Raw genomic sequence first — 144,179 nt, 5'->3', positions numbered from 1 at the left:
CTATCCAGATGCCCCTAGCTTTCATCTGATTGTTTGGGCTGTTCATAATCAAGATAAATTTCTCTCCTTTTTTTTCCATGTCCTTTGTTTTTGATAGATTTTGAAAAGTTAATCAAATGATATTTTTTTCTTGTTGGAGATCTAGCTGATGTTACCTTGAGACAACATTAGTAGAAACTAAAGAGTTTCATGCTCAATTTTAGTGACACTGACATTTCAAAAGAACTCCTGATGTAGACAAGTGGCAACATATGGGCCTTTCAGAAGGTCATATGAAGCAATTCATTCACAAATGGAGAAAAACTAGTGCAACACTTCCTTGGTTTACATATGATGTGATCAGGTGGGCCTCAGAGGGGAAAAAATAGATTGTGTTCCCAGCAGTGTGTGCAAATTGAGTTTTTTTCTCAAAAGGTATCCACATGTAAAAATGTCAACACTCCTAAGAGACATATTTCTTCTGAACCTGAAATATCAACCTCTTATATTTAGGACTGTGACATCTAAAAAATAGTGATGAAAGTAGAAATTTTTTCTTGCTCTAGATTACATGCATTGTACATTTTTGCATGTGTGTGTGTGGCAATATGTGTACTTACTTAGTACCATCTTGCTGGTTCTACCCCTTGGAAATATAATACGGCTTCTAGGAAATAGGGTAACTTTAGTTGCTTTTAAATTTTGATAACTGGATTTTTGGCATTGAATTTTTTCATTTGGGTTAGAGGTGGGATGCTTCCTTTAAATGTCTGTATTCAGGGGCGCCTGGGTGGCTTGGTCGGTTAAGCGTCCGACTTCGCTCAGGTCATGATCTCAAGATCCGTGAGTTCAAGCCCCGCGTCGGGCTCTGTGCTGACAGCTCAGAGCCTGGAGCCTGCTTCAGATTCTGTGTCTCTCTCTCTCTCTGCTCCTCCCTGTTCATGTTCTGTCTTTCTCTGTCTCAAAAATAAATAAACGTCAAAAAAAAATAAAAATAAAAAAGATAAATGTCTGTATTCAGATTCTCTTAACACGCTGCAATCACTGGTAATAAGTAAAGGAAATGGGGAATATTCTTGAGACTTCTATTTATGTATTTGTGGTAAAGCAGTTCTGTCTCTAAGTGAAGGAGAGCACATATCTATTCACTGTAAATCTTGAAAATTAACGTATCCCTGAGTGCTCGATCAAATCACTCAGTAGTTATCAATGATCAATCTAATAAATATGATTCAAATTTTGAAGTGACCCTATTCTTTCTAGGAGGTTTAAGAGTATATGTTAAAAAGGTAACTCAAGGGGCGCCTGGGTGGCTCAGTCGGTTAAGCGTCCGACTTCAGCTCAGGTCACGATCTCGCGGTCCGTGAGTTCGAGTCCCGTGTTGGGCTTTGGGTTGATGGCTCAGAGCCTGGAGCCTGCTTCGGATTCTGTGTCTCCCTCTGTCTCTGCCCCTACCCCGTTCATGCTCTGTCTCTCTCTGTCTCAAAAATAAATAAAAAACGTTAAAAAAAAAAGGTAACTCAATATAACTATGGATTTTATTACACAGATTCCTGTACGAAAGTGAAAGCCAAGTTTCTTTCTCTATCATTTTTTATTAATAATATGGTTATTAGTTTTTAAAATTTCATTCCTGTGGTCAGAACATAGTTTTGCAAAGGTCTAAATACAATGTAATATTTTAGATTATGGTTGGTACCACCTTAGCTTATGAAATAAGCATCTAAACCTGGTTATGCCCTTTATGTAAGTCAGCAGGTAACTTCATGTGAACTGCTATCAACATGTCTTCCTGCTTTGTAGAGTCTATTTTATTTAAAAAAATTTTTTTTAATGTTTAATTTTGAGAGAGAGATTGACAGAACATAAGTGGGGGAGGTGCAGAGAGCAAGGGAGACACAGAATCCAAATCAGGCTCCAGGCTCTGAGCTGTCAGCACAGAGCCTGACACAGGGCTCAAACTCACAAAATGGGAGATCATGACCTGAGCTGAAGTCAGACTCTCAACCAGCTGAGCCACCCAGGCACCCATGTTGAGTTTAAACCAGTTCCCTTCTACTCTGCTCTGTCTCCTGAGTGATCACTGATAGTGACAAATTACTTATGAATGGATCTTCTCTGTATTTTGGCATTGGTTAAAAGAACTTTTTTTTTTTTTTTTTTTTTTGCTTGGTTGGTTTTGTTTTGTTTTGTTTTGTTTTGTTTTGTTTTGTTTTGTTTCTAGCTGACAGTATTCTAAATGAAAACCAAGATTTTCAGTCAAGGCTAGTCATAGTTCTAAAAATGTAAGCTCTTTGATAGTTAAAAATTTTTTTTTTTTGGTCAAATATAGATTCTGATTAATGTGAGTCTATAATCATAATTGTATAAACTTTCAATTATTTAACATTGTTTCTCTTTTGAAAAGAATGACGTTTCTATAATCATTCTACATACACTTAGTATAAAAGGAGTTCCGTGTGGGTGGGAAGTGGGTAGGGGATGGGTAAAATAAGTAAAAGGGATTAAGAGTATAATGGTAATGAGCACTGAGTAATGTATAGAATTGTTGAGTCACTCTATTATACAGTTGTTAATATAACACTGTGTGTTAATTATACTTAACAACTAAAAAATAATAACATAAAATAAAAACAAAAGTAATTGATAAGTTAACTCACTGATACAGCAGCTTCTGTTCCCATTATATTATGAGCATTTACCTTTTTGCAGAATAGTTTTTCAAAACATAATCTCCAATAGGTAAATAAAATTTCATAGTACAGTCATACAATAATTATTCTTAATTTATTAGATATTTGTATTATTCCCAATTTTTGGTTATGTAAGTAATATTAAATAGAATATTTTTGCATGCAAGTGTTTGATTTTATTTCTGATTACCTCTTTGGATTGGGATATAGAAGTGTATCAAAGTTTGTGACTATTTCTACGTTCATGATCTACATTGTTTTCAGAGAAACTGTACCAGTTTATATCCCATCAGGAGGATATGATTGTTTCTGTTTACTGTACATCTATCAGCATTTTGTGGTTTTTCTAAAGATGGTTTCTAAGTTGATAGTGAAATGACTTTTAATTTTTATTTTCATTTTTAGTGTAAGTGTGGTTGAATTTTCTTAGATATATGTGTTACACACTTAACTGTTCTCTTCTGTGACTCATTTTATATCCATTGCCTGTTCATGTTTTTATTTTAATTGAAGGATACGGGAACTTCCTTTCATCTTTATGCTTTAAACAGTTTCTTAATTAGAAAGTCAAACTTAATTCTATACATGTAGCTATAAGTCATTACATATTTATTTGACAGAAGATGAACGTGTTGCATTATTTGTAAAAGCAATTCTAACAAGAACTTTTTAATTTACCTATTAAGCTTTGCTTTTTAATCTTTTACGATACCTTTAAAAACACCACTAAAGATAGAGCTCAGAGTACATTGGAAATCTGGTGAGTATGAAAGAGACCCTTGAGACTGATAAGCTTTTTAAAAGCTGCAATTTTTTATCTCAAATTAATTCAGAAAATGAGTGACTGATGAATGAAACCATCTAAGGATACTATTACTAGCACGGAAGAACCTGGTATACCCAATAGATTATTCTCTTGTTCGTAAACAAAAAGACTGTGTGTACTTTGTTCAAATTCTGGCTACTCTAATTTAAATTTTTAACGGAAATATGAATAAAATACATATTTTTACTTTCTTCAGAGAAAAACATATATAAAAATTTATTTAAAATATTTATATATATTAATCATATAAAAATAAGTTATATGTATAAATATTTATACTCACGTAAATATATATCACAAATATATAATATATTATACCTATATTACAACTCTCTCGTATGCATTATATATGTTGCAACTTCTATACAAAGCTGCTTAGAAGGCAAATATGGCCCTAAGGGGAAAAAAGGACAAAGGTGTTTTACACATTTAGGAGTAGCAAATAAAGCAAAACAAACCAAAAAAGCAAAATAATAATTAATGGGAGTACCCTCTTCAATTAGGGAAATTAACATGCAACACAGAAAGTTTTTGTTTCTAAAATAAATTTCTAAAAATAATATCTTAAAATATGAAATCTTGCCTCTATATATCAGTAGGTTTTCAATTGCCCATTTTAACAACTTAAATACCAATGGACACCAGCAATTAATGTGCTTGAAATAGGATAAAAAGCAATTTATAATGGCTTTTTAGTAACTGTGTAACAGAGTGATGGAACATTAAGTTGAAAGAACAAAGGCGGACTATGTATTTATGTAGGCTCTTGATTTTGCTTTATTTTACTTTAATTATTTTATTTTATTTTATTTTATTTTATTTTATTTTATTCTTTTATTTTTCAAAAAAAAGGGAAAGCTTGCACACACAAGGGGCCCAGGGAGAGGGAGAAAGAGAATCTTAAGCAGGCTCCACACCCAGTGCGGAGCCCAACGTTGAGTGCACTGGTGGGCCCGACACAGGCCTGATCTCTCTCAAGATTATGAGATCATGACCTGAGCCAAAATCAAGAGTCAGAGCTTAACTGAGTGAGTCACCCAGGTGCCCCAGGCTCTTTAGCAAATGACACAAACACAACACAGAAAGAAAAAGTAATGTTTATTTCCCATTTTTTAAGTAGCCAATTATACTAAGTATGACAAAATGAGTGAACCTCTTTGGGACCCCTTTTTCTTTACTTTTAACATAAATTACAGTTCTTGTTACACAATTATTTGGAACTGAAAAATAATATATAGCCTTAGATTTTAGTAATTTTCAAAAATACCAAGTGAGTGATTCTGTATACTTCATTTAAGATACATGCTTGGTTTGCTGGGAAGGAAGAGGGGGATCTATCTTGAATGAAATAAACAATAGCTATACATAAAATTAACTTATAAATATGAAAACCCAGTTGGATACAGACACTCAAAACACTCCAGTGACTTTCTTAGATTCTAGTTTTTCACTTTCTTATATTCCAGCTGACAGTGATATCACCTAAGTATTGAAACTTTGTGGGTCACAGACCATTTTAAGAGTCTGATGAACTCTATGAACTACCTTCCTTTAAAAATATCACTGCTCCCCCCAAAAATTATGGATATAATTTCAGAGGTTTCACAGAAGTTCAGCATGATTCACTAATTATAGACACAGATTAAGATCCTTATCTCAAGGAAAACCCAAAGAAATATTAGGAGGTCATAATAGTTAACTTTTAAAATAACTGGATTTTAACATGTTGGGCATAGTGATAAAGAGATCTTTGGTCACTTATTTGTGGGATTTATCTTTACAAAAATTTCAATAAATAAAGTTCAATGAAAATGTGAGCCAAAATCAGTGGTAGGTCAGTGAAAAATTCCTTGGGTCAGAAGTGTATTTGCTTATATTCAAGTTTAATTTTAATTTTAAATAAACTGATAAGACCCTGGTTAATTTAGTGTTAGTTGAATGACATGTTATACTCTTTTCTTTGGTGTATTAAAAAGAAAGTCTTTAAAAAGCATCAGTTGTGAATACTAAGACTGGTTTTTATGGCACACTTTCTTAAATCAATTTTTCTGCACGAAATCATCCAGACACAATCATATTCACTTTTTGATTACAAAAAACAGGATTTTGGTGTCATATAAGGTCGGTTCAGAACATTTACCATATTCAACAAGCAGTATAGCACAGCTGATTTATTGCTCCCCCAGTTCAAGTGATATTCTGGGTTTCTTTCCTGGTTAACTGACACACTATTGATTATTGATATGAATTATCACTTAAGCAAGTTATAATACTATCATTAATAGTAACTGGGTTATAAGATCACTAAATATACAATGTAATAAAAGAGATGGCTAATTTTTAAGTCTCCAAATAATACTTGAAATGCTTAACTGACATATTTTATACATAAAATCATGAACTACGGTTTTTAATCCCACTTATCTAATCTTCATTTTGTTGTAGAGGTGGTTTGTATATACAGAACGGCACATATTTACATGGGGAGGGATTGTAGTTCCTGTTGTGTCTGCTTACACATTAAATTATTGTACTGTAGGTAAATACAGGTTTTGTTCTATGTAAATAAGTGAGACGACAGATCTTTTTACTAATCCCTATTTACATGTATTATCTAGATTTTTACCGGTGACAGTGAATCTAGTTAATAGCCATAGTACTTTATGGAAATGTACATTGAAAAGTTTAAAATATCATATAAATATAAGGAAACATTATTATAGGTGAATTAACTATTATTATTGTTGTTTGCCACCATACTATAAACACATAACCATAATTTAAATTCAGTATTAAACGTATTAGTCCAATACTCTGAAATACTGATGTAACTTTTGGTATGAAAAGAGACCTACTTAGCTGAACGAATGTTTATGAAACTTTGTGAATGCCTTATGCGACACAGTTTTATGTCTATGAGGAGTTCTCCACTTTGGGTAAGAAAGAAATTTTAGGAAACTAGCTTTTGGTAAAACAAAACACAACTCTCCAGGCAGAGGTGGATCTACCACGAAGCCACTGAAGCAGAAGCTTCTGGGCTTCTTAATATATGACTGGTCATCTACTTCCAGGGCCTTACATGGGATCTGTAGCATTGGGAACGATTATATGCTTTTATAACTTTTGAAAAAGTAACGTATTTTATCTGAAAGCAGTTAAGACTGTTCTCTATTCACTTTGCCTTTTTTATGCGTTCCTCAGGGTAAATGGGGTTGGAACAATTGAAGAAAGTTTTGAGATCTGTCTGAAAGGAAGCTGAGTTGGGGATACATTGCAATTGAGTTAAATAGCACGTAGCTAATGAGATTCACAGTCTCTAGCATGAATAGTTATGCCATTGCTAGTTGTCTCTGTGTAGGAATGGCTTTCTGTCATCCATCATGCCAATTAGGCTGGTGTCATACCACAAGGATGTAAACACCTAAGACAGAGGCATCTTACTCCATAAACATGTCCAACAGCATCTGACCCTAGAAGAGAAATGGAGAAAAAAATTGGTCTTGAAATATACATACTCAAGTGCTAGTCTGTGGAAATTTGTTCAAACCTTACAGCTTACAAACGAAGGAAACAACAACTCTAAAACTTTACATGAAAGCACTAATGATGAGCTGTGAATCTAAAAGAAAATTTTCTAAATTATTAGCATTAATAAAAGGTTTTTTCAACTATGCTAGATGATTGAATTAACTTCCTGTTCTCTTTACAGAAAATATTATAACATTGTTTCATGTGAGGAAGCAGTTAAAGAGTATGCAGCTAAAAAATGTAGAAAGTAGAATTATAGAGATGTGTGAGGCCGTTATTACTAAAAATATGCATTTTATTTGCATTTTGTGATGTTTATAGTATTTGCCAGCTTTTTAAAATATGTAATGTATTCTGATTTTTCTTTTCTAAAAAATATTCACTTGTGTCTGATTTTGTATGCATAAATTTGTATTATTTTTTAAAGAGGGCCCAGATTATATAAACTTTAGGTCTCATTAAACCTAGTTCCACCCTTACCTGAGAAAGTTATAAAGAACTCTGGGCCAGAGAATCTTCAAGAAGGAAGAAGCAGTCCAGTGACCTTTATCTTTTTCTTTTTTTCTCAGTGACCTTTTTCTTATGGCTTTCTTTTTTTTCCTCAAGGTTTATTTATTTTTGAGAGAGAGTGAGGGAGTAAGCGGGGCAGGGGCAGAGAGACAGGGGGACAGAGGATCTGAAGTGGGCTCTGTGCTGGCAGCAGAGATCCCAATGCGGGGCTCAAACTCATGAACCGTGAGATTACGACCTGAGCCGATGTTGGATGCTCAACAAAATGAGCCATCCAGCCACCCCTTTCTTATGGCTTTCTAACTTGTTTCCTGATGCTGGCACTACAATTAGCCTTCAGGAAAATAGATTTCTTTTTTGTTTTGAAATTCTGTGCCTTGTCACCATTCCTTCCAAAGAAGAAAGTTTGTGTCAACATTGTTATGGTGAGTCATCTTTGTATGGTAGTATGATGGGTGGTTTTAAAAATACATATTTTTTTTTCCTCTTAGGTTTTTAATTCCAGTAGAGTTAACACACAGTCTTATATTAGGTTCAGGTGTGCAATTGATTCGGCAATTCGAATTCAGCAATTCGAATCAGTTCAGTGATTCGGCAATTACTCAGTTCTTATAATGATAAGCGTACTCTTAATCTTAATCACCTATTTCACCATCTCACCAGCCACTTCCTCTCTGGTAACCATCAATATGTTCTCTATAGCTAAGAGTCTGTTTCTTGGTTTCTCTCTCTCTTTAATGTTTATTTATTTATTTTGAGAGAGAGAGAGAGAGAGAGAGAGAAGAGAGAGAGAGAGGGAGCGAGTGCGGGAGGGGCAGAGAGAGAGAGAGGGAGAGAGAGAATACCAAGCAGTCTCTAAACTGTCAGCCCAGAGTCTGACGCAGGGCTCAATCTCACAAACTGCGAGATCATGACTTGGGCTGAAATCAAGAGTCGGATTCTTAACCGACTGAGCAATCCAGGCGGCCCTCTCCTTTTTATTTTTAAAATACATATTCTTTTGACATTGCTTATGTTTATTTTATACATTGTAAGTGTGGTTTTATTTTTTTTAATTAAGGTTTTATTTTAAAGGACTTGGCTTAAGCACAAAGTGAAAATTATCTTTGTTGCCATAAATTCAGTTCAAATTGATCTTAAATTTAGATTATGGAATATTACATGCCAGGCCCTAGAATTATCCAAATAATTCATTCATATTACAGTGTTAATTTTTAAAATGTATGAAAAAAAGCCCTGAAAAAAATCATACAATGTGAGCTAAATATTCAGTGTTACAAAGCATGGTTTTCTGAAGGAAACACAGCTTATTTCTCGTAAATTATCTTCAGTCTCTTACCCTATCTGAGCAGTCAGTGGAGAAACACTGGACTGACTACCTGAGGAATCTTCCTCTCCCCATGTCCTTCTTTGGCCCTTCCTCATCCACAGGGACTTTCTGTGGAGGACAGTGAGGGATGATTGAGGTTAAAAGTTGTTATGGACTAAATGTGTTCCTAAATATGTTGAAATCCTAGGCCCCAATGTGGTGGTTTTCAGAGGTGCAGCCTTTGGAGGTAATTAGGTCTAGATGAGATCATGAAGCAGGGCCCTTATGATGAGATTAACGCACTTAACAAGCAGACACAGAGAATTTGTTCTCTCTTTGCCACGTGAGGGTACAGCAAAAAGAAGGCAACTGTCTGCAAACCAGGAAGAGGGCCTTCACCAGACACAGGATCTGTCGGAAACTTGATCTTGGACTTTTCAGCTTCCAGAATTGTTAGAAACAAATGTTTATTGTTTAAACCACCCAGCATATGGTATTTTGTTATAGCAGCTTGAGCAGACTGAGACAAAGGCCCATCTCTGGGGAGGTGCTGCTAAACTCACATTCCTCCACATCTCCACAAAAGACAGACCACCTTCCAGATACAATAGAACTATCTCTTCACGTCTCTTCTTTCCCTTGTTTTCTGCCTTCATCAAACATTATGGTTATTTTCACAGAGGGGTTTAAATCCTACTCACATATCGGGAGAACATTCTTAACTGTTGGTGGCAAGATCCCTTGAAGGGACAGCTTCTCTTTGTTCTTGGTGGAGGAAATGATTTAGTAAGCCTGCTTTGGGATTCAAATTGAGCCTTCAGAAGCCTGCTCCTCCTGGATTTCAAGCATTTAGCAGGAAGGATTTTATTATAGGTTCAGGAACTTACTTTCTCAAGGAAAACTCTAGAAGGGGTTACAGGGTGGTTGGAGGACCCAGAAGGACAAATAAAATCTCAGTTATTTTATTATAAAATGCCCATGATAACCTCCTTCTTTTTGCTCCAGTGTGAGAATGTTAAGAAAAGTCTCTGGCTTGATGTACAGGCTTGATGGCTCTGCATTCCTCTGGGGAGGTATTGAACAGAAGCTAAGATTTGGATTCCAGGGAGTGCACGGATGCAGGAGCCAGAGGACGGCAGGACAGCTGGCATCCAGGCCATGTGCAGTTAATTCTGGCGAATGAATGAATGAATGACAAAATCTAAGAAATGCATAGCCTATTTTAGTAAAACTTCAAAGAAGTCTACAGAGACCTGGGTAGAATGTGAAGATAAAATGTAACATTAATGCAGTACAGTCTCGTCCCCATGGTATGATGCTCCATTCCAAATTCAATCCTATTCCTCCAAGAGCACTCTTCGTTCCAGTCTGGACTGAAGATGATCCCTGATACACTGTGGGAAAATACACGGCTAAGGTTCTCTCCCAGAAGAAAAATGATCATTTCAGGATATGAGCTGTCCTTGCACTGATTTAATACTTGGTACCACACTATGACTCCCCCAGAACAATGAGGAAGTAATAGCAGCTACTAAAAGGCCCTAACAAAGGGATCCTTCTTAGAATAAAGTACTTATGTAAAAGACAAAACACTGCCTCTATCCCAAGTGACAGGATCTGTTTGTAATTTCCCCAAAACACAGTTTTCAAGCTACCAAAAAAAAAAAAAAAAAAAAAAAAAGTTTAGGTGCCATTGTCTCTGCTCACCTTTATATTTCATATAACCATTAGCTGTTAAAATTTGAAAAGAAAAAGAGTTGAAATGACATAAAATGCATTTAATGCATATAACAGATATATGATTGAACTTAACATGTATCTTAGAATTTGAATAATTGTGTCTGTTTATAACCTCTAGAATTAAATGAACTGTTACATTCTCAACAAACAGTAAAAAAGTCAAATCTGTTGACAGTTTGTAACTATGCAGTAAGCAATGTATACTAAAATTTGTTTTTATTAGTTTAGTGTACATTAAAAAAATTTAATGTTTATTTTTGAGAGAGAGAGAGAGAGAGAGAGAGAGAGAGCATGAGTGGGGGAAGAGCAGAGAGAGAGGAAGACTGAATCCCAAGCAGGCTCCAGGCTCTGAGCTGTCAACACAGAGCCCGATGTGGGGCTCAAACTCACAAACCACAAGATCACAACCTGAGCCAAAGCCGGACGAGTCAAACATTTTCAGCTCCCCAAAATTCTAATGCTTAATTTCCTTCTTTAAAAGTAGAAATTTTATTTCCAAATATCCTGGCCATTGACTTAGTAGGGTTTCTGCTTGTAACAATCTTTTATGTCATTTCAAACACAATACAACCAGGTTCTAAAATTCTTCATGCTAAATGCTAAAGTACAGCTATTAAATGACAAAAAATTTGAAATAGCTCTTATCCTAAAAGATGATTAAAAAAAAATCAACGAATACATCCATACAATCCACACAATGATACAGGAGTATGCAATCAAATAAGGGCATGATACATAGTTCTATTAAAATAAAAATAAATCAGAAAATAAAAAAGTGGCCTACAAAGCATATGAATAGTAACCTAGTGGTGTTAAAGGCATGTAGTCACACACACACAAAAACTGAAAAGATGTACATTAAACTTTTTTACATTAAATATTTTTATTGGTAATTACTTGGTAATTTTTTCCTCATACTTTCAGTTTTCTAGTTTAAACAGGTATACTTAGATCTTAATAAAAATATAGCTCTTTTGAGTTAAAGTTAAATGTAAAAGTTAATAAGTATATAAAATCAAAGTGGAGAATCATAATCACTTGCAGGTTCATTGTAAATGTGTATGTCTAAAATACTGTTTTAAGTTACAGATTGCTCAATGCTTAATTGAGTCTTTCATTTCCAGAAGAGTATTAGTTTGTTTAAAGGATATTCAACCACCTTATCCTCCCCATATTTTATATTTTATTCTTGAATCTGACAAATTGTGCCTCCTGCCACCTCAACCTAAAACTAGCACCAGTTTCATTACCTTTGTTGTTAAATAAAATGGAATGACTTTGTTTCTGCTCATAGAACCTAAGTTTCATGAGGTCTAGAACTTGGCTTTTTTCACCTTGGTGACATGCATGGTTTAAAGCACGCGTCCAGCAAAAATTTGATAAAATCTAACTGTCAAACTTTTTCACTTCCATTAGCTTACTTCAGTCCCCCACGTGTTTCCTGTTGATGTCCTGCACTGAGCTATTGCTTTCTTATCTTACCCATACTATGAATCCTGTTGCTGATTTTGACACCAAAACGTGTTCATGATTTAGATGCAAGAACCACACAGAACTGTGTGTTATTCACTTGTGTGTTGACTTGTTTCTTGGCTTCATTGTACTTCATATCTTCGGGTGTTCACACTCAACATATTCACCTTTTTATATTATTGTATCTTTATTAACAAAGATGCTTCAAACGCTTTTGAAAATGACAAAATTGGAGAAGGAAGAGTGGCAGCACACAAAGTAGAGAGTGGCTTTGACATGTGTTGGTTATAATTAGAGTGACTGTATAAGTTATTGCTCAAACCATGGCATTTTTGAGAATGAAATGGAGAGTGCATATTAATTACATGAGAACAAGACTGCCGCTTCAGGCAAAAGAAGATGTCATTCTAATTGTAATAACTTTGTGATTTGACAAGATAAAAGAAATGTTAATATAAAAATAATAATCAGTCATAAGGTATTTGCTTCTCTAGTCCTGCTTCACCATTGGAATGATGACAGAGAACATGACCAGCTCTCTAACCCACGTTCTCTGTGCATGTGTCATTACCCACCTTTTTTTCCTCTCCGGCCACATGGAAAATTTTTTGCATGAAGTACATAGGTACAAGGGTATCATTCTATCCATGAAGTACAGATTTTTCATTCTGAATTGTAATTTGCTAAATTCTCCTATGAATTTGTAAAATTAAAGCAAAAGCTGAGATTCTCAGTATATTCTAGCTTTGTGTCTCAGAATTCTCCTTAAAGCAATGAACATAGAGAAAACTATGTACTTAAAGTCTAAAGAGATAAAAGGCAAAAATATCGGAGGGAGGAGAGAGAAGTTAGCATAATATTTCAAAAAAATTATTCTGCCCAAATGCAAAGCCTTCACAACTGGGTTCATTCCAGCTTATCCAGTGTCTTTACTTGCCATTCTCTTGCTCAGTGACATTTTGCCTCTACAAAACTGAACCTGGCCAGCTTTCTTAGTTCTCAGGGTTTTTTCTCCATGTCTTTGCGCAAGTGGGCTCCTTCACCATGCTTTTGTCCAGAACTTCTTCTTAAGAACACAGCAGAATCAGAGTGCCTGGGTGGCTCAGTCGGTTAAGTGTCTGACTTCGGCTCAGGTCATGATCTCACGGTTTGTGGGTTCGACTCCTGCGTCAGGCTCTGTGAGACTGGAACCTGCTTCAGATTGTCTCCATCTCTCTGCCCCTCCCCTGTTCGTGCTCTATCTCTCTGTCTCTCTCAAATATAAAATAAAACATTTAGAAAGAAAGAAAGAAAGAAAGAAAGAAAGAAAGAAAGAAAGAAAGAAAGAAAAAGAACGAACACAAAAGGATCTAACATTCCTTCCGTCAGGTTCTTTTTTTTTTTTTTTTTAATTTTTTTTTTCAACGTTTTTATTTATTTTTGGGACAGAGAGAGACAGAGCATGAATGGGGGAGGGGCAGAGAGAGAGGGAGACACAGAATCGGAAACAGGCTCCAGGCTCTGAGCCATCAGCCCAGAGCCTGACGCGGGGCTCGAACTCACGGACCGCGAGATCGTGACCTGGCTGAAGTCGGACGCTTAACCGATTGCGCCACCCAGGCGCCCCCTTCCGTCAGGTTCTTAAAGCACCTTGTCCTCTGGCTTGAAAGTCTTGCATGTCTTCCTGGTTAGACTCCTGGCTTCCTTTTACATTTCTTACTTTCAATTTTCCTTTGTCTCAATTCTTTCCCTCAAAAAAAAAAAAAAAAAATACATTAATTTATTATTACAGAAGCAATGTATGTGTGTTCTAACAATTTTATCTAACAATTCTATAAAAAAATTAAGTGCTTTTCTTTACTCCAATCTCAACTCCTTAAGATACCAAGTATAACAATTTGATAAGTATCCTTAGACGTGTTTCTATTATATATATTATATACACATACACATAGTGTATATATAACTGTCGAGTTTCCTTTTTCTCTTGATATATAATGGACATCTCTAGAAAATAAACGTGTCAGATCCAATTCATTCTATTACGGAATATTCCACAGTCTCACAATGTTTTCAAGCATCTTAGGAAAGCTATATGAGGTAACACATATCATTATATTTGAAATTACCTGGCGCAAAGCAAATTCTCAGTAATTTTAGCTGTCATTCAGAACAATATAAGGAGCAACATTTCAAATTTTTACCCTTAAAGTATCTCTAAAATCTGTTCCCTTTTCAGCATTGCTACCATGACCTCCAATTTTATTAGGAAAGTTTATAAAAATCCTCACATACTAAATATATGAGCTCTTAGTGAAATGAGCTCTTAGTGAAATGAGATGACAAACAGCTTAGGCTTTTCCATTGTAGAAGTGTTTATATTTTCTTGTATTAAAATAAAGCCAGTTATGGTTTTGCTTTACAGTTGTGTCTTATTGTATTGTAGTAGTTTTAAATCAAACCAAATTTTTTTTTATTCTCTTACAACTGATAGGTGGGGGTCTCGGCTCTTGCCTTGAATGTACAGAAGTTTATGGTGGCTTCTATCGTTAACAGTAAAAATAACACTATGTGACTTCTGAGCTAGGTCAGAAAAAGCCATTCAGCTTTCACCTGCTTCTCTTGGGATACTTGCTCTGAGATAATCCAGCCACCACATGAGAAGGCTGCCTACTCCGACTCTACCAATTTGGAACAAAAGAACATTACAGACAATTGTTATATGCTGAGGGACAAAGCATGATGTAAAAAGGGGGATATAAAAAAGGAAGTGAATAAAGACAATATGGCAACAGTGGTTGCCTCTGGCTGTCGACATTATAAATCATATTTTCTAGCCCTTAAAATTATATGGGACTTTCCAAAATATTTATTTAAAATTTGTATTTCTATTATTGTTAAAAGCAAAGTAAGCCAATAAGAAAAGGGAAAATAAATTATGTTATTCTACATAAGTGTAAACCTTAATATAATGTTGTTACTTATGGTCGGGCAGAGCACCTGGGTAACTCAATTGGTTAAACATCCAACTCTTGATTTAGGCTCAGGTCATAATCTCATGGTTCATAAGTTCAAGCCCCCAGTAGAGCTCTGTGCTGACCGTGAGCAGCCTGCTTGGGATTCTCTCTCTCTCCTTCCCTCTCTGCCCCTCCTCTGCTCTCTCTCTCTCCCTCTGTCTCTCTCTCTCCCTCAAAATAAATTAAAAAATACATACATACATACATGCATACATACGCAAGCTTCCCTTTACTGTTCTCAAAATATATAGGTATTAACTAAAAATAAAGCAAAGTTTAAAAAACTGAGGATAGGTTAACTAATTACATTTATTATTTCTATCTAAAGAATAGACAGATTAAACTTACTCATTGAAACCTCTTTGTGGAAACTATTGACTGAATGAAATGTTTTTAAATGAATGAGTGATTGGGGCACCTGGGTGGCTCAGTCGGTTAAGCGGCCGACTTTGGCTCAGGTCATGATCTTGCGGTCCGTGAGTTCAAGCCCCGCGTAGGGCTCTGTGCTGACAGCTCAGAGCCTGGAGCCTGTTTCCGATTCTATGTCTCCCTCTCTCTCTCTGACCCTCCCCCGTTCATGCTCTGTCTCTCTCTGTCTCAAAAATAAATAAACGTTAAAAAAAATTAATAAAAAAAAGTAATAAAAAAAATGACTGAGTGATTGCTGATCCACAAGTAATGTCACTGATCCACAAGTAATATAATAACCAGAGGATTATATGCTGGATTTTAACGAATGATAAAATAAGCTGTATGGTATAAAATAAATTAGAGTATGTCATACAAAAGTCAGATACCAGGTCTATAAGTTAACATGCTGCATTTAAAACCAAAAGTACTTACAGGAGTCAGTTGACACCACACACACAAATGCACACAAAGATGCGAAGCTGTTTTCTTCTTACCCTGTTCCATTTGAAACATTCTCAGACTTCACTTCATTTTTTTCTTCAGAAAAACTTCATTTTTATTTTATGATTTAAGCAATATGAATACAATCATGTTATTAAATAATGACCATAAACATATAACTATTCAAATTGTATATACAAACCAGTGAGAGGTGATATCACTGCATTAGGTATTTCTTAGTAAAATGATTGGCAATGTTAACTCATATGTCAGAAGGAAAAGTTTAATGCTGATTTATTCAAATAAATAATGTTAATAGGTTGTTCTTTCAAACGGTGTTAAGAAAGGAAAAAGACAGTGCTGAGTGAGAATTATGTTGTTGTTATTGCTACAGCGCTGCTGTTGTTTACAATGTTGGTTATTACAGAGCCTCACTACCTCGTCAAGTATCAAAGGAGGCAGAAGAAATTTATCAATTTTGTGGATATAAAATTTCCCAATTCATACACTATGCTGATATTGGAGAAAGAGTAGAATCCTAGGATTCCATAATCTCAGTAAATGTTTATTGACTAAATAAAAGATGAAAATTGAGGGGCGCCTGGGTGGCGCAGTCGGTTGAGCGTCCGACTTCAGCCAGGTCACGATCTCGCGGTCCGGAGTTCAAGCCCCGCGTCAGGCTCTGGGCTGATGGCTTAGAGCCTGGAGCCTGTTTCCGATTCTGTGTCTCCCTCTCTCTCTGCCCCTCCCCCGTTCATGCTCTGTCTCTCTCTGTCCCAGAGGTGAATGAACGTTGAAAAAAAAAAAATTAAAAAAAAAAAAAGATGAAAATTGATTATTTGACAAGTATGATTACCCAGTATGTACTCACTATTAGCAAAGACACTATCACAAATATGAAGTTTCTATTGGAATCAAACAAATACTATCTATGGAACTTTAACAGCATAAAATATTCTGTGCCACTCTCCTCTTTTAGAAGAGAAGGCTCATCACCATCAGATTGCTGTTGTTCCCAAGCTGCTTCATCATCCTTGATCTTCATCTTTAGTAAGCTATCTGTTTTTCTTGGTGGTATCTTCACTTTCTAGCCAGTGTAGATTATTTATTACGGGAAAGTTTTTTTTGTTTGTGATTTCTTTGGAGACTTATAAAAAAGGGTAAAAACATCAAGTTTCTTTATAGATGGCATCTATAATGGAAACAAATCAAAAGTAACCATCAGGTTACTTATGACCTGACTTGTTATACAAAAATTTAATTCTACAAATTACTAACAAGTACCTTTGCCAACAACAATACTATTCAATTAGTTAGAAACAGTACCTAGATTTTGGTACAAAAATTCTGTAGAATAGCCTTCCATGAAGAGGAGCTTCCTGCTTTGGGTGGTGGGAACAGATTTTGGGAGCAGAGGGAAAAGACTGATCCTCAGGGACTGACTGAGACACTTGCATTGAACATGACAATTCTTGTAGTTCCACATAAGGACCGAAAATTTTGGCTCTCCATTTGAACTATAAACGAAAGCAGGGTGCCCTGAAGTACTAGAAGACGTGGCCACGGAGAGATAAATTATGCCGTTTTTGTAATCAGTCAAATCCAAAAGACAGCCTTCAACGACTTCCATGAAAAGAGTGTAAGATTAGGGAAATAGGCTGCTGACACCATGCTCCTTTCTTCATTGCACCCAAAATATATCTTTTTCTATACCTATACCCATACCCATACCTATACCTACATATACCTGTACCTATACTTATATATATGTAAACTATACCTATATACTCTATCTATCTATCATCTATCTAATGTTATCTTTTTGGGAAACTAGTATTAAGAACGCTCTCAACTTCTATCCATAGCTATATGGAGTATGTTCATCGACTTTTAAAGGTTTGTGTTTCAAAGGAAAAATAAACGAAGAGAAAACAATATTGTGATACATAGGGGAGATTATCTTGACACTCATAATATTACAAGAGTTCTTACAAACTGATAAGAAAACATATATAAAAAGAGGGCAAAACAGGGACACCTAGGTGGCTCAGTCAGTTGAGCATCCGACCCTTGATTTCTTGATTTTGGCTCATGATTTCACAGTCCGTGGTTTTGAGCCCCATGTTGGGCTCTGCTATGATAGGGCAAAGCCAGGGGATTCTCCGACTCTTCCTCTCTCTCTCTGTCCTTCCCCCACAAAAATAAATAAATAAATAAGATGGGCAAAAAATATAAAGAAAACATATGAAGGAAAAATCATAGATGAGGAAACACATGTGGTCAGTAAATATGAAAAAATATTTTCTCTCACCACTGGTTGGAGAAGTGTAAATTGAAGCAATATCATTATTCACCCATCAGATTGTTGATAGTTAATAAGTTTTTCTATTCAGTGTTGTCATTAATGTGAAGAAAGGGAAAGGCTCATGCATTTTTTTTTTGCCATTTTTAAGTGTACAATTCATGACATTAATTACATTCATAGTGTTGTGCAACCATCACCACTCTTGATTTCTAAAACTTTTATCACCCTAAACAGACACTCTACAATCATTAAGCACTAACTGTTATAACTCCTTTCATCTAGCCCCTACTTTCTAAATCTATGAACATGCCTATATTAGATATTACATATAAGTGGAATTATGTAATTGTTTTTTGGGGTCTGGCTTATTACACTTAACATAACGCCGTCAAAGTTCATTCATGTTGTAGCGTTGATCAAAACTTCATTTTTTATGACTGAAAAACATTCCATTTTATGCACATACCACATTCATTTGTCAATGGACACTTGGATCATTTCCACCTTTTCGCTCTTGTAAATATGCTGCAACGAACATTGACATACACGTATGTGCTCAGTCCCTGTTTTCAATTCTTTGGAGTGTATGCTTAGGAGGAGAATTGCTAGGTCATGTGGCAATTCTCTTTTTAGCTTTTTGATGAATCACCAAACTGCTTTTCACAATGGCTCCACCATTTACACACCCATCAGAAATGAACAAGGATTTCAAATTTCTCCATGTTCTCAGAAACAGTTGTTCTCTGTTGCTTTTCAGGTTTTTACAAATGATTACTATAGGTATCTTAGTACGTATGAAGTGATATCTCATTGTGCTCTTTATTGTATTTTCCTCACAACTGATATTGTTGAACATCTTTTCGATTATTGACTTACTGCATATTTGCATATCTTCTTTGGAGCAATGTTTATTCAAATTCTTTGCCTTTTAACTGGGCCATCTTTTTGTTGTTAAGTTGTAAGCATCATTTTTATAATTTGAATATCAAACCTTTATCAGATATATGATATCCAAATATTTCCTCCCATTCTGTAGGTTGTATTTTCACTTCCTTGATAATGTTTTTTGAGACATGAAGGTTTTTAATTTTCGCGAAGTCCAATTAATCTCTTCTTCACTTTTGTTGCTCATGCTTTTGGTGTCGTACCTAAGAATTTATTGCTCAATTCAAGATCTTGAAGATCTACCTCTCTGTGTTCCTCTAAGAGTTTTATAGTTTAGCTCTTATAGTTAGGTTGTTGATCCACTTTGAATTAATTTTGGTAGACGGTGTGAAGTAGAGGCCCAATCTAATTCCTTTGCATGTCCAGTTGTCTCAGCATCATTGGTTGACAAGACTGTTCTTTCCCTATTGAATGGACTTTGCAACTTTGTCAAAAATTAATTGACTGTAAGTGTGTCGGTATATTGCTGAACTCTCAATTCAATTCTATTGTTCTCTGTCTATCCTCATGCCACTACATACTATTTTGATTACTGTAGCTTTGCAGTAAGTTTTGAAATTGAGTTGTGAGTCCTCCAAGTTTGCTCTTTATTTTAAAATATTTTGAGGGGCGCCTGGGTGGCGCAGTCGGTTAAGCGTCCGACTTCAGCCAGGTCACGATCTCGCGGTCCGCGAGTTCGAGCCCCGCGTCAGGCTCTGGGCTGATGGCTCAGAGCCTGGAGCCTGCTTCCGATTCTGTGTCTCCCTCTCTCTCTGCCCCTCCCCCGTTCATGCTCTGTCTCTCTCTGTCCCAAAAATAAATAAACGTTGAAAAAAAAAATAAAAAAAAAATAAAATATTTTGAATACTCATTTCAATCTAAGAATCAACTTCTCCATTTATGCAAAAAGCTTGCTGAAATTTTGATAGGGATTGCATTGAATCTATAGATTACTTTGGCTAATACTGACATCTTAATGATAATAAGTCTTCCTATTCATGAGATGTATTCCATTTATTTAAAGTCTTTTTAATTTCTGTCAGTAATATTTTTTAGTTCTCAGTGTACTAGTCTTACACTCTCTTGATAAATTTATTCCTAGGTATTTAATTCTTTTAGATGCTGTTGTACATAGATTCGCTTCATTAGTTTCCTTTTTGGATTGTTCACTACAAGTATTTAGAAACAATTGTTGTTTGTGTGTGTGTGTGTGTGTACACGCACGCACGTGTGTGTGTGTGTGTGTGTGTTAGTCTTGCACCCTGCAATGTTGCTGAATTCATTTATTAGCTTTAGTAGCTTTCTCGTGAATTCTTTGAGAATTTTTTTAAATTTTTTTTAATGCTTTTTGAGAGAGAGAGACAGACAGACAGAGCATGAGCAGAGAAGGGGCAGAGAGAGAGGGAGACAGAATCCAAAGCAGGCTCCAGGCTCTGAGCTGTCAGCACAGAGCCCGACGCAGGGCTCCAACTCATAAACTGTGAGATCATGACCTAAGCCAAAGCCGGACGCTTAACGACTGAGCCACCCAGGTGCCCCTTTGAGAATTTCTATATACAGGATCATATCACCTGCAAATTGAGATAGTTTTACTTTTTCCTTTCCAATTTGGATGTCTTTTATTTCCTTTCGTTGTCTGATTGCTCCTGATAAAGCTACCAGTACATCACAGCAGTGAAAGCAGGCGTCTTGTCTTGCTCCTGCTCTTAGGGAGAAACCTTTCAGTCTTTCACCAATGAGTATGATATTAGCTATGAGTTTTTCATAAATGGCTTTTATAATGCTATTGGGAATATTAATTACTTTTGCTTTTCAGGCATTTTTTGGTAATATCAATAACATTAAATATATGAGTACTTTTGCGTTCCTGTTCATGTATGGTGTTCACAGAGACAAAAGGACCATTTCTAAGAGTAAATTATAAAATATCTATAGAGGAGTATTTTGAGGGGAGGCATTATTAAAAGCTGGTGTCAACTTAGTTATCCATAAATATTTTCTATATTTTGATATGTATGCATTATGGAATACTTTGAATTTATTAAAAATAATTCAATATATACATATGGACCTGATCAAATGTACATGATCTGTTTCCAGGTAAAAAAAAATATTATATATATATATATATACATATATTAACAACATAAGCTCACTTTTATAAAAACAAAGCCAGAACTACCCTAAATATTATGTGCGCACGCATGTATGTGTATGTGTATTTCTGTAAGTATTAAGTATGGAGAAGGATACATACCATGTAGTTATAATTGGTTACCTAGAAAATAGAAGGATGGAAAAACTTTGCTAATTTTTGTTATTAATCTTTTAAAGATTGTCTTGTACAATGGTATAAATTTTTCAGAATATGTAAGTAATATTTAATTACAAATTAATTGATGAGTACTTCAGGAAGATTCATTAGGGAATGAATAATAAATACTTGAGGAATAGTCAGAAAAAGAGGTTCTTAAGTCAAGGGAAAATATTGTTACAAAAAGAAATTAATCCACTTCATAGTTTTGCTCAGTGCCTAACGAACAAAAATGTAGAGGCATGCATGACAGACTCTACATAGAATAAGCTGGAAGGAGTGAGACAATGAGGTTTTGTAAATGACTCTGGAGATAATGAGTAATTAAGACAGGAAAACATTCACTTCAAGGAGCTTAATAGATTGTGTTCTCTTCTTAGTGTTTCTGTAAAATTAAAGTTTACATAGTTGTTTTTCATGTAAAGGCCAAAATATAGAGTATGCCATTTTATCTTGTGATCAACTGAATCTATGCACAGACCATTTCCTCCTAATTTTAGAGGATTGCTGCCACCTATGGGTAAGAGTAGAGTATGACAGTCTGCATGAAGACTTCCCACTGTCCAATAGTGAATATCAAATGCACATTTGAGTTTCGTACATTTTAGTTAAGTTCAATTCAGTTCAAATAATATTTAATATCAATATTAAACATCAGATTATGCACTGGACATTCATATATAAATAAGGCTTTGATTGTCAAAGCTTATAGTCAGAGCTTATAGTAGCTACTTGACAGATAAACCTAGAAAAAGACATAATTTCAATACCATGAGATAGAAGAAAATGTACTATGGGAAAATAGCAGAGTTCAATTTTGATAATGTGTAAGATGAAGCAGAAATTGTGAGGAGTAAAGGGTGAGACTTACGTCTTTGCCTAATGACAAAGTCTAGATCATGGAAAACTGTGTTTTAAGGTAAAAAAATATTTCATGTAAATTAATACAACGTGTGTGTGTGTGTGTGTGTGTGTGTGTGTGTGTGTGTGTTCTCAGTGATATAAAATAGTTACATCCTAGAGATGTTGGATGGAGATGCTGATCATATGAATCTGAAGCTCGGACAAAAGTTCAGGAGTGGATATTCACATTTATGAGCCAGTGGACATGAATAATAGATAAACCATGACAGAGAATGAATCATGAAATAATACTATGGACAAAGTGAGACAAACAATGAGGCAAAGAGAAGAGTCAGGAGCACATTTATTAAGAGTCAGAATAGTTGGGCGCCTGGGTGGCTCAGCCAGTTGAGTGTCCAATTCTTGATTTCGGCTCAGGTCATGATCCTGGAGTCGTGGCATCAAACCCTACATCCAAATCCTTGCTGAGCAGGGAGCCTGCCTAAGATTCTCTTTCTCTGTCTCTCCACCCCTCTCTCTCTCCCTCTGCCTTTCTCCCCTACACATGAGTGCGCTCACTCTCTTTAAAATAATAAATAAATAAATAATAAATTAATGTTAAAAAAAAAAGAGAGAGAAGGGCAAAAAAAACCTACCAGGAGATAATTTATAAGGGTATAACCAGAAGACTCCTAGGGCACTGAAAAGGGATTTTTTTTTTCTGTGTCACAGGATTCTTTAAAAATGTTTGATAAAAATGTATGGATGCTTTCCCAGAAGAATACAAAAAACTTGCACAAAGAATAAAGAATAAAATAGGTATTGTGCTTATTTTACTTCTTTTAAATAAATTTAAAATGTAAAATCAACATAAAATAATTTTAAATAGGATATATAATGTTAACAAATAGTACAGTATAACTAATATAATCGCTATCAACTTGTGGAATTTAATATCATTCATACAATCAGTTATGGAACATAAAGCAATATCAACAAATAGTTCCATCCTTGTTACTGTAGTTTTATATTTTCAAGTACAGAAATGAAACTTGGAAACAAAGAAAAAGCATAGTTTAGTAAAGGATGTTATATTTTGAGTCTCAGTTTGCAAAGTAGACTTCTGTGTGCAAAATAAATATTATATTTTATATTAAATTAATATTTTACATTAATATTTACTTTTAAGAACTAACAATGCTGTCTCATAAAACGACATAGCCACATATAGGCAACAGACTGTGTAGCCTAATTTGCCAGAAAAGTGTAAACAAGTGTAATATGACACCAGATTTTTCTAAGACCTGACGGAGGATTCATTTCAAAGTCTACTCTACTAAGGACATGTCCTTGCCAGTTGGCAGCTGTCCCAGAACTAGGGAAGGTAACTCAGGACTCCCACTTCATCTTCAACAAAAGCTATAGACACACACTGACCTAGATGATTTCTCCAATAGATTTGATATGAATTTCAATATAATAAAAAATAGGACCATATAGGTAAAATTAAGGAGACAGCCAGGCAGTCTACAGAAGACATATGGACAATTATCAGAGTAATCTGCAAGGAATGTGTTAGCAAACTGTGGCTAGTATGCCCAATAAAGCTGTGTTCTGTACTTGTAAGTAAAATTTTACTGTAACACAGCTATACCCATTTGTTTACAGATTGTGTATGACTGCTTTTGTCTCACAACAGCAGAGATAAGTAGTTTCTGCAAAAGACTGGTAAGGAAAACCAAAAATGTTTACTACCTTATCCTTTACACAAAAAGTTTGCCAAACCTAGAGCAAAAGCTGGACATTACCTATCAAGTGGAAAGATTCTATCTCAGTTAGGGAGTACTTAGAAATCCTAGGCTAAGTGTTGACTAACACAGATTCTGCATCCTCTTAGATGTTACATTCTAATTAATGTTTACTCTGTCACCAACAATAGAAAAAGATATTCATTCACCATGTATGTAATAATGACCCAACAACAACAGTATGGTAGGAATCACGGTTAATTAGTATTAACTAGGTATTATGCTCAACATTGTATATGCATCTTTTTATTTAAATTTTATACTAACTTAATGATAAGTGATTATATATTATTTCCATTTTTAAGAGGATAAAATGAGGCTTAGATTTTTTTTTTTGTAACATACTTAAGATCACATTTAAACAAACGCAATCAATGTCAAGAACCTCAGCTCTTAATAATATGATTAGGTGGGGGCACCTGGGTGACTCAGTTGGTCCAGCTCTTTTTTTTTTTTAAGTTTATTTTTGAGAGAGACACAGAGACACAGTACGAGTAGGGAATAGGCAGAGAGAGAGGGAGACACAGAATCTGAAGCAGGCCCCGGGCTCTGAGCTGTTAGCACAGAGTCTGATGCAGGGCTTGAACTCACGAACTCTGAGATTATGATCTGAGTTGAAGTCGGATGCTTAACCGGTTAAGCCATCCAGGGGCCCCAGGGTTGAGTTCCTTTGAGTGTAGCTGATGATGCATGTTATCTTTCAAAATTTTACATAATTCTTAAGACAGTGATTTCCAAATATAAATGGTTGAAATATAATTCTTTTTTTTCAACGTTTATTTATTTTTGGGACAGAGAGAGACACAGCATGAATGGGGGAAGGGCAGAGAGAGAGGGAGACACAGAATTGGAAACAGGCTCCAGGCTCTGAGCCATCAGCCCAGAGCCCGACGCGGGGCTCGAACTCACGGACCGCGAGATCGTGACCTGGCTGAAGTCGGACGCTTAACCGACTGCGCCACCCAGGCGCCCCTAATTCTTATTAATATATTATTTGCATTCCATTGGACCTTCTAGAATTCTATTGTATAAGTACTGTATTTTTAAAGGAATAAATTGGTCGACAATTACTTTAACGATAATTGAGGTTTGACATGACCAGCTGGAGATACTTGAAACATTAAAGTCTGTTTCTATATAAGATCAAGATCTGTAAAAGTTACTTAATATTTACTTTAATGATTGGTTTAAAGGTAACAGAACCTCCTCTCCCTTCCCCCTCAAAAAAAAAAAACACCCACAAAACAACAACAACAAAATCCTAGAAAAACTTGTTAGGGTTTTGTTTTTTCATTCTCTTTAAGAATTTTCTTCATTTTTAAGATATGCTTATGTTTTGCAGATGCATCCATTGTCATTTGATTGAGTTTTCCCCCCTGAGTCCCAGCAAAATATATTGTTTATTGGTTTAGTAATAATTTTATAGACCAGTTTAGAGAAGTTGGCTCACATCCACAGGAGAACATGCATATATATTAAAGTAAGACCTCCCTTACAGGGGCACCTAGGTGGCTCAGTAGGTTAAGCATCCAACCTTGGCTCAGGTCTTGACCTCCCAGTCTGTGAGTTCGAGCCCCGCATCAGGCTCTGTGCTGATAGCTCAGAGCCTAGAGCCTGCTTCAGATTCTCTGCCTCCCTCCTTCTCTGCCCCTCCCCCATTCACACCCTGTCTCTCTCTCTCTCCCTCAAAGATAAATAAACATTAAAAGAAAAAAGACTCCTTTTATATATTCTTTAGAATTTTTTTATCCATGTGCTGCCTGCTTATTTTTAGACTTGTTTTTAAATATTTTAACTTGCCAATAATTATGAAAATATAATATTTTAAGATGTTAATCTTTGTTTCCTTCATTTGGGGGAAATTTTCTTTCCTTGAACTAGGCTCTTTGTATAATCTCTGAGCGACTAGGTACAACAGGAAGATAACAGAAATTTGTCCAGTATGTTGTAGCTTTTTATTTTGAAAAGCTTAAATCTTGGAGGAGGGAATTTGGAGAGTGCATAAAGTTTCTTGGGGAAAAAGAAGGTGAGAACAGTATATTCTCCTTCAGTTATCACTCTGTACAAACACAAAGACGTGTGCATACCCTAACCAGGCTCCTCTTGATTTAGAAAAGGGAGAAGAAAGATAGGTAAGGGCAGAGACTTTTAGGGAACGATTTTAGGGCAGTTCTAGGCATAAAGACTAAGATCACCTTGAAGAAAGTTTCCAGTGCCCCCAAAATGGCTGTGAAGCAGTAGCAAGCTGGGAGGACCTAAGTATCCATCATGGCTAAGCCAATGTCTGTTGCAGGATTTGCGCAGCAGAGCTGAAAATCCCTCCCTGGTGAAACTTTCCAACACTGTAGGGCTCTCTGATGACACCATGGCATTGTACCCACAAAAACAAACAAACAAACAAACAAACAAACAAACAAGACCTCCCCTGTTTTCCAAAAAACTCCTATGTCACACACACACACACACAAATGACTTTGTTGTATTGATGGTACGTTTTCTTATTTAGCCCTCCCACACCAGCCTCCCATCATTTTCTGGACTTGTTAGGAATTAGGGCATGCTATCCCATCTCTCACTTAGCCATTTCAGGTGAGAAACAATACATTGATACATCAGTTGCTGCTATGTTTACTGAATTCTGTGAGCTACTCAAAATTTACAGTTACGCATGTTATCTCAGAATTTGCTCTTGATTTGTTCCACATTACACTGAACTTGGGGTGTAGTTTTTCATGGGTTGATATTTAAGAAAGAAATTATTCGGGGCTTAGATTTTTAAAATTGTATGAAGTTTGTAAATGCCACATACGACACACATAATTGTAAGTAAATCCAAAGTACACAGTGACTGTGTGAGCACAAAGTCCTCTCCCTGTTACAGCACCTTAACCAAGAGAAAGCCAATTGGGATCAAATCTTCCTTAACCTCCTCACCCCTTGCAGTGCTGGGAAGCTGGACTACAAATAAGATTTTGGTTTATGGGCATGAATCACCAATGTGACTGCTGCCCAACGCTTTTATATTTTTCCTTCTAAAATAACAACCTCCATATACTTAATGTACCCTCTTTGTGTAGAGCTCTGAGTATTTTCATAACATGTTCTGTGTGTACCTACCTCTCTCACAAGATATAAAGCAGGTATCTCACCCCAAAATGTACCTCTTGTTCATTGAAATTCAACAGATCTCCCCGCTCCTGCCCCTGGCAACTGCTAATCTGCTCTCTGACCAGATAGTACTGTCATTGCAGTACTGACACGTAAATGAAATCTAACAGTGTGTAGCCATTTGAATCTGTCTACTTTCACACAGCACAGTGGAACTGAGATTAATCCTTAAAAAAATGCCATATTTGCTTTATGGCTCTAGTGCTACCTGTTCGGCAACATTCTTTCCAAACACAGCCTGCCAGTGTCGCTTATTTGCAAGAAATAAATCATTTTTAATGTTGGAGAGAGACATATAAAGTTTATTAAAATACAGCCTGACAATTACTATGCAAGTATGGATGAAGATTAATGGGTGCAACAATGAAGGGGCATAGAGAGCAATGAATGTGACACTCTGGAGATGACTTACTTTTCCTGGCATGGAATTTACAATGCCTTTATCACTGGATTTATTTCAGCTGAATCATGAAGAGGATCTTGTCAGTAATAAATAGTGGGCAAGTCAGTTTAGGCAAAGAAAACAGTGTGAACAAGGGTATGGCCGTGTGAGGACATGTAGCACATTTTGGTGTCACAATCTAATACAGTGTAATTATAGAAAATGGTGTACATCAATCTCAGTTTCCTAATCCAAACACAAGACTTCGCCATCGTCTGATATTCTGTAGTCTAAATATAATACCACTGAGTTATATCATGCTAAGCAAGTATATAACTGGAATTATACAGTGACTTGAAAACCCATGGTGGATTTTGTATATGATTAATTACTGAGCGTTGGATCATAAATTGGCCCTTGTGCAATGAGGGCAAAGAGGGAATAAAGACAGAGGCAGACCACTCCAGATTGGGAGGTTTAATAAGCAAGGGAACAAGACTTGTCTTGGGTGGCTGCAAGACAAGTAGATCTCTGCATGTACCTGCTAGAATCTTAAAAGTTTATGCAGAGGCCTTCATTGGATTGAGTCACATATAACATCCATATAGTATCAATAACACACTACGCTCTCCAGGTTGTGTCCTTGAAACAGCCCCAGCTATGGGAATGGTGGGTAGATCATACGTTCCACGGACAGAGGAAGAGATGAGGAGACAGGTGCAGCTCTCAAGTCAATCAGAGGTCCGGTCCTCTTGATGCTCTCCTCCAACAACTTGGTAGGGCAGGTAGAGCCAATTGGCAGTGATTATGTATCAGCTTGGGTTTTAAATATATGTAGGTGAAAAAAGTGAGAGGACAAAGCAGCTGAGTTTTTAAACAGGTTATTTAACAACTTCATATATCAAAGCTGAGTCTCGCAGCTGATGTTGAGAAGAAACCATCTTCTGACACTAACAATGGACCTATTCCTAACTCTCCCATGAACCTACTTAATACTGTGTTCTCTCAGACCCTTGACCTACCTTCCCTCATCAGCGCAATTCACAGTGTTACCAGGTTCAATTTAATCAGGCAAGTACTTTTTGAGTGTCATCAATGTCTCATTTACTCAGCAATCCTCTGGAGATAACATGTTGACCCAGACAATCCTTAACTTCAAGGATCTTCCAATTTGGTAGGATAGGCAGATGAGGAAATGGGAATTTTCAAGCAGAGGAGAACATAGAATATTTAGTACATGGAACTGTGGGAGTCTTTCTTGGTGGTTTAAGGAAACACTGGAAAAAGTGATGCCTCAGGTGAAAGTTAAGGCTGAGTAGGTGATAGCCAGGTAAAAAAAAAAAAAAAAAAAAAGAAGAAGAAGAAGGAATAGAAAAACCTTCAGGTCAGGGACCTATTATATGAAAGAAATGAGGCTGGTCGTTATCAGGAAATTGTAAGCTGTTGAATGAGGTGTGTGTGTCGGGGGTGGGTACATGCTGATAAGAGAAAAAGAACAAATGAGGATGGAGAGGAGTCCGTCGTGAAGACTCTTGCAGCTTATCTTTTGAACAACGGGAACTTATGCAAAGGACATTGGGTTAATTGACAGACTTAAGTAGAAATACAGGCAAACAAGAAAGCAAGAAGACATATTGCCCATAACACAAGAGAGAGGTGATGGCTGTCTGCACAAGAAGTGTCAGGAATAAAGGAAGAAGATGGATGGAACTGAGTTTTGTTAAAGGAGCAGATAGATAGGTTTCGGGGATTGCTGGCTGTAGAACAAAATGAATAGGACCAGGCTTCCAGTTGAGAGGAAGCGAGGGAATCATTCCTAAGACAGGAAATCATGGAAAAGCGAATTTTGAAGCAGGTCTGTGAATCAAGGGAGGGATGGGCCTACTGGATCTGGGGACCATGGGGCAGCTGTTCAGTCGGCATTTGGTTTTCCTGGTACGGAGCCAGCAGAGAGGTTATGCTGAAAGAACTCTGGACTCAGCGTCATACAGTGGTCACTAGTGCCGCGTGTTTGAAGCATGAGTTAGGCTGTTCCTTTCATTAATCCTGTGAAAGCTGCAGGGAAAGGAGGGAATGCTGCTGTTGCAACCTGAGCCTTCACTGCCTCACTGAGAAGGAAGGTGGCAGAAGCTTCTTCTGAGAAGCTTGGTTTTCGTAAGCAATCCGGCACAGAGGATTGATTGGAGGATCTGTCTGCTGGGACAGTCAGGGGCACTGCCCCTTCCAACGGAACCATCCGGGGCCACATCAATTGGAAGTTCCTCTCTGCAGTTTCTAGAACTACTACGCCCTCCTCAAACAACTGCGCTTGGCGAGATGCGCGTGCCAAGCCCCACGGGCGAGCCTTCCCTCGGGTTGCGCGCGCCCAGGGGGATGCGAGGGCGGGAAACAGCAGGAGGGATTGGCGCGCGCGCTGCGGGCTGCGCCGCTCCCCCACCTGCGTGACCTCCTGGGCAGGAACCACGCAGGACCCCGCGCAGGTGGACGTAGCTCTCCGCGCCAAAGGGTGGCAGAGGCGCGAGCCGGGACCCGCGTCCCACCCAAAACGTAGCAGGAACAGCTGGGAAGTCCGCCCACCGCCGCAGCAGTGAGTGGCTGAACCTGGGCCAGGTCATGAGCAAGGTCGGAGAGGTAGGGGGCTGAGTGGGGCGCACGCCTTCGGGTGGTGTGGACGTGGGGGCCTGTCAGGTGACAGGACGAGTGTCACGGGGCATCTTAATGTACGGCGGGGTGTTGTGGTTGGTCGTGACCCGCCTTCACCCGGCCCCTCCCCTGCCTTTGCCGTGGTCACTTTGCTCCCGGTGGTTTTAGTTTCCCTGTGCGTACTGGCCGCAGTTGTGTCCTGCTCGCGGGCCTGCATTCTACCCGCTGATATCCTCGCTCCTTAAAATCTCTTTAAGCATCTTTGAGAAACTTCAACTCGGTTCTGAAGGCATCCTAGCGGCAGGAAATTGTGCTTAGCAAACAGGAGAATCAGACGCTGAGTCTGTTAGGATCCCTTTTGCTACTGCTGTAAATTAGATCTCCGTTGAGGGAAGACTCTAGGCCCCCAACTGCTTTAATTTAGGCAAAGAAAGCGTAGCTTAATACACAGTGCTGTTAAAACAGGAACAGTATTCATTAGCCATCCCGGGTACTGTTCAATACTTACACAGACAGGAATATTAAAGGAAACGTACTTTTTTTCTTATCTTCCAAATACCCTTATGTTTCACAAAAACTACATCTGTCATATATGGGACGTACAACTCTCTACAACTTTAAAAAGGTCACGTGGAAGACTTAATAGCCGTTTAGGATTTTGTCTTTTTATGTCGTACTGAATTTCGTCCGTTTTATTTTGGCTGGTTGGATTTGTAAAAATGGGGAGCTATTATCTCACCCACCACACGATTTAAACATGAGCATTAGACTCAATTTATTAGGTATGTCCAAAAATAACACACCTGAGTGTAAGTGCTTTCCATTTTTCTCCAGCAGAAATACCATGTCTTCAAAAAGAATGTTTACAAGTGGATTTATGTAATATGTAAAATATGTATTTACTGTAAATACACAAAATATTTTGTAAGGAAATGCTTGACCAACCTTTAAAAAGGCAAGAGACTTCAAAATTTGTAATATTTTTACTGAAGACCACATATCCTTTTTTGAGCCTTCAGTAGCCTTGTCGTCTCTCTACTTCAGGCAAGCATTGTCACGGGGTTCAGTGTTCCAGGTATCATTGGTTGGTGCCTCCTTTTTGCAAATGTACCAGGGATTTACCATGTGTTCATGCACATCTTTTAAAAATACATGCATATAATATAGTAAATTGTGCATTAATTTTGTTTAGATGAAATATTTTTTTTAAAAACTTGACCAAAATTTAATAAGGAAAGGTATTTCAATTTTTACTCTAACTACATCTCGTTATCAGCCTTCACATAAATAGTAACGACATCTCTCTAGGACAAATGTTATCACTTACCAGGTTCTAAGCTCCTATAAAAGTGAAGTGGATAATACCCTTTTGTTTAATCGAGTAGAGACATAAGGGGAAGTGAGAGGAAAGGAATGTTTATGGAATATCTTTCATATTTAGTAAGCACTATAAGGCCATTAAAATAATTAATCTTTATTAAACTGGAATATAGTTTCAGTTGAAGCATGGTTGAGTCATTTACAAGTCGCTAGGACCAGGGGCGCCTGGGTGGTTCAGTCGATTAAGCTTCCATCTCTTGATTTCAGCTCAAGTCATGATCTCACAGATCGTGAGTTCAAGCTCTGCGTTGGGCTGCACACTGATAATGTGGAGCCTGCTTGGGATCCTCTCTCTCTCCCTCTGTCTCTGCCCTTCCCCGGCATACATGAGAGCTCTCTCTCTCTCTCTTTCAAAAGTAAATAAATAAACTTAAAAAAACCCAACTCACTAGCATCAGAAATATAGAAGATTTATCTTTGAGACGTGACATTAGAGAACACCTTAGTTGCATGGTATATGCAAGCAATAATGGAGCCAATGCCTTTTCATATTGTCATAGTTTCTTTACTAGAATATTATCATAGAATTACAGCTGATATTGCATTTTAATATCAAAATGAAATAAAATAGAGTCAGTTTTCATTGAAATCCCAACTCAGACCATACGAAAACATTTGTATGGGGACTAAGCTATTTTACATCTGTTCTGCAGGAGAAGCTGTAGAGAGGAATTAACTATAAGTCAAAAGATGAGGATTTTGTTAAAATAGTTAACATATTTCTAATTGTGAGACATATTCTGTAGACATACAGGAAGCACTGGGGAACATTCTCTTATGTATGTTCACTTAAGATTTTGTTTGTCCACATGTAAGGGGGTAATAGTGTCCTTTCCTTTTTGTGTGTTTCTCATGGGTTTTTTGAACAGATAGCCCAACAAGAATATATGACATTATTAAGTATTTGCAATCATCACAGTCTCTTAGTTTACGAACCAATACTACTTTGGAATTTATTCAAACATAGGCAGAACTAACAGAGATTTGAAAGTAATCTTCATCTGTTTTTCTCCTCTCTTGTACACACCCACCACAGCAAAGGTGAAGTGAAAATATCCAAGATCTGATGCTTTACATCAGAAAATGAGTGGAATTAGCACAAAATATTATGTGGCAAATGAGTCTTTTTGTTCATCTTAAAAATATTCTAGATGATTTTGTACTATCAACAACAAAAGTGTTTTCTTTCATTTCCAATCTCTTATGTTTACACTTGGGTGCCATTGATAATAGAATATATATTTAAAGAGCTACTTTTGTTGTATTCCATATTGGGATTTTTTTTGATAACTACAGTTATCAAAGAGAGTTGTACTTTGTACTGTATTATATGATGAAAAGTGGAGTATATTTAATGCTGCAAAGGAATTTTACTTTGGCATTCATTTATTTATATCATTTTAAATAGAGTTTCCTAAAACTTAAAGCAGACTTTGAACTTTTTAAATTTATGTTATATATCATGAAGTTTTTGATATGTAAGTTTTTCTCAAACTTAACTGAAGAATCTTAACTGGTCTTATCAGAACAAAGTGACAGTGGTTTTGGTTTTGAACTTACTTGTTTTTGTAGGTAGCAGTATGTTTGATACACTTTTTTCTTTATGATTTCTTCATGGTATTCTGTTTTGTACATTCAGAGTTTGCATTCATGTCTTCATGAATAACTAAACCAACAAAATGCATTTATTAATTCAACTTGTGTATAAGCACCTGTTGTATGTTAGTTCCGGAGGAAATTATACATGAATTGGGAAAAAGCAAAGCAATGCAAATTCTCCAAGTACTCTGTTTTCAGGCCAGTGTATATCTAAGTGAAGAAAGCAAAATGATACATGTGACTATTGAAAATTTTGATATTGATGGTTTCGGAGTTTTAATTTGTGTTGCTGTTGTTGCTGCTGTTAGCATTATATCATGATAGAGCCTATTTACAGATTTAAATGGAATAGGAACTGGAAAGAAACTGGGACAATTTTAGATATAAGAAACATCTCAAATTCATATAGTGTGTTGATGATGGGGAGGGGCTAGAATCATAGGAACCCAGTAGTTTCAGTAAATGGTTGTTGACTGATTAAATGATTAAAATGGTTAATTTACCAAATCTTGTAACTATCCAGGATGTGCCCAATCCAATTTGAGCAAAACAAATGATATATATGGATTTTTGCAGGCTAAATTAGGTTAGCCAGTCTACCTTTAGACAAAAAGAATGCTTATCACCATCTTATTACTGTTATTCTAAAACTCCACCATTATCCTTGATCTTCACCTTTAGTAAGTGTTGTTTTTCTACTTAGCTGCCTTACTCTCTAGGTTGTGTGGATTTCTTATAGTGAGATTTCTTTAAACATTGTTGGTTTGTGGGCTTAACGAAAAGAATAAGCATCAAGATTCTTTATGGACTACAATTGTAATGAAAATAAATCAAAAGTAAGAATATGGTTATTTGTGACTTGGTTAATACAAGAATCTACTTCCATACATTACTTTGAATATAAAGTAGATTTGACAATAACAATTAGGCTCATATTACATGTAACTGAGGTGTTAATAAATCAATGAGAAGTGAGAACTTACTTTAGTAACTCAGGGGAAAATGTCTTGAAGGATAGCTTCCTGGTTCTGATGGTGGAAAGAAAAATTAGGAAAAAATATAAGACAAAAAATTAGCAAACAAATACCAATTTGATAGATTTAAATAAAAAAGTGTCAGTAGTTTCATTATATGTAAATGGTATAAATATTCCAATTATGAGAAAAAGATTGTCAGACAGTAGCCTACTTACCCGTCAATAAAATAATAGACACTTAAATTATGGTCAGTTCACATGATGAAATTCTATGCTGTAATGCATTAGAATGGATAAAGTTTACCAATATAATGTTGAGAGAAACAATGCAGAAGTACATACATAATGAACACTTTCATGTGTATAGTGTTCAAAATCACAAAATAAATAACAAACAGGGAAAGAAATCAGAAGAGCAATTTAGCTTTGGCAGGATCATAAGGGAGGCTTCTGGGAGGTGATCATGTTATAAATTTGAACCAGGTGGTGGTAATACAGGTATGTTTACCTTGAAAAAAATCATCCAGCTGTACATTTAAAATTTATATTCTTTATGTATACTTAATAGAAATGTTTATAAAAATATAAATTATTAGTGTAGGCCAACAAGAAAGTTTGTTTGGTTTTATTTTAAATGGTAGCACAATGTGGTATTGTGGAAAGTGCTGAGTTAGGAGCCAGAAGTTCTGTGTTGTGTTGTTAGGTCTGGCACCTACAAAATGTTATTCCTTGGGTATGTCATACCCTCCCAGAGTTTCAGTATCTGCATCTGTAAAATGAGTAATATATACCTAATGATACCACCGTATCTTCTGCCCTGGGACATGGGTCCTCCTGGTTCTCCCACCCTTGACTATGGACTGAAACTATACCACCAGCTTTTCTAGGCCTTCATCTTGTAGCCTACAGATTGTGCAACTTCCCAGACTCATAATTGAGTGAGCCAATCCTTTGTATGAATCCCTTTCTAATCTTTCTGCATGTGTGTGTATATATAGTAGCACAGCCTAAAATGCCCATAAAGTGGTATTTGTAAGAGATCTATATGGCAGCATTTTGCGTGAGGGAGCATCTAAAAACTGAAATCAGTTTCATTATCCATTGAGAAAGGAATATTGAATAGGCTGTGATAGGTCCACAATGTGGAATATTGTGTAAGCACATGGAGGAATGGATATTATATGTTTTAGTGGAGAAAACAGTTTGCATAGATAACTATAGTGTGATGTCAATTTTGTAGAAACAAAAATAGAAACTCCCAAAAGTTTTTCTCATGTGCCTGTGTGTGTGTGTGTGTGTGTGTGTGTGGCTTCTATGAGAGTGTATGAATATGTAGAAGACATGGTACTAATGGATTACCTAAAAAATAAAAGAAAGATAAAATCCTGTGGTATTTTTGTTTTCATAGAGACATCTTATGATACAAATATTTCAGAGTACATAATCTGTATTTGTATATTTTGTTAGAAATTAATTGATGAATACTCAAGAAAAAGCTATTTGCAATAAAGATAAAGCCTTCAGGGCTGGCCAAAGAGAAGGTTATCCGTTTTGTTTCGTCTGTCAGGGGATAGAGATCAGTTACCAAAATAAATTTAACCACATTCACAATTTTGCTCAGGTACCATCAAAGAAGAAAGCCTACACATAGATTTTTTTTGTAAGGAAATATCCACTGCCCATGACACACTAATCCCCCGAGCTTAACTGTTTGCAGGGTAACAGAAATTTCTTATTTGGTAAGCAATCATTTTAAAGACCAGATCATTTTAAATGATGTAAGAATTGGTTTTGTTTTGTTTCACAAAACAAATGGTGTTTTCAGGAAGTTGGTAAATTAGGAAACCCAGATGTAATGTGGATACAATATTGTCTTTGATAACTTTAGTGAAGAACAACTGTGGTCTTTAAGAAGTTGATGATATGATATTTCGTGAATCACTTTACTACTTTATGATCATATCTATATAGACACTGATTCATTGTGTTAAAATGGATTCTTAGGCCAAAAATATGACATTTATATTAATTATATTTAATATAAATTATTAAATTAATTAACTATTTATTAATAATAAACTATTCAAATAAATTTAATGTAAATGCAGTATTTATATTAAATATAATGAGTATTATATTTGATTATATATTTATATTATATTTATATTTAATTATAGTAGAATTATAATTAATATTTATATTAAATATAATAAAATTATAAATATAATTAATAGCTATATTAATTATATTTGCTCAATGTCAGGGAAAAAAGTCAGCTTTTTACTTATCCAAATGCTGTGTATTCTTATTATAGATTATCTAGATAGTGTGGTAAAAGCAGGGATTTTAACTCTCCAATGAATTAAAAGTTTGGGAAACCTCTTCTGATCACGTATGGGCACTGATACTGGCTCTGAGTTTATACTAAAAGGCAGCCTTGGAAAGAGCGAGATAATGAGGTTTTGTAGGTGATTTTGGGATCCTGAGTAATAAGAGAAACACACTTTAGAGAGCTCCGAGTTTGAGCTCTTCTTTTTGCTTAATACTTGTGGTAAATAAAAGCTTATTCAGCTTCTGTTCACATAAAGACTAAGTTTTATATAAAAAATTATTTTAACCTGTGCGGTAAGTTATATCTAAGGCACATTTAAACCATTCCTCCCTCATTTTAGCAGCTTGCTTCCTTAGATTGATAAGAATAAAGAATTACAGTTTTTACCAGGATATTGTAATTCAGGTCAACAATGATTCTGTTATTGATATTAAATACTGAGTTAGGTACTGGACTTTCAAAGATTAATTAAAAAAGGCTCTGATCACCAGGAGCTTGTAGCCTAGTGTGTAAGATAAATCTCGAGAGAGAAAATTTCAACTCCATGAGACAAAAGCAAATGTGCTTGTGACAAGAGCAGAGATCAGTTTTCATAATGTGTGTGAAGCAGGAAGTGTGAGTGATGGACGCTGAGAAATGTGTGTTATAGCTGAGTTTTGTCTTGGTCATTTTGGGAGCAGATGTCGATTATATCAATCTGAAGCTCAGGCAAAATGTCAGGATTAGAGAAACACATTTGTGAGTCAGTGGATGAGAACAGTAGATAAGCTACTACTGTACATGGGTCATGTAAGAACAGTAAACAGTCAGGGCACCTTGGGGGGATCAGTTGGTTGAGCATCTGACTCTTGATTTTAGCTCAGGTCATGATCTCATGGTTGATGGGATAGAGACCAACATGCCGACAGTGTGGAGCCTGCTTGGGATCCTCTCCCTCTCTCTCTGCCCCTCCCCCACCCCACTCTCTCTCAAAAATAAATAAACATTTAAAAAAAGAATGGCAAACAGGCGAAGTGAGAAGAAAAATGGGCCAAGGGAGGAAGTTGACTACACCACTGATTAAGAGTCAGGAGAGAAGCAAGAAATCTTGTGGGAAATAGTTTTGGTAAGGAAAAAATAGAATACACCAAGGGCATTTCCAGAGGATCTTGTGTTACAGAATCCTTTTAAGAAGATAGAAAAAAAATGTAAGGTTTCTTTCCAGAAAATCTTTATGCAAAAAGCTGCATAAAAAATAAATCGTGGAGGGGCGCCTGGGTGGCGCAGTTGGTTGAGCGTCCGACTTCAGCCAGGTCACGATCTCGCGGTCCGGGAGTTCGAGCCCCGAGTCGGGCTCTGGGCTGATGGCTCAGAGCCTGGAGCCTGTTTCCGATTCTGCGTCTCCCTCTCTCTCTGCCCCTCCCCCGTTCATGCTCTGTCTCTCTCTGTCCCAAAAATAAATAAACGTTGAAAAAAAAAATTAAAAAAAAAAAAAAATAAATCGTGGATTATACTTTTATTTATTTGAAGATAACTTCAGAATGCAAAATTAATGTATAATAATGTATTTTAATAGGATGTGCATTCAATATTGACTAATAGTAGTTAATGTAGCAAATATAATTAATATTAGTTAATATGGTTTATATAATTAAGTAATATTGCCTTTTAAGTGCTGGTAAAAAAAAAAAAAAATACATGTCCACAGTCATACTTACCCAGTGAGGTAGTGTGGCCTGTACTTTCTCTGTATTCACTAACTTACATCCAATTTTCATTGGATCTAAAATTTATTAATACCTTTATTTATTGTGATTAACGTATGTAAGAAATGGGGCTCAGTGCATCCCATTAGTCACCTCACCTAATTCTCATCACAAGACTATGAAACACAGTTTACTTCCTTCTCTTATGAATAAGGAAGCTGAGACCCAAACAGAACCCAAAACTGTGACTCCAGGACAAGAAGTCACAGAACTTATGCTACCCAACTGTGCCTTACTCAAGTCATGAAGCTTCCTGTTCTCCCATCCTCTTCTCTGTAGCACTAGAATTCCTGGTGCTTTGTTACTTCTTTTACATCTGCTTTCTTATTTCAGTGCAGATATTCTTTTAAAGTAAGTGTGAGGGGTATGTTAATACTGTACGCCATGTTAAAATTGCTAGAACTAGGCTCCACTTAGACTGTGACCTTTTCCTTGTCTTATCTGCTACATGAAAGCATAAGAATAGATGCAATTCTGGTATCTACTTTCATCTAGTTTCATATTATTCTTTAAGAGAACCCCATGTCCACCAGCACCATTGTATTAGAATTTCACGTGTAACCCTCTTGTGCTGGGCTTCAGAAGCCTTGAGAGCCTGAGAGGCTTCCCACTTGTTTAACAATGTTTCTTTTCCTCAGGGTCCTCTGCTGAGGTCAGTGGCATTCTCTGCGTTTCACACTAGCTTGATAGCCTCTTTTCACAGGCTGGAAGTTCAGGCTTAATCCAACTGTATGTTTTTTAAAGGTATAATAGTTTTGCTTTTGAATAAAGGTGATCCACTTAGTGATTTTAACCAGGTTTCTGCAAGTGGTTTTTGGCAGAAACAGTTTGTGACCTGGTTTTTATTGCTATGTCAGGCGTCTCCTATAATGGTAATTGATTTTCACAATCATCCTTGTCTTTCCTGGAGACCAGAAATCACAAACTTGATAATATTTTTGAACAGAGTAGACGTGGCTGCTGGGGAGAGCACTGTGTCAGCATAGTTTAAAGTGAGGACCCCTCTCCTTTAAGTTGACCAGGTAAAGGACACTTAACTTTTCCAGTTCTGATTAAGGGATAGTACATCCCATATAAAGTTAGGGAGCTTTCTGCCATGTTGTATTAGAGGACACATATTTCTATGATTTCATCAGTTGCAGATTTTTTTTTTTTTTAGGTAGGTACATTTTCTGCTACATTTTTTTTTTTCAACGTTTATTTATTTTTGGGACAGAGAGAGACAGAGCATGAACGGGGGAGGGGCAGAGAGAGAGGGAGACACAGAATCAGAAACAGGCTCCAGGCTCTGAGCCATCAGCCCAGAGCCTGACGCGGGGCTCGAACTCACGGACCGCGAGATCGTGACCTGGCTGAAGTCGGATGCCCAACCGACTGCGCCACCCAGGCGCCCCTCTGCTACATTTTAAAGTCAGAATAATACAGTGCATTCCAGAGGAGTTATTTGTGATTTCTAGGTTACTGTCTTAGAGGATTTTTTTTTTACTTCTTCTTCCTTCCATTGGCATATAGCCAAAAATATTGACTGTATTATTGCTGATAAGTTACAAATACAAGCTATTATTTAAAAAGATGCCCTATTGTAATAATAGAATGGAACAAATAATGTCCTATTCTGCCATCATTGAAAATGGTGGATTCCAAGTAAAGTGTATTTCATCTGTATCAGTGGACTTGAAAACATTTTATCTTTTTCAAAGTTGTTTGTTATTTAAACTATCTTTTATCATTTTAGACATTTTAAGGAAAGCAGACATCTTTCATTTCTAATTTTTGTAGCTGGTTTTATTTGTCATAGTCACATATGTGGTAGTTCTGTTATTTTAGCACACAGCTAATCTTTTACCCAGGAGAGAGGAAAATCTGTATTTAAGCCACATTAAAAAATAACAATGTATTCTTATTTTGTCAGAAAAAGAGAGAGAGAGAGAGAGAGAGAGAGAGAGAGAGAGAGAGAGACAGGAAGCAAGGAAGGAAGGAAGGGAAGGAAAAAAAAAAGAAAAGAGAACGTTTTATCTCTAGGATAACCTATAAAGTAATAGTAAAAGAATATGTAACTATAAACAAAGGAGATGTCATATTGAAAAATAACTTCATTATTCCAAAAGAAAGAAAAGGAGGGAAAAAAGGGACAACAAAGAGATGAGGAAAACCATAAAACAAATAGTAATTTGGGAGATTTAAAAAAAAAGATAAGAAATTTCATTCAGTGTAAATGACATAATACTTTAATTAAGCAAAGATTGTGAGAAACAACCCAAATTCCAGTCATCAGAAGAATAATTAAGTTGTGGTTTATTCACACATGGATTTCTAATCTAATGAACTTCTGTCAATACATTGGTAAATCTCACCAATATGATGTTAAATGAGAGTAGCAAGACTGAAGAGAGTACATACTGAATGATTCCATTTGAATAAAATTCAAAACAGGCCAAAACTAATCTATATTTAGAGAAATCAGAATAGTGCTTTATTTTGGCAGGGTAGTGATTGAGAGGAGGCATGAGGGAGGCTCCTGGGATGTGATAATGTTCTATCTTTTCTACATTTGAAATGTTCTACATTTGAAACTTAGTGGCAGTTACACAGGCATGTTTTATTTGTAAAAGTTTATCAAACTGTACATTTAAGATTTATACACTTTAATATATGTATAAATCAACAAAAATATGGAAATATAAATTAGTAGTCTAGGGTATTCTTTGTGAGTTGTTATACCCACTTTGTCTATTTTCTCTCCTAAACCTTCTTTTTCCCTCATAGAGTATAAATGGAGTTGACTGCATATCCTGGGCTAAATGAACTACCTACAAAGTGTAAATGAAGTACACTCAGAAAGGTAGTAATATTTTCCACCATAATAGCCTGAATTGTGTCAGTCTTTGTGTCCTCTGATATTTAAAGTTTTAATATTCAAGAACAAATGAGAGAAGGAAGGAAAAAAATTGCCTCATATGTGGAAAATTGAAGGACAATACAAAAAAATTGAATATCAGTAATATTCCTATAGGTATTAAAATTGATAAGAAAAGACAACGCATTATAAAAAAGAGTTAACATTAAAGAAATAATAGATTAATAAATCTAAATGATGCATAAATATGAAAAGATGCTCATCTTCTCCAGTGATTGAGAATGTACAAATTTAAGCAACAATGGGATATTATCATTAATTGATAATGTAAAAGTTAAAAAGTTGACAAAAGTTAAAAAGTATACTATCTGATGCTGCCATGAATGTGAAGAAGGGCAACTCTCATGCATTGTTTGAAGTACAAATTATTATTGCTTTCTGAGGAATTCATTGACAAAATGAGACAAAAATTGTAAATATACCCTTGAGTGAGCACTTCCTCATTTAAATATAAATTCCAGAGATATAAAAAGTCCACATTAAGTGTATCTGGAAGAGATTTTTATGACAGCATTTTGGGTAGGGAGCATCAAATGCTGAAATCAACTTGATTATTCATGGAAAGAGGAATGTTGAATATACTGTGATGTGTTCACCATGTGGCTATTAAAATTAGAGTTAGATCTATACATATGGACATGGAGGAATGCACAGCATATGTTTTCAGGAAGAACACAAGTTGCATAGCTGAAACAGCATAACCTCAGTTTGTAAAAACAAAACTAGTAACCCCCAAGCCTCCCTTGTGCCTATAAATGTGTGTGTGTGTGTGTGTCTGAGTATATGTGATTTTAAGTGTATGTGAGTATACAGAATGACATATAAAACATGGTAAAATTGGTTTACCTAAGAAAGAAAGCAAAGGTAAAATCTTGTGGAACTTTTGGTTGTGATTTTTTTTTAATTTTTAATGTTTATTTATTTTTGAGACAGAGGGAAAGACAGTGCAAGGGGAAAGGACCAGAGAGAAAGGGAGACAGAGAATCCGAAGCAGGCTCCAGGCTGTGACAAAAAATTTTCTTATTTGGGAAATAATAATTTTGAGGACTAGAAAAAATTTCTTTTAACCATGTAGGAAGATTTTTACAAAAACAGGTATTTTCAGTAAGCCTTGATAAACTGGAAACCCCAGATAAAATGTGAGTGCCATATTATTTGATAACTTTAGTAATAAACAATTTTGGTTTTTAATGATTTCGTACTATAACATTTCATTTAATAAGCCACTTGCTACTTTAAGGTCATAGCTAAATAAATAATGTTTATTCCTATAAATTAGATCTAGAGAGAAATTGTGTTTACATTAAAATAATTATATCAGCATGAAAAAAAGTCAACTTTTCACATCTAATGCTGTGTATCCTTGTTATACATTACCCACAGAATGTGATTTTTTTTAAAAAGAGGGATTTGAGCTGTCTGTACTGAACTTTTATTTTTCCTTAACCGTTGTGGGGAAAGACCATCACATGGTCTGGGTAAAACTAGCACAAAGTTTATATGAAAATGAAAAGGCTGGAAAATCTAAGACAATGAAATGTTGTAGGTAACCCTAGGTATCTTGACTATTTAAGACAGAAAAACTTCACTTCAAAGAGCTCCCACTTTAATAGACTGTCTTCTTTTCTCCTTGCTTACAATTTGCAGCAAATGAAAGTTTATACAGTTACTATTTTATATATAAAATAGACTTAAATTATATATATAAAGTCTTAAATATAATTATAGTTATATGTATGTAATAGATGTAAATATAATTTAAAGTCTTTATATAATTAAGTCTTAGGGTAGACTTAATTTTTAGTTTAAAAATTATAAATTTAATCTTTGTGCTCAATTGTACCTAAAGCCCATTTACACCTTTGTTTCCTTAATTTTATGAGTAGAGTAGAGTATTATACCACCTATGGATAGAATAGAGTATTGCACTTTTCCTTTAGGATACCCCAGGAAACTTCCAGTAGGCAATGGAGCTGTGAATGTCAGATGTAGGTTTGAAGTAGATACATTTTAGTTGGTCCTATTCAATTCGACAATGTTTTTATCATAAGTATTAAATACTAAGTTAGGCATTGGGATTTCAAAGGTGAATAATAAGGCTTTGCTCCTCAAGGAGCGTAGAGCTTAGTGGGTGGTGAAACTCGAAACAGGTAAAGTCTCAATGCCACTAGATAAAAACAAATGTACTTCAGATTATAACAGAGTTCAGTTTTACTGAACCAGGTGTTGAAGTGAGAAGCAAGAAGTATGTGGAGCTGAGACTGAGGAGTTAGTTACACACAGCCCAGACCATGACGAATGCATACATTATAAATGAGCTAAGTCTTGGTCATGTTGGAGGCAGATTCTGATTATATGAAACCGAAGCTCAGGCAAAAAGTCAGGACTAGAGAAACACATTTGTAATTCAGTGCACAAGAAAAATAGATAAACCATGAGAATTGATGGATAATGCAAAAATATTACCAACACACAGAAAGTAAGAACAATGGGCCAAGGAAGGAAGTTAACAACATCATCAAATAAGAATCAGCATAGCAAGATACCTTTCAGGAAAGAGTTAGATAAAGAACAGGAGGGCACTTTGAGACTTTCTTGCTGTACTCTATTTTAGACTCTTGTAAAAAAATTTTGATAAAATATAAGGTTCCTGGGGCGCCTGGCTGGCTCAGTTGGAAGAGCTTGTGACTCTTGATCTCAGGGTTGTGAGTTCAAGCCCCACATTGGGTGTAGAGATTACTTAAAAAATAAAATCTAAAATAAAACCCCCCAAAACACAAGGTTCCTTTCCAGAAAGTCTTCATGTAAAATTCAGCATACAGAATAGATCATACATTGTATTTTTTATTTATTTGATGATAATTTTCAAAAATTAATATGAAATAATGTACTATAATGGAACATGGAACATTCAATTAATATGAACTAATAGTACTTAATATAATATAATAAATAAAAACTAACACTAGTTAATATAAGACATGTAGTCAGCCTATGTATTAGTGCCTTTATGGAGTTCTGGGAGTTTTCTTTGGTAGGTAAAGGGGAAGAAAGAGGTCTATTCAAATGCTTCATTTCATTGAAAATCTATAATTAAAGCCCTGTTCAATGATATTATTTATAATAAGTACCATGTTTCCTCAATATTTTTTTAATACTCTTGTAGAGTATTACATTCATTTGCTTGCTCATTTTGAACTGCAGTTTCCTCTTGCTCTGCATTAAACAGGTGTTGAATAGGAAGAGTGAAGCTGAGACATTCAATATGTCATTTGTTACCTGCTAGATGGGTTCTCACGTATGACTTTGGTGTACTTGAATGTTCAACGTTATCTGTGTGGTGAACTGTAGTCTCATCACATCTCTTTTTAGAAAGATCCACATAAACCTATGGGTAGGTGTTTGTTTTTTTTTAATTTTTTTTTCAACGTTTATTTATTTTTGGGACAGAGAGAGACAGAGCATGAACGGGGGAGGGGCAGAGAGAGAGGGAGACACAGAATCGGAAACAGGCTCCAGGCTCTGAGCCGTCAGCCCAGAGCCTGACGCGGGGCTCGAACTCACGGACCGCGAGATCGTGACCTGGCTGAAGTCGGACGCTTAACCGACTGCGCCACCCAGGCGCCCCAAGGGTAGGTGTTTGTTTTATTGCAAAAGAATACATGATCATATATTTCTGATCTATGCAGTAAGTTCTGGAGAAATTTATCCTTTAGACCCAAGGGAAAAACAGGTATATTTCTGTTCATGCTTACCCAGTGAAGCTGATTAGATCTGTAGTTTCTCTTTTCTCACTGACTCACACTCAATTTTTTATTTCTATCTAGAATTTAGTAATAGCTCAGTTTATCAAGTGACTACTGTATACAGGGGTGGGGATAATGCTCTCCACTTACTATCCCATTTCGTTGTCACCACAGCCCTGTGAAGTACGCATTTATAAACATTATGTTAGAAATAGGCAAACTGAGGCACAATAGAATCCAGAGCTGGAATTGTGGAAAGTTCTGTCCAGTTACAAAATCCATGCTCTTAACTGCTGCAGGATTAGTTCAAACCTCTTCTCATAAAAAATAATGTGTTCTTGAACTATCATTTGGATCCTGAGGTCATAGGACTATATGCCAGACTTACTCAAGTCAAGAAGATTTATCTTTTTTTAATGTTTGTTTGTTTATTTATTTAGAGACTGAGAGTGAGTGAATTGGGAAGAGGCAGAGAGGAGGGAGGAGAGAGAGAGAGAGGGAGACAGAAAAAAAATCCCAAGCAGGCTCCATGCTGTCAGCACAGAGCCTGATGCAGAGCTCAGTGTCATGAACCGCGAGATCATGACCTGAGCTGAGATCAAGAGTCAGACACTCAACCAACTGAGCTGCCCAGGAGCCCCAAGTCATGAAGATTTCTGACTCTCCATTCTGTTATCTATACCCTCTTGAGTACAAATTGCTAACTGGCAGCTGACTCAAAAGCTGTTCTTTGTTGTGTCTAATTTTTAAAATTAATTGCAGGTCAAAAATTAAAATACTATAAATAACATAAAGAAAAGAGTAAAAAGAAAATATTTTTAGTTTTTCTTGAAAAAACAAGCCATCTTGCAAAATAGGGCCACATTCCCTCAGTGCAACAGCTGGTTGGGATGCGCTGCTCCCTTTAAATTGGCAATGCACTTTTGACTTCCTAATTCCTACCACTTTTCATTACCTTGCACTGAACAGAAGTCACCCATTTACATTTCGTTCACTGCCTGTGTCGACATCTGAGTATCTATCCTGCCCTTATGTCATGTTTTCCAAACTGCTCTCTGCATAGGTAGTGGGTAGGACTCCAGAACTCCCACACCTCCTTCAACCATAGTCATTGTCACAAGCAATTAACCATGAATAAATTACTCTTCATCTTAAATAAGCTTAAAAACTATTTCCCCAAATATTTGAAATGTCCTACTTCTTGCTTCTCAAATTCTCTTATGTATTTAATATTATTTCTCCTTTGTTTTTAAGATTATTACTTCATAATATATTTATAAGTAATTCTGTATAATTACACAACACAAGTTCATGAGTAGAGTCACTCTCCATTCTTTTGAAGAATTTCCCTTATAATTTTAGTATATTTAACTACCCAGAACACATTTTTAGGTTATTTTAGAGGGCTGACTTTAAAAAATGTTGCTTCATATCCACAAAGAAGATCATAGTTTTATATACACTTAAATAATTTTTCATATATTCATGTGCAGTCTAGCTCTAATTAAACTCTCTAGAATTAGACATTCCAAGTATTATATTTTAATTTAATTTATTGATTTGCCACTTACTTAAACTATAATTGAAATTTTACATGACTAGGTAGTCAGTAAAAAAAAAAAAATCTGTATTCTGAATGGTCTCATGCTCAGAAAGTGTGGTTTGGAAGTGACTATACTGTAACTTAAAAAAAATAACAGATTCTTGAAAATATATTCAATTACTGAATATTTTCTAGGCCTAACAGGGCCTAGAGACAATGCCAGTTTGCAAAGACCACATACATAAATGTAGATTTTCTATTAAGTATTTGAAGGGGACAACTTAACTGAGAAGACAAAGCAAGTTTAGTGTGTATGTAGGTAGGTAGTCACGCATCTGAAGCCAGACCTCTCAACCTCTCAACAGGCTGCTCTGAGCACTGGAGCCCAGGTTTGAGCCTTATTCTGAATTTTCCTCATGAGCCTGCTGTATAATTTTGTCCACTAAGAATCTTGACCTTCCATTCCACATCAATACAATTAATAGTTTTGCTAGAACTAATTTAATTAGGCGTGTTTGTATTGCCTGTGATGTCTCAGGCGCTGAGCCAACCCTGGGGAAAACATCATGTCTCAAAAACAGTTTTACCTTCAAAGGACCTCCCAAACAGCTTTTCTGTAGCAGTGCTTAATTCTGGTGCCCCATCTTCAGTTTCTTGAGTGTTTAGGGGCATTATAGTAAGCCTAGTGGTCAGAGTTCCATTTTCCATTTGTCAACATTTTGGCTATTTGGAGGAGTGTTTGTGCTCCTTTGTTTAGAAGGCAATGGGTCCTTAAAGTTGGTATTTCCAAGGTATCCTTTTGATTACTCACATTTCTGACAATGGCAGAGGTACAAGTCACCTTATCAGGGCAGATCTTTGTGCTGCCAGATTCCTGGGACCCAGACTGGAGTCTTTTTCTCAGCCTTTGAAATGATTTCAGGAGCATCCAGTTCCTCCATTAAATCCTTCCTTACTTAACAACATCACAGTGTCATTTGTTTCCAGACCTGCTACTTGATGGGCACAGCTTTATCACTCTTTTTAAGTGGCCCAGGTATTATTCATATCCGTTTCTGCTACAGTACCCAAGAAATCACAGCCAATGTAAGAATTTATTTAAATGAAAAATGTAATAAATATTACTATTTTGATTTCTTAGGAATTTTTCGTACAACTAGATTATAAAACACAACTGTGCTGTTGGTTTGATACTTACTCTGTTCTATTGTTTCGAGTGATTATGATTATGAATAGGTCATGATAATTTATTTAAGCGAGCTGATCACTGTTTAAATAATTAGGTTTAAAGAGTACCGTAAAAAGAGAATGTTCTGCCAAGGACTCCTGGGGGTCTTCTTGTTTTATATCCTGCTTCTAATGGTGAGCTATATACTTGATTTTAGGAAATGAAACATGAACATGGTGATTTGTTTTTTGAAACCTTTATTTAATTCAGATAATGTCTTCTATCATCTACAAAATCCTTTTATTACAGTGCTTTGGTGGTATATGCCTTTTTCATTACTGCCTGAAGTTGGAATTGCCATTCAATAAAAACAGCTTGTAGCTCTAAGAAATAACAAACAGGAAATTCAGTTCCCTGAAGCAAGACTGGGGATTTTCTTTGGTAGTTAAAGGGGAAGAAAGAGGTCTTTTCAAAGGCATTTATTTTATTGGAAGTCTCTCATTAAAACCATTGTTCAACATGACATAATTTACAAGAAGCCATATGTTCCCTCAACATGAGTTTTTTTCAGTCTCCTTTTGTGGTGAAATATAGTCATGTGTCTGCTTATTTTGAGGTGTAGTCCCTTTCTCATCTAGATTAAGCATTACAACATTAAACATGAAACTGAGATACTTCATTTTTCACTGACACTTGACAGGTTCCCCTGAACTACTTTGGGTGCACGTGAATTGTCAATGTTACGTATGTGGAGGCCTGGAGTCTCTTTCCATCCCCCTTTGGGAGCTTCCAAAAGCACTCACCTTGTTGCAGTTGCTTTCTTTATTAAAAACTAATGTAGCTAGGGGAGCCTGGGTGGCTCAGTCAGTTAAGTGTCCAAATTCAGTTCAGGTCATGATCTCGTGGTTAGTAGGGTCAAGCCCTGCATCCAGCTCTGTGCTGACAGCTCAGAGACTGGAACCTGCTTCAGAATCTGTGTCTCCCTCTCTCTCTGCCCCTCCTCTGCTCATGCTCTGTCTCTTTCTTTCTCAAAAATAAAAATAACATTAAAAACTTTTAATGCGAGAAGCTTTAAAAAAAAGAAAATTAACATAACTAAGCAATTCTGATTGTGTAATAATTTTTAGAGACATTTATTCTATTGACTCAGAAAGATAAAAATGTGTATATGGGCATAGTTACACTTAACCAATGAATTAGACCTATATTTTCACACTAACTCATCAAAAATTTCACTACCTTCTAAATTTTAATACTAGCGCCTTTAATCAAGTGCTTCCTGTATGCCAGAAATGGGATTCAGTGCTTTGCACTCACTATCCCATTTAACCCTCACTATGACCCTGGGAAATATGCACTTATCCCTTTATGTTACAAATGAAGAATGAGATATCATAGGATCCAGAGCTGGGCTTTCTAGAACAAATCTGCCCAGCTGCAAAGTCTGCTCTTACCTACTACATGATCAGCCCAGTTCTCTTCCCAAATCACAAAGTGTTAGTGCAAAATGCATTTGGACACTGAAGTCAAAGAATGTATGGCAGCTTTACCCGAGTCATGATTTCTGATCTTCCATATTCTTACCCATAAAATGAGAACCTTGATCCTGAGCAAAAAATATTTGACTTTTTAGAAAAAAGAGTTTATCCAGCAAAACAGATCCAAATTCTGTTAGTACAACAATCAGCTGGTGTTAGCAGCTGCTGCTTCTATAATCAATGCATACTTCATGCCCTACTCCTGCCTCCCCCACTTGTCTTGCACTGAACCACTGTCACGTATTTATCTCTCCCGCTCTGCCTCTGTGGAATTCTGGGTGTGTACCCTGACTTCAAGCCATGGTTCCCAAACTATCCTTGGAGAGCTTCTGGGTAGGGCTTCAAGACTTCCATTCCATCTTTAATCAAAGCCTTTGATACATACTTTTTTTTTTTTTGACAAATTGTCTTAAAATAAGCTTAAAAATCATTGATCTTGATGACTTTTCCAGTTCTAAAATAGGTAACTTTTATTCAGATATAACTAGAATATCTTTTTTTTTTTTACTATTTTTATTAGTATAAAGTAAGAAAATATAGAAATTCTAAGGTAGGCTTAAAATGCTCCAAGAAAACAAAAAGCAAGATCATATATTTAAAAATTAAGGAAGAAAGAAATTCACTATGTGCAAGGCGAGTAGATAACAATACATATAATCTTCTAACTGTGAGCGATCTGCGAACTATCTGCAATCAGCTCAAATCTGATTGCAGTGTGTTTTGGGGGATAAAGTTTTACTGTAACACAGCCATACCCGACAATTTACGTATCATCTACGACTGTTTTCACTCTACAGTGATGGGGAAGTAGTGTCAACAGAGACCATATTGTCTGAAAATATTTACTATCTGTCCCTTTACAGAAAAAGTGTGCCAAATCTAGGCAAAATCTGGGCAGCACCCGTAGAGCAGAGTGGTTCCAGGTCAGTTGGGACTAAGTCATTACAAAAGTTTGCTAACATTAAGTGATGGCCAAGACATTGTCCCTCTCCACTTAGATTTCCTATTCTGATTGGTACATTTACTCCACAAAATACTGAATAGGATATTTCAGTAATCATGCTTATAAATAACATAGAAATATACACAGAGTAGCTCTGTCAATTATTTAGTATTTGACAGGAATTATGCTAAATATTATATGTAAATATATACTTGCAATTTATTTAATGTTTATACCATCACAGTGATAAACACAACAATATTATTTCCATTTTCCAGCTAGTTTAAGTAACACGCTTAAGGTCACATTTAAATCCAGGCATTACTGTAACAAAGTAGTCACAGGAGCACATGGTAGGAAAGGGACTCTTGCCCAGCCTTCAAGCTCAGAAAAATTTACTAGAGGTTTTGTATCGACTAAATTATAAAAATGTAGCATAGGAGCAAAATAGGATGGAGAGAGTGAGGATTTATGAAGGCCATAGGCAGACTCTAAGTTCCCTGACAATTTCCTGTAATTTTATCTTCTTCAGGCTGCAGTGACTAGATGTGCTAAGGTAATGGGGTTGCATTGATAGACTACATGAGAAATGACAATATTAACAATAACAAGAGCCTCAGCCATTTGTAGAGCATGTTCAATACCCCTTACGTGCTAACATTCCTCATATATTGTTTGGTTTAATCCACAGAATAACTTTATTAGGCAAATACTCTTATTATTAAGTCCATTTTATAGATAAAGAAACAGAGGAAAAGATAAGTATCTTATCCAGACTTGCCTAGATGGGAATTGGCAAGACAGTTTTCCAAATGAAGCATTCTCATCCAAGAATCTGAGGTCTTCACCATGCCTCACCTTGTTCTGCCTTCTCAGTATGATGCACTAGCTCTCTGAGCAATGGAGTCCTGGTAGCTGACTTCCCGTGTCGAGAATTTCAGTTGTCTAAAGGTGTGGACATGATGGGTTCAGAGAATTGGCAGTGACATGGAGATTTTCACTGGACAGACTTGTGATGTCAGGTCCCTTAAGCAGGGATCGCTGGTCCAATCAGCTGCAACCAAGTCACCAAATGCAAACCATGAGGAAGTTGTGGGGCGAATGTAGCCGTCAATTAGAAATTATTGGAGCCCTCTCTGTCTAGGAAGTCTTGGGGTTATGAGCCTCACTTCACAAATCAAGAAATACATTTTATGATCTATCAAAAAACTTGCCCAAAGCCCTACAGCTTTTAAAGTGTCAGATCTTGGGGCACCTGGGTGGCTCAGTCGGTTAAGTATCTGACTTTTGGTTTCAGTTCAGGTCATGATCTCACTGTTCGTGGGTTTGAGCCCCATGTCAGGCTCCATGCTCACAGTGCAGAGCCTGCTTCAGATTTTTCTCTCTCTCCCTCTCTTTCTGCCCCTCTCTCATGCTTTCTCTCTCTCTCTCTCTCTCTCTCTCTCTTTCTCTCAATAAATAAATTTTAGAAAAATTAAAAAAAGAAAGTATCAGATCCCAATTTTGAATCAAATTTGGTCTAATATAATAACATTTGTTCTTTTTTCCCGTGTCATGAGAATTCATATGTATGCATAAAATTTAATTTCCCATTACCTAAAATGTCAGGAAATCCAGAAACTTAATTTTTTTCTTCTAACATTTTCAGCATTCTAATTGAAATTGAAATCTAAATTTCAGTCTAATTGAAATCTCAAAGGGTTGCTGATAAACAAACCACTCATGAAAAAAACTAAAAATTTTAGAAATATTGGCAATATAAGAACCTGAGAATCTTTCGGAGATTGACTTCAAAACTTGTCATCCCAATTTTATATGAATAAATCTTTGCGAGGTTTTACTTTACCCCACCTAATATCAAATAAAATGCTTTGACATTTTTTAAGTAATTGGTTTTGTTTTTTAAATCATGACTTAAGGTATTATAACAATTTTACCAGTAACGTTTCAAAGTTAAGTTATGTAAAAAGCCAAGAGACTTAATTTTTTGATCAATCTCTGAAGGATTTTTATTTTGGAGAAAAACATAGATAAGCTGAGAACACACATGTGATTACAAATTTGCTTTTGCTCTTAAAACAAGCTTATCTGGAGAACAATATGGAAATTTCTTTAAAATGAAACATAGATTCATCATATGACCCAGCAATTCCATTCCTACAACTCCACCTAAAATAGTGAGTATATAGGTACCCACACAGACTTACACTCAAATGTTCATGGCAGCATTATTTGCAATGACCAAAAAGTGGAAACAACCCAAAATGTCAATTGATGGCTACCCAAAATAGACTATATCCATACAATGGAATATCATTTGTCAATAAAAAGGAATAAAGTGCTGATAAAACTACAACATAGATAATCTCAAAAAGTGAAAGAACCCAGTTACAAAAGTACACATATGCTCCATTTTTATAGAATGTCCCAAAAAAAGGCAAATGTATAGAAACAGAAAGGAGATTTGTTGTTGCTTAAAATTTGAGGTTTGAATGGAGAACAACCACAAGTTGAGATGAGGTTTATCTTTAGAGTTATGGAAATGTTCAGAAATTAGACTGTGGTGATGCGCGGTTATGTTTTATACAGTAAAAACAGGTGAATATTATATAAAGTGCATCTCAATAGAGCTATGGTAAAAAAAATCATTTTGTATTTTATAAAATCCTGGCTTATTTCAGATTGGATTAGGGTCAGTGGGACAGTTGGGCAAAAACTAAATTTACTGACATTTATTAGATTTTGTTCATAAATCAAACTATCCATTTCCTAAATAATGAAATTCCTTCTCCAATATTATCAAATGTTTCCTCTGTAGTTACAGAATTTAATTACATGTTACAAGTTATAATTGTGAGGCTCAAAATGCTTCATGATTTAGAAAGGGATGGTAATCATAAATCATATAAACAAAAATAGAAATGTTACATAGCTTGCCCACCTGCTACAACGTTTTATTTAAGTCTTATAGAAGAATCTAAATAACATTCAAGTATAATCATGACGTTTACTAGGCAGACATTTCGGTTATAAAGGCATTTTATAATATATACTTCTGATCCAAACTATTACTTATGTATATGAATGGCTATTGAAAGGGATAATATACACCTTTTCCAACTCCCTTCAAAGGAACTTGAGTATTCCAATTTCATTTTGTAAATCACATTATGGAACATATTATGTTGAAACAAGTTAATTTCTTTATTAAAATAGCTATTCATAAAAGTTGCTTTCATTTCATAAAAATGAAAGAAATCTTTGAAAAGTAATTTCTCTGAATTCTGTATTCTGATCAACAAGATAGGAAAACTGCTTAGCTGGTAAATCTTATGCTACCATGTCTCAATTTATGTGGTTTTGCATGACTGATTGACGTGTAATCAATTTGTTAACCTCTGTGAGTTTATGTTCTGTAAACTTAATCACAAGTTAAGCCATTTCTACTCTACGGAACATTTCAAGAAATGTCCTTGGAGCTGGTAATGTTGAGATCTGTTTAAATAAAGGGCTTGCTTTCTGGCTGATGGGTGAAAGATTCATTCATTTTATTTAATTTTCCCTATTGTGGCAAAATATATATAACATAAAGTTGTCATTTTAACTATTTTTAAATATACAGTTCAGTAGCATAAGTACATTCACAGTATTGTGCAACAGGTATAACCGTCCATCTCTAGAAGTTTATCTTTCCAAATTGAAACTCTGTAATCATTAAATAATAACTCCCCATTGCCCCCGCCCCCGCCCCCAGCCCTTGGGAACCACCATTCTATTTTCTGTCTCTATGAACTTCACTGCTCTAGGTACTTCACATATGTGGAATCATACAGTATTTATCCTTTTAACTGGTTTATTTCTCTTAGCATAATGTCTTCAGAGTTCATCCATGTTTATATCGTATCAGAATTTCTTTCCTTTTTAAAAGTGAATAATATTCCATTGTATTCATATTCCATACATTGCTTACCATTCATCCATCAGTGGATACTTGGATTTCATCCGTGTTTTAGCTATTATGAGTAATGCTGCTTCAAACATAGACATGAAAAGATTGATTCTTATAACCAACATTCATGCCAGGCAGTCAGCTCCCCTCTCCCAGCCTTATCACATTATTCCCTAGAGGCGTGCCATAATAAACATTATAAAATTCACAGTTAATGGATGTTCTCAATAAATTTTCTTTACTGTTTTAAGTCTCTAGTTCATTCCTCATTAAGAAAGGATTTGCTGTTGCTGGGAGCAAAATGTCTATTCCATTTGGTGTGTCTGTTTGGGAGCAATAACTTCCTGAATATAAACTGAGAGCCAAAGCCAAGATATTAATTTATGAAGCTCAAGTATTGATTTGGGGATGCCATTATCTCCTCCTGATGCTATTTCCTGTTAACCCTCTCCCTGGCTAGATAGATAGATAGATAGATAGATAGATAGATAGATAGATAGATAGATGTATCTGGGAAAGAGCCAGACTCTTTTATTTAGTAAAATACATACTGGCCAAGGAATTCATATGAGCTATAAATGTGTATTTTCAGTAAGTTTACTCCAAATTATCCTGTACACTGGTATAAGGTAACACTGAGAAACTATGCACCTTTATATAATAACAAGATATAAGAAAAAGTATAATTATGTGGTATTGCACCTTTGTTTTATTAACCATAAATTATAATGTATATTCATTTTAGTTACTCTGTGCCAGAACCTAAGTGCTTTCTCTTCAGACTCATCCTCCAGACCATTCCTCACACATATATACACTTTAGTTTCTTAAACTCTGTGGAGTAGGTATTATTATCATTCCCATTGTACAGAAAAATGAGGTTAAAAGAGGTTAAGTGTGATGTCCAAGTTACACAGCCAGTAAATAGGTAGCAGATGTAGGATTACAATCCAGGTGTCCTGACCCTAAGGTTTGTGCACTTAATAGTTGTGTCTTTCTGCCCCCTGAATTTGGGGGGGTTTACCCAGACAAGCCCATCATCATTTTGCAAAAGAACCTGACAAAAGCAGAGTTATTTTCTTTAAAAAAAAAATCATCATTTGAAAGTTTCTGTTGGTGTGCTTTTTTCTTCATTCAGGTTATATTGTACTTATTAACCCTTGGCTTCATTTCATCTTTCCTCAGACATTCTATATTATTTCTGTCTCTTGGTGATATCTGTTGCATTTTACTAGTGCCATCGATATTTACAGTAAGGGTATCATATATCCATTGTTTTTTTTCTCCTTTTCAAAAATAAAGTTAAAAATATTTGAATCTTATACCAATTTTGGTGTACTTCGCCAGATACGTATGAAAACATTATTTTTATTACTTTTTAGTTTTTTCCACAATCTTATAACTAATTTTTATTTGGTATATTTTTCCAGAACCACACCAGTTCAAGTAAATGTCCCATTGAGATTTGAAAAACAATTTAAGAGCACTTTTCTTCCCATTTTAACTCACAGACATCAAGGAAAATTGGTTCTTTTTTAACAAGTATATTGTAGACTCATCAAATAGTATTCATAAGTCAAAACCTGAAGGGAAAAATAGGACCCACTGTACTTTAAATTGTATAATCAGGGTTTGTTGGAAATTAGGTAAGTAATGTCCTCCAATAAAGTATAAAAGTTGATTGTATTTCTACACATATTGCTTGACAAAAATAAATTATAAAAAGCCTATTGTAATTAAATCTTGATTATAGCCTTTACTTTATTCCTGGTTATTTCACAAATAGTCTGAGACAGTTGATGTTTACTTTTCTGTTTCAGTTTTATTAGGGCTTTATAAGCTGAAGCAAAAAGACATACGTTAAAAATATCTCAGGGTTTTCATTCTGCTCACCTTATTCTTCCATAATTAGGCCCAAAGATGAAAATCATCTGTCCAACCCCACCAAAAAGTTGTATTTCATTTTTATTTTACATTGGATGCCTTCATTGCTGTAAAAGGGGGCTACACATTGCACAACAGAGATGTTTTTTTCTCCCAAAATGAGTTAATACTTACACTTTTGGAAACAAAGTTAAAAATTTTTAATTGTAATTTCTCTTTCAAATAAAAAAAAATATAAACTATTTTTAAAATAACTTCTTTATGCATTTGGACATCTTCTGCCTTTACCACCATGCCTCATCCAAGCCTCAGTCCTCCAGATCTATAGGTGGAACTGTGGCCTGAATCCTGGAGCCCATCAGGACCTTGGAACTACCTTCTGTTATCCAGTGTCTTCTTTCCTCTCAAATACCAGCTCTGAAGACAAAGTGCCAGGTGATAGATAAGGTTCTTGAGAGAATGGAGACTTCCAAAGAAAACCTAGGAAAGTGAGGTTTCATTTAATGACACAGAAGGATGCAGAATCAGGGTGCCTGAGTGTCTCAGTCATTTAAGTGTCCAGTTGATCTCAGCTGGGGTCTTGAGCTCAGCATTGTGAGTACTGCGTGTGGAGCCTACCTAAAAATATCAGTTGTTCCTTTTTTTAAAGGTGGGGGCCTGCTCCCTCTGCAGAACCAACCAGGCATGTGAAGATAACTTCACATTGGACACCATCCACAAGGCAACCTTGGGAATCATGGGACCATATGTTGACCATATCCTGAGTCACTGGGTCACCACTGAGCACCTGAAAAAAATTTGGGGATCACCAGCAATTACAATGGCTAACTCCACATGTTTGATAGTCTCATGTCCTCCCTCCCACTTCTCAAAACTGTCTTAAAAGAAGAGGAAGAGACCACAACCAGTGTTGTGCCATTAATCTCCACTCCCTCCTCCCATCCTTCATCAATGAGGCCTGAGGTGACAGGAGCAATTTCTGAGAAGCATATGCTCCTCTGGGGGCAAACCAGCACCCGCAATTGCGAGGTTAAGAATCCATCTACAGGGATAACCACGGGCACTGCCCCTTCCAACAGAACCTCACAAAGCTGCTTTTATTGGAGATCCATCTGAACAATTTCTAGGATTATCAGTTTTTCTTAAAGCGTTGTTAAGACAGTGAGTCTCGAGGTGCCAAGCTATATCCCGTGAGCTTGCCCTGGATGTACGACTGCCTTTGAGATCCAAGGTGGTGGGTGTGCTACAGCCTGGACCCTGCAGGACCTGGTCTCCCCGGGAAAAGGTGGGCGTGGCTTTCCGATGGACGGGCGGGGCTTCTGTGGGAGGAGAGTCGCCGCCGAGGGGCTGCGCGGAAGACTCTCGCTTGTGTCCCAGGAAAGGACAGCTGATTCCCCCGAGCGGGGACATGCAGCGTCCCTGAAGACTGAGCAGGAACGGATTGAGAAAGTCCTGTGATAGGAGGGCTGAGGTGTCCGCAGCCTGCTTACACCCACGGCCCGGGCCCTGCGACGCCTGGGACCCCAAGTGCGGCGGCAGCGATGCTTGGCCGAGTCTGGGCTCTGGCGCTGGCGCTTATGCTCCTGGCCCCGGGACAAGGTTGGCGAGGTAGGGTTCAGGCGAAAGGGAGCGCTGGGGCGCCACTCGGACCTTAGGGAGAAGGGGGCTGACTTCCTGGATGACACTGGAGCGTCCTTGTGCATCCTATGGCCGCATCTGATACTTGACCCTCACCGACCTCTGCCCTGCGCTTCTGCCCTCTTTGGTCAGTTTGCAGCCCTTCGGCTCTGCGTGATTTCTTCGTGCTCAGGAGTTTGTCGCCTCCTCTTCTCCCGCTCTAGGACCCTCAGTCCTGTTAGTGTTCCTCGGTTCTGTTTCCTGCTGATATCCTGCTCTTTAAGGTCTCTAATTTACTGTAAGAAACTTTTGCTGGATTTGCCAGCATCCTAGTGGCAAGTGGAGACGAATTACCCGCAGAGTTAAGTTCCAAACTGCTGGACATCTACTGCACTCCCACCCCACCGCTGGAAATAATTGATGAACATTTTATCTCTACAATAAATCAATACGTTAAGTTCTGTGTATGATATTTTAGTATATCTGTTAGAATCCCTCTTGCTGCTGTAGAAGAGATCTCTACGACGAAAATAGCACCACTCCTGCATCTTTAATCCATTAAAAAGAGGACCGTTTAGAATACAGGGAAGTTAAAACATTAGTTAGCTCTTCCTGATTGCTTTTTGTGGGCGGATAGTTGGGAATATTAAATGAAAGTGATTTATTATATTGTAAATTTCCTTATATGTTTTCAGAAATAAATCTGATCTGTGTATATCTGCCCCTTGAAAAAAAATACATTTATAATTGCTTAGGGTATAATTTAGTCTTATCATCTTGTTGATCTCAATGTATGTTACTAAGGTGAATTTGCTTTGTAAAAAGAGGAGGGGGGAGAGAAAGCACTTTCCCATGTAAAATTTTAAAAAGAATATTAAAACCCAATATATTATTTCCTGAAATGATACTTTAACAAGGTGTCATTAGTCTGTACCTTCTTTCGTTTGCTTTCAGATTCACTAGATTTTCATTGAGAACTGTTAAACATAAAAAGCATTAAATATGCATTTATTATAGTTAGATAAAATATTTCCAGAAAAATGACTAATATTTATAGAGAGTATCTGCTTCAATGTTTGCCATACAGCACAAAACCCCTTGTTGCCTTTATATAATAGCTTTATAATTTCCCTACTGAGGGCAAATATTAACCCTTACCAAGTTCTAAGTTCATATGTTGGTAAAGTCGATAAGTTTTTTATATCTAATAAAGATGGAAGGAGAGAGGAATAGAAAATATTATTTTTTTCAAACAGCTTTATTGAAATACAGTTTATTGTACCATATAAGTCACTCATTTACAGTGTGCAGCAGTTACTGCAGTATGCAGTGGTCTGTTTTTTAGTATATTCACAGATATGTGCAACCACTGCCGTCAGTTATAGGACATTTTTATCATCTGAAAAAGAAATACTGTACTCCAGCTTTCTGTCCCCTCTTCCCTCCATTACCGTCTCACCTTTGCAACCATAGGCAATCTCTGATCTACTTTCTGTTCTATGGATTTGCCTATTCTGGACATTTTAATAAGTGGAATCATACAGCAGCCTGCCTTTTGTGACTGACTTTTTTCACCTAGCTTTATGTTTTCAAGGTTCATTCATATTGTACTGTATTTAGTACTTCATCTCTCTTTATGGTGGAGTGATTTTCCACTCTAAGTATTTACATTGTACATTCATCAGTTGATGAACATTTGGGGTGTTTACACCTTTGGGCCACGTTTTTAAGTTTTTATTTATTTATTTTGTCGGGGGGAGCAGAGAGAGAGGGAGAGAGAGAATCCCAAGCAGGCTCTGCATCATCAGCATAGAGCCTGACTAGGGGGACTCAAACTCTCGAACTGTGAGATCGTGACCTGAGCCAAAATCGAGAGTCGGTGGCTTAACTGACTGAGCCACCTGGGCACCCTCACCTTTGGGCCATTATATGTAATGCTACTGTGAACATCCTGGTACAAGCTTTTGGGTGAACACCTGTTTTCATTTCTCTTAGGCATGGATATACCTAGAAGCATATTTATTACTGGAATTACTGGATCATGGAGTAATTCTGTTTAACCTGTTGAGGAACAGCTAGTTCCAAAGTGGCTGCCTGTTTTATAGTCTCATAGAAGTGTGTGAGGGTTCTAATGCATCCACATCCCGGTCGACATTGAGATTTTGATTTTAGCCATCTTATTTCGTATGAAGTGACATTTATTTGTGGTTTGATTTGTGTTTTCCTGGTGGCTAATGATGGAAAGCATTTTTTCATGTGTTTATTGGTACCAGTATATCTTCTTTGAAGAAATACTACTCAGATGCTTTGCCGGTGAGTTGTATGAGTTACTTATGTATTATAAATACAATTATCTTACTAGATATGTGATTTGCAATTTTTCCCCATTCTCTGACTTGTCTTTTCACTTTCTTGATAATGTCTTTGAAGCATGGGAGTTTTTAATTTTAATGAAATCCAATTTATCTATCGTTTCTTCTGTTGCTTGTTTTTTGTTGTTATTTCTTGGAATCTATTGCCAAATCTAAAGTCATGGAGATTTACCCCAATGTTTTTTCTAAGAGTTTTATAGGTTTATATCTTGTATTTTGGTCTTTGATTATACATTTTGAGTTAATTTTTATATATGGCACAACATAAGGGTCCAAGTTTATTATTTTACATGTGAATATCCAATTTTCCCAGCACCATTTGTTGAAAAAGACTGTTCTTTCCCATGAAATGACCTTAGCACCTAGGCTGAAAATCAGTTGAAAACCATAGATACATACATGGGTTTATTTCTGGACTCTCCATATTATTCACTGATCTGTGCTTATCCTTTTTTTTTTTAATGTTTATTTATTTTTGAGAGAGAGAGAGTCAGAGCATGAGCAGGGGAGGAGCAGAGAGAGAGGGAGACACAGAATCCGGTGCGGGCTCCAGGTTCTGAGCTGTCAGCACAGAGCCTGACACGGGGCTTGAACCCACAGAACGTGAGGTCATGACCTGAGCTGAGGTCAGATGCTCAATGAACTGGGCCACCCAGGCACCTGATCTATACTTATCCTTATTCACCATGATGCTATTTTGATTGCTGATGCTTTGTAGTAAATTATAAAATAGGAAAATATAATTCCTCCTATTTTGTCTTTCTTTTCTAAGAAATGGTTTAGCTATTCTGGGTCCCTTGGAATTCCAAATGAATTTCTAATTAGTTTGCCAATTTCTACAAAGGAGTCACATGGTATTCTGATAGGGATTCTGATAGGATGAACCTTCTTGTTAATTTGGGGCAGATTGCAATCTTAACAACATTAAATCTTATGATCTAGGAATGTGGATGTATTTCCATTTACATAGATTTCTAATTTATTTCAACAATGTTTTGTGATATTTAAATTTACACTTTTTTATTAAATTTATCCCTAAGTAATTTGTTCTTTTGAAGCTATGTAAGTGAAATCATTATTTTAAAGTTTATTTGTTTTGTGAGAATGAGAACATGCATGCACATGAGAGGGGAAGGGACAGATAGAGAGGGAGAGAGAGAATCCCAAGCAGGCTCCACACTGTCAGCACAGAGCCCAAAGTGGGGCTCAATGTAGGGCTCAGTCTCGCAAACTGTGAGATCATGACCTGAGCCAAAATCAGGAGTCAGATGCTTAACTGACTGAGCCACCCAGGCACCCTCAAATCATTTTTTAAATTGCATTTTCAGTCTATTCTTTGCACATGTGTAGGAGTATAATTAAATTTTGTATCTTGATTTTGTATCCTGAAATCTTCCTAAATGTGTTCATTATAATTTTTGTATGTGTGGGTTTGTTAGGAATTTTTACATAAAAAATCATGTCATATGTGAATAGAGATAGTTTTACTTCTTCTTTTTCAATCTGGATACCTTTTGTTTATTTATCTTTCCTAGTTGTCAGAGTTAGAACCTGAAATACCATGTTGAATAGAAGCAGTGACAGCAGGCATTCCTGATCTTATGAGAAAGCATCCAGTATTTCTTCAAGTATGATGTAACCTGTAGGGTTTTTTGTAGATTCTCTTTATCAGGTGGAGAAGTTACATTCTACTCCTAGTCTTTTTATGTATGTGTGTATACACACACACACACACACACACACACACACACACACACATATAAAGAGTGTTAGATTTATCTCAAATGAGTTTTTCTGGTTATTGAAAATTACTTATGGATTTTTATTTTTTTATTATATCAATATGGAATATTATGTTGATTAGTTTTTGGATGTTAAATCAACCTTGCACACCTGGTTGAAATTCCACTTGGTCATGGTTTATAATTCTTTGTCTAATTTCTAGATTCATGTTGCCAATATTTTGCTGGGGACATTTGCATCCATATTCAAAAGATACATAGGTCTGTAGTCTTCTTTTCTTGTGATACCTTTTTCTGGTTTTGGTGTCAGTAATACTGGGCTCTAGAATGAGTCTGGAAGTGTTCCATCCTTTTAATTTTTTTTTAATTTTTTAAACTGTATTTATTATATATATAGAGAGTGCAAGCAGGGGAGAGATGCAGAGGGTGAGAGGGAAAGAGAGAGAGAGAGAGAGGGAGAGAGAGAGAGAGAGAGAGAGAGAGAGAGAGAGAGAGAGAGAGAATCCTAAGCAGGCTCCACACTCAGCATGGGACAGGATTTGGGGCTCGGTCCCACGACCCTGTGATCATGACTTGAGCCGAAATCAAGACTTGGATGCTCAACTGACTGAGCCACCCAGGTGCCCCTAGTATTCCATCCTTATATATTATTTAGAAGTGTTTCTGAAGAAATGGTTTATTCCTTAAATGTTTGGTAGAATGCAGCATCGATGCCATCTGAATGTGGTCTTTATTGTGTGTGTTGTGTTTTTTTTTTTCTTTTTTTTTTTTCCTCAGTATTTTACATGATACAAATCTATTTGGATTGCTTATTTCTCTTGAGTAAGTTTTGGTGTTTGTGTCTTTTTAGGAACTTTCCAATCTCATCTAAGTTACCTAATTTATTGACATATACCTGTCTATAATAATATTCCTTAATAAGATCTGTAGTGCTGTCTCTTATTTCATTTCAGATTCTGGTAACTGAGTCTTTTTATTCTCAGTCTAGTTAGAGATATGCCAGTTGTGTTGATTTTTTTCAGAGAACCAGCTTTTGATTTCATTGACTTTCTCCATTGTTTTTCTATTCTCAATTTCATTAATTTCCTCTCTAATCTTTAAAATTTCCTTCATTCTGCTTTCTTTAGATGTAGTATGCTCTTCTTTTTCCAATGTCTTAAAGTACATGGTTAGTTTATTACATTGAGATGTTATTCTTATCTAATGTAAGGATATATGTCTATAAATTTCCCTCTAAGTACTACTTTGACAGCATCTCATAAATATACTGTATCTGTTTTAATCTTTTCAGTGTATTTTGTCATTTCCTTCTTAATTTCTTTTTTGAGTCATCAGTTATCTGGGTTGTTTAATTTACACGTATTTGTAAGCTAATTCAATTTATTTTTGCTGTTTCACAATTTCATTCCATTATGGTTAGAGAACATATTTTGCATGACTTGTGTGTTTTTTTTTAATTTATTGAGGTTTATCTTGTGGTGTAGTTTATTGTCCATCCAGGACAATGTTCCATATGCACTTCAGAAGAACTTATATTTGCTGGTTTTGAAAGATATGTCCTATAGATGTCTTTTAGGTCAAGTTGGTTTATAGTACAGCTCTAGCTCTATTTCTTTGTTATCTTCTGCCCAGTTTTGTATTCATATTGAAAGCGGAATATTGAAGTCCCCAACTACTACTGTTGAAGTATGTATTTTTTCCCATTTCTATCAGGTTTAACTTGATATATTTTCATGCTCTCTTATTAGGGGTGTGTGTGTGTGTGTGTGTGTGTGTGTGTGTGTGTGTATTCGTAATTGAATATCTTCCACATGGATTGAACCTTTCATCATTACAAAATGCCCCTCCTTATTTCTGGTAATATTTTTAAAGATTTTTTTGTCTGATATTAATACAGACAATCTAGTTTTCTTGTGGTTGCTGTTTGCATGATATTGCCCATACTTTTACTTTCAATCTATTTGTATTCTTTACAAGAAGCATTCAGTTTGCCTGTTGACATACAAAGCAGGGCAAGGTAAAGAGATTTAGCAAGCTAGACACTCTGACCTTGTTTTTCAGCCTTTTGTGTTGTTGAAGAACTCACAGTTCTGTTTTGAATATCAGAAGCTTTAGGGAAGCTAGCAGATTTTCAAAAATTTACAAATATTTGAAATTCCCATAAGGCAATATACCAAAGGTTTTTTAATTATAAACGCAAATATTATGAAGTCCCTGTTTTCAGGCATTAAGCCTATTCATCTCTTAAAAATACAGTGAGTTTATCTAGTTTCTTAACAAATTTTTTGTCTACCAATTATGAATCTTAAAGAATCCTGGCCATTGTGTTAAACTAGAAAACAATCTAGTACAGGTTACCTTTTATGTACAAATAAAACTAGAAAAGTTTTTTTGAACTGTATCATTATGTATCCTTTATAACTTGACACATTCTCCTACAGTATTTGAAATCCAGGTATTATATCCTATTAAATCCTATTATATGCTGTCTCACTTATTTGAATCCTATTGGGATTCAAATAAATGGATATGTAAATTTAAGTGAATATTTTATATGTACTTTTTTATGAGGGAAAAGTTATGTTGGAAGTTTGCTAGAAAGCTTAGCACATCATTTACGTCATGAATAAGTGAGATGGGCTTGTAGAACTATTAGTATTTGAGGAGCTGAGTCCCCACATTTCCAAATGGAAACCAAAACTATCCTTATAATTCTCACTTTGTTAATTGTGTACTGCATTCTAAAGTTAAGGCTGTCATGAGATTTTTAAGAGTGTGGCTTGTTCATTACTAATAAGATTTAAAAATTTTCTACAGAGACCTTGACCATTTTTAAAAAGACAAGTAGATTTTTTAGAAAAAACTGAAATGATCAATATAAAAAATACGGGCTGTTATTATTTATATGATTTAAGAATTTTCCTCTAAAATAAATATTAAATAAAAATAAATACAGGTCTAACAATTTCTGTGTAGATATTATATTGTTCTTTGGTATTGCTGATGTTACACTGTGATTGTTACTATATTTATTACATCTTCAGCTTTGGACTAGAAAACAGTTATTGAGAGTGTAAAATTAGAGAAAATGTGAGAGCTACAGAAGCACTTAGGAAGAAGAAATACCACACAGAATAAAGATGGACTTAGTGACTTTTTTGAACACAAAATTCTACTGCAGGAAAGAGAACAGAGAAAACATCTCAATAATTCATGCAAGCCTCACTAGGAATCTCTTTTTAAATATTTCCTTAGTTTCTAACCAGGTACAGTGTTCTGGTATTGATAAGACCTTAGAGTTATTTCAAAATTAGATGAAATGATAGCACATCCCCTGAGTTCCATCCATACACATTTTATGAAATATTTATCCAGTGTTGACAGATTGAGATCATTAAAGTCAATAGAGCTTTTTGGATTACATTTTTCTTGGGAAATTTAAAACTGGTATAGCAAGAGATAAAAGGAAGAGGAAACTTTTGTGCTTATTCCTAGTTTTTTTTTACTCTAAAAATTCTTTAAGAACACTACATTTTGTGCAATTTAATTGTAATATCTACAAACGACAAAATGAACAGCAAAAAATCATAATAAAAAATTGTATCGCTACATTTATGATATCTACTTGCAAATTAGTATTTCTAGTTTATGCCCTTAAGTTCAGAAATTGATTTTGATTGAAAAACACCTCTGTAACCTTAAATTATGTATATATGTTTGAGAGTTTTGTTCAGTTAGATAAATTTGTCCCACAGTGAGGTACCTTAGTAATGATTGGATTTTTCTTTCCCGTTTCAATTTCATGGATATTATCTTTATAATAGTGCTTTCCTTCAGTGTATGTAATAGCTAATATTTGAAGATTTTCTACCTACTGTGTCAACAAGAAACTCTGGTACCCAAATAAGGGCAGTTCTCTGCTCCCTATCATGCGAGAGTACAGGAAGCTCAAACAAGAGTCATATTTCTAGGACGTCTCTTCTTCTGACATCTGCTTCTCTCTTTTTTTTTATTAAAAAAAATTTTTTTTTAACGTTTATTTATTTTTGAGACAGAGAGAGACAGAGCATGAACGGGGGAGGGTCAGAGAGAGAGGGAGACACAGAATCTGAAACAGGCTCCAGGCTCTGAGCAGTCAGCACAGAGCCCAACGAGGGGCTCAAACTCACAGACCGTGAGATCATGACCTGAGCCAAAGTCGGCCGCTTAACCGACTGAGCCACTCAGGCGCCCCTGCTTCTCTCTTCTTGATGGGAAGAGGAGCCTGATGTTCTGCCTCTGTGAGTTTCACAGAAGTATCTCCCAGGCCAAGTGCTGCTAAGACAACTTCCCCAAAAAACTACAGAACTCTTCTTTTTCTCCTTCAAAACCCCTGAACCCCATTCCTTTTCCTGTGTTTGGTAGTAAAAAGGGATTCCAATACTTTATCTTAAAAAAAAAAAAAAAGAAAGAAAGAAAAGAAAGAAAAAAGCTTGACAACTTTATATTCTTTCCTGTACTGAAGAATGCAGGAAGCTTCAGTAGGAGGGCATTTTGCAAAAATTAGATTAGCATTAAAAGCTTAATTTACTTTGTTGCCTTTCAGGACTTGGTAGAGATGGATATTGAGGGACATATAGTTACTGGGAAGGAAAGCAGGTCATGGAGGGTCAGTAATGGCATTCAAACCTGGAAGGCCATCCTCAAGAGGAGGCTTATAGGGGCTGTAACTTCAGACGGAAAGAATGAAAACAACAACAACAACAACAACAACAACAACAACAACAAAAACCTATGTCAACAGTGATAACAATATTGACTGTCCAAATTAAATGAAAATAAAATTCTTGAAGCTCAAGTACCTCAAAAGCAGATCCTACAGTTCGCTGACTGGATTATTGCCTTTATGAAAAGTGGAATACATCTTTGACTTACTAGGAGACCCTGACATTTCTGATGGTCCTTATGTGCAGTTGTGGATTATTTGTTTAATTTGGGGAAAGAGTCAATTTTAATTGAGGACTAACCCATGTTAATGAAGGAAATGCGTACTTAAGATACTGTCTTTCCCTCCTAGCTCAGGAGTGCTCTCCTGGGGGGCACCAGATTCTTCAGAGCCCTTACCGAAGTGTGCATTTTGACTCGTTGCAACTCCAGCATTCTCCCTTTCAAAACCTGGTGTGTGACCGTTCCCTGTCTCCCGGATGGTATCGGTTTCTCATCTTTGACAGACCTGCTGAGATGCCAACCAAATGTGTTGAGGTATTTCAACTCACTAAGGACTACATGTGCTTTTCCTTATGTATGTTTTCATGAGGGTCGAATCTTGTTACAACCAGTTTATTTCTCACTCTAAAATATTTTTTTGCTTGTGTATCAAGATTGAGTTAATCCAAAGAGGTATTTCCATGTTCCTTGTTCTCATGGTAATAGTAATAGCAATGGTTAACGTTATGCCCATGCAGTCCACCAAGGGTTTTTACCTACAGTATCTTATGTAGTTTTTACAATGGCTCTACAATGTAACCTGTCATCATTATTTCCATCATATAGCACAGGAAACATAGATTCTTAGAAGAAACACTCCTACTAGAGTTACCCAGCTACCCAAACACCCAAGTTTTGATCACAGACTACCAGTCCCCGGAGCTCATGTCCTGAACCACACACAAGTAACCTGCTAACAGTAAAATAATGTGTATTCCAAGTACTTCATTTCTTGTCAGTCTTGAATAGAAGGTTCATTCCCCTTATTGTTACTCACCTTTTGTGAATTATGCGGAAGCAGGAATTATTTTCCCTTTTAAACACACAATGTAAAAAAACTCAGTAAAAATATCCAAATTTTAACAATATTTAAGTGGTGACATTGTGGCTATCTTATTTTTTCCTTTTTGTTTATTTGGTTGTCACTTTTGTGGCATTTTGTTTGTGATAAACAAAAAAAATCAGAATTTAAAAGTAAAATTTGAAGAAATTACAGGAAATTCACTACATCCTTAAATATTTGCGTTCTTTTTCTTTGGCTGAACTAACTACAGTTGAATCTAGAACCTGACACAAATGTAAAGGTGAGATGATTCTGCTGGGTCTGTGCCCCCATGAGGAAGTGTTCTCTGCCCCCCACTCTCATCTCCTACTTGAACCAAGGCTTTGCAGCATCGAACTGGAGAAGTGATCTTTTTTTTTTTTTTTAACTCTACAGGATAATACATGTCTGTGTAAATAAATGTCTATTATAATGTTTAAAGTAATTTATGTGCACTACAGAAAACTTAGAAAATAAGAGACATTTAATAGAATAACATTCATTCATTCATCATCCACCCACACAGTCATACCTCCATTCACATTTTTCTGTCATTCCCTCTTTTCATATTGTTCTTTAAGGTTCATGCTACATGTTAAATTGCATAACATGCTTTTTTCAGGTACCATTAAAGCATTAACATTTTCCTATGCTGTTGAATATTCTTTAAAATTAATTTTGAACATAATATTCTATCATTAGTGTATTTAGTAAGATTATTTTTATAAGTAAAATTAGTGAAGGTTAGTATCTTTTTGATACAAATAATTGTTTTTAGAAAATATAATGCTAATATTTCATTTCAGTAGCAGTAGATAAAAGTACCTTTTCTAATAATATTTATTTGTTTTGAGAGAGAGGAGATAGAAGGAGACCGCAGAGAAGGGGGAGAGAGAGAGGGAGAGAATCCCAAGCAGCTCAGTGCTGTCAGTGCAAAGCCTGACACGGGGCTCAGTTTCATGAACTGCAAGATCATGAACTGAGCCAAAACCAAGAATCAAATGCTTGACCTACTGAGCCACCCAGGTGCCCTTGTGATCTTAGTTTTTAAATGGGTAATAATATATCATTAAAATAAAATAAGTATAATAATGTGACAATATAATCCTATTAAATAATATTTCCTATTAAATTCTTATTTGTCTTATATTTTTAAAATCATTATTTAAACACAACTATTAGTCTTTTCCTTTATGATTTCCTTTGCTATTAAGCATGGGGATAATAATAATACTGAGTGCTATAATCTGGCTAATAATTACTGAGTCATTGCTATGTAGAAATTATGTTGTGTACATAATTATGTTTATAGCTCACCATAGTACAGTGTGGTACATTCTGCAATCCACCTAGAACAAAAGGAAAAGATGGATGTTGAGTTCCTGTCCCAAGGTCATGCATTTAGCAAGTGCCTGGGTCCTTCCCAAGTCATATATAGTTTCTTCTTATTTTTCCTGGATTAGTTTTCTGTTTAATTCCATTTTCCATCTGGAAGTGATTTTGCTAATTGGCTTCAAGTGAGGCTTTAACTTCCTTTCTTTCCCCAAATCGCCAACCAGTTGTTTCATCACCAAATTGTGAACAGTCCTTTCCTTCTCTCCTGATTTTTGATACCTCTTGAACCATGCATTAACTTCTTACATATACTATATTTAGTAATTTCAGAAGAAATTTCCAAGGTGAGTTTATCTTTTTGCTCTGTATTAAGATAACTTCAGATTCACCTATTGTACCTTAAAATATATTGCTATGATAGTAAGTTATCTGATACTGAATTTCTCTTGTTCATAATACAAAAGTAACACAGAATAAATTTAAATTGAGTAAGGTTATATTAATTATGAGCAATCTACCTTAAATTTAATATTCCATAAAGTTACTTTTACAGTACAGGTACAAGTTATTAGATTTTTTTTAATGATAACTTAATATTTTAAAGGTGGTTCAGAAAAAAAATGCAAAGTTGATTTATCTATCACATGTGAAAATAACTTGGATTTTCAACTTTTGTTTTCTCTATTGCAAAAGATGAATCACTGTGGAACACAGGCCCCCATCTGGCTATCTCTGAGAGATTCAGAGACACTGCCTTCACCTGGAGAGATCAAGCAACTGACAGCTTGTGCCACATGGCATTTTTTGTTTAATGCTACAAAAGACTGCTGTCTTTTTCAAATCCCAGTGTCTGTAAGAAACTGTGGAAAATTTTTTGTGTACTTACTACAGCCCACTCAAGGATGTATGGGATATTGTGCAGAAGGTAAGAAAACATGAGTAATATCCATGAACTACTAGTCACAGAACTGTGTGTGTTGCTCTGTTTGGGCCATTCTCTGGATAGGTTGTGTTGAGATAATACAAATCTCACTGAGTCTTGGTCTGCTACTATTGCTAGAGTGAAGCTAAATTTCTGGTTTAAATTGGCCAAATCTGTTTAGGATTCTTTACCAAGATCTTAAGATCCTCAGAAATATTTGCTGATGTGAAAGTATCAAAGCAGATTTCTTGCCATTCCTCCCATTGAACATAACGATTGAGTTTGTTAAAACTTTTTTGGTTTCCTCATGCCCTTTCACCCTTTTTAATTAAAGGATGAGGATGGTGAGTGAAAGATGTGTAGACTCTGGGTCTGGAGTTCTCTCTTGTCCAGCAAAAGAGCGGACACAGGATTGAAATGCGAGAGAGGCTAATGTCGAGGAAGAGACGAGACACGAGTAAGGGTCCTCGCTCGTTTTTATTAGGATCAGAAGGCTTACAAGCTTGATGGACATGCACAAAGAGACTATGAAACCATGAACATTAACTCATGGGTGTGAGAGAAATGGGCTTTTGAATATATGTGGCGTTAGGGGTTTGGGTCAATACAAAACAAAGTCCTGGTGCCAGGCAGATGGTTGTTTACGGCAGGCATGAGTCTGTTTATCTTAGCTAGCCTAGGGAATAAGACAGAAAGAGCATGCTACCATCAGGGTCAACAAGGCACCTTTCTTTTGATAATTAGCTCCACTCTGGGCAACTTTGCCCTGCTGCCATCCATAGCCCTCTTTACCTGTTTACCTATTTTGGTCCTTCCTTCCTGTGAAAGCAACTTTCTGCTATTGTACTATGTTGGGGGCTGCTTCCACCCTGAATACCTAATCTTGTTTACCTCATCTTGGATGTTTTCATCCTGAAATTTCCTATTCCTATACCTTTGTCATATACTGGGGGCCTTTTCCCTGTTTACCTAATCTTTGATGCTTTCGTTCTGTGGCTTCCTATTTCTTTATGCCTTGTTAACCCATGGATACAAGCTCAGGGAATTCCTAAGCTTATTCCACACAAAAAGATATCATGCAAATGTGTTTTAAGTTATTTCATCTTTCATTCATTAATATTGATTGAATGTTTATCCTTTGCCAGAAATTATTTTAGGCCTTAGGGTTATGGTAATGAACAAGACAAAGGAGATATCTTCCCTCATAGAACTCACATTCTAGTGGAGTGCCTCAGACATAGAAAAATAAACTGGATATGACTCAAAGAGTAAAATAAATATCCACGAGTCCCTACTACATCAAGACATGATTAGAGAAATAAATTGATGGAAGAAAGGAGACAAACCTTCCTTAAAGAAGAATTGCAAATATTTGTAGTTAGTATCCCACATAGAATATGGGGGCTAATTCCTTTCATTTTGATTGTGACCAGTATTTAGTGACTTGTTCCCAAATAATAGTGTATAGAAAGGAAAATACAGTGATTTTATAAGGGAGAAATGTAGTAGACACTGTATTAACCAAGTGATCAAGGTTAATATCATGAGTGATAATGTATGTTGATATCAGTTACCTGCTGATAACATGCAATAAGATGTACTTCTCCTTTGTGGTATTCTTCCCTAAAAGCCATAACCCCAGTATAATCATGAGAAAATGCATACAAATCCAAAGTGAGAAATATTATACAAAACACCTGTGAAAAATACTCTTCAAAAGTGTCAGAATCATGGAGAGTCATGAGAGAGTGAAAAAACTGTCACAGATTGGAAAAGATTAGGGAAACATGATGAATAATGCAATGTGATGATATCCTGGATTGAATACTGGAACAGAAAAGAATGTTAGCAGAAACTGGTAAACTCCAAATAGACTTTTCAGTTTATTTAAGAATAGAATCCTAACTGGGACACCTAGGTGGCTCAGTCGGTTAAGCATCCAACTCTTGATCTCAGCTCAGGTCATGATCACATGGTTGTGAGTTTGAGCCCCACATTGGGCTCTGTGCTGATAGCACAGGGCCTACTTAGGGTGTTCTCTCTCTCTCTCTCTCTCTCTCTCTCTCTCTCTACCTCTCTTTCTCTCTCTCTCCCCTTGCCCTGCCAAAATAAATAAATTAAATAAACTTAAAAAAAAAAAAAAAGAATAGAGTCCTAAGATCAATTTCTTAGTTTTAACAAATGTATCATGGTTTTGCAATATGTTAACATTAGTGAAAGGGTATTATTACCAGGAAAGCTCCATATTATTTTTGCAACTTTTATGTGCATTTAAAATTACTTTTAAATAAAATGTTTATCACAAACTGAAAATAAAACAAAAAATAAAATTGTTTTTGGAAGCAAAATGTGTTATAAATTAGAGAAAACTGGTCAGTGCAATAGTGATTGACTGGCACAAGGATGCTGTCTCACCCAGAGTACCTGAAGAAGGTCTCTCTGACAGTTGATGAACTTGAGCTGAGCTCTGAATGAGGAGAATGAACCATCCATGAAGACATATGGGGAAAGAGCATTCTAGGTAGAAAGAACAACAAATGCCAGTGTCCTTAGACAGGTATGAAGATGGCTGTTCAGTGAACTGAAGGAGGAACAACATGGCAGGAAGACTGAATGGATGAGACTTCAGAGATGAGATCAGAGAAGTAGGAAGGGGACAGAATCTGTAGGGTATGTTGACCATGGTAAGAACTTAGATTTAGTCATAACTGCAGTATAAAGCCTTAATGGGATTTAAAATAGGTGAATATGATCTATGGATTGTATTTAAAAGACTCCATTGAAGAGGCTGTGGAAAGACAGTGGTGGCTCAAAGGTTGGAGAAGGAGGAAATGGTTTAGACTAGTGGCAACGAAAAGAGGTTATTGAGTTGGGGTGTCTTTTGGAGGCAGAGCTCATGCATTAGATATGAGAGAAGATGGAAAGAAAGGAACCAAGGACAAGGCCTAGGCTTTTTGCTTGAGCAGCTGAGATAGGAAAGCAACACATTAGTTGGGGAGAGAAAGGAATGGACAGTTCTGTTTTGGCTTGTTATCTAAGAGAGTACATGAGATATACAGACATAAAATGCACAGCGGATTCATGAGCCTGCCACTGACCATGTTGTTGACTAAGGATGTTGGAGAAGAGGGTAGTTCCCATAATACACCATCATGGAGCTCACAATAGATAATTGAACTTAATGAGTTTTTTGTTTTTTTTTTTTTTTCTCTGTGCTCAATTATGACTGTGAACTCTTTGAAGACAATGTACCCTTTATATCAAGGTCTCATGACCTCATGCTCAGTACCAAGTAAGGACACAACAAATGCACATTAATAGAAGTGTTTAATAGAACTAGTGACCCAACTCCTCAGATACAAGGAGCTCAAAATGGAAAGAAGCTACATAATGGTGATTTTTTACTTGGACTGCTTAGACAGGAATGAAGCTGATAATTGAGGGATTTATTCTTGGTTGGGGATGGAGAAAGTTTGCTGATATGTGACCAAATTATAGGAGGAAACCTATATCCCTCTATTATGTTATCTGGATTCCTCCATATGTAGGAGACTGAAAATGCTAGGAGATACTGTTCTGGATTAGTGCTCTTAAACTAGGCCAAACACTTGATTTAGCAAACAATGACAATCGTGTTAGTAATACCTATGAATATTTTCATCTTGAGGTTGTTAGATTATCCAAAAACAAAAAACAAAAAAACCTACAAATAATAGATATGGCAAAACAATGGCTAGGAATATACATGGAACCACAAATTGCAATGAGCGGTGTGAATGAGAAGATTAAAAGTTGCTGTAGGTGTGCCTGGGAGGCTCAGTGGGTTGAGTGTCCAATTCTTGGTCTTGACCCAGATCATGGTCCCACGATCATGGGATCAAGCCCCACATTGGGCTCTGTGCTGAGTGTGGATCCTGCTTGGGATTCTCTCTCTCTCTCTCTCTCTCTCTCTCTCCCCCTCCCTCCCTCCCTCCCTCTCTCCCCTTCTGCTCCTCTCCCCCACTCATGTTTTCTCTCTCTAAAATGAAAATTAGAAAAAAAAGTTGCTGTAGATGAGAATACCAAAGGTGAAGGAGAGTGAAATTTATAATGAGGAACCACAGAAGAAAGCCTCTTCTGAGAAAAGGGCATTGACATTGAGAGTTTGAGGGTAAACAGTCCTGGGTCAGATGAAAAGTGTGGGGAACAACATCCCAGACAACAACAACAACAGCACGTAAAAGGCCTGAAGGCAATAAGTGTGGTGTTGCTCCCAAGAGTGAAAGTAGCACAGAGATGTTGCATCGCAAAGAGTGAGCAGAGTATTACAAGACATGGGCTGGAAAGGCAGCAGGGCCTGCTAGTTAGGGAACTCTTCATTTTATTCTGTGCTTTGAGAAGTCTTAAGAGAATTATCCTGAGAGCTTTAGCCAGTAAGTCTTCACATTTCTTACACAGCTGCTAGCCAGCTAAACCTGGTTGATAGCAGTATGTTCAGGAAGGACAGCAACTGCTCAGTTAATGGAGCTAATGTTATCCATTAGGAAGGAGAGAATCCAGAGAGATGCATCTTGAGTGGCCAAGGTGAGAGATTTGAAAAATGTCTTTTTAGTATTTTTCAATATTCTTGTCATCAAAATAGTTAATTTTTACAAAATTTCTAATAATATTACCAAGTATTTGTGGAAAATTGCATAGGTATTTCAATGGGAAAAAAACCAACAACATATCTACATTATTTTTTAAGAAATATTGATTACTATTAAAAATGAAAACAGAACTTTTATACCACGGAATATCATAAAAGCAATCACTTAGACAAAAAATATTGTTTACATTGAATTTAAAAACTCAATACATATAATTTGCATTTTTTGACATGCTGTTAATACTTAAAAAAATATGTCCTGTTAATGTCATTCCCGCCCATTCATTTTCTCAAGTTTGAATATTCAAAAGTATTTCTTTTATTCTTCATATTCATGTCCTCCTACTGGTTTTAAGTAAAGAGAATTTCTGGGAGAAGATTGTTATTTTTTACTTTTTGTATATAAGTTATTAATCGATACACACATGAATTATCTTCTCTGATGTGCCAATAAAAGCTTACCTTGAAATACTATTTAAACTTGAATTAGAATTCCTGGATAGCAAACAGAAATGAATCACATAATCCTCTTAAGTGTCTCTTTCTCTTGCTTACCAAGAATCTGAAGCAGATGTTCCGGGCTGATGATGACTTGGCCATTTACAATGTCAGGCTGAGGTTTCTGTGAGTCTCTAGGCTTTTTCTTCACAGTGACGAGATGAAGGTCCAGTTTTTGCTCTTTATTTGCATTTTAGACAGGATAAAAGGGGAAGCCCAAAGGATAAAAAGAGAGCTTGTGCTAACTGGAACTTACCTCCCCTTAAGGAGCTTATTTGGAAGAAGTCTTATCACAACTACTTCAGAAGAATTCTTTGGCTTATCTCAGTCTTCAGAGGCAATCTGTGAAATCTCCTTTTTTACTTGGACATATTTCTGTCACTAGTTAATAGGCTATTGGATAGGCAACAATCCATCAGGTATATTTAGCTTAAAAATCATCAAAACAGGGTGCCTGGGTGGCTCAGTTGGTTAAGCGTCCACCTTTGGCTCAGGTCATGATCTCACAGTTCATGAGTTCTTACAGCCCTGTGTTGGGCTCTGTGCTGACAGCTCGGAGCCTGGATCCTACATCAGATTCTGTGTGTGTGTCTTTCTCACTGCCCCTCCCCCTGCTAATGCTCTGTGTGTGTCTCTCTCTCTGTCAAAAATAAATATTAAAAAAAAATTTTGAACATTATCAAAACAGCACAAATTAAGAATATTGTCACCATTTTAATAATATATTCTTATGACTTTTGTTTTTTATAACTTACATATAATTTTCATACAATTTATCTACAGTTTCTATAAGGCAAAGAAGACAAGAAACGTTAATTCAAGATTATACTTAAAATCAATGCCATTCAAGCAAAAAGATTTATATATGTTATTTACTGAGAAAAGTTCATTGGAAAATTTTTTTTCATATTTTCCATGTTTGTACTTAGCAAGGTGGTTATTAGGTCCTTATGCTATACAAAGAGGCATTATATCAATTGGAAGTAGACCATGAGAAGTTGAGGACATATACTATATACCCTACAGCACCCACTAAAATATGTGTGTGTATCTAATAGCCAATAAAATAGATAAGATACACAAAATACACCTTTTAGAGATACAGAAACAGGTTAAAAGTGCCAAAAGGACAAATAGAAAATAGCAACATGATAGATTTAAACCCTAGAATATCAATAATTATATTAAATATATGTGATCTAAACACCCCAATTGAAAGTCAGAAATTTTCAGATTGGATAATAAAAGCAACACCCAACTATAACTATAGGCTGCCCAGAGAAGCCCATGTTAAACATAAAGAAAAATGAGGTTATAAATATGAGGAAAGAAAAGGATTGACTTAGGTACCACAAATGACAAGAAATCTAGAGTGGCATTGTACATATCAGACAAAGTAAATTATTGAACAAAGAATATCACCTAGAAGACAAAGGGTCATTTCCTAAAGATAAAAGGATCAATTGAACAACAGGATAAAACGGTTCTAAATACTTATGTACCTAGTAACAGAATTCAAAATACAGGAAGCAAAACTTACAGATCTTTAAGAAGAAATAGACAAATTTATGGTTCATGTTGGAGATTAACACTCATCAGTCAATAATTGAGCACATAGAAACAAAAACAAAAAAAAAATGGAGGAGAATGGAAAGATTCTATCAATCAACTTGATCTAAATGACATTTAGAGAAGATTCCACAGATGACAGAACAACCCACATTCTTTACTAGTGCACCAGAAACATTTACCAAGATAGATTACATGCTAGGCCCTAGAGTAAGGAAATTAGAATATAAAAAAAAGTTTGATGTTAGTAAAAAAAAAAAAAAAAAAAAACCACTAAATATACTGTGAAAACAAGAGAGTTTACAGATCTGTGGGATCTGTAAAAAAAAACAAAACAAACTCAGTTTATATGTTAAGAAACTAGAAGCAGCACAAATGAGACCCAAAGTAAGCAGAGAGGAAATAACGATCAGAGTGAAAATCAATGGAATAATACACAAAATGAAAAAAGTAAAGGCAGAAGTTTCCAATATCAGTAATAAGAGAGGTGATAAAATACAGACTCTCCAGATATTAAAAGAATTATAAGAATAAAGAATTATTATGAATAACTGCCAATACATTTGACAACTTAAATGAAGTAGACAAATTTCTTGAAATACACGAATACTAGAGCTCATTCAAAAGAAAAAAATAATTTCAATGGCCCTATAATTGTTAAACAAATTGTATTTTTAGTTAAAATCCATTCCACAGATAAAATAAAACAAACAAACAAGAACCCTGGCCCAGATGGTTTGGGAATTCTTCCAAATAATAAAGGAGGAAATAATACCAATTTTACATAACTTTTCCAGAAAAAATGAATAGTAGGGACCAAAAAACTTCTGTAGAGCCAACAATACTCTCAAAGTAAAAGCAAGACACAGACATTCAAGAAAACTATATCCCTCATACATATATATGCAGATGGTATGATCATCTATTTAAAAAATCCAGTGGAATCTACAAAATAGCTATTGGAGCTAGTAAGAAGTAATACTGAAAGAAAAAAGATCAACATATAAAAATCATTTGTATTTCTTTACATACGTACTAGCAGGAATTTTATCAAAAAATACTAATTATAGTACCAACTATATGAAATACTTAGGAATAAATATGGAAAACGATGCACAAGACCTATAAAGTGAAAACAGTAAAACTTTGCTGAGAAAAATTGGAAAACTTAAAATAATGGAGAGATAAACCATGTTTATGGAACAAAGATCAATGTTAAGAAACCAATTCTCTGGGGCGCCTGGGTGGCTCAGTCGGTTAAGCGGCCGACTTCGGCTCAGGTCACGATTTCATGATCCGTGAGTTTGAGCCCCGCGTCGGGCTCTGTGCTGACAGTTCAGAGCCTGGAGCCCGTTTCAGATTCTGTGTCTCCCTCTCTCTCTGACCCTCCCCTGTTCATGCTCTGTCTCTCTCTGTCTCAAAAATAAATAAACGTTAAAAAAAAGAAAAAAGAAAAAAGAAACCAATTCTCAAGGTAATTTATAGCTCTAAAACAGTCCTAATCAATATCTCAGCAAGCTTTTTTTTTTTTTTTTGGAGATTGACAAATTTTCCTAAAATTTATATGGAAATTAAAAATATCTGCAATACCCCAAACTACCTTGATCAGGAAAAGAGTTGGGCAATTTATAGTGACTTTCAGATTTATCCTAAAGTTAATCTGTAAAGTGTTATGTTTGCATCAAGATAGATCAGTGGATAAGAACAGAGCCCAGAAATAAATCAACACACATATAATCAACTGATTTTCAACACTAAATATAGTCAATTCTTTAGAAAAAGGACAGTAGTTTCAACAAATCGTTTATACACAAATTTTAAAAAATGAACTGTGATCAAAATGCGTATAAAAATATAACTCACAAAAGGGGTGCCTGTGTGGCTCAGTCGGTTAAGTGTCGGACTTCAGCTCAGATTAGGAACTCACGGTTTGTGAGTTCAAGCCCTGTGTCGGGCTCTTTGCTAACAGCTCAGAGCCTGGAGCCTGCTTCTGATTCTGTGTCTCCTCCTCTCTCCCTGTCCCTCCCATGCTCATGCTCTGTTTCTGTCTCTCAATAATAAAGAAACGTTAAAAAAATTTTTTTAAAAGGTATAACTCAAAATGAATCATTAGTTTGAGTTACAAATAACAGAAAACAAGTTGAAATAATGTTTAAAAATCATGAACTCTAAGGATTTTAGGATGTGTCATTGAATCTGAGAAAGAGTTAAATAAGAAGGCCTCAGAAGATATGAGCATTAGAGCACCTCCCATGAGGTTAGCAACAAAAGTCTATACACATTCCTGTAGAACTTCATCATTGACTTGACTCTACTCTCAAGTCCTTGTCTCTCAGTTTAAATTCTAAATTCTTCCAAGAAGCAATCTGATGAGCCTGTCTTTGTTCGAGTAGTTACCTTTGTTACAATGAACCTAGTTTGGCATTGGGTTATAGTTATTACCATGACAGCTGTCAACTCATTTCTGTAACCCTGCACATGATTATAGGGGAAACAAGTTCCACAGAAGTGGTTCAAACCAATTGTTGTATAAATTTATGTAAATTTTAGTTTCATTACTTAATAGTGTAGACTAAAACTTAGGAAACAAGACATGAAAGCTTTAGTTGTTTTAAAATATGATTCCAAATTATCTCTATTTGATCTCATCCTGAAAAGGGAAAATTTTATTATAAATAAAAATGAGAATAAGTAAGTCTTAGTCTATTGAAACATACTTCTCCGAGGAATTGTCATTTCAGATATTTATGTATGTATTTATATCTTTATGCTCAATTGAATAAATATACAAACCTTAACCTTTTGCAGCTATTTCTGATGCAAAATTACACCCATGTGACCCTGATGAAATTGAAATTAGTGGTGACTGTGTTCGTAAGTATCAAATTTTATTTTTTAACAATTTATAAACTTACAATTTCAAAGTTGTTTTGTTTATTCATTTCTCTTGAGAGAGAGAGAGAGAGAGAGAGAGAGAGCATGAGCAGGGGGAGGGGCAGAAAGAAAGAGGGAGAGAGAGAATCCCAAGCAAGCTCCGTGCTGTCAGCCGAGAACCTGATTCAGGTCTCAGTCTCACAAACTGTGAGATCATGACCTGAGCTGAAATCAAGAGTTGGACACTTAACTGACTGAGCCACCCAGGTGCCCCATTTCAATGGGTTTTTATGTTCTGTAACTTACTTAGATGTTAGTTATGCTATTTGACTTCACCTCAGTCTCGTGACTATCAAAAATAAAAATCACTTTATCCTACCTGTAAGGAATAGTCCTGGAATTAGCAAATATATGGAGTTGGGCATGTCATACCCTACAGATATTGGTAGAATTCTTATATGGGGAAATATTTGGCAGTATATCGCAACAATATTAAAAATGCACATATATTTGTCCTCAACAATTCCATTTTCAAAAGTCTAGCTTATAGAAATATTTAAAGAAGCATGTAAGTACTCTCTTTAAAACAGCGTTTTTCTAATAATATGAAAAACTAAATTGCAAATATACAATAACTGCTGATGATTCAATATTTTTGGTGTACCCATGATAAAATATTCTATAAACAATATTAAAATTCAGGAATACATTCTTTGATATTAGTAAATATTAATAGCATACTGTAGTTAAGAAATCAAAATATGTAGCACAATCTCATTTTTATTTTCTGAAAGCGATTGCATTTATACCAAATAACTCTTGAAAGATAAACACCAAAAATGTTAATGGTACTCGTAATTTTTCTCCTCCTTCAAATCTGTATTTTTTTTATTTTCTAAATTAAATTTTTAGAAGTTGTTTACAAACTAAAAAAATCCTATGTCAATATTTCTTAAAATAACTCTAAATAGATCGTCTAATAAATTTATGATATCTACTTAAAGGATGAGAAGAGATTAAAATTATTATTGAAACCTTAGCGTTTTTGTGGGATATATTGGTCAAGTATATTGATGATGATATGAGAATATTATAAATGAATATGGGATTGTTGACATATAATTAACTAAGGTGTTTGATAAAATAAACCATAATCACAAAAAACAAATCAGGATAGATTATATAATATTTAGATACCAGTTCTAAAAATTAATATGTTTTGCCTTTGAAAACTACCCTTATAATAATGCTCAAAATAAGGGGTGCCTGGGTGGCTCTGTCAGTTAAGGATTTGACTCTTGGGGCGCCTGGGTGGCGCAGTCGGTTGAGCGTCCGACTTCAGCCAGGTCACGATCTCGCGGTCCGGGAGTTCGAGCCCCGCGTCAGGCTCTGGGCTGATGGCTCAGAGCCTGGAGCCTGTTTCCGATTCTGTGTCTCCCTCTCTCTCTGCCCCTCCCCCGTTCATGCTCTGTCTCTCTCTGTCCCAAAAATAAATAAACGTTGGAAAAAAAAAATTAAAAAAAAAAAAAAGGATTTGACTCTTGATTTTGGCTCAGATCATGATCTCACAGTTGGGAGGTCAAACCCCAACATGGGCTGTATGCTGGGCGTGGAAGCTGCTTAATAGTCTTCTTCCCCCTTGCTCTCTGCCCCTTCCTCACTTGCACTCTCTCTCAAAAAACAAAATAATAGCACTCAAAGTAAATCCCTCTGAGTTGTTTTTCTATGTTCTATTCCAATTGTAAATGGATTTTCCAGCTCCTTTTTCTACTGTTCTTTAAACAAGTTATTATTTTATCTGAAAGTCTCAGTTTAATTAAACACTGTGATTTAAGTTCTTAAGAGAACAAAACAATATCCCTAATAATAGTAATATTAAACATAAAGTATATTTGTTATATTTTATATATAACCTGCATAATAGGTTTGGATTATCTTTCTCATATACATATATTATAGTGAAATCGCTTTTGTTTTTTGAATAAGCAATAAATTTAAGCTATGTATGTATGTTGTACAGAAGGCTTATGCAATTATTGGAAAAAAATGCTATACAAAATCATACACAATCTGGGGAGATAACCCTTGAATGGAAATATTGAATCAAAAGTCAACAGCTTCAGGATAAAGTAGAGAATATGTTAACATATCCAGCAACTGTTAATATTAGAATTGACAAAAAGGTACAAGCAGAAATAATTTATCTCTTGTTTTTGCAAACTTTTCTTTTAAACATATGTTGACAAAGTTTCTTTCATCTACATTGCTGTGAGCAATGATCTGTTTTTTCACCCAGATAGTTGATGCCATTTAAAATAGTGATTCAAAGTTTTAATTTTCATGAATTATTTTCTTTTCAGTTATCTGTCATCTCTTACTCTAAATAATCATTTCCATAGATAGTTCTTCCCTGTTTGGAAATAAGTTGAACTTCTTTTTCCTAATTTATGTAAGAGGAAATTTTCCCTCATATATAATTTTTTTAAAAACCAATGTACTAAAGAGTAGTCTATTATTTCTTTCAAATGTGAACATAATGATTTGACCTCATGTTTAAGATGTTTGGCAAGGTATTTGTTACTTAGATTAGAAGTGCCTGGGTGTCTCAGTTAATCATCCAACTCTTGATTTTGGCTCAGGTCATGGCCTCATAGTTTGTGAAATCGAGCCCCGAGTTAGGCTCTGTGCTGACAACACGGACCCTGCTTGGTACTCTCTCTGCCCCTTCCCTGCTTGCGTGTTCTCTCTCTCTCTCTTTCTCTTTCTCTCTCTCTCAAAAAAAAAAAAAAAAAAAACAAAAAAAAAAACCAATATTTATTACTCAGATTAATTCGAAAAAAATTCATTTGCTACTCGGATTTTGTAATTGAATATCTAACAAAATAGCAAGTTAAAATATCTTAAAATACACAAGGTTATTTTTTCCCTTATATTTAGGTTAGAATCCCGTAGAGTTTTCAAAAATCTATGAGAGGACTAAAAAAATTACTTTTGCACCTATTGTAAAATGACCATGTATATCCTAAAAAAAAATTGTACATTTTAGCACATGTTTTAAATCTTGTAAAATTTATCACTTAGATATTTTTCTCTTTTCTAAAACAAAGGAAATTTTAAAAACTCATTTAGAAACATTTTAGATCCCTAAATTTAATCTTAGGAATGACCAGAGATGAAAATTGCAAAATCTTCCCAAGTTCCTAGAGAAAATTTCAAACATTTTTAACATCAGAAAAATGAAAAGAGTAAGACTGTTGTTTAACACCTGATGTATTTCACTCAACAGTTTAATCAGTCCCGTAATGAGCTGCTCTTTCAACCCAGAGTAATGATGGGTTGAGTTATAAGAGGAAAATAGTAAGCCTTTTGAGTTTACATTATAATGACTTTTTTTTTTTTTTATTTTTAAATGTTTATTTTTGAGAGAGAGAGAGGAAGCAGGGAAGGCAGAGAGAGACAAAGACAGAATCCGAAGCAGGCTCCAGGCTCTGAGCTGTCAGCACAGAGCCGGATGCGGGGCTGGAACTCACAAACTGCAAGATCATGACCTGAGCAGAACAAAGCTGGACATTCAACCGACTGAGCCACCCAGGCACCCGTATAAATGACTACTTTTTAAGCAAGAAATTATAATGTAAAAAAACCTTAAATTTATTTCTTTGTTCAATCTTTTAGAAAGGGAAATCTTTCATAAATCACTTCGAAGGAGGTGAATTACTTTTATGCTCAAGAGCTAGACTTTTTTCAAGGGTAGACACATCCAAAGTACATTAATATAAGCTTGATGAGCTGATAAGTTTCTCTGCTATCAATATTTCTGTGATTATTGGGTCAAAAATAAAAATGTGCTGCTTTGCTGATTGCTAGATAATAGTTATCTTTCTGAATGTATTTTACTTTTCTTAATATAAATCCCTGAGCCGCAGTCTCCATGAGCTTTCTGCTTGTCATTATCCATTCTTTAAGATGCCTGATTGATGACAGATTATGCATTTTTTCCCCTCAGGTCAGCAGTTTGTCTCAGTGCCACCACTGCCCCCAGGAAGGCCAGAAGTTGTGGTGGAGCTGATTGAATCCAGGCTTTTCTGTAGGTGTGCTTTTGATGTTTCCCCTACAAGCACTTCGGTGGGATTTCTCATAACTTGGTCTAGGCTTTCTTCTCAAGAAATCAAAGAGGAGCTGAAGCAAGAGACCACAGTTCAGGCATTCTCTCTTTTAGAGCTGGATGGAATAAATCTCAGACTCGGAGATAGGGTACGTTCACATTTTGTTTTCTTTTTGTGAATGTATTGTTTTTAAAAAATGAGTTTTTTAACATATCCTAAAAATACCTTCATCCCCAGAATACCAAGCACTAATGTTTTTCTTTGTCTTTTTTCCTTGGCAATTGTGCCAACTCAAATGATATTGGATGAGTCAGTATCTTAATGACTACATATGAATATCTGCTGTTACCATTTGCTGAATTATCAATGAACCCTTATAACTTGATGCCTCTTTCTGGTTTTAAAATGATATGTTTTTATTCTTGAAAAATATTTTTATTTTTTTAATGATGATGTCACTTATCCACTTTTAAATATATCTTAAAATACAAAGTCTACAACACTTTGATTTATGTTGAGGTTTGAATAGGTAATATTTTTAAATTGTGGAATTTTTCTCGATTTTCAAGCAAGTTTTCAAATTGTTTAGCTTCTTATTATCTTTTATGCACAATCTACTATAAATTAAGTACTTAATTATAATAGTTTACACATATTTTCTGCATAATTGCATTGCTAAATGATTATTCATAACTGTGTTCATAGATATTCTGTAGTGCTTCCATCTTTTTGTTGGAGAATCCACATGTACAAAGCTTAGCCATCGAAAGCCAAGAATTTTTTGCAGGCATTAAGGTATGTAGCCACGGGGATGGATCAGAAAGATTACTTCTCTATCACTGTGTTTTCTATACTGTGATCTGTGGATGCTGGTTCCAAGACCTCATCACAGACTGAACACTGAGATCCGACAGTCTATATTTTTGAAAAATTACCCAAATAATTCTAATGCACAACACTGTTCGAGGGCCCCTGTTAATGAACTAAAATTGGAATATACTTGCATATTTTTTGAGAAATAGCTCAAATTAGAATAAAAGTGGGGCACTTGGGTAGCTCGTCAGTTAAATGTCTGACTTTGGCTCAGGTCATGATCTTACACTTCATGAACTGGAGCCCCGCATCGGGCTCTCCACTGACATTGTGGAGCCTGCTTAGAATTCTCTCTCCCTCTCTTTCTCTCTGTCCCTCCCGAATTTGTGCTCTCTCTCTCTTTCTCTCTCTCTGTCAAAATAATTAACTTAAAAAAATTAAAAATGAAAGTTTTATTCCCAAAATTCATTCTATCACAAGTTAGATTATTGATATTTAGTTAGCATGCAGGTCGGAAGACAAGTACCAGGTCAGGTACTGGAGCCTCTGACTAGAGTAGAATTGACCCAGAAATCTGGGCTCTATGAACTGTGAAGATGGAGGTAACTACACAAGGCAATGTCTGTGGTCACTGCTGGTATCATGGGAGGTCCAAGCACAGGACCTGCTGCTATTGCAGCAGATGAACAGTCATCCAGGGAATCCAGAAGTGGTGGAAGGAATGGGGCAATATCATGAGGTCTAGGCAGACAGGCACTGTACACCCCCTGTGGTCTCAGCCACAGGACTGGAGTTTGACCTGGACTCATCTCTAGTTCAAGGACAAGATGAGACAATCAATAGATTGTGTGAATAGGACTCATAATAGATTGTGAGAGCCAAGACAAAAACTGGTCTGGAGAAAGTCCATTTATACACAGTAGGAACCAAGGAGGGAGTGAGAAGAGTAACCATGTTGTCAGAAGAGGATAATCACAGTAGGAGGAGAGAAGAGCTCATACCTCAGGGAGGCAGAACCTTTGGATCTCCATTGGTGAACACTCAGCAAAAAACATCCGGGTCATTGGTCAGCCCCCAGGAGATGTTTCTAATTAGGCTATTAGGGAGCTAGCCAAGAATTCAGACGGAGTAAAAACTTCCTGCCTCAAAAAAGGATTGGCCCATGAACTGGGATGGGACCAGTCCTAGACTTCAGTAGTTAGTAATCCAACTAAGGAAGACAGAGGCTGCAACATAAGCTTGAGATATTTGAGGTGACAATGATATTTTGATTTATATATGCAAAAATACTTAGATTTCTAACTTATGTTAAGGGTGATATTAATCTCTCAGAATAAACACACTCATTTGTGAGTCAGTAAATGTTAACAAACAAATGAAAGAATATAGGCTTCTCTCTGTCTGTGCCCATTCCCCAGTGCCCATCCCAGAACCAGAATCATCAAGGCAGACTCCTACCAGACTGCCTACCATGTTGGGGAACCAAATTATCCCTCAGCTCAGGGCAGTACAGTGACTCCGTGTACTCTGCTATGTGCTAATGTTTTTAAAGATTTGGTTTTAATTGATCTTATTAAATTGAAAATTTCAGGGCTTAAGTTATTACTCCCAGCTTATTTAGCAAAATAGGAGCTGTTAAGAAAAATGCTCTTGTAAAATTTTATCTTAGGAATAAATTCTATTTTGATATGACTACATATTTTCTTATACCAGTTACACCCTGAATTAAGCACTATATCAGAAGATGGGAAAGAATATCGCCTGAAGATAGAGAGCACAGTACCTGTCATTTGTTCTGAATTCAGTGAGCTTGACCAGGAATGCAAAATCTCATTAAAACTGAAAACTGTTGATCAAGGTAATACACTAAATTCACTTAATTTTATTACTGGATTTCAAATAATAATTAATGCTTTTTTTTTTTCTTCTAGAAAAAGTCACTGGAGAGTGTGCATATAATGAATTATGTTGTGTGTTTACATCAAATTATAGCTCAGCCATATTAATGATATGGGTCCATATTATTGACTGTCAAAACAGTCTATGTTGCAATTCACATTTATCCCTCCTGGGCTCATAGCATGTATTAAAAAAAAAAAACAGTGATGAACAACTCCTCATCATCATCTTTTTCTTCCTCCTTTTCATTCTCGTCCTCCCACTTACTTTTTTCTTTGCTTTGTTTTCAGAGATGGAGAGACAAACTGCTCTTTAAGATTTTCCGAATATCCCTAACTAGGGAGGTATGATATGTTATATTAACATAAATTCAAGCTTATGCAACATGGGTCTCCTAATACAGTCTTTATACGTCTCTCCTTAATGTAAGCTTGTGTTTGAGACCTTTTGTTATAAAATTCTATTTAAATTACAAATTACAGGGGCGCCTGGGTGGCGCAGTCGGTTAAGCGTCCGACTTCAGCCAGGTCACGATCTCGCGGTCCGTGAGTTCGAGCCCCACGTCAGGCTCTGGGCTGGTGGCTCAGAGCCTGGAGCCTGTTTCTGATTCTGTGTCTCCCTCTCTCTCTGCCCCTCCCCCGTTCATGCTCTGTCTCTCTCTGTCCCAAAAATAAATAAACGTTGAAAAAAAAAAATTAAAAAAATAAATAAATAAATAAAAAATAAATTACAAATTACATAGATTGTGTGATGCATGGCTGCACATATGTCACTGTCACAGCCATATAGGGAGAGATGAAATTCTCCCAAAGGACACGATAGATTATGAGAGGACAAAGCATGGGTGGCGGTGATTGGGTTTAGTTGAATTCTGTTTCTCCCCCTAAGACTCTGAGGTAGAAACCAAAGCACATAAGAGATATATAAATCAGAATATGACTTTTAAGAGAGATTCTGTTTACATACCTTTTCACCATAGGACATAAAATTTTATGTAATAAATACACCAAATACGATGTGTCTAGGTCTTCAGGTCTCTATTATACCTAATTAAATCAGAGAAGCAAAGGATAAAAATGTTTGAAGAGAGAGTCCCATGGGAATGATACACCCAGAAAAGAGATGGACGTACAAATAGAGAGAAGCATTGGGAGATGCTGTCTCAAGACAGGTGACAGTAAACAGACTTAGGTAATAAATGCCCAGCCACTCATTCAGATTTCAGGAGCATTGTGAGCAACACTGTGTTTTGAAATTCAGCACAGAAATATGCAGTTAAACCCTCTCTCTCAGACTGTTTGACATAATTTTACTTCAAACTACGTGTGAAAAGTATATTTTGTAAATTTTACTACAGCTTATAGGGGAGAACAGGAAGAGGATGATGTTAATATGACCATTTTCAAACTTGTGTCAGGCAGAGATTTTCTTCAGCTGCAAGTATACTTTAAACTATATTTGTGTGCTCTCAATTCTTGCAGCAAGAAAGGCATTATTATAATAATACAAAAGCAATATATATCTACATTTTAGGAGTTTGCATGTCCCTGCTATTTGTCAGTTAAAAATAATTTCCCTTTTTTTCTGGAGAAGAATTTCTGTATATCATTCTGGATTTGCTTCATCTTATCTTTTTTAAGTGTATTTTCATTACATATCTACTTCCATAGAGCTCAAGTGGGTATCTCTTAGTGTATTTCCACAACTACTATGCTGCTTTTTCACAGGCTTACAGAGAGCAATACTTGGCCCTCATTCCATGGACCAGGGGAAATGATGTCAGGGGTTATATCCAAGCCAGATATATTCCACAGTGACTTTAGGGAGCCAGCTAAAAATTTGGATGTTTCTGTTATTTTTTATGTGCACAATAACAGTATGCATTTCCCTGGGAAAAAATGCATAAAAAGGAACTTTTTTTTCAGTAATTTTGAATCTAGTGCAGTGTCCTACATCAGACCAATATAATTTTACACCTGAAAATCATGTGTGGAAGAAAAGACGATACAAAGTTTTCAACAACAGCTACTTTTTTCTAGATCTCAGAAGGATTTTGTAATTACTAATGAGATATGATAGCAGACTTCCCTTGTTACCGGTTTTTGAAATAATCTATCCTTTTTGTTTACTTACACAAATTCCTGAAGTTCCTTTCTCTCTTCTGTTACTATTTTTTTTTTCTAAATTATTGTTTTCTGTCCTTTTTTCCATAGGAAAGGAAGCTTCTCAAGGTTCTGAATATATTGAGACATTTGGGAGATAAAAAGCAATAGAGAGTTTATTACTTGTGTGGAATTACTTAATTTATTTTAATTTTTCTATTTTTAAGTTGATGATCCAATAATCATCTGTACTAATAACCATTGCTATCACTCAACGATGGATAGAACATGAGTACAAACCCTATGAAATATTACAGATATATTTGGACCCAAGGCACAATTGTTAGGCAGAAAAACATCAAACTTTGCTTTTTGGTGGTGAAATTATGATTTTTTTGCACAAACAATAAATTTTATATATTGCTTTGAATTTTATGAAGGTGCATATGGATTTATAACCTTATTGAAAATAGTACTATGTATACATATATATTGAAGTTGATTAATTACTTATAAAAATCAAATAGAGTTCAGTACCTTTAGACAAAATTTACACATTCAGACAAAATTACAACCATATTTTTTAAATAAGAGAAAATGAGAATAATGTCTCGATTCAATTTTCCATGTTAATCAAGTTATTACATGCTTTTGTTGGTATATTTCCTTACAAAAATTCTCAATGTATTTTTTCACAAAATAGGTACAGAACAGCTGGGTTTAAACTTGGCACTGTCTTCCTGTCACGTGGACCTTCACCAGACATCATCCTGTGCTAATGGATCCTGTAACCATGCTTTTGTGTCCTACACTGCTGTAACAGATTTTTCTCGAGACGGAGATAGAATCACAAACATTGTAGTGGAACCTATAGTTAATGAGGATTTCCTGTGGAACAGCTACATTCCAGACAGCATCCAGGTTGACAAATTACAAAAATATCTTCACAATTGAAGCTTTAAAAAAGATATGTTTATTTGATCAATACATCTCATAAACCTTTCATTTAAAAATTACTTAATAAGTTTTTTCCATTTTAAATGATTCAGTTTTCTATAACTATGATAAAAGCAATTATTTGAAAATTCATTGAGATTGCTAAGCTATTTATTGTATGTCACTAAATACAATTAATGATAATATTTACCAAAAATATCTTTGCTTTTAAGATCAAAGTAAAGGATGTCCCAACTGCTTACTGCTATTCATTTACTGACCCACATATAATTACATTTGATGGCAGGTAATTTCCTGAAAGTTTTTTTCTTTTAATAGTTTTTGCTTCTTTTGGAATTTGCTGTTGTTTTGTTTCTAGTCCTATTCACTGAAAGATTAGAAAGGAAGGCATGTATAGATAACACTGGCTTGTTTCAAAATACTGATTTATTTGTGTGAAATGTTTTTGCCTTAAACTTTAGCCTTTGGTAAATATAGAGATTTGTAGTGAGTCTGTATTTGTAAAAATGAAGATTCTTACAAATATGAATAGTCATTTTAATTTGATCATTCAGTTATTTTTAATAATGATTAAAATATTTGCTCTAGAGATATTTACTATATTGCATTTCTGCAAGATACTGAAATAATCTTTTTGGTTTAGGCAAGATGATTAAACTAACACATAATTATTTAAAAAGCTGAACACTTCTAAAAAACTAAACACTTCTAATTCATGACAATGATACTCAGGGGGAAACTATTGTGGCTATCATAAATACCTAAATATCTGCTTCTAGAATGCAAATAAAATGGGCTAAATGGCCAAAAAGTAATCTAAGCTATCTTGCTATTAATATCTGCCTATAAGGATTTAAACTCAGTTTATACTCTTCTGGGGAATATGTGATTTTAAGATGTCCCTAAGAAAATTTTAAGAACACCTCTTTGGTGAGTCAAATTTTCTTCATGATATAAGGTAATTTATTCTTTTTAAGATTTTTTTTTAATTTTTTGGGGGGAGGGTATTTATTTTTGAGAGAGAGAGACACACAGAGTGCGAATGTGGAGGGGCAGAGAGAGTGGAAGACACAGAATCTGAAGCGGGCTCCAGGCTCTGACCTGTCAGCACAGAGCCCAATGTGGGCCTTGAACTCATAAACGGTGCATTCAGACCTGAGCTGCAGTCAGACGCTTAACTGACTGAGCCACCGAGGCACCCTTCTTTTTAAGATATTTTTAATGTCATCATTGTCCGTAAAATTATTCAACTTGAACAAATAGAGATAGAAATCCTCCATAGCAAGTGATACTCCGAAAGTTTGAACAAGTATTAAAAGTTGTAGAAATTGATCCCACCTTCAAGAATCCTTTATGGTTATGATGAAAACTTAAAACTTTTAGTGGAAAAACCTCCAAGAATAGTGGGATTGATTTAATCAGCTATAATTCAACAAGATTAATTGTGCAAGGAGTGACAATCCCTGTTCTAAATGCTGGGTGTGTGGCAGGCCATAAAACAAACGTGCCCTCTCTCATGCAGCTTACTTCTATAAAGCAAAAGAGAGATATGCATGATTAATAAGTAAAATGCATAGTGTATCTGAGTAAACTTATAATAAGTAAGTAAACTTATAAATAAGTTTAACACATATTGTTTGTCCTTAACGTATTATTGTGGTATTTTATACCAATTCTTAACGCAGTTGATTTTTATTAATGCCAGGGTATATGATAATTTCAAGACTGGAACATTTGTGCTTTATAAGAGTATGTCACGTGATTTTGAAGTCCATGTACGCCAGTGGGACTGTGGAAGCCTTTACTATCCTGTGTCCTGTAACTGTGGGTTTGTTGCCAAAGAAGAAGGTGATATAGTTACTTTTGATATGTGCAGTGGCCAGCTACATGAATCACAGCCATATTTATCTGTAAAGAGCCAAGATGCAACCAGCAATATCAAGATAAGTGAATCTTACTTAGGAAGAAAAGTCACAGTATGTATGATTCTTCACGGTTGAAAGTATTTTTCCTTTTTTTTCCTACAGATTTTGGATTGATTTCTGAACTTGTTTTCATCTCTATTAAATTAAGAGTTATCTTTTTTTTTTTTCGCATTAGGGTTTTTTTCCCCCTAAATAAAGCTTTAGGGGAAGGATCTAAGAAGGAATAATACCTTTTTTCAATTTTCTGTACACATTTAGACACAACATAGTTAAGTCTTTGTCAAATCTAAGCAGCCTTATTTTAAGATTTCAATATGCTAACTTGGTAAGTTATTCCTAAAAAATATTTTTCACAGTGCCTAATAAATCATATATTAGGGATTAAATATATAGTTAAGAATAAATATTCAGGAATAGTTAGAAATATAGAGTTTTCATTCTTGCATCAAGATATATTGAACATATTTAAATAAATTCAACACACTGTTTTGTATTTAATGTATTTAATGTGTTATTTTATACCAACTCTTAATGCAGTTGATTTATTTCTGTATTGCAGATCTGCTTTTCTTCTGGAGCATTTATCCGTGCTGATCTTAGTGAGTGGGGCATGAGTTTAACAATCCGAGCCCCTAGCTTAGACTATAGAAACACTTTGGGACTTTGTGGCACCTTTGATGAAAACCCAGAAAATGATTTCCATAATAAAAATGGAACCAAAATTAGTTCAACTTTTAATGATTGTGTTGCTTTTATTAATGAATGGAGGTAAGAAAGTAAATTATTTTCATTTGTTATTGTATTCGTGTTAGAGTTTAAGTGAGGGTGACATGGGGGCGCCTGGGTGGCTCAGTCACTAAAGCATCTGGTTTCATCTCAGGTCATGATCTCGCGTTTTGTGAGTTCTAGCCCCTCATTGGGCTCTGTGCTGACAGCTCGGAGCCTGGAGCCTGCTTTGGATTCTGTGTTTCCCCCTCTCTGTGCCCCTCCCGTGCTCATGCTCTGTTTCTCTCTGTCTCTCAATAAGAAATAAACATTAAAAAAAAAATAAAAATAAATAAATGAATGGTGACACAGTATTCTGCGGGTTTTTGTTTTTGGTTTTTTTGTTTGTTTTTCAACACATTACTGAGAAAAAAATGTTCTTGTCCAAATTACTATTCTTTTCTCTTTTGCACTTGAAAGGATTTTGCCAGGGAAAAGCATGTTTGACACAATGCCAATTTCTCCGCCATCACCTGGAAAACAATCCTATTGTAGCTGCTCACTGACTAATTCATTATATCCTTCTGATCACCTGGACAGTGTTTCTCAACCAGAGATTGTTTCAGGTTGCAGAGATCTCAAACATGTCAAATTCTCTTTCCTGATACCAGAACTAGATGTCACCTCTGAATATATTAATTCAGAAGCTCTTACCAGAGGGATAAATGAGTATGCATTTGAAGAAAGTAATTTGAATTTCTTTCCTCAAGAAAAAAAGCACGTGAACCTAACCAAACTGGACTTAGATTTACAAACACATCCTGGAAATGAAAACCAAGAGACACCAAACACTTCGGACAATGGGAAAGAGACCCAGGACCAGGGTAGCCGCAGCCAAGAGATGAGGTGGGATCCACAAAACAGATGGAAACGGCAAAACATAAATTATGAGTTTCTTCCTATGTTTGCTTTACGAAGTCTCAGCCAAAGTGACCTAGAAGAATTCACTTATTTCTTCCCTGAAGACCATTCTGAGGATGTCCACCAAGAGTTTGTCCCTACGTGGCCCACACCCTCTGGACTCACTGAATACAGCACCTTGGCACTGTGCCAGCAGACTCTTGGTAACTCCAGCATAGGAAGACACTGTCTTGCCTTTCTGGGCAAGAGCCTAGACAGTGCTATAGATATGTGCATTAAGGATGTTCTCCTAAAAGATGATCTTAGCTGGACAGAAGCAGCTGTGGCTCTTTTAGAAAATGAATGTGAAAGGAGAATTTTGGAAGAGGGGAAATACAACACGGAAGAATATGGCAAGTCAATTGAAGACGTTCTCTCAGTGCTAAAATGCCCCAATTTATGCAGTGGCAATGGGCAGTGTATGGAATGGGGATGTGTATGTTCCCCAGGCTTTAGTTCCTATGATTGCAGTGACTCCCATGGTGAGTAAGTACCCTCCAACTTTGATACTGTGTATGTTATTTGATTATGAAAACTTATTTGTTCTCTTTTACCTTCTGTATTTTGACAGGGTTCCTTCAGATCATGTTGGGAAAAGAATGTAAATTATATTAAGCAATACTGTTAGTAATAATTCTTCCAAAGTGTCTCATCTTACTTATAGTGAAAGCTGGGGTACTGATAATAGCGTATAAAGCACAATGTGTTCAGGCACACCATATATCTTCAAACTCATCCCCTACAACTAAAACCCTCACTTATTTTACTCCACCCACTTTGGTTTCTGTAACACTAGGTTCTCTTGACCTCAGGGCCTTTGCATACAGTTCATCTCTCTACTGGTAGAGAATCATTATTTCTCTAGAACTCACATTCATTGTATTTTGAGTACTGTGTTTATAATATTTTACTAATTATACCAATTTGCTTAATATTTTCTCTAACCCATCTACGTGGCACAAACTATTTTGTATCTCAGTATATAAGAGAAAGAAATTTCTAAAAGTCAATTGGATTTCATTAGCTATTAAACCAGTAACTCCCGATTTTCCTTCTACCCCCACCATCCTGCCCTTTTCCATCTCAGTAAATGTAAACTTCACTCCTCTGATTGTTCATGTTAAAAACTTGTAGTCATTTTGGCTTCTCATTTTTTTTTCATGCCTCGTGTTTTAGTAGCAAATCCAGCTCTAGATGTGAAGAATTTCATCTCTTTCCCTGCAATAACTTAGTCCAAGCTACTATTATATCTCACCTGGATTATTATAGATTCTCTCAAAGTTTATTTTGCATGCAACAGCTAAAGAGATCCCTTTGAAATGATAGTGAGATCACAGAACTCTTGCTTAAATGCCTCTAATGGCTCTCTCTCTCTCCTTCCGAGTAAAATCCACATTCCCTATCATGGTCTAGAAGACCCTATGCAGTCTGGGCCTCCTCTCTCACTGAACTCATCTACCATTCTCTCCGTAGTTCACTGCTCCCCAGTGTTCTTAAGTGGTTGCTTTGCTGTTTGTCAAAGAGGCCAAGCCTGCTCCCACCTCAGGACCTTTGAATTTACTTTCCCTTTCACAGGAGCATTCTTCCAATTCATAGATTCCTGATCAACTTCCTTCTCTTCTCTGTTCAAATATCGTATTATTTCAGACTTCTTCCAAAGTCTTTCAAAATAAAGTAGTTTTCTTCACACAGTCACATAGTCTTTATCTCACTTAATATAGTTAGTACATATGTTTTCTCCATAGTCTTGAAAACATTTGTGTGATACACTTTATATTTATTTTTCATTTTGTTTTATCCTCCCATATTAGAATGTAAATTATATGAAGGCAGGAACTTGTTCTCTTTACATAGAGAAAGCTAGTATTCAGTACCTACAATAACATCTGGAAAAGTAGAAATTCTTCAGTAAACATTTGTTAAATATGAAAGAATAAACAAATGTTTTTTTTTAATTTCCATAAGCATTTTTAGTGTTCTGAGTATACAATTTATGATTTTATATTCTCCTGCTAGTAAAGTTATATTCACTTACATTTTGCCAGTACTTAGAGGACTCAGTTACTTTCATATGCTGCATTTATCTATTTTGACAACCAGATCTTGCTGGTACAGATGATGTGTGATCTTACCAAGACCAGAACCAAAGATATAACTATGTGAAAATCAGTTAACTCTGACTACTAGGAGAATTTTTTTCTCCTGTGATTGAAAGTATACTTAAGATTATCGTGGCATGTAAGATAGCAATAATACATAAAAACATTAATAACATTTTCATTTTCATAAAATTTTTATAATTCTTCTGTTTAAATTAAGATTTTTAAAAAATATTAATACATTACATTGCTAATTACACTATTTTATTGCAGAAGTATTTTTCTATAACCCACCTCTATGGCACAAACCAAAATGGCAAAAACAAAAGACAGGCCATTGTAGTAGTAATTTGCTAATACTTGTAAATAATTGGTATTAAACATTACTAAAACATCAATTAAATCTGTGTTTTTGGGCACTGGTAGTATCTTTAATGCTGTTGTTATTGGCTTGATGGTAAGTGACACTTTTTTAAATACCAGGTTACTCTTAATATTTAATAGTTTAATTAAGGTACTTATATTTGGTTAGACTTCAAAATATTATTTTCCATATGCTTTTAATTTGGACCTTGCAAATAATTAGTTTATTTTTATGGATTTTTGTCCATTTTGTTTTATCATTTTTGTCCAAAGACAAGGCTCCTGAAATTATAGGACTTGGGAATGCTGGATTCTGTAATATTCGAAAATATAATTGTATGACAGTGAGAGTGTTTGGTCAAGGCTTCAAAGAATTACCTTCAACTAAATGTGAAGTTACTAAACTGCAGGTATGTTAATTATAGTGTTGAAGGACAATTAAGTTTATGAGTTATTCAGATTAATTTTTTCTTGGATTAATTTGGTCTATCAGTTAACAACATAATCCCAAAGGATGTCAAATCCACAGAGAGCTCAATAAGAATATGGTTACATTGCTTAACCTTAAAGTTTCTTTCCTATTCATTAACCATATTAAAATATTTTCTATAATTTTTATTGCAGTATTGGCTCATATTCCAGTCATAATAAGAAATTAAAGTAATATTAAGCTTGATATGTAAGCTTCTGCATTTATTAAAATGTAAAACCACAACAAACAGAGATCATTTTTGCCCAAGACAAATCTGTATGACTTAGGGGATGTAGAGATATGAACAATTCCCTTTTACCAAACAAAAAGTGAAGATTAATTGCGCTCATCCTTTATATTTCCCTTACTATGGATTTCAAAATAAAAATAGTGTTTTTCTTTCTTGGGGCTACAAACGACAGACGTAATCACTCAGTTTGAACATTGGTATATCAAGCTATATCTTATTTTGATGATTATTTATCATCAATCATTGGTCTTCCTTTTCTTTATTCAAGTGGGTTTTTATTTTAAGGAAAGCCCTTTGAAAACACTGGGGTAAGCTGAAAACTTAAAACAGAAAATCACATTTTAGCATTCTTTATACTTTTTCTCTAAATTGCTAAAGCTAAATGTGATCCTGGGATTGAGAATTTAAGGAGGAAATAACTTTTGTGTCTGTCTTTTTCAAAGAATTATACAAGAAAAATATTCTTATTTCAGGATTTTTTGAGTAGAGCTTTTCTAAATGAGCCATGAAATATTTTAATCCCAATGAAAAAATAAGACACACAATGGAAAATGGAATGTATGCATAATTTTATTCACTTCAGTATTCCTCAAGAGACTAGACATTATAATGTTTGTGGCAGAATAAATCAAATGACATCAGAGTACAATTAAGTTATTTGCCAAAAAGTTTTATAGGTTTGTATTCTCTTGGAAAGTACATTTTGTACTTACTTTCAGATGTATTATTTGCTGTGATATTTATTCTCATATGACTTTTTTCTAAATATCTGACAAATAAAGATCACACTATGAAATTTTCTAACACACTATACAGAACTAGAGAAAGAAAATATATATGTTCACTAGCCAGCGCCAAACTTACTTATATTTTTGCACCCTGTTCAGGATGTTTATTTCATTTGTAATACCATTCAGTTTATTTTTGAATATTTGTATTCCGCTTTAAATTTCCTCCACAGTTTAGTTGATTTTAGTTATTTATTTATTTGGAAAGTAAGCAAAAAAATCATGGTTCTGGGAGTTGCTGCCGTACGGAAGATACACACAGAAAAATATCACTGTCTTTTCGTCTATACTGCTCTGTCCATTACCCTTTCTTTCCATTCCATTCCCATCTATCCCTGGAGGTATCCACTCTCATTATTTTCTGGTTTGTCCTTACTGCATTTCTTTTGCACAAAGGAACAGATGAATCCCTTCTTTTATTACATGAAAGGTAGCATATTATGGCTGCTCTTTTCTACTTTTGCAATAATAATTTTACACGTTTTTATCTGGAGATCCAAGCACCCAATCCTTTCTTTCACTCTCTGCTTCTCCGAAAAGCAGCCAGAACTTTACAGAATCCAGTTTTTAAATACTTGTAAGATTAAATTCAAGTAGCTTTCCTAGAAATGAATGGTCCTTTGTGATCCAGCTCCTGTCTATTTTTGTAACCTTGAACTGCCTGCATACACTATACTAAAATCTCATGCTGTCTCATGCATCCCTCCCTTTTCACTTGCTACTCCCTCCAGCCTCACTGAAGTGTAGTCTCTCCAGTTCTGCTCCAGGTGTCCAAACAGCAGTCTCCTCTTCTACTTTCAGGGAGAAAAGCCTCCCTTGACGGTGGATAGACACAATGGATTCTTTCTCTTTCACTGAACTTGACTTGAATCTTGGTTATAGCAGTATTAAAATTGTTTTGTCTGTCCTTTCCTCTGTGATCTTTCTTCATCAGGAAATTCTCAGCACATGTAGGTACTCTCAAAATATTGATGAATGCAAAGTAAATATAACTCCGTTTATTCCTTATTTGGGGTTGGCTTCTCCAAACAGGAGGGGAAATGATTTCTGGACTTGGCTGGAATCTTGTTTCAATACACAAAACCCTGTATCCATCTAGGTGTCCTTATCATGACTGCTCTGAGACACTGTTGTCAGTCACCCTCCGCTAGAGGGAAACCACTGATCTGTTTGGCCAGACTATACATACCACCCTCAAACATGGAGATTTGTACTGTGGCCTACTCCTTCAGTCCTCAGATCTTAAGATACTTCCCGCTAGCCACAGATGAGCATGTTCTTACCTTCCTTTCCTTCTCCTGCAGACTCACAATATTGAAGCATCAACATGGTCCTTGACCATTTCTGAGCAATTGAAAACATTATACAGTTATAAACTTAAAAGAAAAATCTAAGTCAAAATGTTGGCAATAAAATATATCCTTTTAGCTTTCTATGTAGTTACCAGTACCTAGAAAATTCTTCTGGCTTTTCCTCTTTAGATCATTTTAATACTAAATACATTTTAATACTAAATGTATTTAGTACATTTAGTAATTTAATACATTTAATACCAATACATTTTAATACTAAAAAATTATACTTTAAGTGTAGATTAAATATGATATGCCACTGAGTTATTAAATAGAGTAAACCAGTTAGAATTTAGTTTCAAGTTATATAGATTCATTTGAATTACCTTAATCAAAAATAGGATTTATTATTAAGGTAGTGTGTTTTTCACAAAATCAGGGTAAGAATGTAATTGCTGAATTCTCAGGAACAACTTGAATTTGGGACTTGAACACCACGAAGACTCAGTATATCTGAATGTGTGTGTGTGTGTGTGTGTGTGTGTGTGTGTGTGCGTGTGTGTGTGCGTGTGTATCTGTGTGTCTCAGTTCTGCTTTTCTCTGTGCGCTTCACTTTTCCCTTTTACTATATACTAGCCTCCTACACATAGTGAAAAATACAGCCACCCACATCTCCATTACTTTTTATCTTGCACGTGAAGCTACCAGTATCCCCAGTATCCCCTCTGGTATAAAGTTGAAACTGGGGGCCCAGTATCCCCTCTGGTATAAAGTTGAAACATTCCAAATAATCAAAGCATTGACTCAGCTTAGATACACCCCCAGAGCAATCAAGCATAGCCAGGAAGATGGGTCATGTAAAAACATGAGAAGGTCCTGGGAACCATATGGATGGAGGACCGAAAGAGCAATTTCAAGTAAAAGTAGAAGTTTAAGAACTTTTGCAGAAGAAATGAGAGAGTTTCTGGGCAGAAAATCAAACCACTGTGTGTCAGCTACGTAGTCAAATGTGTTTCCTCTTGCTACAAAACTCATTACTTGGCGATTCATTATACATGACCAATATTGATAACTTCTTTGATTTACACCTATAAGAAATGCATAAGGCATTAGAACCAGTTTACGTCTAATTAAGGTATATATGGTTTTCATTATTCTGGATAAAATTCACTATTGATGTCAGTTTTATTACTTCATTCATAATATATTCCATTATACCAGCCATGCATTTTTTAAGATTTATATTTTGATTATATGTAGTTTATTAGCAAGGAATTTCCATAATTAAACAGAAGTTAATTGCTTTCTTATTATGCCTTTAGTATAAAAGCAGTAAATGGGTCCTTGGAAAAGCTGTCTACACGCATATTGTTTTTCAAAATAGCAGAACTATTGATTGTCAGCTGCCCCCTGATGTTCAGCAGTCTGATACCTTAGATCTGATGGGTGAGAAGCCAATTGCGAAGTGGCAGTTAAAGGTAAAAAAGAAAAGATAGTCTCATATTTATTAATAAAGTAAATATTTATGTATTAAAATTTCATAATGAATTTATGAAGCCACATTTAGAACAAATTATCTTATTATAAAACTACATCTTACAGGTATCTAATGATGGTTACAGGTTCAGTAATCCCAAAATAATGATCATCTATGATGGGGCTTGTCAACTTTGCGGTCTCTATGGAAAAGACTCATGTACTATAAAGGTAAGCAGTTTTTCACTTATTTTCACATTTACATGGTAAGTATTTTCATTTCCCATGCTTTAATATTGGTATATTAAAGGCATATTAGTTTTTTTCACCTTCATATCAGAAATACTAATAGAGAAAAGCCTTCCTCAACTTTATATGAGGTTAACTGAAATTGTTACTCTGCCAGTAGCTCTTGATGAAATGGCAAGGAGATTTCTACCTCTAATGTTTTCAATTGGCTGGTTATTTATTTCTTAAAAAAAAAAAATTGAAAGGGGAGGTTCAGATTGAATTTTAACTCCTACTACATTTTTTTAAAAAAGTGATAAAGATTTTCCAGTTAGATGTCTCTCTGCTCGTGCCTAATCTTCTTTGTGGCAAATGACGTGCATTTTGATGGAGCTTGTAAAATGTGTAAGGCTACCACTTTTATAGGGAGTTGTGTGTGTGTGTGTGTGTGTGTGTGTGTGTGTGTGGCAAATAAATTCATTGAACCATGCAATTATCTACTTAAGAGATTACAGAACACCCCAGCCTGAGCTGCATCCTCACAGCCACACCCTCTTAATCTTTGTGCAGTCTGTTGGGTTTATCACCATATCTTTCTCATATGCCAGTTGCTGACTTAATACATACCATGGAAGTAATATTACTTGGCTATTCAAAATTGAGAAGCATATCAAATAATATTTATGTAGATAAAAATGAAAAGTATCATTATTTTGGATTTTAAATCTTTTTTTTTCCCTTGAGATTAACAATTAGATCATGTCAGTAAAAAGTTTCTGGGGTTTTTAAATTACTTTCTTAATTTTTTTAATGTTTTATTTAGTTTTTGAGGGAGAGAGAGAAAGAGAAAGAGAGACAGAGCACAAGCAGGGGAGGGACAGAAAGAGATGGAGACACAGAATCTGAAGCAGGCTCCAGGATCTGAGCTGCTAGCACAAAGCCCAATGCGGGATTCGAACTCAAACCACAAGATGACCTGAGCTGAATTCAGATGCTCAACAGACTGAGCCACCCAAGTGCCCCAGAAGTTTCTGTTTTTACAAAGTTGTTTGATTTTTATTTTCCCCTAAATATTCTGTTTCTACATGTCTTACAGTAAGTACTTTTAAAACTTTGTAATTCAAAATTGTTTTACATTGTTGCGACTGTTCTATTCTTATTTTTGTGCAGTGTTCCAAGTGACATCAAAGGAGATTACATTAAATGGGCAAAGCTTATATATGCTGAACAAAATTTGGTCTTCTTCCCAGGTTGAAAATTATTGCTACATTTAAAATTATTTTTTTGCAGATCAGCCTCTCTTTCCACTATTTTGTATAAGGATATCCATTGTCAAGTGTGGATCATTATGCCAAGGTTCTGGTTCAGTTTTGCTCTGTTCAGAGGACATAATGGGATCCTAGAGGAAGGGAAAATAGCTATAACCGAATGTGTTTCTGTAAGATGAGCAAGGGGAAAAATTGTTTCATTTCTTTATAAATAGAGCACTTCCAGCCTGACTTAGCAGTAAGAAAGACCAGAAGAAAAGACAGACTGTCTTCCATGTTATTTATGAGCTAAAATTCTACACAGAGATACAGCTATATGTATTTTCTTATTCCTTCCCTATTGATCAGTTCCACGGGCAATTACACAAAAAGGAAATGATTTGTTTTCTAACACACATTTATGATTAGGACACATGAAAAAATGTTTCCTAATCAAAACAGACTTATAACATGCTTACCCTGGAATGATCAACATATATGATGCTATCTTTCTATGTACATTTTTTCCTAAACACTAACTATAACGATATCCTAATTGCTTTCCTCTTTTTAAAACTTCCATTAGGAAAATGTTTGCATTATCGATGGGCTCTGCTACATTGAAGGAGATAAAAATCCTACCAGCCCTTGTTTGATTTGTAGACCAAAAATTTCAAAATTTACTTGGTCATTTTTAGAAAGTAAGTTATTCTTCATTAATACAAATATTTCCTCTACAAGATAATTTTTAAGTGATTTTTAAGACACGAGTTACATAAATGTGTTTAAGATGAACACTGTGCTTTATTTAGCATTTTCCTAACTGCATGATTTACTTTGCTTGAACGTAGTATAAGATGACATGTTATTTTATGTAATTTCCCTGATTATACTATAATAGGGTATGGGATTTTCCTTTCAGTATTTGATCCTGAAAGCAAATGTGAATTATTAATGGAAGAAATCAGAATCATTAATTCAGCTACACACAGTTTGTACAAGTCATACGGCTACCAACAGAATGGCCACTATGTAAACACATAAAACGTCCATCAGTGAAGGTTGGTGGGTTTAATGGAAAGAAGACATTACTTTGAGACCAAAACCAAAGCTCTATATCCTGCTCTTAGCCTTCTTTTCTGTTTTGTGACAAGGCATTTAGCTATTTAAATTCCAAAGGCTATGCATTCATCACCTGTTAAATGAGATTATCTGGATTCAATAATCTATTAAGTGCCTTCCAGCCCTACCATTCTGGGACCTCATGAGTATAATAGTGGGTACAGATAACGTCTGGATACTTTGTTCCACCCCAAAAAAACACCCCAAATCATAGTTATGTGTCGTATAACATCTTCACTTTGTTTTTTTTTTCCAATATATGAACTTTATTGTCAAATTGGTTTCCATACAACACCCAGTGCTCATCCCAAAAGGTGCCCTCCTCAATACCCATCACCCACCCACCCCTCCCTTCCACCCCCCATCAACCCTCAGTTTGTTCTCAGTTTTTAAGAGTCTCTTATGCTTTGGCTCTCTCCCACTCTAACCTCCTTTTTTTTTTTCCCCTTCCCCTTCCCCATGGGTTTCTGTTAAGTTTCTCAGGATCCACATAAGAGTGAAACCATATGGTATCTGTCTTTCTCTGTATGGCTTATTTCACTTAGCATCACACTCTCCAGTTCCATCCACATTGCTACAAAGGGCCATATTTCATTCTTTCTCATTGCCACATAGTACTCCATTGTGTATATAAACCACAATTTCTTTATCCATTCATCAGTTGATGGACATTTAGGCTCTTTCCATAATTTGGCTATTGTTGAGAGCGCTGCTATAAACATTGGGGTACAAGTGCCCCTATGCATCAGTACTCTGTATCCCTTGGGTAAATTCCTAGCAGTGCTATTGCTGGGTCATAGGGTAGGTCTATTTTTAATTTTTTGAGGAACCTCCACACTGTTTTCCAGAGTGGCTGCACCAGTTTGCATTCCCACCAACAGTGCAAGAGGGTTCCCGTTTCTCCACATCCTCTCCAGCATCTATAGTCTCCTGATTTGTTCATTTTGGCCACTCTGACTGGCGTGAGGTGATATCTGAGTGTGGTTTTGATTTGTATTTCCCTGATGAGGAGCGACGTTGAGCATCTTTTCATGTGCCTGTTGGCCATCCGGATGTCTTCTTTAGAGAAGTGTCTATTCATGTTTTCTGCCCATTTCTTCACTGGGTTATTTGTTTTTCGGGTGTGGAGTTTGGTGAGCTCTCTATAGATTTTGGATACTAGCCCTTTGTCCGATATGTCATTTGCAAATATCTTTTCCCATTCCGTTGGTTGCCTTTTAGTTGTGTTGGTTGTTTCCTTTGCTGTGCAGAAGCTTTTTATCTTCATAAGGTCCCAGTAGTTCATTTTTGCTTTTAATTCCCTTGCCTTTGGGGATGTGTCAAGTAAGAGATTGCTACGGCTGAGGTCAGAGAGGTCTTTTCCTTCTCTCCTCTAGGGTTTTGATGGTTTCCTGTCTCACATTCAGGTCCTTTATCCATTTTGAGTTTATTTTTATGAATGGTGTGAGAAAGTGGTCTAGTTTCAATCTTCTGCATGTTGCTGTCCAGTTCTCCCAGCACCATTTGTTAAAGAGACTGTCTTTTTTCCATTGGATATTCTTTCCTGCTTTGTCAAAGATGAGTTGGCCATACTTTTGTGGGTCTAGTTGTGGGGTTTCTATTCTATTCCATTGGCCTATGTGTCGGTTTTTGTTCCAATACCATGCTGTCTTGATGATGACAGCTTTGTAGTAGAGGCTAAAGTCTGGGATTGTGATGCCTCCTGCTTTGGTCTTCTTCTTCAAAATTACTTTGGCTATTCGGGGACTCTTGTGGTTCCATATGAATTTTAGGATTGCTTGTTCTAGTTTCAAGAAGAATGCCGGTGCAATTTTGATTGGGATTGCATTGAATGTGTAGATAGCTTTGGGTAGTATTGACATTTTGACAATATTTATTCTTCCAATCCATGAGCATGGAATGTTTTTCCATTTCTTTATAGCTTCTTCAATTTCCTTCATAAGCTTTCTATAGTTTTCAGCATACGGATCTTTTACATCTTTGGTTAGATTTATTCCTAGGTATTTTATGCTTCTTGGTGCAATTGTGAATGGGATCAGTTTCTTTATTTGTCTTTCTGTTGCTTCATTGTTAGTGTATAAGAATGCAACTGATTTCTGTACATTGATTTTGTATCCTGCAACTTTGCTAAATTCATGTATCAGTTCTAGCAGACTTCTGGTGGAGTCTCTCGGATTTTCCATGTATAATATCATGACATCTGCAAAAAGCGAAAGCTTAACTTCATCTTTGCCAATTTTGATGCCTTTGATTTCCTTTTGTTGTCTGATTGCTGACGCTAGAACTTCCAGCACTATGTTAAACAACAGCAGTGAGAGTGGGCATCCCTGTCGTGTTCCTGATCTCAGGGAAAAGCTCTCAGTTTTTCCCCGTTGAGGATGATGTGAGCTGTGGGCTTTTCATAAATGGCTTTTATGATCTTTAAGTATGTTCCTTCTATCCCGGCTTTCTCTAGGGTTTTATTAAGAAAGGGTGCTGAATTTTGTCAAAGGCCTTTTCTGCATTGATTGACAGCATCATATGGTTCTTATCTTTTCTTTTATTAATGTGATGTATCACATTGATTGATTTGCGAATGTTGAACCAGCCCTGCATCCCAGGAATGAATCCCACTTGATCATGGTGAATGATTCTTTTTATATGCTGTTGAATTCGATTTGCTAGTATCTTTTTGAGAATTTTTGCATCCATATTCATCAGGGATATTGGCCTGTAGTTCTCTTTTTTTTACTGGGTCTCTGGTTTAGGAATCAAAGTAATACTGGCTTCATAGAATGAGTCTGGAAGTTTTCCTTCCCTTTCTATTTTTTGGAACAGCTTGAGAAGTAGGTATTATCTCTGCTTTAAACATCTGGTAGAACTCCTCTGGGAAGCCATCTGGTCCTGGACTCTTATTTGTTGGGAGATTTTTGATGACCGATTCAATTTCTTCGCTGGTTATGGGTCTGTTCAAGCTTTCTATTTCCTCCTGATTGAGTTTTGGAAGAGTGTAGGTGTTTAGGAATTTGTCCATTTCTTCCAGATTGTCCAGTTTGTTGGCATATAATTTTTCATAGTATTCCCTGATAATTGTTTGTATCTCTGAGGGATTGGTTGTAATAATTCCATTTTCATTCATGATTTTATCTATTTGGGTCATCTCCCTTTTCTTTTTGAGAAGCCTGGCTAGAGGTTTGTCAATTTTGTTTATTTTTTCAAAAAACCAACTCTTGGTTTCGTTGATCTGCTCTACAGTTTTTTTAGATTCTATATTGTTTATTTCTGCTCTGATCTTTATTATTTCTCTTCTTCTGCTGGGTTTGGGGTGTCTTTGCTGTTCTGCTTCTATTTCCTTTAGGTGTGCTGTTAGATTTTGTATTTGGGATTTTTCTTGTTTCTTGAGATAGGCCTGGATTGCAATGTATTTTCCTCTCAGGACTGCCTTCACTGCATCCCAAAGCGTTTGGATTGTTGTATTTTCATTTTCATTTGTTTCCATATATTTTTTAATTTCTTCTCTAATTGCCTGGTTGACCCACTCATTCGTTAGTAGGGTGTTCTTTAACCTCCATGCTTTTGGAGGTTTTCCAGATGTTTTACTGTGGTTGATTTCAAGCTTCATAGCATTGTGGTCTGAAAGTATGCATGGTATGATTTTAATTCTTGTATACCTATGAAGGGCTGTTTTGTGACCCAGTATGTGATCTATCTTGGAGAATGTTCCATGTGCACTCGAGAAGAAAGTATATTCTGTTGCTTTGGGATGCAGAGTTCTAAATATATCTGTCAAGTCCATCTGATCCAATGTCTCATTCAGGGCCCTTGTTTCTTTATTGACCGTGTGTCTAGATGATCTATCCATTTCTGTAAGTGGAGTGTTAAGGTCCCCTGCAATTACCACATTCTTATCAATAAGGTTGCTTATGTTTGTGAGTAATTGTTTTATATATTTGGGGGCTCCCGTATTTGGCGCGTAGACATTTATAATTGTTAGCTCTTCCTGATGGGTAGACCCTGTGATTATTATATAATGCCCTTCTTCATCTCTTGTTACAGCCATTAATTTAAAGTCTAGTTTGTCTGATATAAGTATGGCTACTCCAGCTTTCTTTTGACTTCCAGTGACATGATAAATAGTTCTCCATCCCCTCACTCTCAATCTGAAGGTGTCCTCAGGTCTAAAATGAGTCTCTTGTAGACAGCAAATAGATGGGTCTTGTTTTTTTATCCATTCTGATACCCTATGTCTTTTGGTTGGCACATTTAGTCCATTTACGTTCAGTGTTATTATAGAAAGATAAGGGTTTAGAGTCATTGTGATGTCCGTAGGTTTCATGCTTGTAGTGATGTCTCTGATACTTTGTCTCACAGGATCCCCCTTAGGATCTCTTGTAGGGCTGGTTTAGTGGTGACGAATTCCTTCAGTTTTTGTTTGTTTGGGAAGACCTTTATCTCTCCTTCTATTCTAAATGACAGACTTTCTAGATAAAGGATTCTCGGCTGCATATTTTTTTCTGTTCATCACATTGAAGATCTCCTGCCATTCCTTTCTGGCCTGTAATGTCTTCACTTTCTTAACTACAGCTATACATAATTCCATATAATTGTTTCTTCCTTCTCTTCCTCATCCCAAAGACCAAGCAGGCATTATAAAATACAAAATATAATTACTCCCTCCTCCTATCCCCATGTAATTTTAGCTAAGGAATCATAAAACCTTGTATTTATACAGTGCTTTGTAACATCACTATATATATTATTGTGTATACAAATTTCATTACTGTATTAGACCATTTTTCAGATAATTTATTGTTCAGGTGCAAGACTCATGGGGTGTTATGGGAAGACAGTACAAATTTGGAGAAGAATTAAGTGCAAAAGATAAGGGAAACACAATATAACTTCTGAATTGGTGTGTATGTTTTTAATGGCTTGAGTATGACTGACTCATAATAGATTTACAATGTTCAAGGATTTAAGGAGGCTGGAAAAATCATCTATCCCAATTTCTCATATTGAGGGGTGAGGAAATGAAAACCAGTAAATTGTATAAAGATATATGATGGCAGAATGGGAGCCAGAACCACATTCTCTTGGCATCAGTGCTTTGTCGATGCAAGCAGAAAGTGTTTGTGCCCAGTGTGATGAAAAAGCCTATACCTTCCATGTGTTAAGCCAAGGAAGGGGGACATTTTTTAATATGACAATATAAAAAAAGTGTTTTAAAGCATTACTTGAGTGCAAAGGGAGCTTTCTCTGTCCTCTGAAATAACCATCGTTCCATTATGTGAGCTTGGCGGTGGGAAATGCCTCTGAGGAGCAGAGGATGGCTGTGACTTATATGGCTTCCAGTTCCTACTGGAGAGGCAGGTACAGTGAGGAAAATAAGGTCGGGTGGGGGGGGGGTAGTTAAATGAACAATCCAGTCATGGAGAGTGAAGGGGAAATAAAAGGAGGTGTTGAGGGGAGTGTAAAGCTGAAAAGGGTAGAGGATGAAGAAGAGAGAGTGAGAGAGCAAGCAATGAGTTGGTCAACACCAAGAAATAATTTCAGACAGAAAAGTAGATGCATCCAGTCTGGGAAATGCAGATATGTTTATATATTTTATGCCTTGTTCAAAGTGCTGTTATACCCTTGTAGCAAAGTTTGAAGTCTTGCACCTGTCAGTTACTTTTACATTTTCTAAGAATACAATTGAATTTATTCAGAATATAAAAAGAAAAGAAAAGAGAAAAGAAAAGAAAGGAAAAGAAAAGAAAAGAAAAAAAAAAAGAAAAGAAAAGAAAAAAAAAAGAAAAAGAACCAGCATAGGTAATGGAAGTTTTAGGGGAGTTTGAAATTCATCAAAATGTTTCAGTCTGAGGTCTTTGCATCATACTTTACTTTCCCTTTTCTTTTTTCTTTATACGCAAGTACAGAGTAATTGTTTTCTCTTTGACAGACAACCAACCCCCACTGATTCAAATGCCACAAGACAAATTAGAGACATTTTTCGGGGAGAACTTTGTGTTCCAGTTCACAGCTGTCGATCCTGAAGGCTCTGACATCCATTTTGCCTTGGACTCGGGTCCCGAGGGAGCAAATGTTTCTTCTACGGGACTTCTTATGTGGAAAGCAGAGTCCCAAACTCCACAGCAATTCACTCTACTTTTTACTGATGACTGCAATGCTGAAACTAGGCTCACGATTATGGTAATATTTTTAATTACGTAAATGCCACTGAATTAATTAACAGTATCAGTAACTATTTGAAACTTAAAATAGAATTCTTCATGAAGAGGAACTAAATTATTCAACATTTTGTGGAAAATTAAACTGCCAAAATGCTATTTTTGTCAGAATTTAAAATCTTCGGTAGAGTCTCAAGTCCAGAGCACAGATCTATGTGACGAATTCCTAGACCATTTGCTCCTGTACTTAAGTTTACTTAAGTAAAGAATGCATTCATGCCTACCTGTCTGAAATATCTATGATAAACCTAAGATTGAGAATTATACCCTTTCCTTCAAGTGAAGTCATTTTTTTATTGGCTATTCTTTTGATATTATCAGTCACAAGCTATTAATACTGTTTTTGTGCCCTGTATTCACTTGAAATTTGGGACACACTCCCAGAGAAGTAATGGTATGAAGGGCAATTGTGTATTATGTCATGCTAACCAGATAATTCAAATGACTGTTTACTCTCTATAGTCTGGGATAAGTCATGTGACTAACTGCTTTGCACCTGAAGGATTTTTTTCCCGTTGTTCCACTTGCATCATAGAAATTGATTATCTTGTAACATTTTACGTTTTTTTAAATGTTTTATTTATTTTTGAGAGAGAGGGAGACAGAGTATGAGCAGGGGAGGGGCAGAGAGAGAGGGAGACAGAATCCACGAAGCAGGCTCCGGGCTCTGAGCTGTCAGCACAGAGCCCGACACAGGGCCCAAACCCATGAACCACGAGATCATGACCTGAGCTGAAGTTGGACACTTAACGGACCGAGCCACCCAGGCACCTGTATCTTGTAACATTTTAAAAAATTATCCATAGCATTTATATTTTGACTATGCTCTTGAAAGTTGGCCAGGTTACCTTATTAAACTATATTTTAAAATACTCTTTTACATTAAATATATATATATATATTTTTTTTTTTTCTTTTCAAAACTTGTGATCTGGTCCTACTTCCAACTAAATGTACATGCCTAACACAATTTCTAAGGCATAAACTGAAGATTATTTTACTGAAGAATAAAGCATTCACTTTTTGTTTCTTTTGGAGGTGACTGTGAAGTCTTGTGATTGCTTGAATGGTGGATCATGTGTGTCAGATATTAAATTTCCTCCAGGAAGTGAAGTGCACCTGTGTGTCTGCTTGCCTGGCTTTCAGGGCAGTCTTTGTGAAGTGGACGTCACCAAGTGCCAATCAAACCCCTGTGGCCTTGGCAGATGTATTAGTGGTTTTCACAGTTATTCTTGCGTGTGTCCGCCTGAACTCAAAGGTAAGTTTTGGTTCTTCATGAACGAAATTAGTATGTGAACAAATTAGAAAGGAAAGTTCTTTGGCTTTCCAAGTAATATACAGGTTATTCAAGCATGTGTATGGTCCTAAAGATTTTAATATATGTTTTAAAATCTAGTAAAAGTCATCACAAATACATTAGCTACTCATATCCTTCTATTATTGTACATTGCTTACATATACTCTTACAATTTTGCCAATTTTTTATAACTTTAATGGCAATATTCTATGTCTGTATTGTACTTTGCAGGTTCTTAAACATTTCTGTCTATATTTGCTAGGTAGAAATATATTTAAATGTATTACTATTGAAATATAATATGGAAAAATCAAGAAATTTGCCATGAGAAATATAAACATTATCATTTAAGAAAACTTGATAATTCATTAACTTAAAAAGATCATGATACAATGTTAAAGCGAAATGAAAGGAAATATTAGCATGTTTGCTAACTTGTTAATTATCCTGAAAAATTTTATTCTAGAAACCTCAAATAAATATATGAATGACTTATAATTTCCCAAGGCTTTTTAAGAGTCATACCAATATTTCCTCTAATTTAAACAGATATAAATGTTAAGTAAATATGCAGTTACTGAGCTTATATTTTACTTGAAGGCATCTACTTTAACATTATAATTGAACTAAGCAAGACATTTATTATTTTCTTCAGCATTTTAAAATAAAAATTTTATCAGTTGGGACTGTTGTGCTACAGACTTCATTTGAAACAATTCGTGTTGAGTGCTTCATGGATCTTACTGTAATGGGAGCAACCATCATAAATGACTGAATATATTCATTCAACTAAGATTTTAAACATTTCAAAGAACACTTCATCTCAAAAAACTTTATTGAGGACATACTGACTTTCCTCACATGCTGTAAAATTTTCATGGGTTTTCACAGCTAATGCAGTCATCGCACTGAATAAGCTGTCCTTAAGCTAATTAAGCAATCATTCTACTAACTTTTTTTTAAAAAAATCACTGAGTTTTTTTTAACAAAGTGAGAATTGCTGCTATGATATGGTAATTTTTTGCCTTAGAGTACCAAGGGCCTTCTGTCGTCTTTTTTATAAGGAAAATCTTATGCACTTGAAGGGTCTTATTTAATGTTAAATAGAATCTAATTAATGACTTAAAAAAATTTTTTTTAACGTTTTATTTTATGTTTGAGAGAGACAGAGTGTGAGAGGGGGGAGGAACAGAGAGAGGGAGACAAAGAATCCAGAGCAGGCTCTGTGCTGAGCTGTCAGCACAGAACCCGATGTAGGGCTTGAACTCACAAACCACGAGATCATGACCAGAGCCAAAGTGGGATGCTCAACTGACTGAGCCACCCAGGTGCCCCTCTAATTGGTGACTTTATATATACATTCCTCTTAATGTATGACAGTTTTTCTGGAGTTTATGTAAAAGAAGTAAATATACTTTAAGTAAAGTAGAAGTAAAGTACTTTAAGTAAAAGAAATAAAATAAGGAACACTTGATGGGATATACAGTGTTTTTCAAAATAAATAAATTGAACTCTCAATCTGTATTTTGTTTAGGTAAAAATTGCCAGGAAGATGTTGATGAGTGTCAATCCAGACCTTGCTTTCCAGGAGCAGAGTGCTTCAATACCTTTGGCTCCTATCATTGCGGTTCATGTCCAAAAGGATTTTATGGTGATGGAAAGATATGTCATGGTAAAAGTCCCTATTTTCTGCCATGAAATATTTGTTGCTACATTTACTTAATCAAAATCACTCAGTTCTATTACCTCTTTTGCTCATGTGTTCATTCAGTATGTATTCACTAAGTGTCATGCATTAAGCTGGGTGCAGAGGATGCAAAAATAGGTAAAACATGTCCTCTGACCTAATAGGTTTGAGTGTAATACCAGTATGACATGTAATCACATAGTTTCATATGGTGTTCTGTGTCTTTCATGAGAAGTGTCTGTAGAGAATAATAGGAATACTACACAGAGAATCTACCTACACAGTCTACCTAGAGGGATAATGAAAAGTTTTAAAAAGCGAGTGTCATTACAGCTAAATCTGATGTATCCAATCAAGAGAAAGAAAGGCTTTCTAGGCAGAAGAAACATCATGAACAAAGGTGGAGAGATATGTAACATCACAGCACACTTGGCCACTATAAATAATTCAATGTGCTTAAAATATAGAGGGTAAGAGGAACTGCTATAAGAAATGAAGCTAGAGAACTAGCCAGTGGCCAGATCACTGAGAAACTATGAGAAATTTAATAAGATTTATATCGGAGAAGTCTACTCGAGCATAATGGTGGATGGACCACTTATGGGTAAGAAACTATGCAAGCCTGAAGGTGGGAAGAAAAGCTAAGAGAATATTACAAATAAATAGGAAAGATGTAGGGCACCTGGGTGGCTCAGTCAGTTGAGCATCTGACTCTTGATTTTGCCTTGGATCACAATCCCAGAGTCCTGGGATCATGCCCCACATTGGGCTCTGCGCTGAGTGTGGAGACTGCTTGGGATTCTTAATCTCTGTCTATCTATCCGTCTCTCTCTCTCTCTCTCTCTCTCTCTCTCTCTCTGCTCCTCTTCTCCCCCACCAAAAGAAAAAAGAAAAAAAAATAGGAAAGATGGGAAGATACTCTGACTTTGGGTGAGGAGGTCATGGTTGAAAGAAACACCAAAGAAGCAAGCTGATTGTCCACGGTCAATGATTGGGATTAGCATGGTGAGGTAAAGAGTTACTAAATTCCAAAAGCTCAAGTTTACATGAATGAGTATGTAGAATTGGCATTCATTTTACTATGCGGTGAATTGTGTGGCCTCAGAATTCATAGGTTGTGTTCTAAACCCCCCACTGTGGCTGTATTTGGAGTAAGGAATTAATTGAGGTCATAATGAGGTCAAAAGGGAGGATTAGGATCTGATAGCATTAGTATCCTCATAAGAGGAGACACCAGAGAGCTTATTCTCTCTCTCTCTCTCTCTCTCTTTCTCTCTCTCTCTCTCTCTGCCCTATGAGGACACAGGGAAAAAGTGACTGTCTGGGAGCCAGGGAGAGAGCTCTCACCAAGAACTGAATGGCCCTTAACCTTGATCTTGAACTTGCTACCTGCAGAATAGTAAGAAAATAAATTCCTGTTGTTTAGGACATCCAGTCTATGGTATTTTGTAATGGCAGCCTCAGCTGAGTTAAGACACACACATGAAGAAGAAGTGATTTGCAAGGGGAAAGATAATGAGTTCAGTATGGATACATAGAGATTGAGAAGACTATGGAATATCCAAGTGGAGTTTAGGAGGGAGGATTAAGTTAAAGATACAGGTCTTAGGGTCATCAGTCATGGATGAAATTGCCCAAAGATAACACTAAGAGAAAGAAGGACAAAAAATTGGTGGATATCAACATTTTAAAAGCTTAAAAGAGAAAAGCAAATTATAGAAGACAGTATGAAAGAACTATATTTTGGTATCATTAAGTGAAGAAGACGCCATTTTTTTCCACATAATTTTTTCTTTATTTTCTTTATTTTCTTTTTTTTCAAAATTTTATTTAAATTCTAATTAGTTAACATACAGTGCAATATTCATTTCAGCAGTAGAATTCAGTGATTCATCACTTAACATACAACATCCAGTACTCATCATAACAAATGCCTTCCTTATACCCATCACCCATCTAGCCTATACTCCACCCACATCCCTCCATCCACCCTCAGTTTGTTCTCTATCTTTAAGAGTCTCTTATGGTTTGTTTCCCTCTCTCTTTATTCTTTTCTTCCCCACTCGCATATTTTCATCTGTTTTTTTCTTAAATTCCATTTATGAGTGAAATCATATGGTATTTATCTTTTTCTGAGTTATCTCGCTTAGCATAACATACTCTAGCTCCATCCATGTTGTTGCAAATGGCAATATTTTATTCGTTTTGATGGCTGTGTAATATTCCAGTGTGTGTGTGTGTGTGTGTGTGTTTATACACCACATCTACTTTATCCATTCATCAGTTGATGGACATTTGGGCTCTTTCCATAGTTTGGCTATTGTTGACAATGCTTCTGTGAACCTTGGGGTGCATGTACCCCCTTTGAATCTGTATGTTTGTATCCTTTGGGTAAATACCTAGTAATGCAATTGCTGGATCATAGGGTAGTTCTACTTTTAACTTTTTTACTAACCTCCACTCTGTTTTCTAGAGTGGCTGCACCAGTGAATAAGACCCCATTTTGATGAAAAACATATATTAGTGATGTAATGTTACTTTGTGCTTCAGATGAAGGGGGGACTATCTAGCCCTGGAGCTAACAGACTTGAGGAGCATAGTGCTGGATGGTAAGGGGAATTCATTAGTAACTCAGCCACTCACATTTCCCCCTCAATATCCAGTTCCAAATACTCAACCATATCACACCCTTCACTCCATACACTAAAGTTATCTAACATCTGCCTTTTGCAAACAAAGACTCATTCCCTGAATAAAACCTGTATCAAATGGAATTTAAGAGGAAAGCAAGTTGAACCAAATCCCATTATACATGAGTGACTATTAAGTTTCTTAACTCTGTCAGAAGCATTTGTGTATTTTAGGAAGATGCTTGTTAATACAAAATATTTCTTTTATTGTTGGTATTGTTTACTTAGTTTTATAGCAGGCAACAGAGTCACTGACCATTAAAGTAAATGCAGCACAGTTCTTATTCTTGAGGTTGCTAACGAGAAGAGGAAGGAGACACATAAAAACCAATAGCGTGAAGGACAAAGCTCTGTGGGAGAACACAGATAGATGAAATTGGGTGGGTGGGTGGGTGGGTGAGTGTGGTACTATAGGAACATCTGTTAGTCAGATCAGGCTGCCATAACAGAATAGCACAGGCAGGGTGACATCAACAACAGAAATTTGTTTCCTCAGTGTTCTGGAGGCTGGAAATTCAAGATCAGGTTGGTTTCTGACTTCTCTCCTTGGCTGAGATATGGCCACCTTCTCACTGTGTCCTCACATGTGCAATGCCCCTTGTGGCTCCTGCTCTTCTTAAAAGGACACCAGTCCTAGTGGATTAGGGCCCCATTCATGACTTCATTTAAGCTTAATTACCTCCTTTAAGGTAATATAGTCACATTTAGAGTTAGGGCTTTAACATAAATAAATTTGGGGGTACACAATTCAATCCATAATCCAAGGATTTGCTGAAGAGGTGAAATTTAAGGTAGTTCTGTAATCTAATTTGCTAAGAGTTTAATCCAGGTGACTTTTTTTTTTTTTTTGAGAGAGAGACAGAGAAAGAGGGAGAGCTCAAAGAGGGGAGGGGGCAGACAAAGAGAGAGAGAGAGAGAGAGAGAGAGAGAGAATCTTAAGCAGGCTCCACACTCAACACAGAGCCTTATGTGGGACTTCGGATAATGACCTGAGCAGAAATCAAGAGTTGGATGTTCAACCAACTGAACTACCCAGGTGCTCCCCCCAAGTGACATTTTTATCATATGTTCTCATTCACAGTGTTTCAGTTTTACAATAGTTTGATCTGTTTTTCACACATACATTTACAGTTGAAACACAGCTTTTACACCAATCTACGACACATATTGTGGTTCTTACAAGTTCTGATGAAAGTGAAACTAAGGAAGAGAATGATAAAAATGTCATGCAGAGAGAGAGGCATGTTAAGTCAACAAGCAGAAATGCCTCTAGTAAGTAATGGTCTTAGTTAAAAGCTAATGACAAGTAATATCTACCATTCATTTTCCAGAACACTAACATTATTTATTTCAGGAATTTTTTTTTATAAAGATCACCTAAGATTATATAATGTGGTTTACAAATCATTCTTTTTCTTGCTAATCCATTGATTTCTTTGGTTTATATTCTAGAAAAATGATTCATGTTGTATAATGAACAAATGATATTTAAGGTGATCTCAGAGAAGCTTATGGTTGGAAGTGACCATTTTAAAGTTACATTTTATAACTCCCTGGTCGTCCAACATCTGCTCAAACTCTAAAAATAATAAGAAGCTCATTATTTCATACAGCCTTTCCTTTTCCATTCTGCTGTCTTTATAAGTCTTGTTCTATTTGATTAATATTCTGATTGTCTTTATAAAGGCCTTACAGATTTTACATTAGCTTTCTTTATGCCTTTGCCTTATGTAACATTAGCTATTCATCTTGTGAGATATCATTGCACTTGTTTATTTTGCAGAATATCATAGTAGATTACTGCACCATAGGAAAGCTGTCTTGATTTTAATTTATTCATACATCCAATTGCCTTACTAAACACTCATATTACGCTATTTTTATAGTTGGGTCTCTTTATTGGTTTTATAAATAGAAATACGTCTTGCCAATTTGTCTCTTCCTCTTTCTCATTATAATAGTATTTACAAGTTAGCCTGTATTTACAACATATCAGCTCTAGACAAATATTATTTATATATTATTCAGTCCTTTCAATAGCTGTAGACAGTAACTGTTCTTATTTCCATTTTGCGGAAGTTACTAATCTGTACAGAGCCATAGATGGGTTATCTGTTCAGGCTGATAGACGTTGTAAAAGAAGAGAGATTTGAACCTGAGCAGTCTGACTATAGAGTCTCAGTTCTCAAACTTGGGTCCTCATTGTAATGGCTGGGACCTCCAGTGCAAAGTGTTTAGGCAGGGAATTATTTCTTAATGGTTTTAATGGAAATTCTTTTCATGTTTCACCATTAAGTATGATACCACAGTAGATTTCTGCTAGAAATCCTTCATCCAGTTGAAGAATTTTCCTTTTATTTGTTGATTTCTCAGAATTCTCTTTAGTTTTAAATTAGAAGTAGTTTTTAAATTTTATCAGTTTTTCAGCATTTATTACTTGCTGCAGTTTCTGTTAATGTTTCCTTAGGCTAACTTTTTTAGAATGTTTTCAACAGAAAATGGTATCAAATCATTTTTTAACATTATTTTACACTGCATTCTTTATTATGTAATGTAATCATATAATTATGTAATATAATTCAATTAGTAGAGATACAAGTTTATTTATCCTGATGTAGTAATCTGTAACCACACTGCTGCATTTGATTTGCTAGTATTTCATTAAATGCTTATGTATTTTAATAAGTAATATTGACTCAACGATTATGCCACTTCATCAAATGTTTTTAAAACTTTCATCTCTTTCTCTGCATTGCAAGAGTTTTGTAAAACAGTCTTTCCTTGATTATTTGGTAATTTTTTTTCCATTAGATCATCCTTCCTGGCATCATTTTTGGGGGCGACTTTGGATTATTTTTTTCCTTTCATGGTAATTTTTCTATCAACTCCTCTATTTTTTCTTCCACCAGTTTAATCATTTATATTTTGCAAAAAAAAAAAAATGTGTTTATCTCATCAAGATCTCAGACTTCTTAGTTTAAATTATACATAGTATGTTTGTGTAAGTTAAATTTTTCTGGGGCACCTGAGTGGCTCAGTTAGTTTAGCATCTAACTCTTGATCTCAGCTCAGGTCTTAATCTCAGGGTCGTGAGTTCAAGCCCCACATTGGACTCCATGCTGGGCATGAAGTCTACTAACATAAAGTAAATAAGTAAAATATAATAAAAATTTTCTTCAGATTATCATTATAAGTTGCTCACATGTCCATTATTGACAACACTATGCTTTCTTTGCTGTGAGCCTCAGTGTATGAAGTGGTCAATAATGTTTGTTGGCTATTTCTAACTCTTAAATAAAATTATTATTTATTGTTCTTTAACTTTTATAATGTTTAATATTCTATGTTCCTTGTGTATCCAAAAAGATTACAAATCCCTTGAAGGCAGGGACTGTATGATGACTTCTTATTACCACATTGCTCCTAGTGTAATGGTATATATGCACCAGACATTATGTGAAGGAATGAATTACTTAATGTTAAATATAGTGGGAAGGGCAGAACATTAATAAATGTTACTTACATTTCCTTTTCTTTTTTGGTTGTTAGGTATAAAATTTCTGCCACCATCAACAAATCATTCACTGATTGGTGTGAACTTTACCCACGGTCCTGCTACTGTCAAAAAGTTCTTGGACACAACCAGTGACATCTCACGCTTCTCATTAAAATCAGTTACCTCTCAGATGAATAATTCAGAGAAAGTTATTTCCCATCAGATATCAGGTTTTGAACATGCGGATCATACTATCACTACAAATCTCAGTCTGGAGGAACTGGTAGTTTCTGTGAAACACCCAAGTTCCTTAAGCATCAACCCAAACAGTTCCCATGGTAAAGCAAAGGATGTTATACAGAGTACCATCCAAACAGAGGCAGGAGGGCATAATTCTCAAATCAACAGGTCTGCCCAAGGTTACATGCAATTTAAGGATGAGTTTACATCATCAGTTACTAGAGCCATCACTGTTTTGCCGGAAAAGCCTGGATGGACCAAAATATCAACTTGTGCTGAATCGCCTTGTTTTCTTGGTGTTTCCTGTGTGCCAACCGCAGATGGTCATTTCCGATGTGGACGATGCCCCTTTGGATATTACGGAGATGGTATCAATTGCAGAGGTAGTATGAAAATTCTTTAGAAGATAGAAAGAAAACTAATTAGTTCACATTTAAGTAATTAAGAAGAGATTCTTTTTTATGTATTAATTTCTATTTACTCCATTTATTTCACCAATTTCTATTTATTTATTTATTTATTGTTTGTGTATCCCCTCTTCACATTTCAAAAAAATTAACATGGGTGTTCCTGCATTATTTTTAGAAAGAACGTTTCTATTATATAGTACTATAAACTATATAATATAGTATAAATATGTTTTTGGGTATATACTGTGTTCCAAGTTCTATAGAAACATTCTGTATCAATAATGTCATATAATCCATAAAGACTCCATGTATTGAGTGTTATTTTTCCCATCATCCAGATGAGAACACAGAGCCTTAGAGGGCTAACTGACTTTCCTAGCATTAAGCAGCTAAAGAGATAAAATAAGGATGTGAATAACATTGTTGTCTGGGTTCTTTTCATCTCACAGTGGGCATTTAGCACTTTAAATTACTAATTCTGGCATATTTGCTTATTTGCATAAACTATGTTTCTCTGTATTTCTTCCAGCTCTTGAGGAAAAAACAAGTTGGGCATCACTTTAATTTTGAAAGGAGCGTTTACTTCTTTTCACAATTATCAGTATTGTTTTCCTAGATGCAACTCAAATTTTTAGCTTTAACACTGTTGAAGCTATTTTGTGTTGTTATTTTGTTATTACTGTTTTGTGTTGCTTGTGTTTTGATTTGTTTGAGACCAACTTAAGCAATAGAGCTGTTGGGATATTCCCTTGTTGTCGGTATTACTGAGAGGTACGTTGTTTGTTTGTTTGTTTGTTTGTAGGAATAGTGATAATAATGACTTTCAGGACTTATATGTTCATAATATAAAACTCCATATTAACAACCACATACTTTTTGGTCACCTCAGAAAAACAGTATGCCTAATAGTTAGAATATATCAAGCACTTCAAGAAGCTTAAGGAATACAAACCTGTAAACTTAAGATGTGATCCTAGTATCTTGCTCTTTGAAATTCTGATTATTTCTGACATTTACCAGCATTTATCTGATCAGTATCTGGAACTTTATTGACCTCTGTGAAAAGACTGGAATCCCATGTCTGGTTAGCAGCCATCTTCAACATCAGTTCTCGCAAAGGGAGTAATTACCACCTATGACACTTACTTCTGACCATATTAATCATGTTCTTCAGTCATTCTAATAGTAAACAAATATAAGGGGGAAAATAACTTTATGCATAAATTCATGGTTATTGCTTTAATAAGCAGCGTCAAAATTTTCAAATTTCAGAGATTTTTACTTTTCTTACAAGTAAGTCTATGGGCAACATGTATCAACAATTCATCCTTTTTCCTTTGATTTTTGCAGCCATTTGTAGACACCCATGTGGGAAAAGCAGGGAGTGTGTTGCCCCAAACATATGCAAATGTAAACCTGGTTATGCTGGCTCTAACTGCCAAACTGGTAGGTATAAAACTTGTTAGTTTGCATAATGAATTTAATTGATAATTGATATTTCTAAAACCTGAGCTTTATTTTATACAGCTCTGTGTCATCCTGATTGCAAAAACCACGGAAAATGTATTAAGCCTAACATTTGTGAATGTCCCCCAGGGCGTGCTGGAGCAACCTGTGATGAAGGTGATAATTCAAATTAAAAATCAAATAATAGAGCCAAGATAAAACTTTTTTAAAGCTTTTTTAAAAAGATAATTCCGTTTTACTGTGTCTTTACTGATATATATTCATTAATGTTGGGGAGGATGTCTAAGCTTTTTAATGTTTTCTAAAAATAATTTATTTGAAGATTTTAAAAACTTCAATTTCATTAGAAATCCAAAGAGTAATAGCTTATTTGTCCTTGGTAAAATTGTCTTCAGAAATATCTTGGATATTTGGTTTTAAGGTGCCATATCCCTACATATATTTTAGCTTCAAGTAAAGGACACCTGATTATTGAATGACTTGTCAAACATGACTCCAAGAAAGTGCTAAATACCAAATAATTAGAAGATATTAGGTAGTAAAAAGAATCCTAAAAAGTGATTTTTAAAAACATGTCTATAGGCACATAATTTTATTACTTTGGTTGAAATCTTAAGAGGGGAGTTTATTAAATGACATTTTTTAATTTTAAAGAAACACATTTGTTATTTTTAATATTTTAAAGAATATACTTTGATAGACAGTGCAAATAATTATTAATAATCTAAGAACCACACTAAATACTTCCATGGCAAGGCAAGGTACAAAATAACAAATTAAAGTAAATCCAGAGTGAACTAATAGAAACACGTAATATCGATGACATAGGAAAATAATTATGGAAATATAGAAGTATTCTATTTTTAGGGGAGGAGTTTGTGTCTCACTTTGCAGAAGAAACCTAACATGGTATATTTCCATTCAGTTAACCAACAGTTTTATAAACCAAAACATGATGATGATTTGTTGGTGTTTTGAGAGTATCAACTTGTATAGCCAATCCCACAGAACTAAATTTCATAGTAAAAGTAAGCCGAGTTTATTATAAATTGCTTTTACAACACAGTTTATTGTGGCTATGATTCATAAATATAAACAGACATATTCTTAATTAGGATCTGACTTAATAACATAATTTTTGTCTGTAGAACATTGTAGTCCACCTTGTCAACATGGTGGCACCTGCTTGGCTGGAAATCTCTGCTCTTGTCCTTATGGTTTTGTAGGACCAAGGTGTGAAACAAGTAAGCAAAACTCTCTTGCAGCCTAATGTAATGAAACTGCTCCTTTTAATAGTTGATGCCTTTAATACTAAGATAAACCCAAACACTAAAATATATACATTCCTGGGGCACCTGGGTGGCTCAGTCGATTAAGCATTCTACTTCAGCTCAGGTCATGATCTTGTAGTTCATGAGTTCGAGCCTCGTGTCAGGCTCTGTGCTGACAGCTCAGAGCCTGGAGCCTGCTTCGGATTCTGTGTCTCCCTCTTTCTCTGCCCCTCCACCACTCACGTTCTGTCTCTCTCAAAAATAAACAAACATTAAAAAACGAACAAACATACATTCATGATTTATTATGACAGTTGTTATTCTGTATGCCACTGGGAACATTGGATTCCAGTACTAAGATAAAGAAGTTTGTTTTTGTAAACAACTCTCTCCTTACCCTATCCATGACCATTTCTTTGAGATAATAAGAATTCCAGTTTGTTGATTTGCCTATAAGTTTATCTTGTTTATTTATATCTAAAACTATTTTCATTAGTAACTAATAATTTTCTTAAATAACCAACTCTTATTTACCATTCAGCTCAATGATTTTCTTCTTCCCCCAACTCTGTTACCAAAAAGTAACTGAATGAGACAATTGGAGACCATTTAAAGCCAAAGAATAGGTTATTTTTATTTTTCTCTCTGAATTTATTCATTAGAGGATATGATTGGCAGTTATGAGCTACCTAGATAATACCCAATAACATGACCAATTCCAAGCCTAATTTAGCTTGCTTTTATTTTTATTCTGTGATCTTAGTGATTTGTAACAGGCACTGTGAAAATGGAGGTGAATGTCTTACACCAGATATTTGCCAGTGCAAGCCTGGCTGGTCGGGACCTACTTGTGGTACAGGTAAAATCAGGATTTTTTTCAATGAATAAGTCAGTTAAAAAAAAATGTTAAATGCACCAATGTCCTAAACCAGCACCCAAAAGCATTAAACTAATCTGACAAGATTAGTATGAAGTTTTAATAAAAGTATCTTTTATTTTTATTCTTTTTCTTCCTGTATCAGGCCATAGAGTATATTTCAGCTTTAGTGTTATCTAGCCCAACCAGTACTTCTTTTTTTGTTTTTTATGCCTTTATATTCTCATCATCCACTTGCCTTGTAATGGAGAGAAATAAATATGTGTTACATCTCAATCTTCAATCTCTTTCAAGTTTTTTTTTTATCACAACACAGACATTCTGTTTCAAGAAACATTCAAGCAGTTGAGTTAAACGACACCATCACTCTATTCCATTTCTTTATCAGAGTATCAGGCTTAATTTTTTGCCAGCAATGTTTGCAGTCATCTGTGTTTAATTTAATCCATTGTGATCTAATGACTTTTCTCAACATAAGTTTAACTTAATGTTTATAGCTTGCGAACTATGTGTGAAGCATGATCCAAGGGGAAACAAAGATCAATTTGATTTTTGCTTTGACTTCAAGTAGCATGTCATTAGTAAAGAAGACACAGGATACAATAATTTTAAATGACTGTGGTACAAGTTGGATTATAATAAGTAATGTAATTAATGCACAGTTCCTTGGAAGCAGAGAAGACAGAAATTCATTCTGGCAAGTGCAGTTTGGAAGAAGATAGTATTGAGGTAGACTTTGGAGAATGGGTAAAGTCTGTGTTGGAAAATGGAACTAGGGGTGCCTCTCAAAGGGGAACAAAGGTAAAGACGCTAAGCAGAATGCTTTTGAGTGTGCTAGGACTTGAGCACAGTGTTCCTATTTGAATTGAGATGGAGGCCTAAAGAAGTGTATTTGAGTGGATTACAGACTGTCCAGTTAGTGCTGCTGAAATGTCTTCTAATTTCCCATCATTGTTTTCAGCTTGCAGAGGGCATTCTGAATTCTAATCATAACCTCCATATTCTTAGCTTGGTATTGTTTGTAAACTTAATGAACAGACATTCAAAGCTATTATCCACTTATTTTATTCCTCTTATGTTTGGCAAAGTCAAATTAATTATAGGTTATGGCTTTTCCTTGCAGTAAAAATAAAATATTTCATTAGGCACCATTTTGTATTTCAGTGCAGCTTTCATTTTTTAAATAATAAAACTTTTATGGTCTCTCTTCCCCCTGCTGTTCATTAGCTTTGTGTGACCCTGTTTGCCTCAATGGTGGTTCCTGTGATAAGCCAAACACTTGCTTCTGTCCAAATGGATTCTTTGGTGCGCAGTGTCAGAATGGTAATTATTCTTTCTTTATGAATACAAAGAGAAAGGCATAAACAGAACTCTGAGTAAACACAAGACAAGTCTCAAAGGGGACAGTGCTATTTTTTTCTCTCTTTCTTGTGATGTTACAGTTGTGGCTGCTTAATGACCAGATCCTGAAAATATGAGTTATTATATAAAATATTTATATTTGGGGTGCCTGGGTGTCTCAGTCGGTTGAGCATCCGACTTCAGCTCAGGTCATGACCTCACAGCTTGTGAGTTCGAGCCCCGTGTCAGGCTCTGTGCTGACAGCTCAGAGCCTGGAGCCTGCTTCAGAATCTGTGCCTCCCTCTCCCTCTGCCCCAACCCACTCGCATTCTGTCTCTGTCTCTTTCAAAAATAAATAAACATTAAAAATTTTAAATAAAATACTTACATTTATTCACTTTACATTAGGCTCCCAATTTTGGCACTTGTCCATGCAGTTTTGTAGGATCAAGGTGTGAACCAAATAAGCAAAATTCTCTTGGAGTCTATTGCATGCAATGGTGTCATTTTTTCTGCCCTCACAGCAAAAATGTTTGATTTATGGTCCACTAATGCCCACTATTACCTCATGATCTCTCAACATTAGTTTTATTAAACACTTGTGAAAAGTTAGCTATGCACAGCATTGGGCAAGGTGATATCAGGTCATACAGATGCATCGTTTCCCCCCTTCGTGGCCTGCTATTTCAATACTTTCGCTGATATAGAAATGTGATGGATTTTTTTCAGAATAATGAGCATGTCCTGAGGCTGACAGTGTAGGTATGAGTTAATGTCAATAAATGAAATTTAAAATGTATTTTCCACATCTTTGTATCTTTGAACTTTTGCAAAATGCAGAATAGATTTTTTAGTAAAACGTGTCAGAGGCTGTCCTAATTTAATTCCTAAAACGTATTCTTTTTTGGGCATGTTATACTTTGAAGTGATTTAATTTCTTTTATTTGGGGGTTGACTGGGATTCTTAGGTTGCAGATGAGGTAGAGAACAAACTACCACTGAAGTACAGGCGTAGCAAATGAGTTCCTCTAGTTAAGATTTCCTTCAAGGAACCACTTTGTGAAATGGGAAGATGTAAAAACCACGTTAAAGCAAACCTTGAAAACCAAGTGACTATGTCTAACCCCATATTTCTGAGTTATAGGTATAGTTTTGACTCAGAATTTAAGAGGGATATAAAAGCTGATATCTCTCATGCTCCTTGCAGTAGATGTAAGATATAGTGAGAAAATGTCTCTAAAACTTATGTGCCAGCAGTATTACTGAGAAAGGAGGAAATCTCTAAATTATTAAGTATTGAACTAAAAAGTATCTGTTGAACATATGTTAAAAGGTTTTGGAATCAGCTAGCCTCTAAAACCTCCTAGCTGGCATGGATTTTGAAATCAAAGTCTCCAGCATCAGACTTCCTGACTTTTTAGATTTGAACCACACAGTTGCCGTAAGGAACGAGACGTACATACTGTAAGTGCATGGCTGGCTACCATGAATAATAGTACAATTGTTTTTAAGAAATGCCACAGGAGATGCAGAAGAAATAAAAAACATTAGCTTTATTCTTATCAGATCACATCCTCTCATGAGCCTCTGTGAGCCCAAATGGTGGGAAGGGAAAATGGTATACACATTCAAAGTCACTGAATAAAAATAGGCAGAAAATGGATAAAATATTTATCCACACAAGATATTGTGTGTTCTATAGGATTTCAAATGAGGAAGATAAAAATTGAACTAGAGACATAACGAAAGAGTTAAACTACTCCATTCATAATCAAGGCTTATAATGTGTCACTGGAGAGTTGTTTAAATACATTTTATATCCTTCAAATCCTTGAATGTCATGGGTCCATTCCACATGGTAGGTGAGGCTGGATTACTTAGCTCCCTTTGGAGTCTCATGGAATATCTGTGTGAGGCCTAGAGAATATATAGGTATATATGTAGGTGGATTTTCTCCTAAACTTCCTTTTCCTAAAATGGGACTAGATGTGGAGAAGATCAAACCTTTATATTAATATATAATCTCTTTATATTACTTTATTTACATATGTTTTGTTGTGTAAATGTAGTATTTATCTCTACACTCAAGTTTTGTGGTATGGATGAGTATTGATTATAGCAAGGTTACCCATTATATATTGGTTTTTTCTTTTGTTTTAGTTTTAAATTTCTAACCATAGGTATTTCCTACTATGTTTTTGCAATAGAACAAATACATTTTTTTTTCTAATACTAGAAATGATCGTAAGTTAAGTATTAAGACTAGGAAGCAGAAAATGTACTTTTTATAAAAAGTACCAAATAAACACCAGAGAAAGTAGACTGAAGCATTAATCAGAAAAGGTTCAAACTAAAAGAGTGGAAATTATCCATTTGCTAAAATCATTCAGTTATTTTGTTTTTATACATAAAGTACTAAATTATTTTCAGTTTTGAATCCATTTGAAATTAGTTGATTTCTTTTCTTAGACTGGAAATAAAGTAGCTATTAAAGATGGATCTAATTCAAAACTGGGAATTAGTCTACGATAGCCTTGTTACCAAAATCAGCTAATTTGACATTTGTTTTTAAAATACAAACTAAAATCCATTTAATTATCATTTAGAGAAAAAAATAAATTTCTATTTAGGTGGGTTTGCCTATGTATTATTTTTTTAAATAAAGGCATTTATTGTCATATCTGCAAGAAACATGAAGCAATGTAAATCTTCTCATAAAAGATGATAAATATTAACTTCTGAATTCCATGAAGCAGAAGCATATACATAGAAGATACTAGTACAATGTAGTCAAGGTTATCTGATAAATATTCCTAACAAAGCCAGGGATTGATTGTTAAAAGGATTTTTCACTAAGTTTTTTAGGAGTAAGTCACATACTAAGCTCTGCCTTTATGACCTCAGGTATTCAAAAGTCAACTAAAAATTATTTTCTAAAAATCATATGATATACTGTTGGGATTTTTCTATTTTCCACAGGAATAGGTACATTTCTTATTTTGAGCTAGGTTATGACTCACTTTCTTGGTTCTGCCTGGATCATTTTACTCTTTACTTCTAAGAAAGGTGAATCATAAGATAAGGTTTGTGATTTAAGCACTATAATATCAAAGATGCCATTTGTTATGAATACTTCATCAATACCTTTCAAATTGTGCTAATCCACTAGCTGCTTAAAGCTATAAGCATTGGATTTTATGATTTAGAAAGGATAGTGTTAATGACTTGCAGATGTGATCTTTTATTTTAATAGCACATTTCTCTGCCTTATGGCCCCATAGATAACAAGCACATGATGCAATATGTAATATATAATAATTGAATATGGAGTATTCTCAGATTGCTGCCATGTGTTCTTTTAGCTATCTGTCACCCTCCCTGTAAGAATGGTGGCCGCTGCATGAGAAATAATGTGTGCACCTGTCGTGAAGGATACACTGGTAGGAGATGCCAAAAAAGTAAGATACCACTAAATGTGTTTTTTAACTACAGGTAAAGCAAACACATTAAATAGCTAAACTATTGCCATTTGAGGGCTGATATTTCATGCTTTTACCTTAAGGTATCTGTGATCCCGTGTGCATGAATGGAGGAAAATGTGTAGGACCAAACATTTGCTCTTGTCCTTCTGGTTGGAGAGGGAAACAATGCAACACACGTAAGAAGAATACTCTTAAAAAAAAATTTTTTTATGTTTATTTGCTTTAAACATTAAAGAGAGAGACAGAGTATAAGTGGGGAGAGGTGCAGAGAGTGAGGGAGACATAGAATCTGAAGTAGGCTCCAGGCTCTGAGCTGTCAGCACAGAGCCCAAAGCGGAACCCAAACTTCACGAACCCGTGAGATCATGACCTGAGCCGAAGTTGGACACTTAACCATCTGAGCCACCCAGGAGCCCCAAGAGGAATACTCTTAAATGCTACAGCCACATGAGAACATCAAGCAGAATTTACTACACAGGGCATTTTCTTTGTTTTTTTGTTTTGTTTTGTTTTTATTTTTGATTCTTTGTTCCTACTTTAGGGGATTTTTTTGTGAACTGGAGTGAAATGCCAACTGCTCTGAATTCATTTCTTCAGGCTAGCAGAGAAAGAGGATATGCTGTATTTTCCAGTCTGTCCACTGTGATTGCCACGATAAATGACAAGTTCGTTCAGTCCTGTCTCCCTCTCTAAGGAAGGGTCAGGGGAAGGTGTAAAAAATTCCTGATTCCGGGGCACCTGGGTGGCTGGGTTGAGCGTCCAGCTTTGACTGAGGTCATGATCTCACGGTTTGTGAGTTCGAGCCCTACCTTGGGCTCTCCACTGTCAGCACAGAGCCCACTTCAGATCTTCTGTTCCCCTCTCTCTCTCTGCCCCTCCCCCACTCACGTGCGCTCTCTCTCAAAAATAAAAATAAATCGTTAAAAAAAAAATTACAGATTCCATGACTGCATCTCAGACCAACCAATTCAGAACCTTCCAAGGTGGGTCACACTACTTTCAACTCTGGCTAGTTTTAGAGTTGATAACAGCTCTCCTCATTCAAACGTTTCATTTTTTCCCCTTTTTATAAATTACTCTATAAAATTAGCAGCTATTATAATGTGCTGGTCAAGGTGAAAAATAAGACGTAACACCAATGTCCCACAAATTGAGGAAAAGTTAAATCACGATGCATTCGATCAGTGGAACATTATACAACCATTAAAATCACCTTATTCAAGAATCAGCAGTGACATTGGAAAATGTTCTTGATAAAATGTTAAGGGAAAAGCTCCTTTAAGTCATTAACTTTTAACTGTTTCTCTTTTTTCAGTGAAATTTTTTGTGGTTTATGTGAGTACTTGACTGGCAAATTAAATTGTTAACTTGTTTGTATTTCTATTTGCAGCTATCTGCTTTCAGAAATGTAAAAATGGTGGTGAATGTATAGCTCCCGGTATATGCCACTGTCCTACCGCATGGGAAGGAGTGCAGTGTCAAATACGTAAGCCTATAAAATTTGTTTTTTACTCTATGTTCTGAACCTGAATCTGTTACAGTTATTAAACAAAGTGTAATGTGAGGAGAAATCATAGAGAAAAAAAATCCCATAATGCTTATACATTAAAAAAAAAGGGTTTTGGAAATAAAAGGAAATCTTCATTCATTGTTATATCCATTTAAAAGAAGAAAATTTGGTAAAATATGTTAATATTTTGTGTGACACAGATAACTCCAAATTATGGTCTCTGGGCTGCCTTGGAAGTTCTCTCAGGTGTGAAGAAGGTTTTTAGCATAAACTTTAAATATTTTTTCAGATTATGAGAAAAATACATACCACTCATGAAAATCACGGAAAATATGAAAAAGTTCCAAAAACTAAATTGTCCCACATTCTACCATCCAAAATAAATTCCTGTTGTGATTTTAGTATTTTAATATATTTCCCTTTTGTTTTAGTTAAAAATTTTACATTCATGGGGCCTCAGGGTATTGAGGAAGATCAATGATCTAATATTGAAATTTATGAAAACTTGAAATAACATGTTAAAATATTAACAAAGATTAGCTTCATGAGAAAAACTGGAAGTCTCCCCCTCCAAATATTTTCAATTGATCAATAATTATATCATCTTAAAACTGGTGATCCAAGTGTATTGTAAACTGAAATTATACAGTTGCAAAATGACCATGTGTTTTTACAAAAAATACCTGCCCTGCTTTTTGATGTCTTATGAACCACACTTGTTTCCATATATCACAGATTTCACATATAATTTTCATGACTTTTAGAGTGTATTTTATTAGTAAGTGCTATTACAATTTATACATTTTTCATCTTAGGAAAATATTATCAAAGAATTCACTTCTAGTACTTACTTAAGAAATATGTGCTCAAAAATCACTAATTCTCATTGGGAGTTATATGCGATAAAATGGTAGAAAAAAGAGCCATCACCCTTAATTTGGGCTGCTTATTCTGGAGAGAGGTCTTTGTGGACCATGAAAGAGAATGATGAGATATTAGAAGCACGTTAATGTGGAAACGTGCTCCAGTAAGTGTGGATTGAGGTACTCTGAGTACAGCCTGAAGATGTGCACTTTATTTTTGCACCTTTCAGCACTTCTGTGTGAATTTTTCAAAGTCCCTTTCCTCAAAATACTTAATTTCCAACTTCCAGAAACTCTATATATTGACATTATTTGACCAAGATGTCTGACTGCCGTCTGCTGGAGAGCTAGTGTAACAAATATGCAAATCTATGATGTCTGTGGTGTGAAAAGTACTCCCTCAGCTGTGGGGCTTTGTGTATTGCACAGCCTGCCCAGCTACACATGGCATCACTGATAAAAACGTAATCTTTTAATGCTGCACTTCCACCAAAGAGAATATTGTTCTTGAATTTTGCAAGCTTTCAATATGAACTCTGGAAGCAGATACCTCTCTCATGAAAAATAACTGTATTGTATGTAATTTTATATTATACGTATTTTCACTTAATATGACTTAAAAGCATTTTCTGTGTCCTTCAACACATAACTTTGAACGAAATATTATATAATCTATGCCACTGTATGTATATCTATTCTATATATATAATATATAGATAGATATATAATTCACTTGACTTTTTCCCTTATGTTGAACATTGTAGTCATTTACAAGTTATTACTATAATAAGCATTTTCTTTCTATAAGTAGGTAGGTAGATAGATGATAACATAGGTGGATACATTAGGTAGATGATAGATAACTAGACTGATATTGAATTATATTGAGATAGATATAGGTATTTTTAAATTTCATGAGGAGAGATTCTGAGGAAGAAATTGCTGGTGTAAAAATCTTTAGGAAGTTTCTAATACAGTTGTTTCACATTAAACTTCCAATGATAGCATATTAAATTGTCAGTTTTCTATACACTGGCTAGTACTGCATTGTGTCTTTTAAATCTTTGCTAAATTATTAAGCAAATTATGAATGCTTATATTACTGATTTGAATCTCCTCTCTAAAGAAAACAAAAACATATAGCCACTTTTAAAAAGTAGCCAATGAAAATTTTGTTTGCTTTAATAATATCTTTATAGAATTGTGAAACTGTTGTGTTGAGTTTTGGGTGTTTTGTTTTTTGATGTGTGTGAGTATGTGTGTCTGTGTGTTTTGGCTGCACAAAATGGGAGTACCATTGGTCATTCATAAATTCTTAATGACCATGCTTCAGACCACCAGAAGAGAATATGTCACAAGCATTTGTGTCAAAGAATGGTCATTGTAATTTTTTTTATATTCCAGCAATTTGCAAACAAAAGTGTCTTTATGGAGGCAAATGTGTATTTCCTAATGTGTGTTCTTGTCGCAATGGATATTCTGGACCCAAATGTGAAAAGAGAGTACAGGTATTTTAAATTTTAAATAGAAAATAGATATTGCTATCTGCTATCTACTCAGATATTTTGCTTAGCAATTGACATCTATGTGTTATTGTTTGATTTTCATTGATTTCCAAATAAAAAACATGCAGAGATTTACTATTTGCCTCTGAAACTAAAAACAGTATCGTTTTTGTGTCATTGTAGAGTTACCTTATTATTCAAAATTCTGATGTTCACTTAAAGGATTTCAAGTGTAGATATGACTTTCAAGTGTAATACTATTCTATTCTATGGCACTGGAACTGAAAGAGAATAATATTCTTCAAAATGGACTTAAGACACCACAAATATTTTTTTATATATAATTTATTGTCAAATTGGTTCCATACAACACCCAGTGCTCATCCGAACAGGTGCCCTCCTCAATGCCCATCACCCACTTTCCCCTCCCCCCCACCCCCCTCAACCCTCAGTTTGTTCTCAGTATTTAAGAGTCTCTTATGGTTTGCCTCCTTCCCTCTCTGTAACTTGTATTTTTTCCCCCTTCCCTTCCCCCCTGATCTTCTGTTAAGTTTCTCAGGATCTACATATGAGTGAAAACATATGGTATCTGTCTTTCTCTTATTTCACTTATTTCTTATTTCTTATTTCTCTTATTTCACTTATTTCACTCTGTTAAGTTTCTTATTTCTTATTTCTTATTTCTCTTATTTCACTTATTTCACTCTGTTAAGTTTCTCAGGATCTACATATGAGTGAAAACATATGGTATCTGTCTTTCTCTGTGTGACTTATTTCACTTATTTCACTTATTTCACTTAGCATCACACTCTCCGGCTCCATCCACGTTGCTACAAAGGGCCATATTTCATTCTTTCTCATTGACAAGTAGTATTCCATTGTATATATAAACCATATCTTCTTTATCCATTCATCAGTTGATGGACATTTAGGCTCTTTCCATAATTTGGCTATTGTTGAAAGTGCTGCTATAAACATTGGGGTACAAGTGCCCCTATGCATCAGTACTCATGTATCCCTTGGGTAAATTCCTAGCAGTGCTATTGCTGGGTCATAGGGTAGGTCTATTTTTAATTTTCTGAGGAACCTCCACACTGTTTTCCAGAGCGGCTGCACCAATTTGCATTCCCACCAACAGTGCAAGAGGGTTCCCATTTCTCCACATCCTCTCCAGCATCTATAGTCTCCTGATTTGTTCATTTTGGCCACTCTGACTGGCGTGAGGTGGTATCTGAGTGTGGTTTTGATTTGTATTTCCCTGATGAGGAGTGATATTGAGCATCTTTTCATGTGCCTGTTGGCCATCTGGATGTCTTCTTTAGGAAAGAAGACACCACAAATATTTGACACCACAGTATTTGACACCACAAATTTGGTCAAATACTAGGTAAAAAGACTACCCTCACCCCTCCCTCCAGTTTATTTAAATCCACCACTTTTAAATCCACTGCTTCACTGATTTGAGGATGTGTGTGCCACAAAAGCCTTATCTGTCCTCACTCTTTTCCTAGATAGTAGTTCTTGCTCTTTATTTGCTCCCTGTTAAAATCTGTTTCAGGGAAAGCTATAAAAAAACTCTTCATATCATTAGGATTAGGATTTATTTTTACTTAAGAAATCAAGAAAGCACAGGAAAAGTAGACACTTTATCTTAGAGTTCCTGAAATTGCCCCACACTTCCTTAGAAGGCTAGTGCTACATAAACATCTTTTTTAAAAGTTTCTGTGATCAAATCTGTGCTAAGATTAAACTGTATTTTATTTTGTCTCCAATCTTAAATTTCTAAATATCAACAGCCAAGGAATTTTTCAGTCCTAATTCCTACATGTACAAGGGTAGTGCTAATCTCTCTCTCTCTCTCTCTCTCTCTCTCTCTCTCACACACACACACACACACACACATACACACAAATGCAGCAGAGCTCTCAAAAATCTCTTAATGTTAGTCTGTATTAGGTTTCTGTTTAATGTTTATTTATTTATTTTGAGAAAAAGAGAGGCAGAGAGAGAGAGGGAAAGAGAGAATCCTAAGCAGACTCCATGCTGTCAGCACAGTCCCGACATGGGGCCAAAATCCAGAGCCAGATGCTTAACCGACTGAGCCACCCAGGCGCCCCTAATCTGTATTGGTTTTAATTTTAAAAGCAATTATATGCTATTTAGCACTTCAGAAAGCCCAAGGGTTGTGAGTATCAAAGTATCCTGGAGTACTGTAATTTGAAAAATGATAAGGAATTTTCTTTTTGAAGTGTGATACTGGATCAGTCTAGCTTAGAGGCAAAGTGGACGTGCACATGTGTTTCTCCTTGCACTGGTATCCATCCTGGTTGGATATGGCCTCCATTTTAAAAACACAAACAAAAACAAGTTCATAACAGTACCGTGGTTTGAAAGCCAGAAAACAAAAGCTATTGAGTGCCTGTTTGATCAGCTTTTGTTGAGAACGATAAAAACAATAAAAATGTGAATTCCCTGGTTCAAAGGCAGCTTTTACACATGTATTATTTCATTTTATTTGAGATTTTTATGGCACAGAAAGTTCTATGAGCTCAAAAGCTTTCAACTCCACTTTGACATACTAAATTAGGTGATTTCTCTGTAATCTATTTTTATCTATTTCTTTACTACCTAAATCCTTCCTCAGATAATCTTCATCTCCTCTAATGGGGACGCTTCTCAGACTGCACCTGGAGCCATTTTAAGGAAGGAAAGAACAGAGAGTCATGGAGAAGGAATAGGAAAACAAAATGAGACTAGCTCAGGGACCACATGTCCTGAATACTATAACCTGTTCGTCCAAATTCTTGACTTCAATTCTCACTTGAGCTTTATTCAGTTGTTCATTGGTGTCATTGCTTTTATTTATTTATTTACTTACTTACTTACTTATTTATTTTTCCTTGGGCTCCAAAACATAGGGTAAAAAACAAATTTTTAGGCAGGAAAAAAATAATAAAACAACTACCGTTTTGGGTATTCAGAACCCTCCCTGGCTCCTCCCAGCTCCCTTCAGGCCTACCTTCCTGGCCCTTCTTCAAGCATCCTGAGGTAGTGAGGGGAAAAAAGAAATGGAAGATAGTGATTAGGTTGGGTTGCTAGAATTTCAATGAAAACAGCAGAGAATTACTAGTCAGAAACAAAGAATACAAAGAAAGAAATGGGCAAAAGAGGTGCTAAAGAGGGGTAGGTGGCTTTGAGAGGCCTCAGAACTTGCTGCCCAGCTGCTAATTACATTTAGCTTTGGACCTGCCACTTGTTCACTCTGTGACCTTCAACAAGATATTGAACCCCTCTAAGTCTCAGCTTCTTCATCTGTCATATGGTGCTAATAACACCTAATCATAGGGTTGTTAAAGGACTAACTATGTTAACATATGTGCCTGGTGTGTAGAAAACACTATGTCAGTTTGTTACTGGTTATTACATTGAATAGAGGAATAGAGAGCCATGGAGAAGGAAAAGGATGAGGAAAAAGCCTGGAGAGAAATGTTGCAATGCATTGAAAACAGTCTTTTCCTGAAGGGTATCAGGAAAAAACGTGCTTGGTTTTATTGAGCAGGGATGTTTCTTGAATGTAATTTTTCTTCAAGGTGGAGTCATGTAATATCCAAGCTCCAATTAGTCACAACTATTTTGATACTTAAATATAATCTGGGCGCACCTGGGTGGCTCAGTCGGTTAAGTGTCCAACTTCGGCTCAGGTCATAATCTCACGGTTCGTGGGTTTGAGCCCTGTGTCAGGCTCTGTGCTGACAGCTCAGAGCTTGGAGCCTGCTCTGGATTGTGTGTCTCCCTCTCTGCCCCTCCCCTGCTTGTGTTCTTTCTCTTTCTCAAAAATAAATAGACACTAAAAGAATTAAATAAGTAAGATCTGGATTAGACCTTAGTTTTATGAAAGCAGTATTTGGTCTCTAGTAGCAAATGTAGAACCAAAAGCTTTATGTATCACGTCAGAGAGGAAGAGGTAGCAGACAATGAATAAGGGTCAAGTGGTTTTCCTGTATTCATTGAAACTTGGTTTCCCACTTCTTACTACAGACAAAACACCATTAATATCAAGTATATCACAAGCCTGTCTTAAGAATGGAAATTTTGTTCAGAAAAAGTTGAAGATAACTACTTGAAGTTTATTTGAACATCATTTTTAAAATTATTTTGAAGACTGAAGAAACTAATCAAATGTAGAATGCTGTTATCTGGTCATTGTTAGAGAAAAGCAAAGAAGAAATCCAGGTCATTTGAATTGACTTTGAAATGTGATTTGATATTTACATATTGAGATGATGCATCTGATATTCAAGACATTCACATTATCTAATAAACTGAATATCTCCCAATTCTTACTGTGATGGTTGGTGTCTTTATCATTAGGGATCAGTCAGCATAACAGAAACCATGTGATGTACCCAGATATAAAGTATTTAAAGCAGAATTAGGAAATCTCAGGATTGTTGGAAGGGTTGGGGGTAAGGGTGGGGACAGGAGGAGGTAGAGGTCGGGAAAGCAACTGCTGAAGGTCAGAGAGGTTGTCCTTGAAGATGTTAGCCTAAAGCACCAAGCAGATTTCAGCTTTCTTGGAGCTGCTGCAATACTTGACAATCTTCAGAAACTCCACTGACTGTCTCAAGCTGTCATTACAGAAAATTTGCTGGGAAGCCACTGTGAATCTTTTATCTATCCAAATATCTAGCTGCAAACACCTCTGAAAAAAATGACTTCCCACTTCCATCTTCTCTCTCTCTGGAAAGCTTTTCTCACTGGCAAACGCTAACCCAGAAACACACAGAGAAAGGGGTTCTGGAAAATGTAGTCCTAGCCTTAGAAGTAACTGACAGTAGTATCAGGGAGACAACAGTGAGCTAACAAAAGATATACCCTGCATCTTGTGGCTTTGGACCATATTCCAGAGATCAAGCCATCATTTTTCTGTGATAAAAGCACCATATTTAGTTTTGCCTATTTTCCCCCCTCCAGTCTTTCTACTTCTCTGACCTGTACCATTTCTGGACAAGTTGAAAGAAATAATGAAATTCTGGTTTTAGAAGATTTACTTGCTCATTGTGTTTAGATGTAAAAAGGACATGAAGATGTCTGTTTCACTTTCCATTCTTTTGGTACCATGATCTATTTGGGTGTAGAAGCAAGAAACAAAAGATCACAAAATCAAGTCTTTCTATAAATGAAAGAGGGGTCCCTGGGTGGCTCAGTCAATTAAGCCTCCAACTTCAGCTCAGATCATGATCTCACGGTTCATGGGTTCGAGCCCTACGCCAGGCTCAGATTCTGTCTCCCCCTCTCTCTGCCCCTCCCATGCTCATGCTCTGTCTCTCTCTCTCTCTGTCTCTCAATAATAAATAAATGTTAAAAAAAAAACTTAAAAAAAAAGAAGTGAATCCTTGATGAAAGCAAAATTTAATGGCACTAACTGTTGGGGAAGTGGGTAAAGTCAACAAGGTATATACATATAATTGAAACATTTGTCTTTGAGATAAAAATAATTATAGGTTATTTACAGTTATAAATCTTTCCTATCTCAGATTTGACCTCATACTATCTTTTTCAAAAATACTTTTATTTTACTTTGAACATATTTATTTTAAATCATACAAGTTTACAGAACTCATTTTGTTATTTTAAGTGGAAATACTGAGCGTTCCTAAGCCATGTTTAAACTATAAGACTAAGTAAGACATTATTAGAATAAAATTATGCTAATGTTGAGAAGAACCTTTTAAGTAATAGCATCCAATGTCAGAATTAAAGAGATTTTAATTTATTTCAAATTTGCTGAAAGGTAGTTTAAAGAATTATTGAAGAAAACACAATGTTTCACTATATTTCATTACTAAAAATACAGATTATTATAAATGCAAAATAAACCTTTGACACTTAGTGTGTACTTATATGTTTACACTCTTATGAAAATGTAAGTACTAGAAGGGGTCCTGGGTGGCTCAGTCAGTCAGTTAAGCATCTAACTTCCACTCAGGTCATGATCTCAGAGTTTGTGAGTTCGAGCCCGGCATCGGGCTTTGTGCTGACAGCTCAGAGCCTAGAGCCTGCTTCAGATTCTGTTTCTCTCTGCCCCTCCCCCACCCATGCTGTGTCTCTCTCTCTCTCTCTCTCTCTCAAAAGAAACATTAAATATATATATATATATATATATATATATATATATATACACACACATATATATATAAAGAAAAATGCACTCTAGATAAAAATACTTTTTAAAATTTAATAATTAGAATTGAAATTCCTACAAAAATAGATGTAATAAAAATAGATATAATTTTAATACTTGTCTCTTTGTCACCTTTGCTCTGTAACAGCATAGCAACTTTATCAATAGCCTTATTAAATTAAATTTCAGTGTATACTTTTTAAGGCTAGAAGTTATAATCACTCAAGGATCTATTCTGAAATGTCTAAACTAACACTTTTAAATCTTTCATAAATATTTTCTAGATCCACACCAAGAACCCCATGCTACAATTACAATATTAATCAGTAGACTATCCATTTATAATAGATTTAATGGGCCTGTACATGCTAATAATGAAGAAATGTTATGGTTTACAGATTTTATATAAGAGCACTTCTTATGAAAGCTAATGACTCATGCAAATGAAAGTAATGTTTTAGAAATATAATCTGAGTTTAGAAAAGCAAGTAATTTGATAAATTTATGGAGAAGATATTTAATTTTTCCTTTTTGTTGATATTTTCACATTTATTAACTTTAAAGTGTTTCATTCAAAATCCATTTGGATAATACTTTGAAGATAATGACTGTTAGACAATTTAAGCAAAAGTACTTTAAAATGTGTACCTTTCAATTTTTGCCTTATAAATCATTCTCCAAAAAGAATTCAGATTGTAGACCTTATTTAATATGCTTGGCTTTTTTGTGTTTATTCATGTTAACATTTAAATGAAATTTTTGAGTTGTCCAGTATTCTTACCCTTTCTTTGGTCCAGTATTTAAAATATGAACTTCTCTGTCTAAATTTTAAAATATGTCTACCAGCCCTTTATTCTAAAATATTAAAGTATCATAATCTTTTTGGTAGAATTTTAAATACATCTTATTTTTCACATTCACAAATTACAAAATTTATCCAAATTGCAGCATACATAATAAAATTTTAAATTTCAAGGACAAACTATTTGGAAATATTTGGAGCCTATAATGGAATATATATATATTACATTTTACAAATATCATTGAAACTATGTAATTGTTTTTAAAGTATGTGTTAAAGTTTAAACCAGGTATATTTATCTTAGTTAAATGAGTGTAATATTTTGCTTTTCTTTGTGCAACTTTAATAATTCATTCTTTAGGGTATGTATGCCAGTTATTTCTAAAATGAGATCGAGTGACCTAAATTAATAAACATGTTAAATAGGGAAAAGACAATAAATACAAAAAACTTAAAAAAGAAACACTGTATTGTATCTACAATGTTATAAACTATAAGAAGTAAATACTAGGCAGTTATAAGATTGTATTTTTTAATTTTTTTTTTTTTTAACGTTTATTATTTTTGAGACAGAGAGAGACAGAGCATGAACGGGGGAGGGTCACAGAGAGAGGGAGACACAGAATCCGAAACAGGCTCCGGGCTCTGAGCTGTCAGCACAGAGCCCGACGCGGGGCTCGAACCCACGGACCATGAGATCATGACCTGAGCCGAAGTCGGCCGCCTAACCGACTGAGCCACCCAGGCACCCCAAGATTGTATTTTTTTAAAAAAGAGGAATAGGGGCGGCTGGGTGGCTCAGTCGCTAAGCGTCCGACTTCAGCTCAGGTCATGATCTCACGGTCCGTGAGTTCGAGCCCCGCGTCGGGCTCTGGGCTGATGGCTCAGAGTCTGGAGCCTGCTTCCGATTCTGTGTCTCCCTCTCTCTCTGCCCCACCCCCGTTCATGCTCTGTCTCTCTCTGTCTCAAAAATAAATAAACGTTAAAAAAAAAAAAAATAAAAAAAGAGGAATAGCCATTTGTTCATATAAAGCTTAGTAGATGATCTCCGTGGAATGTGTTAATTAATTCTTCTGTAATTGACTTTGAATAGCCCTGTAGCTGATATTTTCTCAGTCGCTGTTTGCAAATGATACAGAAAACATCAAGTCAATTCTTGTTTTTAGAAAAAGAAAAGCCTGACAGTCTTAACATCGCATAAATCCTCAACACTTTTATTCATCTGATTAAGTGGATGAAATGGTATATTTGTAAACAGCAGCAAAATAGAGTTGTGCTGAAGCCACTAATATTTAATACTGAATAAGAAACATGGGACGCCTGGGTGGCTCAGTCGGTTAAGCATCTGACTTCGGCTCAGGTCATGATCTCACGGTTCATGGGTTCAAGCCCCTCATTGGCTCTGTCCTGACAGCTCAGAGCCTGGAGCTTGATTCAGATTCTGTATCTTCCTCTCTCCCTGCCCTGCCCCGCTCTCACTCTCTCTCTCTCAAAAATAAATAAACATTACCAAAAAATGTAAAAAGAAAAGAAACCTAAAGCCTTTTCCTAACTACCTTCCATTTTTCATAAAACTCAGCCCTTTAATCCTGAAAATGGGCTGCAAGAACTGACCCTGTTGATTACTTTGTCAGTTTTTTCCCCTAGCTTTCAATTTGCCTCCCAAGGACCTCCTCATATAACTCTTTCTTGATGTTGAAAACAACGGACTGCATCATTGACACTGCGTCTTCTAATCATCTGTTCACAATGGCCTGGAATGCTCTGGAGTTTGCTGTGGACAAGTATGCTGGACTGCCACCCACCCCTGGTGTTGAAAATTGGACAACTGCTTTCAGTTTCCTTCATTTTCTATCTTGTCTCACTTTGGTGAAAACTGCCTCTCCTTTCTAAGGTATGAATCATCAAGTTGAGGTTTAAGTTTGATTGAACTCAATGAAAATGGTGACTTAGTAAAAGGATATAGAGAAATCTCACAGAGCTTTCTGTGAGGCAAGACATGAAGTTGTATTTAATGGGAACCAGAAAGCAATTAAGAAAAGAGATCCACTCTTTTACTGAAGCTGTATAGATTATCTCCTCTTGGCTTTTTTGTCAACCTCTACTTCTCTCTACCCATTGCTGTCTGTCTTTTATTGATCCACCTCAGGATCCAACATGGCCACCAAATCTACATGACAATCTTTCAGTTCCCATAGCAGCCACCCATTGGTTAGAAACCATGTTGTTTAGTTCAAAAATCTTGAGTGAGAAAGACCTCAGAAAGTAATGAACAGCCAGAGGATTGGGTGGGCTTGAGCCGGTGTCCATCCCTGGGCAAACAGGCATGATTACAGCCAGAAAAGTCATATTGTGGGTGGAGCTGCCTGTGTTTAGGCTATGAGGAAGTTCATGTTCTGAGGTGGACATATAACTTCTGAGTACAGGAAGATCCCAGTATGCCAGAGTTTTCAGAATTTGATCTTTGTGATGCTGAAATTAATTGAGGTAAATAGGACAGAATAGGCCCCTATTCTTGAGATGTTATGGTAATTCTAGGCAAAAAATTGTTGTCAAGGAAGATTTCTTATATTTGTTTCTGTTTTTTTTTTTTTTAATTCATGTATTTAAGGCAGGTAAACTAAAGCCCGTGTGAGCAAATATATCTGCTAAAGGACAGTGCTATGTATGATATTATCTCCAGTCAACATCCACTTTACTTTCGTAAATTATTCAGTAGCACACTATGAGAATTAGAAGTGTTTTCTTGATTTGAAGTAGATCAATTATGTGATTATCAAATTATCAGGCAAATTGAGAGAAAAAAACCTAAGATGTATTGAACATCAATTTTAACGTGTTTTTAACAGGATTTTAACCCATATTAATTATTTAGACCTCACAAAGCTTTTGAGATAGGAAGATTCTTCCCATTTTACAGATGAAGATCCTAAAGACCAGAATAGTCCATGATCTTGCTGCTCACATATTGCAGTGATTTTATTCGAATGCATATCTACCCGAAACCGAGGCCTATTATTTAACTTCATAGTACCACTTATTTAAAAAACAACAACAACAACAAGATTTTTCAATGGCTTCTAATGGCTCAAGACCACCTGATAATTTCAATAAAGGAGTCTATTTGGGCGTCTCTTTCCCTGTATCTTTTCAATTCACAGTATGGTCTGATAACAGAAAACCGTGCATGTTAAAATAAGGCGTTTTCATTTATTCACTTATCCACCAAAAATAGGTATATATTTTTTTAATGGTTATTTATTTTTGAGAGAGAGAGTGTGCACGAGAGGGGGAGGGGCAGAGAGAGAAGGGGACAGAGGATCTGAAATGGGCTCTGTGGCTTTGTACTGACAGTAGGGAGCCTGATGTGGGGCTCAAACCCACAAACTGTGAGATCATGACCTGAGCCAAAGTTGGACACTCAACCAACTGAGCCACCCAGGTGCCCCATCTAGCAAAAATAGTTTTGAAAGGAACATATTTCAAGAAGACTTTCTAAATTAGCAGCCTGTTTTATTTTAGCTGTGGAATATGCATTCTTATCTAGAAAGGTGTCTGATAAGAAAGAGCTCTTTGCAGAGATAAGACTAAAGGCAGAGAAGCCACAGGACATTGAGCTGAGACTTTAGAATTGGGGGAGACTGACTTTAAATTCAGCCCCAAATCCTCACTCCACCTCTCCCCAGTGATATGGACTTGCACAGAGAGCCTCACCTCTTTCTATATTTAATTCTTTCATTTATAAGAGGTAAATAGTATTTATTTCATGGGATTTTAAATCAAAAGTGAAATTTTTAGAAATGATTTTTCACAATGACTCTCATCTAATAAATGGCAAATATATGGGTTTTATTATTTTTATTTATATTTCTTCTATTCATATTTCTTATTTATTATTTTTGTTGCTAAAAATAAATCAGTGGAACCAGCTGAGAAAAGGACGATAGGTAGACTCCATTATTTAGGTTTTCGGTTTTCTAGGGATTACTGTATATTAGTGTTTCTTGTTCCCTCATTAAAGAATTTACTTTAAAAAAAAAAAAAAAGCATTGATGGAACAGTATGTGTGTTGCACACAAGATACAATAAGAGCCTGTGAATTTTTAAATCAAGTCTGGCATACAATTAGTAAGAACCAGACTAAAAAGTTTTTAAAATCAGGCACATAATGACTAAAATTTGTGAGCCATGTGTAAGCCAGGCTCTGTTCCAAGTGGTGGACAAGGGTTCAGTTGATTGCTTCTGCTGGCTCGTCTGTGAGCAGTTACTCCTCACTCAACAGTTCTCCAGCCCTGAGCAACAGTCTTCTAGGGAAACCTCTGTGGGCCCTAAGCCCTTATGTCTTCCCGGCCCCTTCCTCCACTTAAATATGTTTAAAATGATATTCTACAGGTGGGTTGCTAAAAAGGCCAATATATTAATTTTATTTTTTAAAACATTTTCTTTGACCTAGAAGTTTATTTTTTCTTCTGATTTTAAAAGAAATTAAAACATTTTCTTGAGCCTTTAAAAGTACTGTGAACGCTAGTCGCTGTGCCTCTTGTGCCTGATCAGAAATGTGGCCCTGCCTGCCACGGTGTGGTCGCCTGTGGCATACCAAGTCTGAGACCAGAGTACTTCTTAAATAACCACTGCGGATGCTCTGGGCGAATAAAAGAAAAGGAAGACAAACTAGATGGAATTTTCACTTTACGTTTTTACTGTAAGGACCGCCTTCATTGGAGAAACATTTTGAGCCTCAGTTGGAAGGCTTTTGTAAAACTTTCATAGATTTTTGCCTGCAGGTGGTGCCAGATCCTCAGTTCCCAGGAAACACACCAGACATGCAGAAGGAGCACTTCAGTAAGAGAGCATATTAAATATTTAATGTAAACATGACATTCTCCAAAATGGAAATTCTTTAGTAAGACAACATCAGTCTTTCATGTGAGCCTTGAAGTCTTCATTACACCTGGTGGGCAATCAATAATAATAACCCCTTGCCTGAGTGCAGTTAACAATTCATTCAAAGACTTGGTGGTTTACCCAATCTATACTAGAATTAAAATGGTTGTGAGTAGTATTAGTGTAAGAAGAGAACCTTTTATTTTCATATATACATTGAAGTTGGAAAATTCTAGCAGTTCAGATTTCAAGTATTTAAAAATTATCCCTTTTTCCCCTTGTCATTAACAAAGAATCGTAAGTCAATATATAGCACACCCTGAGAGAAAAAAAATAATCTTTGTAAAGCGTGCTTTGCTGAAAAGGCTCCTACTTGGCATCATCATTTTGCCTGAATTAAGTAGGGTCCCCACAGCCATGTGTCTTGTACATGACAACACCTGAAGAATCTTTGAGCTGACATACTATGCATCTGAGAAAAGTAATAAGCCTTACTGGATGCAAATATTGTAGTGAGAATAATCCCAATTTATTTTTCAGTTCCCTCAGATATATACTCAAAATATATAGAGTGGCTTCGGATATCAGACTTCAATCTTCCTCAGCATGGAATTGGTGGTAATCCTTGTTAATGTGGCCAAGAAATACTGTTATTATCTAATTTCAATTCTCATTCTAGGTTCCCGCGATCGTAATCTGTGTTTCCTTGACTGCTTTGGCTCAGTGCTACCTAAACTGAGATGTTCCTTTTTTGGTTGAGGGCTCTGATTACAAACCAAAGGAGATTCATAGGGTTTGCATATTCTATGGCCCCAAGTTGTATTTTTAGCTATCAAGACCTGTCACTCATTTCTAGAGAAGGCCTTGAGGCTGCCTTGATGTTGGTTAATACAGTTGGCAGCTGAAGGATGCCTCATCCCTATACGCTGACTGCTTTTTGTCATGTCAGTGTTCAGTGCTGATGCATTCTTACTGTTGATTGACAATTTCTGAGCACTGTAAAAGTGGACAGGATTTTATTTCAAATCCCTTCTTGTGGTAATTGTCAACTCTTTCTTTGGAGTTGACTTATCTCTCCATATCAGAGTGAAGCCATTTCCAGTGTAATGTCACAAATGCATCCTGCTGCAGCGTTACAAGTGAAATGAATAAAGCATTAATGATGATATATTTAGTCTGACCACTTCATTTCCTACACAGTGGCCTACATAGAAGAATAGAATGGTTCAATCCAGGGGGAAAAAAAGTCACAAGACAGCAGCAGAGCTTGGTGGAAAATGTGGGCACCTTTATAGAGAAAATGCATCATGTGTCACATGAGTCACAGACAAGTATTTTGAAAGAATATTTTAGTTTCATCTGTCTCCCCATAAAAGAAGAAATAACTATAGGAAATGGAAATTTGCATTACCAGAACATAAAGCCTGAATTGCTCATTTTGAGGGTTGGCATATGGCTGTGTGCCTGGCTCTGCCGAGCAAGAGTGGGATTTTTCTAGAGCCATATGGTTGAATCAAGAAGGGCAGCGGGCTAGAGCGGACAGAAGGCAGTTTACAGTTAACGATAAAGTCCTGATGCATAATGTATTCTAAAAAGCTTCCAACGTCAGATTCACATTAAAAAGGGGGAGCCTGCCAAGGAATACGTTGGTGTTTTTCTCCACCTGAATTGAGAAAACAAAGATCCCAAACAGAACATTACCTGTGAGCTTTGTTTAGATGACCTAACCTTCCTATCACTGTTAAGCCAAGCAATTAGGAGAAAATTCCTATTTCTAATTGTTTTGAACACCATTATATTCTT

The 144,179-nt window shown here is 35.7% G+C and overlaps 1 protein-coding gene across 5 annotated transcripts; it reads left to right on the top strand.

Moving 5' to 3' along the window:
• The first annotated feature begins 30,102 nt into the window (after nucleotides 1-30,102).
• VWDE (von Willebrand factor D and EGF domains) lies at nucleotides 30,103-134,843 on the top strand. Of its 5 annotated transcripts, none has more exons than XM_045494944.1 (31): nucleotides 30,103-30,281; nucleotides 66,801-66,985; nucleotides 69,561-69,792; nucleotides 79,292-79,357; nucleotides 83,364-83,611; nucleotides 84,169-84,258; nucleotides 85,990-86,134; nucleotides 88,981-89,198; nucleotides 89,447-89,520; nucleotides 90,940-91,210; nucleotides 91,719-91,927; nucleotides 92,345-93,306; nucleotides 95,560-95,696; nucleotides 99,411-99,566; nucleotides 99,691-99,795; nucleotides 101,626-101,740; nucleotides 108,082-108,332; nucleotides 109,409-109,628; nucleotides 111,202-111,339; nucleotides 115,176-115,316; nucleotides 117,594-118,163; nucleotides 119,541-119,636; nucleotides 119,718-119,813; nucleotides 120,806-120,901; nucleotides 121,692-121,787; nucleotides 123,033-123,128; nucleotides 126,509-126,604; nucleotides 126,709-126,804; nucleotides 128,019-128,114; nucleotides 130,406-130,509; nucleotides 134,545-134,843. In XM_045494944.1, exons 2-31 carry the CDS (start codon nucleotides 66,965-66,967, stop codon nucleotides 134,557-134,559), a joined length of 5,256 nt encoding a protein of 1,751 aa, XP_045350900.1. In that variant the 5' UTR covers nucleotides 30,103-30,281; nucleotides 66,801-66,964; the 3' UTR covers nucleotides 134,560-134,843. The 5 variants fall into 5 exon arrangements, with proteins under 5 accessions (XP_045350900.1, XP_045350895.1, XP_045350896.1 ...); XM_045494939.1 differs by lacking the exon at nucleotides 30,103-30,281 and adding an exon at nucleotides 57,349-57,621; XM_045494940.1 differs by lacking the exons at nucleotides 30,103-30,281; nucleotides 79,292-79,357 and adding an exon at nucleotides 57,349-57,621.
• Nucleotides 134,844-144,179: the final 9,336 nt, after the last annotated feature.

The sequence above is a fragment of the Leopardus geoffroyi genome, chromosome A2 (assembly GCF_018350155.1).
Source record: "Leopardus geoffroyi isolate Oge1 chromosome A2, O.geoffroyi_Oge1_pat1.0, whole genome shotgun sequence".
NCBI classification, from domain to species: Eukaryota; Metazoa; Chordata; class Mammalia; order Carnivora; family Felidae; genus Leopardus; species Leopardus geoffroyi.
The sequence above is the reverse complement of the archived record's forward strand: the minus strand, read 5'-3'. Positions and strand labels throughout refer to the sequence as shown.

What these genes read in the sequence shown, in the direction of transcription:
- VWDE (XM_045494939.1), top strand. Translation starts at nt 57,555, where the DNA reads ATGCTTGGCCGAGTCTGGGCTCTGGCGCTGGCGCTTATGCTCCTGGCC. An exon ending in TATGGGATATTGTGCAGAAG is followed by an intron (nt 69,793 to 79,291) that starts GTAAGAAAACAT and finishes AACCTTTTGCAG; the next exon opens with CTATTTCTGATGCAAAATTA. An exon ending in AATTAGTGGTGACTGTGTTC is followed by an intron (nt 79,358 to 83,363) that starts GTAAGTATCAAA and finishes TTTTCCCCTCAG; the next exon opens with GTCAGCAGTTTGTCTCAGTG.